The sequence below is a fragment of the Culex pipiens genome, chromosome 2, assembly GCF_016801865.2.
Source record: "Culex pipiens pallens isolate TS chromosome 2, TS_CPP_V2, whole genome shotgun sequence".
NCBI classification, from domain to species: Eukaryota; Metazoa; Arthropoda; class Insecta; order Diptera; family Culicidae; genus Culex; species Culex pipiens.
The window spans coordinates 49,650,984-49,772,648 of NC_068938.1; the positions used below are offsets into that span (position 1 = coordinate 49,650,984).

General features: G+C 36.4%; 9 protein-coding genes, 6 non-coding genes and 1 pseudogene across 19 annotated transcripts; 9 read left to right on the forward strand and 7 right to left on the reverse strand.

Annotated features, from left to right (window-relative positions):
• The first annotated feature begins 6,448 nt into the window (after nt 1-6,448).
• On the forward strand, nt 6,449-36,597 carry LOC120415969 (nuclear hormone receptor HR78). 4 transcript variants are annotated; one of them, XM_039577615.2, is made up of 5 exons: nt 6,449-6,763; nt 28,789-29,162; nt 29,242-30,157; nt 35,397-35,674; nt 35,735-36,597. In XM_039577615.2, exons 2-5 carry the CDS (start codon nt 28,808-28,810, stop codon nt 36,184-36,186), a joined length of 2,001 nt encoding a protein of 666 aa, XP_039433549.1. In that variant the 5' UTR covers nt 6,449-6,763; nt 28,789-28,807; the 3' UTR covers nt 36,187-36,597. The 4 variants fall into 4 exon arrangements, with proteins under 4 accessions (XP_039433549.1, XP_039433548.1, XP_039433552.1 ...); XM_039577614.2 differs by having other exon boundaries at nt 6,451-6,763; nt 28,789-29,168; XM_039577618.2 differs by having other exon boundaries at nt 6,451-6,763; nt 28,835-29,168.
• Nucleotides 20,045-25,471, reverse strand: LOC120415987 (uncharacterized). Its single transcript, XM_039577642.1, has one exon. It carries the CDS (start codon nt 25,469-25,471, stop codon nt 20,045-20,047), a length of 5,427 nt encoding a protein of 1,808 aa, XP_039433576.1.
• Nucleotides 36,598-41,144: 4,547 nt separating the features above from the next.
• Nucleotides 41,145-43,190, reverse strand: LOC120416019 (U4/U6.U5 tri-snRNP-associated protein 2). Its single transcript, XM_039577675.2, has 3 exons — nt 43,047-43,190; nt 41,726-42,980; nt 41,145-41,668 (listed from the first exon to the last, which is right to left on the reverse strand). The coding sequence occupies exons 1-3, from the start codon at nt 43,078-43,080 to the stop codon at nt 41,356-41,358; spliced, it is 1,602 nt and encodes a 533-aa protein (XP_039433609.1). The 5' UTR covers nt 43,081-43,190; the 3' UTR covers nt 41,145-41,355.
• Nucleotides 43,191-46,548: 3,358 nt separating this feature from the next.
• On the forward strand, nt 46,549-48,580 carry LOC120415995 (mitochondrial-processing peptidase subunit alpha). The gene is made up of 3 exons (XM_039577648.2): nt 46,549-46,746; nt 46,815-48,214; nt 48,276-48,580. The coding sequence occupies exons 1-3, from the start codon at nt 46,685-46,687 to the stop codon at nt 48,449-48,451; spliced, it is 1,638 nt and encodes a 545-aa protein (XP_039433582.1). The 5' UTR covers nt 46,549-46,684; the 3' UTR covers nt 48,452-48,580.
• Nucleotides 48,581-48,642: 62 nt separating this feature from the next.
• Trnap-cgg (transfer RNA proline (anticodon CGG)) lies at nt 48,643-48,714 on the reverse strand. Its single transcript has one exon. It is a non-coding gene; the product is annotated as a tRNA-Pro (tRNA).
• A 160-nt stretch (nt 48,715-48,874) lies between these two features.
• On the reverse strand, nt 48,875-48,946 carry Trnae-uuc (transfer RNA glutamic acid (anticodon UUC)). The gene has a single exon. It is a non-coding gene; the product is annotated as a tRNA-Glu (tRNA).
• Nucleotides 48,947-53,795: 4,849 nt separating this feature from the next.
• Nucleotides 53,796-67,278, forward strand: LOC120415977 (zinc finger FYVE domain-containing protein 26 homolog). 2 transcript variants are annotated; one of them, XM_039577628.2, is made up of 4 exons: nt 53,796-54,142; nt 55,187-60,976; nt 61,088-61,209; nt 66,768-67,278. In XM_039577628.2, the coding sequence occupies exons 1-4, from the start codon at nt 54,083-54,085 to the stop codon at nt 67,255-67,257; spliced, it is 6,462 nt and encodes a 2,153-aa protein (XP_039433562.1). In that variant the 5' UTR covers nt 53,796-54,082; the 3' UTR covers nt 67,258-67,278. The 2 variants fall into 2 exon arrangements, with proteins under 2 accessions (XP_039433562.1, XP_039433561.1); XM_039577627.2 differs by having other exon boundaries at nt 55,187-61,209; nt 66,768-67,277.
• On the forward strand, nt 54,380-54,451 carry Trnam-cau (transfer RNA methionine (anticodon CAU)). Its single transcript has one exon. It is a non-coding gene; the product is annotated as a tRNA-Met (tRNA).
• Nucleotides 54,698-54,771, forward strand: Trnan-guu (transfer RNA asparagine (anticodon GUU)). Its single transcript has one exon. It is a non-coding gene; the product is annotated as a tRNA-Asn (tRNA).
• Trnak-cuu (transfer RNA lysine (anticodon CUU)) lies at nt 54,926-54,998 on the forward strand. The gene has a single exon. It is a non-coding gene; the product is annotated as a tRNA-Lys (tRNA).
• On the forward strand, nt 55,071-55,143 carry Trnaa-agc (transfer RNA alanine (anticodon AGC)). Its single transcript has one exon. It is a non-coding gene; the product is annotated as a tRNA-Ala (tRNA).
• Nucleotides 67,279-69,440: 2,162 nt separating the features above from the next.
• Nucleotides 69,441-70,521, reverse strand: LOC120415978 (TBP-related factor). The gene is made up of 3 exons (XM_039577631.2): nt 70,329-70,521; nt 70,182-70,261; nt 69,441-70,122 (listed from the first exon to the last, which is right to left on the reverse strand). The coding sequence occupies exons 1-3, from the start codon at nt 70,437-70,439 to the stop codon at nt 69,603-69,605; spliced, it is 711 nt and encodes a 236-aa protein (XP_039433565.1). The 5' UTR covers nt 70,440-70,521; the 3' UTR covers nt 69,441-69,602.
• A 238-nt stretch (nt 70,522-70,759) lies between these two features.
• LOC120415986 (uncharacterized) lies at nt 70,760-73,314 on the reverse strand (annotated as a pseudogene).
• A 5,327-nt stretch (nt 73,315-78,641) lies between these two features.
• On the reverse strand, nt 78,642-79,879 carry LOC120415998 (B9 domain-containing protein 2-like). Its single transcript, XM_039577653.2, has one exon. The coding sequence runs from the start codon at nt 79,341-79,343 to the stop codon at nt 78,906-78,908; it is 438 nt and encodes a 145-aa protein (XP_039433587.1). The 5' UTR covers nt 79,344-79,879; the 3' UTR covers nt 78,642-78,905.
• A 6,836-nt stretch (nt 79,880-86,715) lies between these two features.
• Nucleotides 86,716-87,944, forward strand: LOC120415971 (B9 domain-containing protein 2-like). The gene has a single exon (XM_039577620.2). It carries the CDS (start codon nt 87,251-87,253, stop codon nt 87,686-87,688), a length of 438 nt encoding a protein of 145 aa, XP_039433554.1. The 5' UTR covers nt 86,716-87,250; the 3' UTR covers nt 87,689-87,944.
• Nucleotides 87,945-88,036: 92 nt separating this feature from the next.
• LOC120415970 (endoplasmic reticulum transmembrane helix translocase) lies at nt 88,037-106,472 on the forward strand. Its single transcript, XM_039577619.2, has 5 exons — nt 88,037-88,603; nt 95,273-97,820; nt 97,887-98,226; nt 98,289-98,565; nt 105,842-106,472. Exons 1-5 carry the CDS (start codon nt 88,334-88,336, stop codon nt 105,962-105,964), a joined length of 3,558 nt encoding a protein of 1,185 aa, XP_039433553.1. The 5' UTR covers nt 88,037-88,333; the 3' UTR covers nt 105,965-106,472.
• Nucleotides 106,473-121,665: the final 15,193 nt, after the last annotated feature.

Sequence of the window (121,665 nt, forward strand, 5' to 3'; positions counted from 1 at the left end):
TAGAAAGTAAGAGAGAGAGAAAGTGGGAGTGAGAGGGGCAAAGATGAAGAAAGAGAGAGATAAGAGATATAGTTGGAGAGAGAGTAGGAGATGGAGAGATAGTAGGAGAGGGAGAGATAGTAGGAGAGGGAGAGAGAGTAGGAGAGGTAGAGAGAAAGTGGGAAAGAGAGAGGTGAGAAAATATGGGAGAGAAAGAAAGGGAGAGAGGGTAGGAGAGAAAGAGAAAAAGTTGAATTGAGAGGAAGGGAAGAGAGAGATAGCAGGGAACAGGAAGAGCGAGAAAATAGAAAGAGAGGGGAGAGAGAGAAAATTTTAAAAATCTCTAATTCCAAACATTATAAAACTCCAAAAAATCTTATATTCTACAATTCCAAATATTTAAAGATTAAAATGTTGAAGTTGTAAAAATATTAAAATATTAAAATAATAAAAGATATTTAAAATAAATAAATATTGAAATATTAAAGAACTAACATATTATATAATATTATACAAAATTAGAATGTTAAAATATTCAAATCATTAAATATTTATTTTAGGTAAGTACATTTATGCAAAAGTTGTGTTTTATGTAAATAAAAATATTAATATCATTTAAAATTTTGTTTTTCTTCTGCCTGCATAGCTCTTGGAAAATACCTAATTTAAAAATTAAAATATTGAAATATCAAAATATTAAAATATTAAAATATTAAAATATTAAAATATTAAAATATTAAAATATTAAAATATTTAAATATTAGAATATAGAAATATTAAAATATTAAAATATTGAAATTTTAAAACATTAAAATATTCAAATATCAAAATATTAAAATATTAAAATATTCAAATGTTCAAATATTGAAATATTAAAATATTAAAATATTAAAATATTAAAACATTAAAATATTAAAATATTAAAATATTAAAATATTAAAATATTAAAATATTAAAATATTAAAATATTAAAATATTAAAATATTAAAATATTAAAATATTAAAATATGAAAATATTAAAATATTAAAATATTAAAATATTAAAATATTAAAATATTAAAATATTAAAATATTAAAATATTAAAATATTAAAATATTAAAATATTAAAATATTAAAATATTAAAATATTAAAATATTAAAATATTAAAATATTAAAATATTAAAATATTAAAATATTAAAATATTAAAATATTAAAATATTAAAATATTAAAATATTAAAATATTAAAATATTAAAATATTAAAATATTAAAATATTAAAATATTAAAATATTAAAATATTAAAATATTAAAATATTAAAATATTAAAATATTAAAATATTAAAATATTAAAATATTAAAATATTAAAATATTAAAATATTAAAATATTAAAATATTAAAATATTAAAATATTAAAATATTAAAATATTAAAATATTAAAATATTAAAATATTAAAATATTAAAATATAAAAATATTAAAATATAAAAATATTAAAACATTCAAATATTAAAATATTAAAATATTAAAATATTAAAATATTAAAATATTAAAATATTAAAATATTAAAATATTAAAATATTAAAATATTAAAATATTAAAATATTAAAATATTAAAATATTAAAATATTAAAATATTAAAATATTAAAATATTAAAATATAGAAATATTAAAATATTAAAATATTAAAATATTAAAATATTAAAATATTAAAATATTGAAATTTTAAAATATTAAAATATTCAAATATCAAAATATTTAAATATTCAAATATTCAAATATTCAAATATTCAAATATTCAAATATTCAAATATTCAAATATTCAAATATTCAAATATTCAAATATTCAAATATTCAAATATTCAAATATTCAAATATTCAAATATTCAAATACTCAAATATTCAAATAAAATATTAAAATATTAAAATATTAAAATATTAAAATACTAAAATATTAAAATATTAAAATATTTAAATATAAAAAATATTAAAATATTAAAATATTAAAATATTAAAATATTAAAATATTAAAATATTAAAATATTAAAATATAGAAATATTAAAATATTAAAATATTAAAATATTAAAATATTAAAATATTAAAATATTGAAATTTTAAAATATTAAAATATTCAAATATCAAAATATTTAAATATTCAAATATTCAAATATTCAAATATTCAAATATTCAAATATTCAAATATTCAAATATTCAAATATTCAAATATTCAAATATTCAAATATTCAAATATTCAAATATTCAAATATTCAAATATTCAAATATTCAAATACTCAAATATTCAAATAAAATATTAAAATATTAAAATATTAAAATATTAAAATACTAAAATATTAAAATATTAAAATATTTAAATATAAAAAATATTAAAATATTAAAATATTCAAATATTAAAATATTAAAATATTTAAATATTTAAATATTTAAATATTAAAATATAGAAATATTAAAATATTAAAATATTAAAATATTGAAATTTTAAAATATTAAAATATTCAAATATCAAAATATTTAAATATTCAAATATTCAAATATTCAAATATTGAAATATTAAAATATTCAAATATTCAAATATTCAAATATTGAAATATTCAAATATTGAAATATTGAAATATTAAAATATTGAAATATTAAAATATTAAAATATTAAAATATTAAAATATTAAAATATTAAAATATTAAAATATTAAAACATTAAAATATTCAAATATTCAAATATTCAAATATTTAACTATTAAAAAATTAAAACATAAAAAAACCAAAATACATATAAAAAAGATGAATTTAATATTAAAAATATAGATACAATGAAAAAATAAAATATAATTTAAATTTTAATATTTATTTTTAGGTGAGAACATTTATGAAATAGTTGTGTTTGATATAAATAAAAATATTAATATCATATAAACCATTGTTTTCTTCTGCCTGCATATCTCTTGGATAATACCTAATTTGATCTTTGATTATTCTTAAGTATAAGTAATTTTCGATCCCTCACTTTTCTAGAAAATACCTCAAATTTAGGTATTTATACCTAGAAATAAGGAATAATCATGGTCCGCCATCTTGGATTATACCTAAATATCAGTAATTTTGGATCCCTCACTTTTCCAGAAAATACCTCAAATTTAGGTATATATACCTAGAAATAAGGAATAATCATGGTCCGCCATCTTGGATTATACCTGAATGTCAGTAATTTTGGATCCCTCACTTTTCCAGAAAATACCTCAAATTTAGGTATATATACCTAGAAATAAGGAATAATCATGGTCCGCCATCTTGGATTATACCTGAATATCAGTAATTTTGGATCCCTCACTTTTCCAGAAAATACCTCAAATTTAGGTATTTATACCTAGAAATAAGGAATAATCATGGTCCACCATCTTGGATTATACCTGAATATCAGTAATTTTGGATCCCTCACTTTTCCAGAAAATACCTCAAATTTAGGTATTTATACCTAGAAATAAGGAATAATCATGGTCCACCATCTTGGATTATACCTGAATATCAGTAATTTTGGATCCCTCACTTTTCCAGAAAATACCTCAAATTTAGGTATTTATACCTAGAAATAAGGAATAATCATGGTCCGCCATCTTGGATTATACCTGAATGTCAGTAATTTTGGATCCCTCAGTTTTCCAGAAAATACCTCAAATTTAGGTATATATACCTAGAAATAAGGAATAATCATGGTCCGCCATCTTGGATTATACCTAAATATTAGTAATTTTGGTTCCCTCACTTTTCCAGAAAATACCTAAAATTAAGGTATTTTGGTTCTACAATTATACCTAAAATATAGGAATTCTCGTACTAAAACGCTATTAGTAATTTTATTACTAATAGCCGATTAGTAATAAAATACCTTATTGCAGTCAGGTTCGATTATACCTAAAAATTAGGAATTTATACCTAATGTCCGTTTTGCGTGTAAAACAGGCTAAAGAGGGAAAGAGAGTGCAAGAAATCATCGTTAAATTTACTAAACATAATCTAAAGGCAGGGTGACCACTCAAATCCCATTTTCAAATTCCCGACTTTTTCCAGACTTTTCCATAAACTCAAAAAATAAGCATTTCTTATTTAAATAATGATTTCAAACAAAAAACTCTTTATAAAAAAAAGTTAAGACCAACCATCGAAAAAAAATCTAAACAAATTAAAAAAAACAAACTCCTTAAAAAATACTTTTAAAATTGGAGCACTAATTATTTTGCTCCAGAGTAGAAAAATGAACAAATAATAGTCTTTGAAAAATAACCGAAAGCTTAAAAATACTTAAAATCCCAATGAGAATTTTTATAACTGGCAAACGTATAGTTTTTGATACTTCATTTCAACTGGAAATGGCAAAAAGTTAAAGATAACTGAATATAACATTTTATTCTTAATTTTATTTTAATTAAAATCAAAGAATGCTTAAACATGATTAAATGATTTCAAAGGGTTTAGAAAAATACCTGGGAATTATTTAAATTTTTTTTTAGGTTCCCTTCTGAATTTTGTAAACGTTGATATTGATTTTTTCAACCAATGCTGATTTATCCAGTTCAATGAAAAATTCAGTTTGATAAGATTCCAACTTACTTTTTGCGAAGATCTTTGATTTACTTTTTAGATTTTCCAATATGTTGTCATGTTTACATGTGAATGTTTAAATTTTTTTATTTTTTTCAATAAAAACGAACATCGATTGGATTTTATTCGATATTTAAGTTTTCCGAAAACTGATAATCAAGCTTAAACTATAGTAATTTACTCATACTCATAGAAAAAGTTCAAGATAAACCGCTAGTTGAATCTTTTTTCAAATATTCAATCAATATTAAAACAAAATCGTAACTTTTAGCTGGCCATAATCGTTAAATTGAAGTTCTATTTTTCTATTAGTTTTTCATTAACTTTGTTGTTGTTTTAAGTTAAATGTGTTGGAAAGATAGATCTTGTTTGATTTACAAAAATAAGTAAAAATGTATTGATTAATACAAAAAAAATCTGAAAATCTGTGTCAAATGCATTCAATATTTATTAGTATTTTTAATGTCTTAAATGGCCTTTTCATTCTGAAATAGATTGAAATAGTGAAAAGAATCTTATATTTAGAATATGTTACTGTGGAAAAATTAAGTGAATTTAATTTGAAAATTGTAAAAAATATGACAAAATCAATCAAGACTTAGAAAATAATTTTCAAACAAAAACAAAAAAAAACAAAAAATCAAAAATATAAACAATTTTTAAATATTATTCCCCAAGTCGTGCAAAGTATGATAACATCCCAATTATCATCTGCAAAAAACTGTTTAAATCCTTCTTGCCGAAACGAAAAGTTATTATCATAATCAATGGAAGTCAGATTTACAATTTTGCCTTTCACGAAAAAAAATTATACCTCAGAAATAATAATATTTGATATAATTGAATTTCGATATTATGATTTTATCTATAATGAATTCAAGTCACAGCTGAAACTTTGAAAAAGTTCCGTTTATAGAATACTTTTGACATCAAAAATTGTTTGATTTTTATTTCTAAATTCATGTCACGCTATCAATTTCGATTTCCTGCAAATTCAACATTTCATAGAAAAACTAAGGTTTTAATATCGGGAAAATTCAAAATCAAGGCAATGTCACACGTTTTAATTTAATTAAAGATTTGGCAAATATCACGCTTCATTATACGAACAGCTTCAGTAAAAAAATCATATATGATTTACAAATTATATTCAAAAATATAATTTTTGCCATTTTTGTTTTTGTTTTTATCCTAAAATTTTGACGACACTCTAGAAATGGTTTGTATTTTGGACAGAGGCACAACATATTTTGTAAATTAAAAATAAAGCAGCATGTAAAAAAACAGTCAATTTCATAATAAACTCAAAATTATTCGAAGATAATAATGTATGATAGCCTGACAAAAAAATTTCTCGAGTGCCGGCCCTAACGATATCTGAGTATATCATGAAATAAATCAGCCTCACATTTCAAGTGGTTTCAAGATTACATCTGGAAAATTCCACGATGAGATTTTATCTTGAAACTTTGCGTAAGATGGATTATATAAATCTGTAACACTGGCTTCAAACATGTTGATTATAAACAGTAGAAATGCTAGGAAAAAATGTCCAAAAAACTTATATTAATCAACTATCAGTTTTAACTGTCAATTTAAAATCAAACAACAATTCAATTCCACCCAGCTTAAACACCCAGCATAAACCCCCCGTCGCTTTATGCTACCATTCAAGTTTCCTACCCCTATCACACGCAAACCACCACACCGAGCAGACACACTCACAATTTTCTCACACATTCACACTCCATTCATACTTCAAATCCCATTCTGACAGACCGACCGATCGACGAACCTGTTCCATTGAACTATACAACTACCACCACCACGTTGGAATTCCCTTCCCGTGTCGTCGTGGTGCTATTCCACACCAGCTCAGCTCAGAGTCAGTCAATCAGCAAAAGGTCTTCTAAATGCCAGGTGATTCAGGTAGCTTCGGGCGGCGGATGTTTTGAGTGTGAAACGTGTGCTGAAGAACTTGATTTAGTGTGGATTTCATCTTGGAGCTTAGAAGTGTCTCTTGAGGAGTTTTCTTAAGTATTTCGGTTCAAATCTGTGCAATTTGGTGTGCCAAAGTTTCAACCTAAGTGAACAGTTCATCGACTTGGGGCTCTAAGAAGAGAAAAAAAACTACCATGAAAGTGGATTACGCGAAATAGCGGATTTTTGTTCGAAAACCTTTCCTGCCAAGTGGTACGTACACATTCTACTTCCTCACCATACCCGCCCACCCCTGAAACCACCCACCCTGAGGGGGAGAAACGAAACGAAGCCTCTCACTTGCTCCAACCAAAGACCGTCATAAAGCCCAGCAGTCAACCATCACCGATCTTGTTCGTTACGGTGTTCCGGCGAATGCATTTTCTGCTTTTTTTTTCCTTGCTTCTACGGTCGCGGTCGGGGTTTTTCCTCGGAGTTTTCCTCGAAGTTGAAAGCGGGGTGGAAAGTGTGTGGAGGTTCCACACATTTTACAGAGGAGACAGGAGATGTGGGGATTGGAAAAGAGAGCATTCGGAAGAAAAGTGCAGCAGCAGCCGCACACTACTAAAAAAAGCAGTGATGATGTTTAGTTTGAACTAAATCAGGCAACAAATACTACATCGGCTGAGTTGGAGAGAGGGCAGGGTTGCCTGAGTTGTCTCATTATTTAATTAGATTTGCTTACTTTTTTTCAAATTTCGTTTTGGAACAAAACTCACGTCAGCCGGTATTTATGAGATCACATTTTTAAATACTTGTTGATCTCTGAAAAAAAAAAAAAATTTATTTCATCTTGAATAGTGCGTCCATCCCGGGAATTCCCGGGACAAAAATCCCGGGATTTTTCCAAAACCGGGAATTCCCGAATCCCGGGATTTTCTATAATTTGTCCCGGGAATTCCCGAAATTGAAAAAAAAACATGTTTTGGTCTTGAAATTCAGATTTGGTTGTGAAAATAGTAGATCAGTGGAATACTAAGTAATCGATAAGATGCATTAAAATAGATGAACAGTTGAATACTTAGTAATCAATAAAAGAATTAAAAAGTGTATTAGGCAAATATCAGCATTAATTTGGCTTTTTGGGAAAAAATATTATAGTATGAAATAACAGGTCCGCAAAATGCCTAGCGCTTTAAATTTTTTCTCTTTTATTTTTTTTGAAAGACTGGATATATTTACGTATATTTTTTAATTTGAAAAACCAATCTCATATTAAATTATTTTTAAATCAAACACCGGCAGCTGGGGCAAATGTAACGAATAAAGACAGCTATTTAAGTAAAAAATAATTGCATAATGAATTGGATGACTTCGGTTAAAACAGAAACAGAACAAAATAATCAACAAACACCGACTTCCAAATGTATTGCTCTAAAATCTCCTGTACCTATTCAGACTGTAGTCCTGATTTTCCCTCGGTTGGCGGTAGTAACTTGAAAATAATTTGTAAAATATGTTTTATATAAAACAATGATTTAAAAACTTATTAAAATTTTATATTGACTGGCATCATTTTATTTGCTGTCGTTTTTTTGTTTTTTAGATATATAAAAGATTTTTTTAAAGTTGTTTTAGTCATGTCATATAAAAATATATGTAAAAGAAAAAAATATAAAAGACTTATGTAATTTGATAAGCAAATCAAAAAAATTGAATCACATTGGACTTAAAAATTGTACTTGATTTATAATCCAAATCACCACAAAGAACAAAAAAATACAATTAATAATATCTTTTTTAGGCTATTTAAAAACTGTCATCCTTGTTTAGATTGAAGTGCAGATTAAATATTATAAAGCTAATTCTATGATTTTGAGCTTGAAAACATAACAAATATAATGAAATCATAGATTTTATTACTGATGAAAAAATTTCCCGGGATCCCGGGAATTCCCGGGATTCCAAAAATATTTTTCCCGTTTCCCGGGAAATTCAAAACCCGGGAAAATTGGACGCCCTAATCTTGAACATAGCTTATTTAAAAAAAATCATAATTTTTAATTGATGCATTCCCCTTGACCATAAATTTATTTAAAAAAAAATAAATGCTATGTAGCTGTTTTGTTATTGCTTCATTCAAAACAATATTCAAAGTTATGTTTTGAAAATAAATAGGTTTTACAAAAAAAAATCATTTGTAATCAGCTATAAAAAAATAAATCATTACAACAAAGCTGAATTTTTATTTATTGCAAATTTTCAATAGTAGTTCTGTTTACATTTTCAAGCAATAAAACATTTACCAGGTTTATTTAGGCCATTGCAAATTAATTCAAGTTAAATAAATTTAATAAAATAATTAAATGAAATTTGTACCAGTTCAGCGATGCCCTGTTTTATTCCAGTTCTCTACGCATCTGTGAAAACAAAAAAGTATAAATTTGAAATTTACTTTCTCATATTAATCTCAAATTCCCTCTTTTTGATTTTTTTTAATTTTATTTTTTTTTTCAAAAATGTCAATTTTTAAACTGCTTTGGAATTTTGAGAACTAAATTTGATAGAAGAACACAAAATCGATCGGTGTAGAAGTGGACTACTATATACACAATAGAGTGTAACAAAAATGACTTTTTGGCGGACATTCAAGGGTTTGTTCCGATGGGCATACTAAGCCCAAATCAAAATATGATCTTGATTGGACGGAACAGGAGCTGACGCTTTGCATTTGAATTTTAAATGGGATTTAACCCGTAAAAAAGGATATTTTTTTTCAAAAATGTCACTTTTTGAGGGATTATGGCCAGTTTGGCATTTTTTCGAAAAATTGACCCCAGCAAAATCAAATGGCGTCTAGAGCGTCACGAGTTTTCGAAAAAAAAATGCCAAACTGTGAAGGTCTTTACCGAGCTCCAGGGTGCTCCAAATCTGGCCTACACGCCAATGATTTTGAAAAAAACCGCTTCAGTGGCCAAAATGCCTCAAAAAGTAACATTTTTGAAAAAAAATCGTTTTTTACGGGTTAAATCCCATTTAAAATTCAAATGCAAAGCGTTACTTCTGTTACTTCCAATCAAGCTCATATTTTGGATTTGGGCTCAATACGCCCACCGGAACAAACCCTTGAATGCCCGCCAAAAAGTCATTTTTGTTACATCCTAATAAACAAGTCGTTCAAAAATAAAAATCATTGTTCTTTTTGATAGCTCCCTACAAAGTTAGTAAAGAAACCATGTTTGGTTGAATTTGAACACCCGTTGGCTAAAACAAATCAAATTATTTATTACAAAATGATCATTTTTGACTTGCTTATATCTTCAAAAATTCTCATAACTTTACAACATTTAATCGAATCATCAAAGTTTTGGCCAGTTTTGATAATAATTTATCAAATTCTTTTATTTTGAAATAAAGAAATGATTTTCAACCCGATACAATCACTTTTAAATGCTCCAGGTCTCGATAAAATTTAACTTATTATAGTCAAATCGAAAAAAAAACTGCTTTAAATGATTTAGAATTTTTAAATCCACGATGACGCCCATGAAATATAAAAAAATGCGTTTAATAATTTTTAAGGCAGTCAACCATTCAAATTTGACTAAAAAAGGGTTGCATAATTCAAATTTGGTGTTAAAAGCAAGAAAATAAAAAAACGTCGGATAATCGAAACTTCGTGTAATTGAGTCTGGACTGTACTTATTTCATAAGGCCTTGTTTTAAGAAATAACCATAAAGGTGATGTTAACCGTGTAGTTAATCGCTTGATAGTTAATAAATAACTTGAAATTTGATATACCTTTAATCTTTGCTAGTGTCCTTTAACATCCTTATTACAGGATCGAAAACATAAAAATTGCTAAAATATTTAAAGAATACAATTTTAAATTATTTCTCAGAAAATCCTATTTTCTATAAATATTATGCCTAAATCTGTAAAAAAAAATCAAGTTAAGGAAGCAATAGATATATGAAGAAGGTTTTTAGGGTTCTACTCGACGTTAAGAGCACATTGAAAACTAAACAAAAATGTTGATTAAAAAAATCATAAAACCGGTTTGCTAAATTTTTCAAGCTGGACAACTTTTTTTGCATCAGTCTACAAAAGTTTGTATGTTCAAACACAGATGCTTTAAGAACAATGATTATTCGATTTGTTGAAAAAAATCGACAATAGCCTTGTTTTGTAAATTTTAAATCTGTGTCTAAATGCCAACTATTTTAATTCGTTTTTTCGGTCGAATTTAGAACTTCATTCTTATGAGGCAAGCATTACATTGTACAAACGTATCAGATAAATACTTTTTAATCTGTAAACATATTGTTTTGGAAGGTTGCAGCAAATGGGAATCGAACCTAGAATCATCCGTTTACAAAGCGGACAGCGTAATCATTCGGCCACGCACTGCCACCAACTATGGTCTTCATTTAAAAAAAAAACGTGATATTTACTTTTTGAACTCATGAATTGCTCTTAAAATTGAAACTAAAACAAGCATTTAGATTACATAATAAATCATTCAAAAAAATACCTAATTTATTTTAGGAATCATTAAATGATTACAAAATGCGACATTAGGTCAATGTAAACTTTATTTAATGTTTTTGTCTCCCCTTCTTCAAAATTGTAATACAAATATTTATGCTATAAAAAAATGTACTCCGTGCCGAAAAATCTTCTCTTAGCAACTTGTTGCATAAACTATTATTTCATTTAAAAATGAGTTCAATCGATTGCGAGCAATATTTTTTTTAAATTACAGATTTAAATTTGGTTTGTTCAAGATTAAATTAGTTGTGCTTTAATATAATATTTGTTACATATCTAAACATTCAGCCTTTTTTGGAATATTTTATATTATTTCTAGGTATGGAGCTGAAACATTTTAGCGTGAAAATGAGTTCAAAAATCATTCATTAGATTGTCTAGGTTGAGAATTCTCGCATTTTCAAGTAACGTGAAATTTCCGTGAAATTGTGTGTTTTCGGTTTATTCAGCTTAATAATCACTAAATCTAACAATGAGTCAGAGTTCCAATCAGTTCCGCAACAAACGATAACAGAAATTGGAAGAATGCTAAATAAAAAATACATGGTAAAATCTCTTACGAGTATTTGAGTGCAAATGATTTATAACTTTTAGAAGAGTAAATTTTTTTTGTTCCAATAACAAAAAAAACATACAGATCCGTTCCACACCAAAACTATCCATACTGCCAACACTGCAAATCCTCCCGATCCCAATACACACGTCGTCGTCGACTACGACGACGACGTTCCTTCTACCTTCCGCTCACCACGGTGGCACTTTCAACAAGATTTTGATCTTATTTTATATATCAACCAACACATCATTATTCTGCGCCACCACCACCTTTCCCATCCTGACCCGGACTTCTGGAGGTAGCCAGCCAGCCAGAGAGTTACTTGCTCCTGACTGATGACGATCAGCAGTTGATGATGCACCTCCCTCCCTTCCTCCCACCAACGACGACGGGATCTTCATCGTTTCATTACTACAGAGTAGTAGCGGCGCGGAAGAGACCTTTACCGTTTCGACGACGACATGGCCTGCCGCTAGGGTGGTCCTCCTCCCTTTCCCTTCGACCATTTCTTGAGCGTCTCTGTGAATGGTCTTCAAGGGGGTGTTTCATCGTAGGTTTGAAGTACCCAACGGGTGGCGTTATATTTATACGGAACGTAAATCTAGCCAGAGAGAGATATCGAGCTAATAGTAGAGTACGTTGCCCATTAGTTCCAGCAGCGTGATCCAGATATACCACACTAATCTCGTGTAGAGTCTCTCGCGGTTTCTTCAACGGAATAACTTGACCTTTCGGAAGAATCGGCATCCAGATTGCCGCGGACGACGACATTCACGCGGTTCTCTTTGACTGTATCTGTGAGTCGCGACAATCGATGACGACGACCAACTCGAAGAGCTCGACAAGTTAATGTCAGCCCGACTGGTTCTTCTTGCCGTCGGGGGTTCTCTCCCTCCGTTCCGTTCAACACCTTTCCGACCTCTTCTTCCCGCGGCTTCTCCCCGTCAGCAGCAGCAGTTCTGTTGATGTAGATGGATTGAGTGCGACGATGCTTGACGCGGTTGGTTGTTTTAGTGATCGGGATCGATGGATGAACTAGATCAACCAAGCAGCGGACTAAGCGAACGAACGAAAAAAAAGTGACTTCGTAAGCAGTTTCGTCAGTTCTCCTGTATAGGTGTGAGGTACCTGTCCACTTTTGGAGCTGGACTTCCTCAAGATCGTGGCTACCGTTCTCCCTTCGCGTGCGTTATGCTGTGTAAAGTTCATTGAAATACGCGGTCAGGGCGTTGAAGAGCAAGCGCCAGAGTGAGTGACTTTTGAAGTGACGATCTGGTGACGACGACGACACTTAGCATTTTAGATCGTTCATGTGTGATGTGTGTGCTGTGCTGTGATATTTGTATTTTTACGGTTGTGAGCCACTAGCATACGAATGGGGGGCTAATTTGCTGTCGTCCGCCCCAAGGTGTTCAACCATCAACCAACATCATCATCAGATAAATGTCAGCCAGCAGGTTTAAAGTGCAAATTGGATCGCGAGGCGCCACCACTGCTGTGATGTGGTTGAGTTGTGAGGGTTGCTGCTGTGGAATGGGTTAAGGTATTTGTTTGATTGGCGTGATTTCCTGCTCGGTAGAGGTTGTTCCGTTACAATGGGACATTTATGCGTTGGGATTAAGAAATTTGTTCTAAAACATTTAATTTCCAACTTTTTATGTTGGTCTTATATTACGACAACATATTCTTGAAGAATCTAAAATAAAATGAATAGAAATAAAATTAATAACAGTATTTTCCAATGCATTTGCTGTTTAACCAAATCTATTCAAATTTATATAAAAGTGTCCCGTTTCTTCCTAACCTTATTTTATATAAAAAACCGAAAAGATGATTTGACAAAAAAACTTAAATACAAATATTTTTAGTTTAAAAGATCACAAAATAACATTCTTGAACACTGAAAATCAGGGATGTGATACGAATGATCGAAAGAACGAAAGTTCGAAGGACATTAGGTCGAAAGTGGACAAAAGGTTGAATGGAAAAAAAGGTCAAATGGACAAAAGGTCAAAGGAACTTAAGGTCAAATGTGAGAAAATTGTTTAAACTTTTAATTCAAATTTATTTAAAAATTATGTATTTGTTTATTCTTAACCCCATTCGTGAGTTTAAAAAATTATTAAGCTTTTTAAAATATCTGAGCTAAAAATCTAGAAACATATTTTCAAAAAATTATTCTTTTATATGCCCATTTTTTCTCCATTCTTTCAAAAGTGAACAATTGTAATTAATTCATTTAAATCATACTTTTGTGAACTTATCAATTTTTTAAAACATGAGAAAGTTCTTCAAATAGTTACTTTATTTGAGTTTTTCCACTATTTCAAGTACGCACAGTTTTTTTATAAGTTTTTAATGATACAAATCTGATTTTGAAACAGATTTCAAAGAATTTTCTGTTATATTTCTGTTAGTTTATATATTCTTTCGAAAACATTTATTCTTGTTTCAGTAAAATATTTATGAGCTATTCCTTTCTTTCAAACATGCGCAAGATCCTTAATGAATTTTATGAGAAAAAGAATACAAACATATTTTAAATAATTAAATATTTTTCAAACATATTTTATTCTATTCTATATGTTGTGTGTTTTCCATCCTTTCAAATCATAACTGTTTAGAAAAAATGTTTTATATACAAAACGTATTTTTAAAAACTTTCAAAGTCATATGTTTTAATTTCTTTAATATTTTCCATTTTCAATCTTTAGAAATTATTTATTCTTGTTTCGGAAATATATTTGTGAGTTGTTTAGACAGATTATCAATCAGATCAAAAGTGTTTAATTTCGTGATTGAACTCCATGAAAACATTAAGATAATTGAAACTTTGTATTGTCGAGGCTTCAGATAATCGAGTATGGACTGTTTGTATTCCCAAAAGTATTTTTTTTCCATAATTTTTGGAAACAATAATTAATTTTGCTTGCAGAAATTCTGAATTTATTTGAAAAATAAAATATTATTTGGTGCATTAATATAAAAAACCCCTGATAAAAAAAATAATTGAAAATGCCATTGCAGTTTGTTTTTTAATAACCCTTGTTGGGTGAGTCCAGGGTGACCACTCAAATCCCAATTTCAAATTCCCAACTTTTTCAGAAAGCTCAAATAATAGGCATTTCTTATCTAAAGAATGATTTCAAACATAAAACTCTCTATACGAAAAGTAAATATCAACCACCGAAAAAAAATCTAAATAAATTTAAAAAAATCCAACTATTGGTAATTTTTGTAAATACAGAAACTGAACAACAAATAAAAAAAATACTTTAAAAATGGAAATTCATTATTATGATTCAGAGTAGAAACATAAACAATTAGTCCTTGAAAAAACTCGAAATTTACATCAATACTTATAACTTTCACGTTTTTTTTTTAAATTGGCAAACGTATAATTTTTGATACTTCGTTTCAACTGGAAATGGCAAAATGTTAAAGATTTCAAATTTCATTCCTATTTTTTAAACTTCATCATCATTTTAAATCAAAGAACGATTAAAACATAATTGCTGTTATTATTCATTCAAAGGATTTAGAAAAATATTAAGGAATTTTTAAAAAAAAATTGTGCCGTGTCCCCTTTTTAATGTTGTAATTTTTTTATATTAAATTTTGTAATAAGTATTTTACTTTTTTAATGAAAATTCAGTTTGATATGATTTTATTATTCCCCAATTATTTTAAGCAAGATGTTTAAAGATACAATTTTTTCCAAATAATTTTGCAATAACTCTAAACTTCTTCGATTATTTTTTTTGCAATTTCAATATTTTCTCCATGTTTTCAAAACGTAACAAAGTTTTTCAATTTTGGATTTTATTCGATACAAGCTATTTCCGGCAAACTTCGTCCTGCCCTTTTTTGGTTTCCTGACGTTTCTTGCTTGTTTACTTGTTCAGCCTCCTGTGATCAAAATTTGATTTTACGCAGCTTTTCCCATACAATCTGCAGATTTTCTGGAATCGGTTCCAGAGTGGCCAAAGTTGTAACTTTTTGGCGTAAGAACCTTCCTTGGACTTATACGAACCCAACGCAACAAAAAGCACCTCGATCCGACGCTCCGTATTGAACTGATTCGCGTTCGAACAAAACCGTCGAAATTTTTTATATATATAGATTAAAGTTTTCCGAAAGCTGAAAATCAAGCTTTATCTATAGAAGGTAGTTTACCCATACTCATAGAAAATGTTCAAGGGCAACATTTGGAAAAATATATATTTGAAATTACTTAATGAATTTAGTTAAACAATTAAAAATATTTACACAACAAAACCATTGCCAAACTCAAGTTGGAATTTGTTTTCAAATATTCAATCTATGTGACAAAATTAAATGGAATCATAACTCTAATGGGCATTAGGCTCTATTTTTATATTAGTTTTCCATTAACTTTACCTCTTGTTTGATAAACAAAAATAAATAGAGATCATTTGATTCATAAAAAAATATTATGAAAATCTGTGTCAAATGCATCCAATATTTATTAAGATTTTAAATGTCTTTAAAAGCTTTTCCATACTCAAATATATTGAAATAGTGAAAAGATCCTTAAAACTTTTTAATAATTGTTGAGCAAAGTTTCAGTTAACATTCGACTATTTCAGAAAATTCATCTTAAAAAAAACGAAAAAAAAAATTCATCTACTTTTGGGAATAAGGGATAAATGAGACGAATCCGAAGGCCGCAGAATTTTTTTTCGGATAATCCAATCACGATTTTTTTTTTCTTTGTCGTATTTTTGATTGTCAAGCTTTAGTATGACCCCTAAACTATTCTAAAGTGATTGAGAATTTACAAATTCAAAATGGCGGCCAAAATGGCGGTTACAAAATACTGAAAAATTGCATTTCGTCATTTTTATGGCAATCAACCATTCAAATTTGAGTAAAATGGGGTCGCAGAACTCAAATTTGATGTTAAAAGTGAGAAAATGAAAAAATACGAAAAAATATTTTTTTTTGTTCGTGATTCGATTATCAGAAGTTTCCAGGGGGTAACGAAGAAGCCGCCATCTTGGAAGTTCAGATAACAAACACTCAGAATCAGTATTATTCATATTACTATGGTAACACGAAGTGTGTTATCCTGGTTAAACTCAAAAGTTCCATGCAAATGTGTAAAACCAAACTGAAAAATGTGTAATGCCGATTCACAGTGTACGGGCGCACTGTTTGATCGACCATAAGAAAAAAAGCAAAAAAAGGTAAACAGAAAAATCACTTTTTTCAATATGAATTTTCAGCCAATATTGGGATGGAATCTCCAAGGATATGATAGAATTTGCCATCAGCAACACAATTCACGTGTTTTTTCAGATATTTATCGTTTGAATTGCGTGAAATTTGAAAATCAAAAACCCAAACAATGATTTGTTATGGGCTACCATTTGACAGCTAGTGCTTTTGTTGTGGGCTCTCATTTGACAACCGTGCTAATGTCGACTGTTGTCAGTTTGCTTTGGTCGGAATAGGGTTGCCATCCCCCCGGAAGTTTCATACAAACCTTCGGATAATCGAAACTTCGGATAATCGAGGCTTCGGATAATCGAGTCTAGACTGTATTTAGCACTGTTTTGTTGGGAGAGCACCAGCACTGCAAAATGAGCTCGAATCTCTCGTCCAAAATGTCTGCCATTTATCTTTTTAATTACTGATTTAAAAGCAATCTAAAACTTCACAGAATAATGAATAATTTAAAAAAAAAACCTTGATTTTTAGCTTGAAAAAGTCATGTTGCCAAAAAAACGGATGGCACTGTATTAAAAATTTGTAAAAAGCTTCAAAAGATCTTTTTTGTCTATAAATGCAAGGATAAATGTTCTACAATGTGATCTGAATAGTTTACAATGGTACAACTATTTTCAATGAAATTATATTTTTTGGAGGAAATTTTTAAAAAGGGAGACAATAAAGTTAAAAAAAATGAATTACACCAAATGAGTATCGGACTACAGTAATTCTGAATAAAATTTTAAAAAAATATGATGCAGGTACTTTTTAACATACCATAAACAGTGGTGACTAGGAGTGGGGGGTCAGATTGGGCCAACAAATTTACACAATTTATATTGCACAATGTCACCCCTGCTTACAATAAATAAAAAAAATATTGTAAGATATTTTATGATTTGCAATATGATTTGAATATGATTTAAATTTATCTACAATTTTAAATTTCCTGAAAAAAATGAAAATTTATTTTGGCAAGGTTAAAATAGACTTTGACCTGGTACATGCATTCCTAAGAAATTTCACTGATCTAATATAAGATAGATCTGGTTCCGTTCCAATTTAGAGAAACCCAATCTGTTAAAGGAATTTACTCCCCAAAAAAACTACCGTTTGATCTTCCACTTTGGTTCGCCCTCGTGACACCTCACTTTGTCATGTAAATGCGAACCGAAAAATCCCCAAATTCGTTCCATTTCATTCCAAAACGAGATCATTTCCTCATATTTTCCTCCCCTTCCGTCTATTTCCTTAAGGTAAAACACCGCGCGCAACAGGTTGACAATACCACCCCAATAATCATAAAACCCCTCTCCGGCCCCAAAGTCTCGGACTCAAAGTCGAAAGTACCTCTCGCGCCGATCTGCTCGCGATTCACGTGTTATTGAATCGATCCCGTTTTTTTTCGTCTCTGATTTTTTTTTTTTTTTTGCTTTCTTGCGTTACTCGACCGATGATGGTCGATAAACTTGAACCTCCTCTCCGTGCCGTGCCCATCTGGCTGATGACCGCTCACTTGGGGCTCCTCATAAGAAAATCAACAGGGAAATTCTCTTTGATTTCGGAATTTTTCTGGTTTTTTTTATAATGCCCTGTCTAAGTTCTTTTAAAAAAAAATGAGATTTTTTTAAAGATAGTTAAAAATCAAAGTTAAACTTTAAGTCCCAAATTTTTCGAAAAAAGAATCTAACATTTACTTCTAAAAAAAACTATTCAAACCCCGTTTCCAGAGAATTGCTCAACAAGTATGCGCCCATCACCATCATCAACAGCAGCAGCAGCAGCCTCAACAAGCATTGGGAGCATGTTTTGTGCGCTGGTATGGAAGGTATGCCCGGTCGGACTCTCGTCTCTCGTAGCGGAACCAAAAGCATTCACCTTCCCTCTTCCTTTCACGTGCTGGCTGCTGCTGCTGCTGCTGTCTGTCGGTTGCTGGTGTGGTGTTGGTCGAAAGTCGATGGTGGTGGTGACGCTGGACGCATACAACCTTTGGAAGAAGGGCAGAGGTTCTTGACCGGTGTAGATTTATCTTGTAACTCAGAACTGTAACTGAAGTTCATATTGTTAGATCATGACAAAATTACAATTTTTTCGATTTATGATTTCAAACATTCTACATTCTAATCAAATTTGATTCATTTAAAAAACACAAAATGCTAAGGCTAGGTAAATATATGAAAAATATTTGCAACGGCCTAAATGCATGATGAAAGTAGTGTCGAAAGATTTGAACTTATATAAAAAAAATTGATTGTTATACAAAACTAGGGGAACAGCATCTAATTCCAGCGTGCCTCTAATGTTGGCAGGTCAGAACTTTGACATTCTATTAAAGCTAATTAAAAGCGTTTTCAACTGAAATCGAGTGATAAATAGCTCAATAAGAAGTGAGCAAGCAAGTTTGTATCAAAAGTTTTGCAAAATTAGTTGTTTAAGTAGTGAAAATCAGCAAATTGGATGGAGTTAGGAGCGAGTGCTTAACCTGCCAAACATACGAGAATTTCCCCTTTAATAATCATTATGCAAGTTTCTATAACACCGAACAACTAAAATTATGCGCAGTATAAATTCGAGGGGATCTTTGGGGTCCTGAAAAAATGCATTTTGAACTAGTTCAACAAACTATTAACAACTGTTGTTTTGCAATCATTATTAGTCAAAAAATTTATTATTGCCAAAATATTTTTTCTAATCTAATCTAATCTAACACAAACGCAGCCAGTCCGATGAAAGCATGCTGGAAAGTCTTGTGATTAGATTACGCCCCAACCACTTTTCTTGTCATTATAAATTATTGTAGTACATCCGAGAAAACCCGAAAATGTATTGCAAAAATTAAAGCGGCCAGCCCTACTGCGTTGTGTTTACCGCAATGGATTCTGAGAACGGATCATATTTCACAGAATCTGCAGGGGAGGAAGGATGCGTGGACATACCGTACCAAATGCTCCAGTTTACAGTTTCGTATGTGTTTTGTATGATGTATGTTCTCCAAAAACTTCGCGAATTTCAAGCGGACTGTATTTTTCAATTCAAATTTTCAGCAGAGAGAAAAAACGCGCGTGCTTTCTGTGCGAGCGACAAGTAAAAACTTAAGGTAGGTTTATTTCCAAGATAGTTAAAGGTGGGAACAAAAATATAAAAGTTGTGCACGCTAAACTGAAAACCCTTATTTTACGACTAACATCCTCCCCCATTGAAATGGTGCATTTCAATCCTCCTCCGTCATCTCCTGGTCCAGCGGAAGCAGGCATATCTCTGACACGCCACGCTTGCACTCGCCCTTCGCCGTCCGTAGTGTCACCACCCTGGTGACGTCGTCCTTGCCGGGATGCAGTGCGATAATCCGACCAAGTTGCCACTGCATCGGCGGAGCGTTCGGGTCGCTGATCAGCACCAAAGCGCCCGGTTGAATCTTGATGGTTTTGAACCACTTCTGGCGGTTCTGCAGCTCCGGCAAATACTCCGCAATCCACCTCTTCCAGAACTGCTGCTGCATGGCCTGCACGTGTTGCCAGCGGGACAACGTCGACTGCTTGAGCTGGAGATACGACGGCTCTGGAACCGCTTGCATTTCTCGTCCGATGAGAAAGTGGGCTGGGGTCACGGCGGTCAAATCGTTCGGGTCGTTGGAGCACGGCGTCAACGGCCGCGAATTCAGCACGGCTTCTATCTGCACCAGCACGGTGGTCAGTTCTTCGAAGGTGAGTTTCTGATTGCCGACTACTCGCTTCAGGTGATGCTTGACCGATTTTACCCCAGCTTCCCAGATCCCACCGAAATGCGGACTGCGCGGCGGGATGAAACTCCAGGTGATTCCGCGACTGCTGCAAAATTCCTCCACCTGCTCGATGTGCTGCTCCTCGGCAAACAGCTTGGCCAGCCGCTCGAGTTCTGTCTCCGATCCAGCGAAATTGGTCGCGTTGTCCGAGTACATCTTGTTCACCAGGCCCCGCCGTCCAGTGAAACGCCGCAAGGCAGCGAGAAACCCCTCCGTCGTCAGACTCGAGACCAGCTCCAGGTGTATGGCTCGTGTGCTCATACACACGAAGAGGGACACGTACCCCTTCGTCATCATCGGCCTTCGTGCTGCGGTCAGCGACTTGATCAGGAACGGCCCAGCGAAATCAACTCCAGTGTTGAAGAACGCCGGCGCGGGTTGTACGCGGTACGACGGGAGATCTCCCATCAGCTGAACCGTCTTCGTTGGATCGACTCGAAAGCACGTCACGCATCCCCGAATCACCTTCCGGATAGTCGTCTTGACGTTCATCGGCCAAAAGCGTTGGCGTATCAGCGCAAGCAGGCCCTTCTGGCCCACGTGGAGGTTCTTTACGTGCTCGTAGCGGATGAAGGATTCCGTGACAGGGTGTTTGGCAGGCATCAGGATCTGGTGTCGGCTGTCGTACGGCACGAAAGCTTGTTTGATCCGACCGCCAACTCTCAGAAGGCCGTCGTCAGGATCGATGAACGGGTTCAGTCCTCGCAGACGGTGCGAGTGGTTCTCCTTCAACGCCAACAGCTCGGTCTGGAACGTCTCTCGTTGCACCAAGCGCAGGATTAGCTTCAGCGCCGCCGCGCGCTCCTCGCTCGTCGGCAAGCCCTTCACCACCACCTTCCTTCTTGAGATGATGTAGTTCGCAAACCGCACCACCAGGCTCATGCTGCGAAGCAGTCGGCGGAAATCTCCGAGCTTGTCGAAGATCCGCAATCGCTGAATCGGCGCCGCCAGCGCCAGACACTTCGAGGATCGCAATCCCGGGAGGTCCGCGCCGTCGAGAAGAGGGGGTTGCACAACCTCGATTGTGCGATTGTTCATCGACACCGGCCCGTCTTTCCAAATGACCCGCTGGATCAAGTTCTGGGGCATCACCCCTCTCGAAATCAGGTCGGCAGGATTGTCATCCGTCGGGATGTATCCCCATCGGTACTTACTGGTCAGCTGCTGGATTTTCCTCACCCTGTTGGCCATAAAAAGTTCCAGGTCATCGGGCTTCTTCGCGATCCAGCTCAGCACCACTTGCGAGTCGCACCACAAGTTTACCGAATCGAAGCAAACATCGACAACGTTTACCAACTTGTCAACCAGTTCAGCGAGAAGCAGCGCACCCTCAAGTTCGCCTTTTGGAGTGCTGAGTTCTTTCGGGACGTTCTTGACCTTCTTCGGGAGGAGCTTGGACTTGCTGCAAATCAACCGCATCGTGATCTCGCCGTCCGGGTAGATGTTGCGTGCGTACACGCTGGCGCCATACGCATCGTCCGACGCGTCGGAATAACCGTGGAGTTCCACGCGTTCTGCCCCTTCATCGTAGACGCACCGGGAAACCCGAAAATCGTTCAGTGCAGGCAGCTGCTTCCGGAATCGACGCCACTCGTTGGCCACACTCTCCGGGACCGGGTCCAGCCAGCCGATGTTCTTCAACGTGCCGACCTTCCGCAAGATCAGCTTCGCAGTTGTCACCACCGGACCAGCCAGGCCAAGTGGATCAAAGAATTTGGCAATTTCGCTGAGTACTTTCTGCCGCGTCAGCGGCTTAGTTTCCTCCTCAGGTGGCAACACGGTGAAGGTGAACCAGTCCTGCGACGCGTTCCACGCCACACCCAGCGTCTTCACGACCGACTTGGCAGCCGCGTCCTTCAGGTCGAACGTTGTTCCCCAGAGGCCTTCCGGAACTTCTTCGAGAATCGCTGGATCGTTCGCGCACCATTTGTGCGCGTCAAGGCCGCCGGTGTTCAGCAGCTTGCGCAAGTCTCGACTCAGCAGTCGGGCTTCTTCTACACTCTGCGCTCCGCAAAGTCCATCGTCCACGTAGAACGATTTCTTCAGTGCCGCCGAGGCCAACGGGAACTCCTTCTCGCCATCCTCCGCAATCTGGTTCAACGCCATCGTCGCGTGGAACGGAGATGACGCCAGGCCGTAAGTCACCGTCTTGAGCTCGAACACCTTCAACAGCTGCGATCGGTCGTCACGCCAAAGTATGCGCTGGTACGGCGTGTCTTCGGGGTGCAGCTCAATCTGGCGGAACATCTTCGGGATGTCCGTAGTGAAGACGTACCGGTAGCAGCGGAAGTTCAGCAGGATCGACAGCAGATCGTTTTGTACCGTGGGCCCAACCTTCAGTGCGTCGTTTATGGACACTCCAGTCGACGTTCTCGCCGAGCCGTCAAACACGACTCTCAACTTCGTTGTTGTACTGCTGGGCCGCAAGACGCAGTGATGCGGCAGGTAGTACGCGGATCCAGGTGGTTCGGACGGTCCGACATCGACTTCCTTCATGTGTCCAAGCTGCTCGTACTCGTGGATAAACTTGGCGTACTCTCGTTTCAGGTCGGGTTGCTGATCCAGCCGCCGCTCAAGGTTCAGGAACCGACGGATCGCCATGTCTCGTGACGCACCCAGGTCACTCTTGCGCTCGTTGAACGGAAGACGAACAACAATCCTCCCGTCTGGCTTCCGACTGTACGTGCTCCGGAAGTGCTCGAGACTCTCTTCAGCCGTCGACGTCACCGGTCGCCGCAGATCTTCGACTCCTTCGATCTCCCAAAACCGGTTCAGCAGCTTGTTCAGCTCTTCGTCCTCGTTCACGGTGCAGAACGTACGTGCGATCACTGGTGTACATTCTGACATCACGCCACCGACCACCCAGCCCAGTTCCGTGTCTCTGAGCGATGGGAGGTTCGCCGCCAGCGTGATTCTCTTCGCCTTCATGAGATCCCAGAATATGCCCGCTCCGAGCAGCATGTCGACTCGGCCTCGCTGGTTGAAGTTGGGATCCGCAAGTTCAACGTCTGGTGGCAAGTTCCACCCAGCGATGTCGATCGTCTTCACCGGCACGTCGCCAGTGATCTTCGGGGCCACCAGAAGCTCGAGGTCGGCAGCAAAGTTGCCAACGCGGGACTTGACCTTCGCGCGCACCAGGTGACTGATTCTGGTCGTTCCCCCGTTCAATCCGCTGACCTGGTAATCAGCCCGTTCCTTTTTGCTCGCCAACAGGTTAGCGAAGCGCTCGGTCACGAAATGGTTCTGTGAACACGAGTCAATCAGCGCCCTACACAGGTAGGGTACGCTGCCGGCGCCGTAAACCAGCACTACAGCCGTCGAGAGTAGAGTTTGCTTCCTTGGGGCCTCGGATGTGGTGCAGAGTGTCAGACCTTCGCCAGACTGGGACGATCCCCCCGTGGCCGGTGGAACGGATTGAGTGCGGCCTTCTGCGCTGGGATTCTGGGCAACTGTTGACGCCGTGTTGGCAGCCGGTTCCTGCTTCTTTGGCCCGTCGGTGTGAAGCAGGGTATGGTGCCGCTTGCTGCACTTCTGGCACGAGTTCGTCGACGTGCACCCATCGGTGCGGTGCCCCTTCCTCAGACAATTAAAGCACAGGCCATGCTTCCGCAAGTGGCTGTACCTCTCGTTCACACTTTTCAGCTTGAACTGCTCACACTTAATCACTTCGTGATCCTGGTTACACACTGAACACTTTGCTTCGCTGGCCACCACCAGCGTCTTCGTTTTCGTTACCGAACGTTGCGGTTTCACTTTATCACTTTCACTGTTCTGCTCCAGCTTATCCGCGATTCTGCGCTTCTCCTTCAGGAACGTGATCGTGGCCTCGTACGTCGGCAACACACCCGCCTTCTGGGTTGCTTCCCATGCTCTGCGCGTGTCCTTGTCCATTCTGGAGGCCAGCAGGTTCACGACCATCTGCTCCCCCAGTCCGTCGACCGGGAGGTTCAGTTTCTTCAGGGCTTCGGTGTTCTTCACGCAGATGTCAATGACCTTCCGGAGCTCTGCGGCGTTGTCGCGGGTGATCTTCGGCAGCGCGAAGATGTTGTCAATGTGCCGATCGATGATCGCACGTTTGTCCTCGTACAGCTCCTCCAAGACAGCCCACGCCGCGTCATAATCATTATTGTTGATCATTTCCTGATCGATGACGCCGGCTGCCTTGCCGATCAGCGCGTCCCGGAGATGGTACAGCTTGATCGCCGGTGCCTCGTTGGTGTACCGCGCCATGATGTTTTGAAACATGGACTTGAACGAGTACCACGTCTCATAGGTACCGTCAAACTTCGGGAGTGGCACACTCAACGGCGGGAGGTAGTTCTGCAAAGCGGCGTTCGCGGCAGCAACCGGAACCAGGGCAGCATTCGCTACGGGTTTGGACACTTCGTCCAACAAATCGTTGAGCTCGACGACCAACATATTGTGCAGCATCTCGAACTCCTCGTACTGGCTCTCGTGAATCTTTCTCTGATCTTCCGAGAGGCCCAGCGCGTAGATCTCGTTCTGGAATCCGTTGTATTCGGAGTAGCAGGCCTTGACGGTTTCCAGGTGCATCTTGAGGAAGTTCACTTTACGCAAGTTCGGGTTTATCGTCCCGGCACGTTGCGTAAGAGCGGTCTTCAGGCGCGTGAGCTTCCCTTTCACTGCCCCTCTCTGCTGAACGAGCCCCTTCAGCTTTTCCTCCATTTCTCGGATTTTCTGTTTCCGACGCTGCTCTTCCAGTTGCTTCTTCACCGGGGTCACTTCTTTTTTCGTGTCGTCACCGCTTTCGTGTTCTTCCTCTTGCACTTCCCGATTCTTCTTGGGCGTGTTCTTCTTCTTCTTTTTCACGCTTTTAGGAGTACGCGGCAGAGTCATGCTTTTCCATGCTCTTTTTTTCACAAGAAGGGTGCTACGCCCCAAGCCGGAAGACTCTTTCTCGCCTCGTGGCTACTACGCCCCACGAACCACTCCGAGTCTTTTTCGCACTTTTTCACACGCGGACCCCACGGGTCGGTTTTCGCACTTTATTTCTTCCGGAACCGTCTCTTTTCGGACTGCTCTACAGCCGCCCGTCCACTGACTTCCGGAATAAAGCACTTTTTCGCGCGTGGGTGCTACGCCCCGCGCCCCACGCCTTCACTCGCAAACACTTCGCTCGCGAAAGTTCGATTCGGATTTCCCCACCGGTTAATCCGTCACTTTTCACTCCCGGACACTACTTCAGCTATCCGGCCATGAAGGACCAAAATGTTCTCCAAAAACTTCGCGAATTTCAAGCGGACTGTATTTTTCAATTCAAATTTTCAGCAGAGAGAAAAAACGCGCGTGCTTTCTGTGCGAGCGACAAGTAAAAACTTAAGGTAGGTTTATTTCCAAGATAGTTAAAGGTGGGAACAAAAATATAAAAGTTGTGCACGCTAAACTGAAAACCCTTATTTTACGACTAACAATGTATTTAGTGTAAACTAAAGTGTTGTTATATTATCAATTAAATATAATCATGCAATATAATGATCATTTTATAAAATCCCTTAACTTATTTATAATAACCACTCACCCAAGCAAATAAACAGCGACTCAAAAAAAATGAAAATTAGCATGCAAAAACTAGATTGCGCGTCCCAGTGGTCAGCGCACTAATCTAATTGCCAAAAAAATTAGCGAAAAACAAATTCAAAATATTTTTGAAAAAGCCCAGACATGCTGATGATTACAGTGCATTTAAAATTGATTTGAGCTGAGTACACTAAAATTTCCGTTTTATTTTGAAGATTCTTGAAAAAAATATTATTTCGAGAGAAACATTAAAAAATATTTGCAACAGCCTTACTTCAAAACATTTAAAGAAAAAAGAAACTTATAGATGAAAAAACAAATTTAAACTTTCGTTTGTTAGTTAATTTATTTGATTCATACAGTTTACTTAATTTTTCATTGTTTGTTTAGGCTGGTACAAATAATTTTAAAGTTTTTTCCCTCAGCTCTGACTGGGGTCGAGGGAGAGCAAAAAAAAATGTATAAAAATTTAAATATTTAACAAGTTGTTTTGCAATCATTAGTTTTCAAAAAATGTAAGATTTGACGAAAACAAAATTACAAAAAACATCGAAAATTTTCACTTGATTTAAGCTGATTGCACTTCAACTTCCAATGAAATTTTTTAGTTTTTTTTTTTAAATATGTATTTGCCTTTTGATTTTTCCACCTAATTTTGAAGGAGGGATGTTTTACAAAGATAAATACAATAAACTTGTATATTTAACGAAATAAAAGTTTATTTTCTGTTTTTTTTAATTCATAGATACATGTTTTATATTCAATAAACAATTAAATAGAAAATATGTATTAACAATTTAGTTTAAAATCACTTTAAAATTATAAAGGTGCATATAAAACTAATCTTATTTAATGAGCAATTCTCATCGAAAACCTTAAAAATTCAATATATTTGTATCATCTTATTTATTTGTAAATCTGAATCTTGGGAAGGAATTTCTGATCGTTTTGGTGTCTTTGGTGGTTAGGACTTTTCAGAAAAATATGGTTATTTAAAAAAAAATAAAAATATTAATTTTATAAATTAACTTTTTAATATTTGATTAACTCAACACTAAAATGTTTGTTTCAAAATTCCGTTTTTTTAGTATTGTGAAGAGATAACGATTCTTTAAAAACAATCGAATTTAAAGACAACAAATTTGCTTATTTTTTTTTTAATGACTGCATACATGTTTTGATTAAAAATGTCATACTGTACAAGTCATACAATCGTAATATCCTAAAAAATTAAGAATTTCGTTTTCCAATGCATGGAAATCAAAAATAGATAAAAAAATATATTTTTGGAGAACTTTTGTTAAAAGCTCGTTTTTAGGCGAAGGTTGATTCGTAGGGGATTAAAACGTTGCATACGAAAATGTTAGCAAACGATTGTTAATTGTAGATAGTTTTTACAGTTTGCATTTTTAAATAAACTGGAATATTTCCTGCATTCTTCAAAAAAACATGATTTCTTATATTATACTATCTGTAGTCAATAGTTTATCTTCGGTAAAATAATAAAAAATAATAAGTTCCTCTATTTTGGAAATTAAAATTGAAATATTTTTTTCTCGGATATTTATTAACTATTTTTTTAACAATGTTTAAAATTGATATATAATCCAGACTAGATTATTCCAAGTCCGAGGTTCGATTAAAAGATCTTTGGGCAATCGAACCACAAAAAAAACTTTTTCTCTTTTTTCATGAAATTTTCATTCAATTTAAAAGTTAAACGCGAGTTCAGCGATCCCAAAATAGTCAAATTTGAGTGGTTGATTGTCTGTACCAGAACCAAATGAAAACTCTCAATATTCAGCGATTAATCAGCCTGACACCCTCCATTTTAGGTTACATAATCTCAGAATATTTTAGACTCATTTTTGGGGTAATATTTTGAATAGCTTGACGACCCTCAATAAGACAACGATTTTTTTGTGATTCGAGCATCCGATTTTTTTTGTGTGGATTTTGGATAATTTTGTCTGGACTATATTTCAGAAGTTTACCACCTATTAAACTCATAAATATATTTTTCTAATTTGTCCTGCAAAATATTTTTTGTTATTTCAACGCAATTGTAGAACAATTATCAGCAAAACATAATTCAAAACATACCTCACCAACAACCCCACAGCATAAAAAGTGTAAGCACCCCTGCCTTCGCTCCCCTTCAACGAGGGCATACCTTTCCCCGCTCGCTCGTCGCTCGCCAAAGAACGAATAACCGTATCATGTCGATTAAATACACAGAGCAGCACACAACACCACACTGAGTCGGCTGGTCGGTCGTCGTCAGCAGTGTGTAGTTCAGCCGCTCAACTCAACTCATTCAGACCTAGACCATCCCATCATCAACAGCAGTGAGAGAACGACCGCGCAAAGTAATGTTAGATGCGGGAAGAACCTGCCGCCGCGAGAGAGCTTTGACCTCTATCCAAAGTGTGTGTGTAGAAATTGGTGACGTAACTCTTGGTTGAGTCAAGTGTAACGCGACAAGTGCGGTGTGAAAGTCCTTTTCGGTTTTGAGGAGACAGGACTGTTGGGGAAGTGACTGGTTTTGGTGGGGGGAGAGCGCGCACAAGTGAGAGGCCTTAGGTAACTGCACTTTTTGACCTTTCTCCGATATTTGTCGTTGTTCTGGTGTGTAGACGGACTTTTATAGTTCTAATGGAGCCCCATAATTTCGATATCAAGCCCAGCCTGCAACAGATGAAACTGGAACCGGGGACCGGAGTCCCGTTTGGCGGCAACCTGGATGACAAGGCATCAACGGCTGGCCTGCAGCACCTGTCGTCGCTGAACAGCATGAGCATCGAGTTGTGTCTGGTGTGCGGCGATCGTGCCTCCGGCCGGCACTATGGCGCCATCAGCTGCGAGGGCTGCAAGGGCTTCTTCAAGCGGTCGATCCGCAAACAGTTGGGCTACCAGTGCCGCGGGTCGATGAACTGCGAGGTGACCAAGCATCACCGGAACCGGTGCCAGTACTGCCGACTACAGAAGTGCCTCGCCTGCGGAATGCGAAGTGATTGTAAACCTCAACCGCCGCGGTAGCATCGGATGAGCCACAACGACTAATGATCTTCCTACCCTCTATCTTTCAGCCGTCCAGCATGAGCGCAAGCCCATCATCGACAAAAAGGACGGTTCGGCTGGTCCGAACCCCAACAGCAAGTACAACCCGCACCGGAACAAGGAGTACCACAACGAACAGAAGAGCAACGCTGCCGCAGCCGCGGCCGCCAACGCCGCCTCATACCTCAACATCTTCCCCGGTTTCAACCTGGCCGAGTTCACGGCCAACCTCAGCAAACGGGTCCCCAGCAAGTCCCCACCAATCGCCTCCTCAATGTCCACCTCCATCACCTCCTCGTCCAACCCGTTCACCGGTCTTGCTTCGCTCAAATCCCAAGACCACCACCACCAAGATCGCGCACCCCCCACCCCAGCCGACTCGATCGCCGCCCTCATCGGCCTCAACACCACGGCCATTGCAATGTCCGGCCTCGGACCACCCCCATCATCCCAGCAACCCCAACCCCAACTCGACCCCCCAGAATCCCACCCCAAACCGTCCCCCATGGACACCAGCGACAACAGTCCCACCTCCAACCCCAACCCAACCTCTGCCACCAACACCTCCCTCGAGAAGAACCTCATCTGCAACTCGCTCGAGTTCATCCAGAACCTCGAGCACGAACTCAACAACAACAACAACAACAGCTCCTCGACAACCCTGCCCCACAACCACCCCACAATCAAGTCGGAACACCCGCTGCTTCTCCTCAACAACGGGGAAGATTCTAACGGTGCGGGTGGTGGAGGCGGCGCCGATGACTGTCTCAACTTTGACTACGGAAGCTGTTTGGAGCTGAGTGAGACATGCGTGAGCTTCGACATTCAGGTGCCGAACGTGTTGCCCAACTACCTGAGTGCGCACTACGTGTGCGAGACGGGATCGCGGCTGCTGTTTGCCACGGTGCACTGGATGAAGAAAAACCAGCTGTTTTCGATGTTGAGGTGAGTTGACAGACGTTTTTTGAAATTTTGAAAAAGTACAAATTGAGCAAGACATGAACAAAACTCAAGGGATCATAATTTTCTATATTGATAGTCAGGACCCGGTGCCTGCGATTCCCGTTACAGTTTGTATGGAATTCCGATAAGAATGTAACAGAAAAATCAGGCTCCGGGTCCAGACTGTTAATCCACTTTGTTAGTTTTGTCCTTTTCTCATGATTTTGCACTTAGGCCGTTGCAAATATTTGTCGAAGTAGGGTATTTGTCATTATTTTGGGCCTAGTACCTATATTGAGCCTACCAAACTTAATTTGACGAAATTGTGCATTCCACCGTCAATTTACAGTAAACTGCCACTTGGGAATGATACTTCCTGTCATTAGCTTCAGTTTGGTGAGCAAAAATAATTCACTATTTCCTTTTAAATAGGAAAAAACGGAATAAACATATCACTCGTCAAATTTTTCGTGGAAAATTACTAGTTGCCCATTAGGTCCAAAATTTTCACCACTTTTGATTACCGCTTGTTGACACTCAGCGTCACGGTTTTCATCACTCGGCACACGAATGAGAGCCTTCTCCTAAATCTCAAACCACTAGCAAGGCGTCATCCATAAAGTACGTCACGCTCTAGGGGGGGAGGGGGGGTTGTCGCAAGTGTGACAAAGTATGACAAGGGGGAGAGGGGGGGTACGTGAGACTGTGACGTCACGCTAGACTATTTATCTAATATTGAACTTTTTTTTTAAATATAGCTTTAAAAATTTAATGTTTGATAACTTTTACTCATAAATCAAACACGATTCAAGGCTTTATGAAACAGAGTTTTTGATGATAGATTTAATATGCTTCAAAAACTGTGATGGTGATTTTTATCACTACAACATTGAACAAAATTTAAAAAATCCAAACGCAACCTGTAAAAATTAAAAACATTCTCGAATGAATTCCGAATTTCAAAATCATCCTTTTTATAAATCATGCCACACAGTAAAAAAATGTGTAAATTTCGAAGCTGTGATTTCTGAAGGTTGAATTTTACAGATTTATTGATGTAAATTTACCTCAATTTAGACTCAAAAAGTGTCATTACACCAGAAAAGTGGTAAAATTACTCATTTTCAGAGGTAAAATTACACATTTTTTCTGACATAAAAGATGTACCATGTAATTACCATGATTTTTTTACTGTGTAAAATTGTACAAAAAACAAGATAGTGCGGAGGGGGAGGGGGGTCCGACAAAACGTGACGTACTTTATGAGAGGGGGTCAGAGCCAGCGTGACAAAGTGTGACAAAGGGGGGAGGGGGGGTTAATTTTGGCCGATTTTAGCGTGACATACTTTATGGATGACGCCCAATAGGTTTTTATTGGCGGTTAGCATTATCCCGTCTCAAAAAAACAATCACTCAACTGACACCAATCAATTATATTCTTAATCAAAGTTACTCTCTTAATTCCGTAGACGATGGCTGTATTTACAGTCCATTTGACACTTCTACAAACATGACAGGTTAATTAATTGGCTGCGCAACAAATATTAAATGATCTTTAAAGCTCTTAAATTAATGTAATCAATTATGCTCATGCGATTTATGCACGTAATTTTACTGATACTGGTTAAATCAATCATTCTAATGTTGATTTGTGGCTTGTAACAGCACAACGATTTAGCCTGTTTGGTGACCGTACCTTTTTGGAGCTGAACTGTACGAGCTGGGGCTGAACCGTAAGTCAAAAAAAATTGCCACGTGCTTCGGAATTTGAACCAATCAGAACGTGGGTCGAAAATAGGTACATTGAAGGTCGGATGCTAGGAGCAATATCCCCAAAATAGGGGCAAAAAGTGTTTTAGTTTTTTGCGCTTTTACAACGATATAAGGTATTTTTATCAAAATGTTTATAATGTACGAGTTCGAGCATTAAAAAACCAACTTATTCGTGTATAACAAACTAAGCTGCCTACCGAGAAATTAAAAGTGAGAGTGTGTGCGTGCAACATGGAGTTAAACTTTTCAAAGTGCCATGGTAATCTTCACAGCAACTTCATAGAAAGTTTAACTCCATGTTGCCCACACTCTCACTTTTAATTTTTCGATAGCATCCTTTGAGAAAACATCAAATTAAAAGTGCAATCTGCTTAATAGGCCCAAAATAGGGTCAAATACCTTATATGTCGCCAATTAGACGCTACCAAAAAAATATACATTTCGATGCTTTTGTACTTAGTACAATAGAGCACACATTATTATTTATGTTCAACCAATGAAGGGATAATTTGCTATGAGAACAATTAAATTTATTGAGATTCGCCTTTTTCTGATATCTTCGAACCTCAAAATATTTTCTGATATCTTCAAATCTCAAAATATTCAAATATTCAAAGAAATATTTTAATTTTTAAATATTTCAAAAAGGGTGAATGTCATTTTCTTCAGTAAAATTGTCCGAAATCGATCCCACATCAACTCTAAAACATTTAATGTTATGCAAAAAAAAATGTTTTTATTTTATAAAAAAATATATGCATAGAGAAATTCTTCACGAAATACGCCAATTTCATGACATTTTAATTTTTGTTTTTTTATTTGGCCAACACTTTTTGGAGGCTTTTCAAAATCCATAATTCTGGAACAAATGGTCCTATTTTGAATGTCGAAAATTAATCGTTCGTCAACTTTTCCGATCTCCTTTTTTATTTTAAACTCAAGACTATTTTTTCAAAAGATAGTAATATTGCTTTTTACCCTTTTGATTTGTTAGCATTTTTACATTTTTTTAGAAGCTATAAAAAATACGCAAATAGCTTTTTTTTACGAAAGTTACTTTAGGTGAATTGATCTCGAAGGCGGTGAACTTTATGAAATTATAAAGTAGTTTTCAAAATTCATGTAAAAAAATGCAATAACTGCTAAATAATTGTTGCCCTTGCAGAGTCATAGCTATGAAGTGGTATGTTTTTGATCCTTTGAAATATACAAAAAATCTCAAAATTAGTTTATTGTGCAAATTCATTCTATTATGTAATCGATTGTAAAAAAGTAAATCCGTTTTCATATTCAAAGTCCTCGGAAAGGCTTCACTTCGGATAATCGAATCACGAAAAATACGTTGTCTTGTCCAAGGGTCCTGATTTTCGGTTCAAAGATCAGAAATCACTCACTCATCGCCGAACGAATCTTTGCCGACTGGAGCGCGAGTGAACACGACCCGCTAGCTGCATACGCCTTGGACAATTGCTTCACACAGCGATACAAATACTTCATGATTTTCTTTGCCTACTCCGTCCGTCGACCCGAGTCACAAACGAATACGCTCAGAGAGGAGAGAATCTAACAAAATACCAGCTCTGCACTCTTTTGGCCTGCGCTACCACAGTTTGCCGTAAATTTGTATTTTGCAAGGAGGAAATTGCTTTCACGTGTCTTTGATGCAATCGAAAAGTACTTTTCAATAAATAATGTAGCTTTGGGACCATCCATAAACCACGTGGACACTTTAGGGGGGGGGGGGGGTATGGCGATTGTCCACGATCCATACAAAAAAGATTTTTTTTGTATGGACAATTGTCCACGAAGGGGGGGGGGGGGGTAAAAGATTCCCAAAAAAGTGTCCACGTGGTTTATGGATGGTCCCTTTATGTGAATCTTGAATTGATCTTTTCAATAAAAACATTACAAAAGTTTTATAATTTTGTCTAAAATGTGAAATAAGGTAAATTATCTTTTTTTAGAACTTTTCAAAAATTACTCACGATTTTATAATTTTTGAGTTATTTTTATGCCGCTGCAAATATTTTTCAAATTTTATGTTGCCCCCTCAATATTTTTTTCAAAAACATGAAAATTTCAATTGAAATAGAAGTTTAATCAACTGAAAACAATCTAAACTGACCTATTCTGCATTGGATATCATATTTAGCATGGTTGGGCTCGTTTAAAAATATGTTGAACTTATATGGAATTCCAATGTACATGTGTGTGTGTGTGTGTGTGTGTAGTCCAATCCAATACCCGCTAACCGGTAGCGAAATTATGGGAAAGTATAATTTGTATCAGACTTTGTATATGCCGAATGCTGATACAGCTTATCTCAGTCCCGGGTATTAGGTGGTGACAGCCCTCGCGCTGCTTCCAACGACCCATTTCAGAATGACAGAGCTCCTTGCGGTCCAATTCCGAGGTCGCTGGGCATTGTTCGGCCCCGCCTAAACATAGAAGCAAGCATCTGAAGGAAACTCGATCTATATTTAGACTTCCAATCCCTTCAGGCAAATCAGGGATCAGCGTGTATTTAATATGAGAAAATAACATGTTTCAAAACTACGGATCAATTCACTGCAAGAGTGAAAACCTTCTGATGGCCGACTACTTAGCGTCCCAGACCACTAATCCAAAGGTGAGAGGTTCGAATCCCACCTGATTCATTTTAGTTTTTATTCATATTCAAATTCCTGATTCCAAATTTCAAAGGTACCAACCGAGATTTGATCCCTGAACCTTCTGCTTGGGAGACAGAAGCCGTAACCATTAAGCCACGGAGCCGGTTGAATGGAATGGTTCTCTGTATGGCTTTTTGCGAGATGGGAGCAGAGGACAACAATCATCTAAACGTTTCCACTTTACCCGGGCTAACGACCGGCAGTTCCAGTTCACGATGATTTCCCTTCATATGTTAAAAACCACTTATGATTTTGGCACATATTCCGTTTGTCAGCGTTTCCTGTCATAACTGGCGGGGAAAATCTACGTGGAATCAGCTGTGCAGACCTCATGTGTGACAGGAATGCAGGTTGAGCGACTCCCACGTGCTTATATGGAATTCCAATGTACATCACCGCAAAAACTTTTTTTTCTCGCAAAAATATTTTTTTTTTGTCGGTACTTAGAAATTTATAAAACTTAGGATTGTAATGATGCGTAATGCATTTTAAACACTTATTTCATTCAAATGTTTAAACCGTGGCCTGTAATTTCATTTTTTTTTTAACATTTTTATTTTTTTTTTGCAAAAGTTTCAATATTGATTGATTTATTGAAAATCAGACCAATTATAGGCTAATTAGGTGATTTTTCAAACCGATATAAACTTTGAAAAATATTCGCAACGGCCTAAATACTTTATTTTTATTTTTTTTTGCTGTCAAAATTTTTGATGTTATCGATTAAAATAAAAATTCATTCATCAAGTTTTAGAAAAAAAACCATATTTAAAAAAAAATCCCTCTCCCTTCCACAGCGACTCCTTCCAGTCGGAGCTGCTGCGCCAAACGTGGCCCGAACTTTTCATGATCGGCCTCGCCCAAGCCAGCGGCCAGCTCTCGTTCAACACCATCATGCTGGCGCTGATCCAGTACATGAAGACGCTGATCCTGAACAAAAAGTACGGCAGCGACATCATCAACTATCTCACCAAGTACGTGCTGCTCATCCAGGAGCTGGTCGGAGAGCTGCAAAAGCTGAACCTTACCGACCAGGAGTTTGCCTATCTGCGGTTGCTGTGCGTGTTTAACCCAGGTGAGTTTTGGGGAGGGGTGTTTGTTTGGAGGTTTGGTCTTATTTCTTTTCTTGTTCTAGACAACATTCTGCAGGACAACGTCAAGAATCAGCATCTGGCGAAGATCCAGGACATGGTACTTACCAGCTTCCGCGAGTATTACCGCGCCAAGCACAGCCGGCTGATGGCCGCCGGGAGTGAGGAGAACATCCGCGAGGACGACGAAGAGGACGAGGACAGCTATTACGAGACGTCGAGCCGGCACCAGCAGAAGCGACGCCAGCGGCAAAACTCCGAGCAGCGGCTCGTCACGATCCTGATGAAGTTGCCCACGCTGAGGGCGCTCAACTCGAAGCGCGACCTCGAGGATCTGTTCTTCAGCAACCTGATCGGGCAGGTGCAGATCGAGAGCGTGCTGACGTACATTCTGCAGACGAACGACGGGGCGGCCACGTTCGCCGGACTGGTGCGGAACTATGCGCCGGCGGCGGTGGCCGTGAGTGCCGGAGGCGGCATGGACAGTGACGATTGATTTCAACCCCCTCATCTTTTGATATAGTATTGTTGATGACTGATGACCACCGAGAGGGCCTAGAACGAGAGAGAGAGATGGATCTTATTATTAAAAACAATTTGACTGATTGACTGTTGAAAAGATGCAAGAAAAGCAAACAATTTAATGAAAACAGCAAAGCTAGAAAAAAAACGTCTCTTCCAAAGTCTGCAAACTGAAGGTTTTTACATATACTTACGTAGGGTTGTTAAAACGAAGAAAACAAAAAGAAAGAGCAAATTGCATTAACGATTTTTGTAATAAGCAAACTTAAAAGTTAAGCTAAAACTAGCAACTAGAGCAAGTACCCAAGTATTATTGTTAGAAAAACTTACAGACTTTCCCACAAAAAAAAAAACTCACAAAACCCACACACACACAGACTACAAATTAGAAAGTAAGTCGTCAGCTCATATCAGACAAAGCAAACACAAGTTAAAAGCAGTTTTCTACTTAAACAAAAGGCATAATCGCGTAGAATAGAAAATAATAAAAAACGGAAAGTGCAGTACCTGCGGAGGCAGCAGAAAAGAAATAAAGTTAGGTTTCCCCTCGTTGAAGGCGCGCATGTTGAAATGAAGAAAAGTTTATTCGAAAATGGAATGGCGAATAATTCTCCCTTCAAGACTGTTGTTTTTCAAGTGAGTGTGCTAAAGAAGACTCACGCGCGTAGTTAAAGTGCGCAGATTGAATATAAAACGATAGGTTTTTTTCATTTATTCATTCAATGAATATACAATTAATAATGTGTTAACGCGTTAAGAAAATAAATTTAGTTATATATTTATATCAAACAGCGTCGTTATTTATTTGTCCAAAATTATTCCCTTTAAATTCTTTAGGACGTCTCCACGGCCGGGGTGCAAATCAAATTTGATCCAGTCCTATAAATACCGTAATCAAATTTGTTATCTTAAAAAAAACTCCGTTTTTTCAACAATAGATTGCAGAGTTTTGGCACCGTGGGGGGGCGATTCATGCCTAGAATTCTAAACGTTTGGGGCAAAAAAAATAAGATTTTTATTTTTATTTTACTTCTTTTTTGTTGATTTTTTTTAGTTTTTTTATTATTTTTTTAATATCTGAATTTTTATTTTTTTTTAAATTTAATATCAATCTTTCGATTTTTTATTATTTTGAAATTTTTTAATTTTTTTTTCTGCATTTTTTTATATTTTTTTTTCTTACTAAAGAAATGTATAGAATTTGTTTTTGGATTTGGCTTTAGATAGGGGAAATTCTCGTATGTTTGGCAGGTTAAGCTCTCGCTCTTAACTCCATCCAATTTGCTGATTTTCACTATTTAAACAGCTAATTTTGTAAAACTTTTGATAGAAACTTGCTTGCTCACTTCTTATTGAGCTATTTATCACTCGATTTCAGTTGAAAACGCTTTTAATTAGCTTTAATTGAATGTCAAAGTTCTGACCTGCCAACATTAGAGGCACGCTTTAATTAGATGCTGTTCCCCTAACTGTCGTAATCCGAATATTTAATCGAGGAAAATTAATCGGAAGAATCGCCGCAAAATTATGATTGTTTTTTTTAATGTTTTGATTTCTAGCTAAACATTTTATTATGGCATAAAACCTAAAACCGCAATTTGAAAAAATCGCCGTTTTTTAGTTCTTTTTTTAATCTTATCTTTTATTTTTATGCTTTGTTCTTTAAATTTTTGTAATTTTTTTGTTGAATTTTTCGGTTTTTTGTAGATTTTTTATCTGATTTTTTTAATTTTATGATTTTTTTTTATTTTTGATTTTTTATTTGGTTGTGATTTTTATATACATAATTAATAATGTTTTTATCTTTTTGATTTTTTTTAGGGTTCTTTTAATTTTTTTATTATTTTTTGGATTTTTAATTTTTTGATAAATTTTAATATTGTTTTCAATCCGTTTAATTTGTTGTTAAAATTAATAGTTTCTTACATATTTTTTAATATCTCTTTTTTTTTGTTTATTTTGATTTTGTTGACTTTTAATCATGCTGATTTTTTTTATTTTTTTTATTTCTTTAATATTTTAAATTTTTATAGTTATTTTTTTTTATTTTTTAAGTTTTCTGATTTTTATTTTTTTAGTTTTGATTTTGTGCCAAACTTTTGATCAGGGCCCAAATCCGCGATTGAGATATCGCTATTTTTGTTTGAATTTTTTAAACTTTTTGAATTTTAGATTTGTTATGGTTTAATTTTTAATGTTTATTTTTAATTTCTGTTATTTTTAAACTATTTGAATCTGATTTTTTTTTAACTTTATGAATTTCAGATTTTGATGATTGTTTTAATCACTAAGATTTTTTAATGAATAATGTTTTTATTTATTTATTAATGTTTTGATTTCATACCAAACATTTCATTAAGACACAAAACCACAGACTGCGATTCGAGAAAATTGCACATTTTTCATTTTTTTTTTTTTTGTTGTTAATCTTTATTTGTTTCAGGATTTTTGGAAACTTTGTTTTTTTTAGATTTATAATTTTGATTTTTCATTTTTAGATGTTTTTTTTATTGTTTTTAATTCATTTGATTTGTTGCATAAATTTGCAGTTTTTCTGTAAATATTTGATATGAATATCAGATTTTTTATTGAATTTCATGATTTTTTTTTTGTTTTTTAAACCACTCCGTTTTTTTAATTACATTTTTTTTTAATTTTAGATTTTTAACATTTTGTAGTTTTTTGATTTTTAATTCTTTTTTTTTGTTTTGATTTCGTGCCAAACATTTCATCAGGGCACAACATCAATAACCACGATTCGAGAATATTACTATTTTTCTTTTAATTTTTTAAACCCTATTTTTTTAATTTATTGGATTTGAATATTTGTTTTTAATTTCTGATATTTTTAATTGCTTTTGATTTTTATTTTATGTTGTTCAAGTTTGCAGTTTTTTGTAGATTTTTTTATCTTATATATTTTTTCAATTTTATGAATTTTCAGATTGTAAAGATTGTTTCAATCATTTGGTTTTTTTTTAATTTAAGTTTTTATCTTTTTGATTTTTTTATTCTTGATTTTTTTTTTACTTTTTTTAATGTTTTAATTTAGTGCTAAATATTTCATAAGGGCACAAAACTGAAAACCACGACTCGAGAAAATTGCACTTCTTTCAATTATTCTTTTTGAAATTTTTCGGATTTTTTATTTTTTTTATTAGTTTTTTATAGAATTTATAGTGTTAGTTTTAAATTTATTGATTTGATAATTTTTCAATTGTTTTTAATTCGTTAAATTTGTTGTTAATTTTTTTATTCCTTATTTTTTGTTTATTTTCAATGTATGATTTTAAGGATTTTGTTGACTTTTTAATCATTAATTTTTTTTAATTTCATTTTATTAATTTTTAGATATTTTCTTTTTTTTGTAATTTTTCTGATTTTTTTTTTAGTTTTGATTTTGTGCTTAACATTTTACCAGGGCGCAAACCCAAAAACCGCTATTTTTTTTCTTTTAATTTTTGAAACTTTTTAAATAACAATTTTTTTTAACTCAATTTTTAAATTTTTGGATATTTAATGTTTCTGTTTCTGATATTTTTTAATTATTTTTAATTCTTTTAATTATTATTATTTTTGAGCAGATTTTTTATCCGATTTTTTTATATAAGAATTTTAGATATTGATGATTTTTTGAATGTATAATGTTTTTATCTTTTTGTTTTTTTTTTTAGTTTTTTTTATGTTTTAATAAAGTGCCAAATATATCATTACGGCACAAAACCAAAAACCGCGATTCGATCTTTTTCAATTTTTTTTATGTTTTATTTTATTTTTGAATTTTGGTTTTTTTTATTGTTTTTTATTTGTTAAAATATTTTGTAAAAAAATAGTTTTTTGTATTTTTTTTTATATATGATTTTTATTTTCAATTTATAAATTTTAAGATTTCTTTGACTTTTTTATTATTTAAATTCTTATGTTTTCTTATGTTGTTGTCTTCTTATTCCAAAATTGTCAAACTTACGGACCCAATCCTGCAACTACGGGATTGTAAAATTAGTGAAACTTTGTTGTAAATTACTTTGTGGACAGTATTTTAGGGGAAGAATTAAAAAATATTTCGATAGTACCCGTAGTTTTAAAGATACTAAAAAGTCTGCAACAAAAATCGGGGTGCAAAAGTTCTGGTTGCTGTGCACCGTTAAAAGGATTTTTTATCTTTGTATTTTTTGTGTTTTTTTTTTATTTTTTTTTTGTTTTGTTACAACCACAAAAAAGCGATTCGAGGAAATCGCTGGCGAAAACTAGACCATTTTTTTATTTCCTATTTGAAAAAGAAGCTTGACTGATGGTATTTTTTAATCTACAAAAAAAAATCAGCAAAAATTATAAAAATTAAAAGAATTTAACATAGTTTAAAAAATACCAGAAATTAAAAACCAACATAAATCCAAAAAAAAAGTAATAAAAAAATCTACAAATCCAAAAGTTTAAAATTTTATAATAAAAATAGCGATATTCTCAATCGCGATTTTTGAAATGTTTGGCCCTGATGAAATGTTTGGCACGAAATCAAAACTATAAAAAATAATAAAATCAAAAAATACAAAAAGATATTAAAACATTAACAATCATCAAAATCTAACAATCTAGAAAATTAAAAAAAAAACTAATTTTATTTAAAATTGTTGTCACTCAGAAAAACCCAGATTTTTTTCATAAGAGCTTAAATTTTAAATGGAAATTTAAGTGCAATCAACTGAAATCAATTTAAAATTTCTTCTATTTTCGTCAAATCTTACATTTTTGAAAACTTATGACTGCATAATACTGAACTGTACGGTTGATAATGCATACTCCATTGTTTTTTTTTTTTTTTTTTTGTTTAAATGTTGCAATTCTGGCTTGTAAACAGTTCAACAAGCTCAATGGGTTTTCTCAAATTTCCTTATTTCAATAATGTACCACTTTTTGTCGCATAGGTTAACTATCTAATTGAGTACCCGACGCGATTGGTAGTGAACAATGTATTCCTTTGGAGCGAACAGTCAAACTACCACTCGAATCGGGTACTCCATTAAAGTGAACAATTTATTGAACCTTATTTTTAGAACCAACACAATCGGCACTGCAAGAAAACTGCCGAACAACAAGTGAAATGAAAACTAAGAAAAAATAGGGAAATTACCTAAAAAACCTCCTACTGCTGCTTGCCATCCGCGGCCGCCATCGGCACATCCTGAATTTCTTCCCCTTCACCCTCATCCTCCTCCTCCTGCTGCTCGTAGATCTGAATGTACGCCTCCGTCAGCGTAATCATCTGCGGCAGGATGCTCGTCACGTGCAGGTCCTGCATCTCGTACCACTGGTTGGTGCTCTTCTGCAGCACGTGGCACCGGTACGTGCCGGACTTGGGCTCGCCGTCGTGCACGATGTTCGCCACCAGGTTGTACTTGGTGAAGCGGTGGGCGCGCTTATTCTCCTCCGTCAGGATGTCGCCAAAGTCGATGTTTCTGGAAATGGATTAAAATAAGTTTGATGTTTGGGCGATTCAATTGCGAGCTACTCACTTGACCGGGAAGTTGACGATCGTCGGGTTCTTCTCCAGGAAGAACGTGTTCTTGGTGAACCGCTTGATGTATAAAATGACAAATTTGGGCAGGCGCGTGATCTCGAAGCGCTTCAGGAAGTTCTCCTTGTACGTTTTGTACTCCTTCTCGGAGACGGCGTTGAATTTGGCCAGCAGCTGGTACAGGTTGACCTGCGGGATGATGTTCTCCCTGAACTCGTCGATGAAGAGGGGCGTCGCGGGCAGATCGCACGTCAGATAGAGAAAGGTCGAAGTTTCGGATTTTTCCTGGTACTCGTCGGTCGCGAGCAGCAGCTGCTTCTGGACGTCGTCCAGCTCGGTTGGGGGCAGCTTCCGGGTGTAGATCTTCATCTCGCCGAGGAAGGTTCGGTTGACGACCGAAGAGTTGGGCTGTTTGTTGCCGCGGAGTTGTTTGTGCAGGCTGTGCAGGAACCAGGAGAGGAATTCGATCGGGTCGCCTTGTTCGGTGATCTGGAACTTCTTGCTGGACCACAGCACCACGGCCTGGAGCATTTCGTGGGGCGAAACGTGGGCTTTGAAGTTGCGTGGATTCCACAACTTCCTCAGCAACTCCCCAAACCGTTGAACCAGCGTGAAAGCCGTGTCTCCCGGCGGTCTCTTGGTGTTGGCGTAATTCTTCTCAATCAGGAAAAAGTCCCGAATCGGCTTCACGTGCGACAGCGACTGCAGAATCACGTTACAGTAATCGTTCGCCTTAATGTTGTTCATGCCCACGATTCCCGGCGCATAAATCGTCCCGTCCACCGTCCGCGACATCTTCTGGTCCTCCTTGTCCAAATTCCGTATATCCCGTTGACTGAACACCGGATTCAGCACGTACTTGATATCGTCCAGCGAAGAATCGATAATCTCGTAATTGTCCGGCAAACAGTAAAACTTCAACGTTTGCAAATTCAAAAACACATGATGAGCCTCCGCCACCGAGTGCGTGTAAGCGTGGGTGTTGGTCCCCCTCCCCTGAAAGTACTTGCCGCACACCAGGCACGCGTACACGTTGATCCGGGTCAACGACACCGAGCACAGCTTCTCAAAGTCAAAGTCCAGCAGATGCCGATTGATCGTGTCCAGATACGGGCACTGCTTGGACCGGTTCGCCGCCTGCGCCGGATCGACCTTCACCTTCGGCTTCTGCTCGTCCTCGTCGTCATCCTCCGGCCCGATGTCCTCCAGCCGGGGACGCTTCACCGGAGAGCCCCGAACCGGTCCCGAAACATCTACAAAATTTGGAGGTTAGTTTCACTCAAACTCTTCAAAACACAAGAAATAATCAACAAACTCACCGGATTCCTTTTTACGCTTGTGAGCGTCGGCCATGGCTAGTCAGAATGCACAAAATTAAACACTTTTGAACGGAAAATCTGGCCAAATTTGTAAAATAACCGGTCTCGAAACTCGAAACCGTCCGTAAACGTACAAAACAAGCCGAAAAGTTTGTTGTTTACAAAACCGCATCAGTGACGAAGAGTGACAGCTCGGGAAAATGAACGCTCTGTCGGATGAACTCGAACCGTGGTGCCAGATTAAAAAGTCAAAATAGTTAGGTCGCCAGCAAAACCAGAATGACGTAGGACTACGTCCAGAGTTTTTTTTTTTGTGAAAAGGACTTATCGACGGTAACATTTCAAAATGCACCATGTACACTTTGACACTTTCTGGGTTATTGCATATTCTGAAAGTACTCCTAATAAGCTACCTCTCCACCAAAAATGATCAAAAGTTACTTCAGTAAAGTCTGTTTAATCATGATTTTAAATAAAGTAACACAAACAAAATTTCTGCCATCAGCAGTTCCTGTTTATATAGCCCTGTCAACCTGTCAAATAAAAGACTACATGAACCTCGTGACGAAAAAAAAGCAACATGAAAAAAGCGCCATGTACATTCGGCGAAGAAAAACGAATCATAACAAAGCGCCCCCCTCAATGACAGCAGGGTGATATAGACGTTGGTGATTTCAAAAGGAGTTATGTTTGTTTTTTCTCAAATGAAATTACGGAAATAATGTTTTATTGAATTTGGATGAGCAGGTATCAATGAAAGCAACATTTTTCATCGTTTGTTATCATTAGAACATATTATTTTGCTTTTATATTAAAATGGGAATTGAAAATGGATGCTCAACATTTAAATGCGTTTTTCTCAAAAAGGATGGTGTGTACATGATGCTTTTTGAAATGTTGGCATCGTTATAAGCTGTTGTCTTTCATATGTTTAAGGACCTATTCAAAAAAAAACTCTTGACGTGAAGTTTGAATATGGGAATGGGACCTGGAATTTCTATCTTAGCTTTGAGGATTAAGCTAGATTTGCGGAATAAGTTCATAGACGGGTGATGAAATTAAGTACGTTATTTCGAAGCGATTACCTTTGCAACTTTACCGTCTTCGATAGTAGAAAAATTATTATAGAATAACTCTTAAGTGAAAAAAATTATGGCCCTAAAAATTATCGATTTATGTTGGATGATGGCGTTCGTCGCAGGTCTCATTCTTGGCATCAGGCTGCAACCGAAAGGTGTTTCGTCCAGCGATGAATGATGTGCCACGATGGATGCTGCGCATGCGGTTATTTTGGGCAGTTCCACACCATCCTGCGCGACTACCACACGGTTCGAAACTTTTACTCCTACTGCCGCTGCTTCTCTGGAGTTCTGGCCGGTCCGACGTCTGAGACGTGAATGATGCACCTGCATACATTGATTTTTCGTTCCGGCCCACAACTTCCCCTCTTTTTCGTGACCTACACTGGTACTTGACATTGCCATCCGTGTTTGGGAAGCGCTCAAAAGATTTAAAAAATAATACAATGCAAAATCCAACAAATTTGCCGCTAAATGTGGGCATGGCAGGGGAAAAATTTGTATTTTTTTTTATTTTGGCCATTGTTATTTTTCCAAAATGTCGAAAGTTCAACAATTTGCTACCCGATTTGATTCCCACCGAGTTTGCCCTCGAGTTCATGTTCAAGTCAAATGGACAGCAGCAGCAGCGAAAGTAAGCCAGATAAGGTAAAGAAAAGCTCCAAGAAATCGTTCCCTCTCCTTTGTTCTGCTGTTCGTAAAGCCATAGCTTGACCCATTTTCTTGGGAGGTGCGTATTGGCCCGTAGAAGAAAAAATCTGTCGACACCAGTCGGGAGCTAAGTTTTGAATGCGTATTTCTTAGATCTTTGGATGTCTGCTCATGTTGGTGAGTGCAAACATTACCAAAAATTCCAAGATTAACAAATAAAAAATAAAAACAAAAACTTAAAACTGATTTTTTTTTAAATGACAGATGTTTATCTCCAATTTATCTCTCTTAATTTGTTGAAGATTTAGGTAATTCTAAATTATATGGAACTTTTTAATTACCTTAGATTTTTTTAATTTCAGATTTTTTTGGAATTTAATGGTTATCGATTTTTTTGTTTTCGGATTATTTTGAAATTTTGAAAGTTGTATTTCCGTTTATTTTTCTATTTCAGTATTTTAGTATTTTAGTATTTTAGTATTTTAGTATTTTAGTATTTTAGTATTTTAGTATTTTAGTATTTTAGTATTTTAGTATTTTAGTATTTTAGTATTTTAGTATTTTAGTATTTTAGTATTTTAGTATTTTAGTATTTTAGTATTTTAGTATTTTAGTATTTTAGTATTTTAGTATTTTAGTATTTTAGTATTTTAGTATTTTAGTATTTTAGTATTTTAGTATTTTAGTATTTTAGTACTTTAGTTTTTTAGTATTTTAGTATTTTAGTTCTTTAGTATTTTAGTATTTTAGTATTTTAGTATTTTAGTATTTTAGTATTTTAGTATTTTAGTATTTTAGTATTTTAGTATTTTAGTATTTTAGTATTTTAGTATTTTAGTATTTTAGTATTTTAGTATTTTAGTATTTTAGTATTTTAGTATTTTAGTATTTTAGTATTTTAGTATTTTAGTATTTTAGTATTTTAGTATTTTAGTATTTTAGTATTTTAGTATTTTAGTATTTTAGTATTTTAGTATTTTAGTATTTTAGTATTTTAGTATTTTAGTATTTTAGTATTTTTGTATTTTTGTATTTTAGTATTTTTTTTTAAACTTCTGTAAATTTGATTTTTTCTAATTTTTTGATTTTTGAAGTTGTATTTCCGTTTATTTTTGTATTTTTCTATTTTAGTATTTTAGTATTTTGGTATTTTAGTATTTAAGTATTTTAGTATTTTAGTATTTTGGTATTTTGGTATTTTAGTATTTAAGTTTTTTAGTATTTTAGTATTTTAGTATTTTAGTATTTTAGTATTTTAGTATTTTAGTATTTTAGTATTTTAGTATTTTAGTATTTTAGTATTTTAGTATTTTAGTATTTTAGTATTTTAGTATTTTAGTATTTTAGTATTTTAGTATTTTAGTATTTCAGTATTTTAGTATTTTAGTATTTCAGTATTTTAGTATTTTAGTATTTTAGTATTTTAGTATTTTAGTATTTTAGTATTTTAGTATTTTAGTATTTTAGTATTTTAGTATTTTAGTATTTTAGTATTTTAGTATTTTAGTATTTTAGTATTTTAGTATTTTAGTATTTTAGTATTTTAGTATTTTAGTATTTTGTATTTTAGTATTTTAGTATTTTTGAATTTTTGTATTATATTTTTTTTAGTATTTTTGTATTTTTGTATTTTTGTATTTTTATATTTTTGCATTTTTGTATTTATTTTTGTTATTGTTAGTCCATTTTCAAACGTTTCACTAGAAATGAACTCTGCAACTCCGTTTGGCGACACTGCCAAGTTCATTTCGTCCACCGCGAGATTCACCATCACCCATCTGTCAAACTCGATCTGCGACTTCCAAATCCTGCGGCCGTAGTTGATTTTCAGAACATCAAATTTCGTCATAAAATCGCACAAAATCCGGCTAAAAAGTCTTCAAATCTTGCTCCCGCCAGCACCGCAACATGCTCTCGTTGCCCCTCGGTACCGCGCAGGCCTTCGCCCGGCGGATATTCCTGAACAAATGGTAAGAAGATCCGAGAAGCTGTAACCTCGAAAATGTGTCTCTAATCTTTTCTTGTTGTTGTTCCGCAGTTACACCAGCGTTCGGCCTTACGTCAGCGGTCCGGTCGAGGGTGGCCGGGCCAGCGTTCCGGATGGGCCTACGGTGAACGTTCCGTCGAAGGAGGTGGTGACGGCGTTGCCGCCGCTGTCGCAGCCGGTTCCGGACTTGGGACCGGTGCAGTATGCGAGGCCCGGGGACCAGAGCAACGTGACGCAGGTTACGCGCCTTTCGAACGGGTTGCGGGTGGCGTCGGAGAACCGGTTTGGGCAGTTTTGTACGGTTGGGGTGGTGATTGATTCGGGGCCGCGGTACGAGTTGGCTTATCCGAGCGGGATTTCGCACTTTTTGGAGAAGTTGGCGTTTCAGTCGACGGCCAGCTTCGGGGAGAAGGACGTGATCTTTAAGGAGTTGGAGAAGCATGGGGGGATTTGCGATTGTCAGAGCTCGCGGGACACGTTTGTGTATGCGGCGAGTGCGGACAGTCGCGGAGTTGAGGCCGTTACGAGGATATTGGCGGATGTGGTGCTGCGGCCGCGGTTGGCCAATGAAGAGGTGGAGTTTGCCCGGCAGACGGTCAAGTTTGAGCTCGAGACGCTGGGGATGAGGCCCGAGCAGGAGCCGATTCTGATGGACATGATCCACGCGGCCGGGTTCCGGGACAACACGCTGGGATTGCCGAAACTGTGTCCGTTGAAGACGGCGGATCAAATCGACCGGAACATGCTGTTGACTTACCTGCGCCATCATCACACACCGGATCGGATGGTTTTGGCTGGGGTTGGCGTTCCTCACGATGAGCTGGTCCGTTTGGCGGAGCGTTTCTTCGTCGAGGGATCGGCCACTTGGGAGTCGGAGAAGGTTCACGCTAAAAATCCGACCGGAGTGGACACTTCGATCGCGCAGTACACCGGAGGATCCAAACTGGAGGAATGTGCCATCCCGGTGTACGCCGCTGTCGGTCTTCCCGAGCTGGCCCACGTCGTGATCGGTCTCAAAGGTTGCTCCCACCAGGACAAAGACTTCATCGCGGCCTGCGTGCTGAACATCATGATGGGCGGTGGCGGTTCCTTCTCCGCCGGAGGCCCGGGCAAGGGCATGTACACTCGGCTCTACACGAACGTCCTCAACCGGTACCACTGGATGTACAGCGCCACGGCGTACAACCACGCGTACGGCGATTCCGGTCTGTTTTGCATCCACGCCACGGCACCGCCCACCCACGTCAAGAGTCTCGTCGAGGTCATCACGCGGGAACTGTACGCGATGCAGGGCCGACCCGGCGACCAGGAACTTCGCCGCGCCAAAACCCAGCTCCAGTCCATGCTGCTGATGAACCTGGAAGCGCGCCCCGTCGTCTTCGAGGACATTGGACGCCAAGTGTTGGCCACCGGCGAGCGGAGACGGCCCGAGCATTTCATCCAGGAGATCGGTAAGAACAAAACTCTCAAAACAACCCCACTTTTTCACCACCCCAAACTTGAATTTTGCAGAGAAAATCACCGCCGAGGACATCCAGAACGTGGCCAAGCGATTCCTGGCGTCGCCGCCGGCACTGGCCGCACGCGGAGAAATCAAGGGCATTCCCGACGTCAAGGACATCCAGACGGCGCTGGCCGGCGGCGAGGGGCGACTGCCCGGCAACCGGCGGCTCTCGCTGTTCCGATGAGCAGCAGCGCAGTCAGACTGCGTAAAATTTATCAACCTGTGAGTAAGCGTTAGATTTTAATGTCGTCGAGAAAATTTGTTAGCTATTAAAGAAGAGAGATAAATAAATTGGAACTATTGGAACGAAGAAGCGTGTTATGCGGTCATGAGCAAAAAAGAACTTTCCCACTCCGTGTGAATGAGGAGAGTCGCGGGCTCGTCCGGGATTTGAACCCGGGACCTCTCGCACCCGAAGCGAGAATCATACCCCTAGACCAACGAGCCAGTTATTGACGAATGAGCTTCGACGAAATCATATTATTTTGCAGAGGTCGCCTAAAGAAATTATTTTTTGAGAAACAATTTTACAAAAAGCGAATGATTTATTTAAATCAAAATTTTATCAAAATTCCTTGATTCGAGTTTAAGTACTGCTGTAAAATATTTCCCATACCGGGAATCGAACCCGGGCCTTCTGGGTGAAAGCCAGATATCCTAGCCACTAGACCATATGGGATATAAAATGAGATTAATATATTCTGTAGTGTCCGGGGTGGACACGTAATGAAAGACCAGTTACAAAAAGAAACTAACGTTTATTGCGTCTGGTTTGCTCGGTTGCTAACAACGGAATGACAATCTGAAGAGCGAGGCCTGACCGGCCTACTTGGATGTAACATCTCCCCCCTTAAGCCATCCTGTACGGAGTGGATTGAAGCGAAAGAGTCGCTGGAGATATCCGGTCGCCGACTGCGATGGAACAACTTCTTCAGCTTCGTCGCTTGAGTGATCGGCAGATTTGGTCATCTCGTCTTCCAGATTGGGTGTGGTAGCGGTAGGTACTGTACGAGCAGACAGTCCGAAATCCTCCAACAAGATGGTAAGAGGAGGCAGCTGGGCTGGCGGAAAGATCTTCGGGCTTTGAGTCTTCAACTTCGCAACGGAACGCCGGACCACGCGACGGCAGTCCTCGAGAAAAACGTTGTAAGTTTCGTCTCCGACTCGTTCGACGACCTTTGCTGACCTCCACCGCCGGGAGTTTCCTCGATGAACCCGAGTGAAGACAATGTCCCCGGGCTTGAGACTCTGCTTGGCCGTGGACGGAGATGGTTCGTGATTAAGCTGGAGCTCTTGATGTTGCATTGAACTTGGTCTGGAAGCGATGTGGTTCACCACGAAGACACCTCTGGAGTTGACCTTGGGCTGCTTCTTGGGCGCTTTCTTCAACTTGACTGGATGCTCGTCCTGCTCGGACGAGGAGCTGCTGGTGGATGTGGACGCGCTCGAAGATCCGGACACACACCTGCAATACCCCTCTTTGTGGCCAACGCGATTGCAGGTATGGCACACGTGTTCCGAAAAAGGGCAGTTGCGGACGAAGTGCATCTGACCGCATTTCCAGCAGGGATAGGGAGGCGTTTTGGAGTCCTTTCTTGATGAGCGCTGAGCACGATGGTCTGCTTTTGGGCCCTCCTGGACCGCGTGAACCGCTTGTGCTGAACTTGATGGTCGTCCAATCAGCGTGGTGTCCGCCTTGAGGTTGGCGTAGCGTTGAAATTCGTCGATGAGTGTCTGGAGGCTTACCGGGTTGCCCGCGGTTTCGGCTTCGATGCGTGAGAGAAGTCTGGCACGAATGTCTGCATAGTGCGGAGCTTGAAGTCCGCAGACAAAAATCAAACACTTGAACTGCTCAATTTTCAGCTTTTTGAAGTCGAAGTCCTCACACGCACGGTTGACCTTCCCTCCGTAAGCGATGATGTCGTCGGCATCGGATTTGGTCAATTGTAGACATCGGTAGCGCTTGTTGAAAGTTGAAGTTTGGGCACCGAAAATTTTCTTCAGCGTTGCTATGGTATCAGCAAACGACACATCCCTCGGCAGCGTTGGAAGGATGTAGTTTACGTAACGACTGTGAGACGGCGTGTCCAGCTTCCTCAGCAGGAGTCGCACCTTGGCAGCATCGTCCAGCTTACCCGCATCCTCCTCGAAAAGGCTCTCGTAGCGCTGGAACCAGCTTCCGAAGGTCACGTCGTTGTCAGGATCGAAAGAAAACTCTGCGATGTTTGCTGACAGGTTTTCCAGGATTTGCTCCGTGTTGACTGGTGCCGGTGCTGCGGAAGTGAGCTTTTGCAGGATCTGAGTGATCTGCAGAATCGCTTGCTGCACATCCGCCATGCTTCCGGGTCCGGCTTGGAATCCTCGTCGCCAATGTAGTGTCCGGGGTGGACACGTAATGAAAGACCAGTTACAAAAAGAAACTAACGTTTATTGCGTCTGGTTTGCTCGGTTGCTAACAACGGAATGACAATCTGAAGAGCGAGGCCTGACCGGCCTACTTGGATGTAACATATTCATATTTAATTGATAAATTTGGAGCAAAATAGTATAAATTGTGAGAAAAAAGTACATATTTGAAAATGTTTCTGCGACCCCATTTCAGTCAAATTTGAATGGTTGATTGTCTGCAAAATTAAAAAAATGTATTTTTTCAATATTTCAGCATAGCCATTTTGGCCGCCATCTTGGATTTAAAAGTTCTAAATAGCTTTAGAGTAGTTGAAGGATCATACTAAAACTCAACAATTAAAAATAAGACAATGAAAAAAAAATATTTCGTGATTCGACTATCCGAAGTGAAATTTTGCCAAGGCCTTCGGATAATCGAGTGTGGACTGTATCCTTAAAAACCTATTACCCAATTACGATTTTTATTACATGGTTTTAAGTTGAAAATTCTTTTTACAGTGTATACTCGATCATCTATAGCCAGCGTTTTTTGGGAAACTATCGTATCTAAATATATTTTATTACGAATTAGCTTCCTCACAAGGCCGACCAAGTCTAATAGATTAAAAATTTACGATAGTGCGTGTACTTGTGATTCGCGGGTAATTTTTTTTAAAAAAAATCAAAGTTAATTTAAATTTAAAAATTACTAAAACTCTTAAAATTATAAAATTTGGAAATCTGTAATAATAATCTACAGCAACAGATTAGAAAACTTAAAACTAAAGATCAAAATATTCTAAATTATTTAAATATTATCAAAAAAACAAGAATTCAAAAATAAATAAAAAATGATTTTAAAATTCTAAAATGAAAGAAAAATCTAAAATCTTAAATTTAAAGATTTAAAGATGTTAAAACTTCTATATAAAATTATTATTTCATTTTTAAATGACTTTTTTCTTTAAAACAAAATTGATGAAATTAAAATTTTACAATTTTTGATTTTTTGTAATCATTATTTTATAATTTTTAAATCTTAAAATTTTAGAATCTTCGAAATTTGAAAATATTTTATTTTGGAGTTTTGGAGTTTTTAATCTTTTTATTTTTGAGTTCTAGAACAGAAACTCTAAAATCTTGGAATTTTAGAAGTTTTGTATCATAAATTTTATGAATTATCGAATTGATTTGAAGGCTTAAATTCAATAATATTCGGCCTATAGAGGCGGCGCTGGATTTTCAATATTACCAATACAACGTTATTTAATCGTTTTAATCGTTTACATGTACCGCGCCAAAAAATAAAAGCAAGGATTAATTTTTTTTTTTAAATAATTTTAAGATTAAAAAATAAAAGAAAAATCTTAAATTTAAAAATTTAGGATGTGAAAAATTCTATATAAAATAATTATTAATTTTTTTAATGTTTTTTTTCTTTAAATTTTTTTTAATGAAATTAAAATTTTACAATTTCGATTTTTTGTAGTCATTATTTTATAATTTTTGAATCTTCAAATTTCAGATTGTTGTAATTTTAGAACAGAATCTAAAATCTCGGAATTTTAGAAGGTTTGTATCATAGATTTTATGAATTATCCAATTGATTTGAAGGATGAAATTCAAAATTCTGCTTTTTTGATATTTGGCCTTTAGAGGCGGCGCTGGATTTTCAATATTATTATAACCAATACAACATTAATTAAACGTTTGTAAAATAAGAAAATACATATTATTTGCTCTATTAAATAAAAATACAAACATGCAACGCGCCAAGCAACGTTTCTGCTCTTTTTGAGCTGCGCACTGACAAAAAAAACTCATAAATTCCAAAAAAATAAATTTAAAAATTCAAAATGTCAAATTACAGTAATACGAAAAATTATAAATTTTTATATTTAAGAACAAACAAATTCAGATAATTTAAATACATATTTGAAATTCATGAATTTAAAAATTAAAAAGATCTTAAAAAATTAAAAACTCAAAACAATTTTTTTTTTATATAAGGATTTAAAAAAATAAATACAGTCAGTACCATGTTCCGTACTCGATTTTTCGAGTTCATCGCCGAAATTTCAGATAATCGAATCAGAAATTTGTATTGTAGTTAAATTGTGGGTCTCTGACCTAAATGACTCCAAAAATACTCCAACAGAAGGCTTGAAATGAAAATTTCAATGGCCTGAGGCTTCCTAACACTTAAGGTGGAGTGGAGTTATGTTTTCCACACAGTTTAGCTTTTGTACATGATTCAATTAAATAAATCACACAGTTTAATTTCCAAAATTTTAGCCTGCAGACTAAATGTAATGACATTAAGTCAACAAAAGATTGAAAATAAAGTAATAGTTTTTTTTAGAAGTGACAGCTGCATGTTTTTTTTTTGTTTTTGGTAATTGGGTACTAAAGCCCTATGTCAATTTTTATGTACACCGGTAAAAAACACGATTAAAAACCATTTCTGAACACTTTTTTTCATTTTAATGCAAAAAAAATATTGACGAGAAAACATTTCTTCAATGGATCAACTATGGTCCCCTTGCAACGAGCTGTCAAATAGGAACTTTTCTGTCAAGAAGGACCGCGAGGTTAATTTTTCCAAATTGATTTAAATATCTATTTTATTTGTGGTCGTACAAAGGGCCACTGTACTCAGAAAAATAAGCTTTATCGCTGTAAACAATAATATCAGCAATCTAAGCTTCATTTTAGGACCATTTTAGGTTTCAAAATTTTAAATCATGTTTTTTTTTTCAATTCCAGATTGTTTGAACAAAATGCCATTTTTCTGAATAAAATATCCAAAGTTTTTTTTAAAAGGTCCTATAAGCGATTGTGTTTTATATGTTTATAGGTCATATTAAAAAAAACTCCAGATTTAATAATATTTTGATCCCCTTAAAAAAAATCTATCCATGGTTTACTTAAAAAAGTTTACCCAAAATTTACCCACATTCCACGAGCGTGTACCTACCGAAATGAACTTTTTCTACCCCGGTTGTTCATTGCATTGCATTCATCCGTCATCACGCACACACAAACAAGCAGTGAACTCATTTCTCCCAGCTGACCTGACAGGCGCCACCCGACCAAAAACAACAACTTTCACTCCCCTCACATCAAAAAGGTAAACAAACCCAACTAGAACAGACAGCAGACATAAGAGTCTCCTCCGCCCCGTCGCAATCAGAACGTAAAACAAAAGAAGCTCGCGCGTTATCATTGTTCTTATCAGTACTCTAGTGTGCGTGTGTGTTCCTGTTCTTGTCGTTCTCCGTCGGATGAGTCAGTTTCATCTCGTCGGTTCACCGCTGTGAACGTAAAATTTGCCTGATTTTTGTTTTTTCCTCGAGAAAAACTTGTTGATCCGTGGCCGAACGAATCGGTGTCGAATTTCCCGTCTAGAGGTTCGGATTTTCGCGCGATGGACCGTTTCAACGAGTACTGGGAGCAGCTGTCCAATAAGAGTGACCCCATTGGAAAGGTAAGTTTGATTTCTTATAGTAAGTGGAAATTTTGTAGATTTATTTTTAGAAATTTGATAACAGAACAACAAATTTCAATAAAACAAACAAATTTAAAACTGTCTAAAAATGTACTTCAAAAAGTTGAAGCTATATTTTTTTTTTAAAGTGAGTTTAAAATTATTGATTGGATATTCCTTCCTAAATTCCTATTATCACAGCATTGCTGATAGCTGCTTCTAAATAGTAGTTTTGTAAGCAGAGTGGCGCAGTGGAAGCGTGCTGGGCCCATAACCCAGAGGTCCGTAGATCGAAACTACGCTCTGCTAACAACAAATGTTTTTTTTTATGAATCACTTTTAAGTTACAATTCAGTGCTGGTTAGTGCCTCAAAATTGCCAAATGTAATTAGTAACTGAGTAGTTAGCTTGGTAATTAGTCTTTTCTTTCTTTTGTTTTGTTTAGAATAAAATACAGTTAATTTTTTTCCCATTTTCCACAGTTATTTTTTTTTTCTATAATTTAATAATTCAGAAATCGTTTAATAACGTTTTTAGATTCTAATTGCATCATACGCCTTCGTGGCGCAATCGGTTAGCGCGTTCGGCTGTTAACCGAAAGGTTGGTGGTTCGAGTCCACCCGGGGGCGGTAATTTTTTGCCGTGTTTGATGGGAAAAGAGGTTGATGCATTAATTTTTTTACCAAATTTACTTTGAAAATTACAATCAATTAGTAAAAAATAAAGATAATTGTCATAAGTACCTATCAGCTTAATTGAAAGATGCAATTTGTATTTCAACAAGCCCGGCTAGCTCAGTCGGTAGAGCATGAGACTCTTAATCTCAGGGTCGTGGGTTCGAGCCCCACGTTGGGCGTGATAATTTTTGCCTACCTTACCGATCCGCAATCTACGATGGCTTTTGTTATGATCTTCTCTTTAAACGTATGGGGATGTAGCTCAGATGGTAGAGCGCTCGCTTAGCATGTGAGAGGTACGGGGATCGATGCCCCGCATCTCCAATGTTTTTTTAAGTTTATTGTCTAAAATCCATTTTTATTTCAGGAACTCATCAGCTACTACAAAACCCTGCACGAGACGGAGGATGGCTCGCACCTGTCCGAGCACGTGTGCAACTTCCTGCTGCAGAATCTGCTCCGCAATCCGTACCCCACGTGCCAGCTGTTGCGCCTGCTGGCCACGTCCCGCATTCCGAGCAAAAACAGCGCCATCCGGGAGGTGTGCGACGCCGGAATGGTGGACTTTCTGGAAAGCTTTAGCGCCGAGAAGGGGGACAAGTTTTACAACCTGATTGCGAACAACCTGCTGTCGAGTGGGGCGATCGACCAGGTCGTTCCGGCGGTGCTGGAGATGCTAGGGGAGGGCAAGGTTGATCGGGAGCGGTTGCTGTTGGCGCTAGTGGCGCGGCGGTCGCAGAAGCTGCTGAAGCAGTTCTTGAGGGAGATGGACGTGCCGCGGGAGGTGCAGTTTCTGATGGAGGTTATTGACGGGAAGCGGCATTTTGTGGAGAGGATTTTGACTGAGGGAGAGCAGATTCCGTTTCGGGATGAGTTTGTACGGGATTATATCCGGTTGTTTCAAGTGATTGCTGAAGTCAATGCTGGGAAAGCGGTGGAGGATGTTCCAACGGAGTTGGATCTTCCCGAAGGGAGTGCTCTCAAGATGTACCACATGGAGTTGAAGCGAACTCAGTTACTTCAGAAGTTGTTCAGTGGAAGCCTAGAAGACACTTTGCGGATGCAGGACTACGCAAAGGAATCATCCGTTTTGGCATTATACTTGAAGCAAAGGAAGTTGATTGAACCTGGCAGCTACGAGCAACTGCTGGAAGTGATCGCAGAAAATGATCGGCTCAATCGGGAAATCCTGGCGGGAGTTGAAGTCGATCAACCGGAGGACTACAAACTGCTGCAGATGTTAATTCTTTGGAAGCACGCAATGGAGATGATTCAGCTTCCACCGCAGCTGCACACCTTTGAGGCCATTCTGGAGATCAAGACGAACGCCATCCGAAACACGCTGAAATCCGTTGACGATGTTCAAATCTTCGTTGAACTGCTGGAGAGTCTCCTGACGTTGCTGTTTGTCCGTTACGACCATTTATCACAGAAATCAACCACAACCGGCGGGTTCATGTGCTCCCCAGCGGTTCTGGAAGCGATCCTCAACTGTCTAGAGATCGTTGTGACCCAGCGGAAGCACGCTACCAACTACGTCGACGCGAGCGATCATCTAAAGCAACGCCTGGCCGACTCTCTAGCCATTATCAACGACTCCCTCTGGAGACTGTCCCTGTTCAAGGAAATGTCCTCCACAAAAGACTCCCAACTGCAGCTAACCGATGCCGAGTCGGCCAACATCATCCTCAAGCTGCCCGATCTCGTCCAGGACGATGAAGATCGCGTGTTTCAAAGCGTCGATCTTGACGCCCCAAAGCGTAGACACTCCAAGCGCCATCAACGGCATTCCCAACCCTCATCCAGCGGTTCCACCAGCCACAAACTCCTAACCACGCAGCACTCGCTTCCACTCCCAAACAAACTGCCCGCCGCAACATCCTCGTGTAGTTCACTGTCCGTCTCCAAACCCAAAGCGCTCTTCTCCAAAATCCTCGGAAGTCCCGAACGACTCGCCACCCTCTGTCTCGTAAATAAGAACCTCGAAGCGGCCCGCGCGATCGTCAAAACGCGCAACCTCACCGACACCGCGATCGGCCAAGACCTTACCTTCCTGGACAGCTTTGCCCAAGTCCAGGACAAACTAACCACGCTGATCGCCAACTACGATCGCATGCGGGCAGAAACAACCTCACGAGACGACCCGCTGCAGGAAATCCGCTCCCGAACAGCGATCGGCTTCGAGGCGTCCAAGATCGTCAGCACGGTGGAGAACTTTGCCCTCGGCCAGCGCATCGAGCAAAGCGACGACGATCGCCAACTCCTAGAAAAGCACACCGGGCAATACCCGTTTCTCCGGCTGTTTCAATCCGATTCACTGAAGAATATCCACGCGGTCGACCTGCTGCTCGGCCTTCCGATGAGCTACGACCTCAACTTGGCGCTGTACAACCTGGTGGAGAAGAGTGTCGGCGGCTCCGACTCCGGGTACGCCGGCTTCCTGAAGCGCTTGATCGACAACATGCACCAGTACAAGCTGTCCAGTGATGGTCGCCGCGAAGTCACCTTCCACGAACTGTTGAGCCGGGAAGTGTGCCCGCTCGATCCAGCCAAACTGGGCGCGGTGCTGGAGTCGCGAACGCAGGTTGGTGCGTTGCGATCGCTTGAGGATGTTCCGCCCGGGGGGCGTTGGGTCGTGTTCCGCAAGGTTCAACGGTTCGTGGAGCAGGTCGAGAAACTGCTGAAGCTGCACGGCGAGTGGGACGAGTCGTTCAAGTCGGGCGACGCGATACGGCAGGATTTGGAGGCGATCGTGAGCCGGTTGGTATTTGCGAAGGGCGTAGCATTTAGTCAGCTGGAGCCGATGGTCGCGGGGACGAGCTCAAATTTGGCGCACATCATCGCGCGGAACTACGTTTGGGGGGTGGGGAAATCGCCGCGGTTTGACCTCGGCGCTCATGCGGAGGTGTTGGAGTACGTCAACGGGAAGAACGACCTGCTGGGAGCGCTGCTGAAGCAGATCGTTAATGGAAGTGGCGATCACGCGCTGTTGAACAACCTGAACGAGTTGCCTGCTGTGATCGCGTGCAGAGATCTGTACGGTAATGTGACTGCGGCTGGTTTGGACTATGACCGGTTCGGGTTGGAGTTGCTGGATGCGATCGAGGACGATCTGGAACGGTTGAATTACCTTGAACTGATCGCGGAACGTTTGGGTCATCGTGATGGTGATCGTATTCGAGAATTAAGACATGAGATCGTAAGCAGACTGATCGAGTTAGATCGGGTGGACGTTCCGCTGGAGCAGATCATCATGCGTACGAAGGACGTTCGTCAACAGGCGGAGTATTTGCTACGGGTCATCAATCGCTTCCCTCATGCTCAAACGATCATCCAACTGATCGAGACAGTTCAGCTGTCGAAAGAGGTCTCCGAGCTTCCTCCACAAACCCAGCAATCGCTAGCAGAGTGGCTCAGCAAACTCCAAGTCTACATCGAGGTCGGCCAAGTCCTGGAAAACGACGACTGGCGTTCGGTGCAGAGTCTCTCGGAGAGCAACATAGAACTAGTTCTGTACCAGCTGGTTCAGCAAAACCTATATGATCTCTGCTCACGCTGGATTCGCATCCACCCACTGCAGTTCAACGAAGAAGACAGTCGGCTGCTGGACGTTTTTACCCTAGCGCTAACGAAGGCCTCCCGCGAAAGCAACGATTGCTCGGCACTGCTGGAGATCATTGAAGGACTTCCGACGGAACGGGTCGTGCGTTTCTACGAAACGATCCTGCTGGGGGTGAGAAGCGAGGCGATCATCCGGCACGCGATCGAATATCTGGAACGGAACGGTGACAACCGGAAGATCTACCAAAAGTATCGTATTTCTTTGGAGATATTCGCCCATTTGCCGGTCGGAAGTTCCGAGCGCCTTTGGCACCTGATCAGTCGGCCTCTGCTGATCGTTGAGCAGTTTCTGATGAACTCCAAGCTGGAACTGCTGACTGCGGTGATGGGTTCGGTGCGACCGCTGCTGGTGGCCGGCACCGTTTGTCAGATTTGCTTCGAGCAGCGTGAGTACATCCGGGACTTGCGTCGTCGTATCAGCGGTTCCATCAACCTGGACTCGAGTCACGACGATCAGTTCATCACGAACGAGTGCGTTGACAGTCTGCTGCGGATCTACGCCGGCAAGGCGTTGGACTATCGCGTTTCGAACGATTCGGCGACCTCGGGGGAGTCCATGCACGACCAGAGTACGGATCTGTCCTCGTTGGATTCGCTCTGCGGGGCGTTTGTGATGCCGAAGGAAGCTCCGACGAAGGATGGGTGGGTTCGGGACGAGGACGCCTCGCACTGTATGTGCTGCCGGAGGAGTGTCTTCTCGATGCTGAATCGACGCCATCACTGTCGGCGGTGTGGCCGGGTCGTGTGTCACGGTTGCTCCAAGAAGAAGCTGGTCATTCCGGAACTGTACGAGGAGGTTCCCGTGCGGGCTTGCGACGACTGTGTCAAGCAAAGTCAGCAGGCGAAACTTCAGGTTCCGGCGCAGAACGCGGGGAAGGTAGCGACGGGTGGCGGGTTGAACGAATCTACGGATGAGTGGCAGCTGACGGGTAATGTCCGGAACGATAATATTCTGAGAGAGGAGTACAGCTACGAGTACGCGCCGTCTACGAGCCAGTGTCTGGCGATCTGTAACTTGCACAGCCAGAACGATGAGATCTCTTCGTTCCTGCTTTATCACTGCGTCAACCTGGAGACTCTGCTGCGACCAATACATCCGGGCTATCCAAATCCTGAAATCGACTACGCGCTTGTTGCAAGGATGTTGCTCAACCTCACCTTGGCGGCCAAAGTCCGTGGTCTTGACTTTGCGGAAGCGGACAAGATCAAGGAGCACGCCGAGATCATCCTTTCGATGGTGAAGAACGACTGCGAAGCCCTACTCCTGCAAGAATCCATGAGCAGTGCCAACCTGCGCAAGCTTCGTGACGCCCTCGTCCGCTCGGAAAAGTGGTCCCTCGCGCTGGAACTCTCCACAAAGTGCGGCTTCGCCACCAGCGGAGTGATGGCCGCCTGGGGAAACACTTGCCTCCGAGCGGGATGCTACGAAACGGCACGGGAAAAGTTCTCCCACTGCCTGCAGCGGATGTCAACCGACTCCGACAACAGCACAATCCTGAACTGCATCGAATCTCCGGAAACCAAACTGGCCAGCTACAGGACAGCGATCCCGCTCAAACGACCTCCGCGAAGTCCTCCTCTTCTGCTGGAGATCATCAGCATCCTCGAGTCGACGGCCCAGGCGCAACCTCCGGAGGTGATCGCGCGAGCCAGCAAGATCAAAAGCTCCAACACTTCGCTCGCGAGCAGCGGACGCATCAAGAACAATGCCCCACTCCACGAACCGGCACTGAACGTGCTGAACACGCTGGCGAATCTCAAGCACATAGCCAAAGGGAACTTCACCGACTTTCTTCCGGAGCGGCGTGCGCTTAGAACTCGCGATCTTAAGCAGCCACTCCCGGCCAACTCGACGGATTACCTCCACGGCCTAGATTGCATCATGAGCACGTGGTTCTTCGAAGAGTCCATGTTCTACCTGCTCAGCTACGGCGCCCACCAAGACATCGTCGCCTTCCTGGTCAAACATCGCCAGCTGCTCCCAGCGATGAAGTACGTCCTCATGCAGCACGTTGACCCCGAAGTCTTCCTCCAAACCATCCTCCTCCCCTACATCCGTCGCGGCAAACTCGAAACCATCATCGAAGTGATGAGCAGCATGGACGAAACCCTGCTCATCTGGAAGAACTACATCATCCACACCTGTCGCTACCTCGAGGCGAACCGCATGCTCAACTGCCTCTACAACCTGCAACTCCTGCTCGGTGACCCGATCCGCGCCAGCATGACCTGCGTCCGCTTCTACTCCATGGACGCCAAAACCTTTACCGACCTCGAGGCCAACACGTTCCACCTCAAGAACAGCGCCTCCCACCTGGAAGCCGAACTCGAGCTGTGCCACTGGGAGGAGGTCACCAGCAACGAAACCCCGCCACAGCACAGTCGCAGCGAAACGCACAAGAGTCTGCTGATGAAGATGGACCCGAAGGAGCTCAACAGTCACATCAACACGATCCTGCGGCAGCTCGAGGTGGCCAAGTATCTGGCCAACTGCGAGGCCAAAGGGCGCGACGTGATTGGGCTGCTGCTCCCGAAGGTAGACGATCTCATCTATGACCGTAGCGGTGGTGGTGGTGGTGGGGAAGGACCGGGTTCCGTCGTCGGAGGTGGGGGAAGTAAACTCTCCAGCGTTTGCTCACTTTTGCAGCTCTTCATCGAGACGGCCCGCATTCCGACGCTGTTTGGGAACGGGCACGAGCGGCTGCAGCTGGCGGTGCTGGTGCTGATCTGCGGCAAGAACGTCGACGAGGGATTCGGGCTGTCGTACAGGTGGGTAACGCGTTGGTAGCAACCTAAATAGAGTTATCTACGTGCGCATGTATTGCGTGTACGTACACGAAAAATATTGAGGTTAAATTTTGTTCCCTCCAGCAAAACAAATGGCGTGCTAGTGTGCGTGAGATACGTACACGCAATGCATGCGCACGTAGATAACTCTATTCAGCATGCAGGGTTGTTATGGGAAAGTCGAAAAAAAATCCGCGCCGACCGAAACCTCAATCCGCGCGAAATCCGCGCCATATAAAAAAATCGCGACCAACATTCAAGTTATTTCTAAAGAAAAAAACTAATTCAGAAAGTATTTGATAAAAAAATGAAACTCGTTTTATGTTCGAAGGAATGAAAGCAAAAAATCCATTTTTGCAATCCCGTCGTGAAACTACCTACTTACTTTTCCTGTCATTCTTGAACGACGAAATAGCCTACTTTTCTGTACCAAAAATAACAGAATCGAATAGCAACACTTTTCAAAATAAATGCTGAAAAGTTCTACTTTTCAGCACTCAAATGGGTGCTGAAAAGTTGAACTTTTCAGCGGAAAACGGAATCGACGTAACACCTTATAATGTGGCCCTCTTAAACCTTGCGGTTTCGTCAACGGATCCACAGGTGTGTATCGTTCTTTTTGCGACAAGACTCCGCCTCCCGGGTCTCCTAAGTGTGAAGGTATGGCACGGGGAGAGGGCACCGAATACCTATATTTTACACTTAGAATTTTTGCGTCCGCCTCGGGATTCGAACCAGCGACCTCTGGATTGTGAGTCCAGTGCGCGGTCCGATTGATCCACACAGGCTGACAACTTTTCAGCACTTGTTTTGAAAAGTAACACTTTTCAACATTTTTTTGATTTAAACGATTTATTGACAAAATACATGCAAATTTGACATAAAATTTCACTCAGTGTTTGTTTTTTGGAATTGTAAAAAATGTTGTATTGAACTCGTTGCAAAACTTGATTTTTTCAGCACTCTCTCACTCGGTGAACCTCGTTGGATAAATGTACGACTCGTGCTGAAAAAATCCTCTTTTTGCAACTTGTTGCATAAACTACTATTAAAAATACATCAAAAGACGTCAAGAAAAGTGTCACCAAAAAAATTCTTTTTGCAAATCAGAGGGACACTACAATAACTTTGACCAATATAAACAAAATAGAAAATTATAAACCAATATAACAAAAAATTAAAAATCTAATAAATGAAATTTACCTTCAAAAATATATTAGCTCAATGAAGCTCAATGAATTTTAATACGGATTGTATTCCAAATTCATCACTAAAATTTCATTCCGAAACAAATTGCATTTCCAATATTTGAAATACTTTCTTCTAAAAAACAAAGAATTTAAGAATTTAAGGATTTAAGGATTTAAGAATTAAATAATTAAAGAATTGAAGAATTAAAAAATTAAAGAATTAAAGAATTAAAGAATTAAAAAATTAAAAAATTAAAGAATTAAAGAATTAAAGAAAAGAATTAAAGAATTAAAGAATTAAAGAATTAAAGAATTAAAGAATTAAAGAATTAAAGAATTAAAGAATTAAAGAATTGAAGAATTAAAGAATTAAAGAATTAAAGAATTAAAGAATTAAAGAATTAAAGAATTGAAGAATTAAAGAATTAAAGAATTAAAGAATTAAAGAATTAAAGAATTAAAGAATTAAAGAATTAAAGAATTAAAGAATTAAAGAATTAAAGAATTAAAGAATTGAAGAATTAAAGAATTAAAGAATTAAAGAATTAAAGAATTAAAGAATTAAAGAATTAAAGAATTAAAGAATTAAAGAATTAAAGAATTAAAGAATTAAAGAATTAAAGAATTAAAGAATTAAAGAATTAAAGAATTAAAGAATTAAAGAATTAAAAAAATAAATAATTAAAGAATTAAAGAATTAAAGAATTAAAGAATCAAAGAATTAAAGAATTAAATAATTGAAGAATTAAAGAATTAAAGAATTAAAGAATTAAGGAATTAAAGAATTAAAGAATTAAAGAATTAAAGAATTAAAGAATTAAAGAATTAAAGAATTAAAGAATTAAAGAATTAAAGAATTAAAAAATTAAAGAATTAAAGAATTAAAGAATTAAAGAATTAAAGAATTAAATAATTCTAGATAAAATTTTCAAAAGGTCCTATTTGCATAGGAAACCCATGACGGATAGGTTGTTTTGAAAATTTAATCTAGAATTGAAGAATTAAAGAATTAAATATTTAAAGAATTAAAGAATTAAAAAATTAAAGAATTAAAGAATTAAAGAATTAAAGAATTAAAAATTAAAGAATTAAAGAATTAAAGAATTAAAGAATTAAAAAATTAAAGAATTAAAGAATTAAAGAATTAAAGAATTAAAAAATTAAAGAATTAAAGAATTAAAGAATTAAAGAATTAAAGAATTAAAGAATTAAAGAATTAAAGAATTAAAGAATTAAAGAATTAAAGAATTAAAGAATTAAAGAATTAAAGAATTAAAGAATTAAAGAATTAAATAATTAAAGAATTAAAGAATTAAAGAATTAAAGAATTAAAGAATTAAAGAATTAAAGAATTAAAGAATTAAAGAATTAAAGAATTAAAGAATTAAGGAATTAAAGAATTAAAGAATTAAAGAATTAAAGAATTAAAGAATTAAAGAATTAAAGAATTAAAGAATTAAAGAATTAAAGAATTAAAGAATTAAAGAACTAAAGAATTAAAGAATTAAAGAATTAAATAATTCTAGATAAAATTTTCAAAAGGTCCTATTTGCATAGGAAACCCATGACGGATAGGTTGTTTTGAAAATTTAATCTAGAATTGAAGAATTAAAGAATTAAATATTTAAAGAATTAAAGAATTAAAAAATTAAAGAATTAAAGAATTAAAGAATTAAAGAATTAAAAATTAAAGAATTAAAGAATTAAAGAATTAAAGAATTAAAAAATTAAAGAATTAAAGAATTAAAGAATTAAAAAATTAAAGAATTAAAGAATTAAAGAATTAAAGAATTAAAGAATTAAAGAATTAAAGAATTAAAGAATTAAAGAATTAAAGAATTAAAGAATTAAAGAATTAAAGAATTAAAGAAGTAAAGAATTAAAGAATTAAAGAATTAAAGAATTAAAGAATTAAAGAATTAAAGAATTAAAGAATTAAAGAATTAAAGAATTAAAGAATTAAAGAATTAAAGAATTAAAGAATTAAAGAATTAAAGAATTAAAGAATTAAAGAATTAAAGAATTAAAGAATTAAAGAATTAAAGAATTAAAGAATTAAAGAATTAAAGAATTAAAGAATTAAAGAATTAAAGAATTAAAGAATTAAAGAATTAAAGAATTAAAGAATTAAAGAATTAAAGAATTAAAGAATTAAAGAATTAAAGAATTAAAGAATTAAAGAATTAAAGAATTAAAGAATTAAAGAATTAAAGAATTAAAGAATTAAAGAATTAAAGAATTAAAGAATTAAAGAATTAAAGAATTAAAGAACTAAAGAATTAAAGAATTAAAGAATTAAAGAATTAAAGAATTAAAGAATTAAAGAATTAAAGAATTAAAGAATTAAAGAATTAAAGAATTAAAGAATTAAAGAATTAAAGAATTAAAGAATTAAAGAATTAAAGAATTAAAGAATTAAAGAATTAAAGAATTAAAGAATTATAGAATTATAGAATTAAGGAATTAAAGAATTGAAGAATTGAAGAATAGAAGAATTTAAGAGTTTAAGAATTTTAGAATTTTAGAATTTTAGAATTTTAGAATTTTAGAATTTTAGAATTTTAGAATTTTAGAATTTTAGAATTTTAGAATTTTAGAATTTTAGAATTTTAGAATTTTAGAATTTTAGAATTTTAGAATTTTAGAATTTTAGAATTTTAGAATTTTAGAATTTTAGAATTTTAGAATTTTAGAATTTTAGAATTTTAGAATTTTAGATTTTAACAATTTAAGAATTTCAGAACTTCAGAATTTCAGAACTTCAGAATTTCAGAACTTCAGAATTTAAGAATCTAAGAATTTAAGAATCAAAGAATTTAAATTTTATTCGAGATTATCTAGATTTCCATTTTTTGTAGTTTTCAAAATTGTTTTAAATTTAATTTTGATTTTTTTATTTTGATATTTTTAATTTTGATTTTTTTAAATTTCGATTAGTTTTAATTTAGATTTTTTCTTTAAATTTTGAATTTTTGATTTTTGTAGTTTTTTGGAGTTTTGAATTTCAGATTTTTAGAAATTTCGTTTTTTTAATTACAATTTTAGAAATTCGAAATTTTTTTTGTCTGAATTTGAAAAAAAAAATGATTAAAAAAACTATTAGAATATAAAAAAAGTTTCGACTTTTTGAAATTTGAATTTTGAATGATGGAGCATAATTTTTTGAATGTTCAGATCTTTTTATTTTTCGCCAAGAATGTTTAAATTTAGAAAAATATTTCTACGGGTAAATCCCATCTAAAATTCAAATGCAAATTGAATATATCAACTATAAAATTAAAAATAAAAAATATTAAAAAAAAACATTACTCAAAACTTAAAAGAAATTACATATTCAGAGCCGGATATATTAAGAAATGAGTTAAGTGTAGTAATAATTTTATTTAAGAAATTCTCAACCATACATTTAAAAAATAATCTCTACATAATCTTTATCTTAATTTTTCGACGGTTCGTATTAAGAAAATACAAACAAACATTTTCAGAAAAAAATCTATTAGTAAGAAATTGCACTTAACGAAAAAAAAACAAATTCTCGTTATTCTTCATATTATTTTTCTTAATAACTTAAAAGTAATTCTATCTATTTATCTATTTATTTATCAAAATTGCCATCCGCACGAAATCCGCGCCTCAGCAAAATTAGTCAGCAAATCCGCGCTATCTGCGCGATCCGCGCAGTCCGTAACAACCCTGGCATTGGTAGCAAATTGTCTGGATTACATGAAACAGGATTGGTAACTGTAAAACAACATACATAGAGCAATCTACGTGCACATGTACTGCGTATACGTACACGAAAAGAAATTGAGGTTAAATTTTGTCCGGCCAGCAAAATCAAATGGTGCGCTAGTGTGCGTACGCGAAACGTCATATAGCTCTATTGAGTGTTGGTAGCAAGCTGAAATGAACACAGAAATCTATGAAAATTGGTAGCCCTCAACTGAAGATTTGGTTATGGTAGATAACAATTTTCGTAGCAATACTTCAAGTTTCTTTTTTAGGTTATTTGAAAGTTGGTAGCAAACCAAGTAGGATGCTGAAACGATTTTAAGCTTTAAAATTGGTAGCGAGAGTTTTGTGTTTAGCCTTGCGTTGGTAGCAAATTAACAAGACTGAAAGAAACATTTAGTGATGATAGAAAACTGAATCTACCACATAAAAGTTACAGTATTGGTAACATGCGGAAATGACCGCAAGAAATTGGTAGCGTTGGTAGCATCAATTCTAGAGTGCAGGCTACTTTTAGTAATTTGTTGCAAGTTGCTACTGAACAAGTTACCAAGACTGAAAGAATCTTTGACCATTGGTAGCCAGCTATCACAACCCCTCTCCCAATCTTCTCACCAGGATCATCCAGGACTTCAACCTGAGCAGCCTGCGCGTCTACACGCTGACGGCCAAGTTCTTCATCAACGAGTCCCGCATCGACGAGGTGGAGAAGCTGCTGCAGGCGATCGCCGGCAACGGCGGCGGCGGCCTGAGCGGTGATGCGTCGGACACGGCCGGCTTTTGCGACGAGCTGATCCGGAACTGCGTCGAGATGGCCATCGGGGCGCACGGCAGCAGTTCGCACATCAAGTCCGCGCTGGAGGCGCTCATCAAGCGGGTGGCGGACGTCGGCACGAAGATTCACTGCTACTGCGTGACGGGCCAGCTCAAGTCGGCTTATCTGCTGGCGAATCGGACGGGGCGGTTGAGCGACGTGCGGAAGATTTTGCGCCAGGCGGAGGTGCTGAACCAGGGCCACGTGAAGCGACTCTGCCAGGCGAAGTTGGCCGGGGAGGGAGGGAGCGGGGGAAGCGGGTCGGCGGCGATGGGCCGGAAGTCGACGGGGTGATTTTTATGAGTTTTTTTGGGAAGTTTATATTTTATTCTATCTACAAATTAACAACGCTTGGTAAATTTAATTATTTTTACTTTTTATTTTATGAAGCTTTGAAGTCATTTCAATTCGATAAAGTCTGATTTTGTCAAAATTTATATTTTAATTTAGTATTAAAACTTTTTATGAACAACATTATTGATCACAGAAATGAATAAAATTTAGGTTTTTTTTTTTCAATAAAATAATCAATGTTCAATGTCTACAGCTTTGAAAAAAAAGTAGTAAAGTGTTAGAACATAAAAATAACTTTTGAGTTAAGGTTTTGTTTATTTAAAAAATATAGTCTAGGAATTGCTAAAATGTTGTGTTGTATATTTTTATTAAATGAGGCTTATTAATTACAGGGTTGTTACGGAAAAGTCGAAAAAAAATCCGCGCCAGATCCGCGCCGACCCCAAAACCCAATCCTCGCGAAATCCGCGCCATATAAAAAAATCGCGACAAACATAGAAGAGAGTAACATAATGAATGAAATTTTTAACGAAAAAAGTATAATACAGAAAGCATTTGGATAAGTACCGTTCATCAGTTGTGGATTCATATCCCTTTAAATAGAGTTGCTTTCAAAACAAATTCAGGAAAAAAATTAAATTCACAAATTTAAACCCATAAAATAAATAACCAAATTATAAAATCTAGGGATTTTGTACTTGATAATTCTCGCCAAAATTTTACTCTGGAAAATCGAAACACGAAATTTCTATTATTTTCTGCTCTTAATTTCTCTAAACTAAAATATGTCTCCGAAAATGATCCGAACTAAGAAAAATTTAATAATTTAATAATTTAATAATTGAATAATTGAATAATTGAATAATTTAATAATTTAATAATTTAATAATTTAATAATTTAATAATTTAATAATTTAATAATTTTATAATTTTATAATTTAATAATTTAATAATTTAATAATTTAATAATTTAATAATTTAATAATTTTATAATTTTATAATTTTATAATTTTATAATTTTATAATTTCATAATTTTATAATTTTACAATTTAATAATTTAATAATATAATAATTTAATAATTTAGTAATTTTATAATTTTATAATTTAATTATTTAATAATCTAAAAGTTTTATTATTTAATAATTTAATGATTTAAGTATTTAATAATTTAATAATTTGATGACTTAAGAACTTTCTTAAAAAATTAAAAACTAAAAAAACAATTCTATAAGATTATTATTTTGTTATTTTTTAATTTAATAATTCGTACTTTTTTACGTTTTTTGAGTCTGTAAGTATCGGCAATTTCAAATGATGAATTCTATTTTTTTTTTCATTAATTTGTGAGATTTCAAATTGTTGAATTCCAGATTTCTTATTATATTAAGTTTTAACATTACATTTCGCTTTAAGACGGAGATTTTAGCAGATTGATAAAAGGATTTCGTCATGTTGTGATAATTGGGAGTAGAATCAACTCTACCTGAATCAGAGTAGCAACAGATTTTTTTTTTCAATAAACCAAAAATATAAAAATTTCAATTTTTATATTGAAAAAACCTTAGAAAATCTAAATAGTTTCAATTTTTGAAATTCTGTAATTTTTCGATTTTTGTTATTTTGATTTTAATAAAATTGTTATTAATATTAATTGTTAAACTGCTGTTTTAAAAATAATTAGTTGTAATGTTATGTTAAATTTATATAACAAATCTCTAAACATTAAAAAAAATCGCTCCTTGAAGATTGTTTCGAAGTTTCGTATTAAGAAAAAAACAATTAATAATTGTTAGAAGAAAACTTTCTTCATTAACAACTTCTTAGAAATCGATGTTTTTGTACTCAATGAAAAAGATTGAATTTTTTCAATTTCGAATAATATTTTCCTTTGTAATTTGAAAGAAATTCTATCGTTCTCAATTATTTGTTTATCAAAATTGCTATCCGCGCGAAATCCGCGCCTTACCAAAATTAGCCAGTAAATCCGCGCCAAATCCGCGCGATTCGCGCCATCCGCGCCATCCGCGCGATCCGCGCCGTCCGTAACAACCCTGATTATATGTTAAACACATTAAATTAGTAAAATATGTATCAAAAGAACCAAAAAACTATAATGGATAAAATTGTATAAACCTGTGATTTCAGAAAAATAATAAGATTTCAAATAAAATGTGGGACAATATGATATTTCAGAAGCATTCAAAAACCTTTTTGTTTAAGTTGAGAAATTTTTATACAAAATGTAAATTCTTTGTACAGCTTAATAAAAAATGCTTGTTATTGTAAACGATAGTTAAGTTAAGTAACTAAAATCTAATCAATTTCACAGAAATCCCAAACTCTCTAATTTTTCCGGAAGCTTTGCAGAATTGGATAGATATTCTCCAAGCTCTCCCTAATTTCCCACTCCGATTTGGCGCCGGTAAAGACGATCTTCCCGTTGACGAAGATCAGCAGCACGACCCGTGGCTTCACCATCCGGTAAATCAGCCCCGGAAACAGTTCCGGCTCGTACGAGCTAAACTGGCCGTGCACCTGGTTCAAATTTTCCAACCGGATCGGAAACCGCAGATCCACCGTCGCCACCAGGTTCTGCACCTTAAACTCCAGGAACTTTACGTTATAGCCCACCTTCTGGATGATCCGGGCAAATTTCCGCGCGGCCAAATTCGCGTCGTGCTCGTTCTTGGCCCCAGTGCAGACGATCTTCCCCGAGCGGAACACGAGCGCCGTACAGCGCGGATCCCGGATGCGCATCACCACACCATGGAACCTGCTCGGGTTGTACTCGGAGTTGCGCGTCCGAAAGTTGATCGACTGTAGGTTCAACTCGCAACCCAGGCTTACGGTGGCCACACAATTTCTGAAACAAATTTAAAATGTTAACAAATCATACACAACTCGACCAGCAAATTCTCTTACCTAACGAGAACGGAGTTGATGGCTTCCTGCGGCCCGGTCGGCATCGGTGCCTGCATGACCATGCTGGACTGTGGTGGAACCTGATGGAACAAACAACCCAAATTAAACATTTAAAAAACCAAAACAAATCTCTTTAAAAAAACTCACATTTTGCATTTTATTCAGCGGAACGGATCCACTGCCCGATGAGGTCTGACGTTGGAGCGGGCTGGCCAGCAGGCTCTTTAGCGGAGAATCGGGTGCTGGCGGTTTGTCCATGGTGCTGGGCTTCCAGGGCGATTTAAAATTAAAATCTCTAATGCATCGCAGACCGCAGGTGCAGAACGACAACAAACACGAGAATGTTTTCGGGAAAAGAACGAACGAGCGGAGGTAGAGAGAACTGTCAAAGCCGGTTGAAGTATGTGTGTGTGCGTGAGTTCATCGGGCGCGGTTCATTTGAGGATAAATTTTTAGTACTTTTTAATTTGAGGGTGCTGTGTTCTAAATTAGGGATGTTAAAAATTTATGATACCGCTTCTCTATTTATTTATTTCAAGCAAAACATTGTAAAAGGTTCAAAGTCCATTTTCAAAACATTGAGAAAAATCAAAATGAAGTTTGGAAAAAGTTTTTCAAATCCTAATTCAAGCTAATGAAGATTATCTAAGAGATTATTCACTTAAATTATGAAAAACTATTACGGCTACGTTGTGCTGTACTTAGAATTACCAAAAAATATATTTTATTCGAGAAAATTGATGAAAAAGCAACAAAGGCCCTGATAAAAATATTTTGCGCCATGTGGGGAGAGTTGGCCCTTTTCATTTTAGATCCTTTGAAAACAGTGAAAGTTTCACTTTCCGTTTTGGCCCTTGGCCTAACACGAAGCCCGATTGTTTATGTTTACTTTTTTTTGGTCGGCCCGTGGCCAAAATAAATCTAACCAAAACAAATCTTAGTCTCTTGTTTGGCCTTTTGCATCCAATCTAATTTTTCAGCATTTTATAATTTTTGAAGTCTTTTGATTGATTTTAGTGTTCAATATTTTCTGATGTGAGGTGATGGGTGCAATATTCATAGATACCGTCAGAACAACCGCAGGTAAGCCTAGTTTTAAAGAAATCTTTTGCTCTTTTATGTTAGCTGAAAAATCACGTTACAGTAACGGCCCAGGTGGCTCAGGCTGGCTAAGTCTCCCGAAAAAAAGTCGGAGAAAACGTTCCAGGCGTATTCAGAAGAGGAAATTGAAACTTTGGAAGCAACTCCGAACAATCAGCCGACGGATGGTGGTGCTACAGTTCCAAAAACGGTCAATTTTTTATACGAGCCCACCAAAGAGGGTTATAGAAACGCACGGGTTGACCACTTTCCCGGCTGCAGTTGAATCTGTCCGAGTAGGCCTTGCGGTAAACGGTTTACAGACACGAGCAACATATGGACCTGGTAGTGGTTGGTTGCAGGAACCTGACCCGGCCAAACTAGTGCAGCAGGTCGAACGCGTGATCTATATCGACCCGGGGGAGAAGCAGCTCAAGGCAGTGAAGAGAGAGTAATGTCGTCAGAGTGATGCTGGTTGAGATTGACCTGTAGGTGGTCAGCTAGTTTCGAGTGTTTAAAATGAAATAAATTGTGATCTTTTGACTTTATTCTACATTACTTTAGTTTATTCGCCGTGTCCGATTTTAGCTGTTTCAGAAATCTATAAATGTGGTTGCGAATTATACACCTTGATCTCATGCTCATCACACATCACGAATTACAGTCAACCGACGTCGTTTTTATGACGACCAGCACGCTCGAATTTCAGTTATCGATTCCGGAACAGCCCTGACTTGTACCGGCCGCCGCTGCTTCCGGTAGCAGATTCTTCTCGGACCCATTTCCGCAGTCGCAATGTTCTCCTTCCGGTCCGCCGCTTTGTGCTGCTTTTTGGTTGTCTTCTTCGAGTGCGACTTGAGTTGGTTGAAAACCTTATTCGACAACTTCATATCGAATTCTGCCCCGTCCCCGGTCGAAAACTCCGGCGGAAATTACATAACCTTGCACGCGTTCTTCCGCCCGGAAATGTCCTGGTTATGCTTCGTGACCAATTTTCCGTCCTCGTTCACCTTGTATCCGACCCTCGGAATCGTTTTCTCCTCCTTCTCGTTCGTCTCAAACCGATCCCAGTCCGCTTTCGGATCAACCGGAACCTCCACCTGGTCCTCCTCGTCGTACAGCAGCTCTTCCGGAACCATCCGATAGTTTTTCAACGAAATCTTCACGCACGAGTTCTTGTTCCGGTGGTTCTCTTCCCGCTTCAACTGCTCGTCGTACTCGGAGTCAAACTGTGCCTGCAACAGCTTCGCAATGGCCACATCCAATTCCAGCTGCTTTTGATCGGCTTCCTCAATCGCCCTCAACACATCTTCCGGAATCACGTCCTCCACGCGGCGACTGGACGGTCCTGGCCTGCAAGAGAAAAAAAACATCTCAACTCAAATAGACCAAAATTTAATAAGAGACGAACCCTCAACAATTCTCACCCCTCTTTGAACGGATCCAGCAGCAGTCCCGAATCAATCGCCCGCGAGCTTCCGGCAACGGGTTCCGGTGGCGGAGGTGCAGTCACCTAGTTTGATGGTCGTGTCCAGGGTCAGCATGTTCTTGTTTCGAACACTAAATCATCCACCGCTCCGGCCACGGGGACGAAGTGTTGGCGCTTATGTCGTCGACCTTGCTTGTGTGGCCACTCCCGCAATCGTCAGCACTTGACACCATTACCGGGTTGTTCAGTACGTCGTCAGTTGGGTTGATTCCCGACGTAGTCGTTTGCGGGGGTAGGACCACCTGGTACACGTCGTTGCTGCCGAAGCCGGGCTGGTGGTAGACGCCCGTAGGCGACATGCGACCTGAGTGCGGCCGCAGGTTTTCCTTCATGAATGAGTTGAAGAAGCGGAGACAGCAAGGTTTTTGGTTCTTTGGGGTTTTGGGATCTAACAGAGGGATTCAAAAACAAATATTAATTGATTCTAGCTTCTTCGAAATGGACAAAACAGATTTTGGCAAGTGAGTAGAACTGCCCGTACCGAGACGAAAAGTTCGAATTGCTACTGCGACCACTATCCGAACCTCCGTCGGTGAATGAAGACGAGTTGAAATGGAACGTCATTCGCACCAGTGCTGCCTGGACTTCTAAGCTAGCTGCGCGAACTATTCGGCGTTCCGGTAATCCAGCACTGACGTCAGTGGTTCCAGGTTGATGAGACCGTCTTTATCGACGCAGCCGGAAGCAGTAATGTGTTCCGTGGCCTCGCCGCTCCGTTCCGTCGCGGTCGCTGGTTGTTTTTATAATATTTGAAACAAAGGGCCATACTTCGTTCTGGTCTTTGTTTTGAAACACATTGTTTTCGTCCCTGAGCTAATACCTTTACAAAAACAAAACAACCCACTTTCCATATTGGACCTCGGGAGCAAAGGGTCTATGAGAAATCTTCAAAACAAACAAAAAGTCATGGGTTTGGGCATTTGTAAAATTCTATTTTTTCGCTCAAAAGTGATATTTTTTATACTTGTTTCAATATGTAGCGTTAGTTAAAGGTACTTAGCATCGTTTGCAACAAAAAAGCTGTTTGTTTACTTTTTTGACTTGGGTCCTTTTACAATATTTTGCTTGATTTGTCAAGAGAAAAAATCTGGAGTTTTTTTTGCAAAGTTAAAACAAACAAATCCCTTTAAAATAAACAATTCCAGAGTTTTTGCCTTCCTCACCTTACTGAGGAAAGGCTAACTTTTTAATTAGACCTACCGTCATTTATACATTTATACATATCAACGCAGAATCACCAGCTGAGCAAATGTCTGTGTGTTTGGCTGTGTGTAGACATGTGTTCCGAATCAATGTCACTGAAATATCTCGTCACTGACTGAGCCGATTTTGACCGTATTGGCCTCATTCGATTCGTCTTGGTGTTCCATAAGTCCCAATAGGGGGATGGCGTCGCTATTTTTAGACCACGTTTTCCACTTTTTCTCATCGAAACCGACTACTTTATCGACTTCATTTTGCTGGGCGAGATAGGACGCCGTCTATTTTTAGACAATGACTCAGCACTTTTCCACTCTTGCGCTTAAAAAAACCAGGTGGCAGCACGATGTAACGCCACGTCCCTATTGAAATTCATAAGATTTCGTGAAGCACATCAAAAGCTGGGTGATGAATAGAGAGAATGCGTAACGTGATTTTCGAATGATCCCACTTTGTTTACATCTACAAAGTAGCAGGCTGTTCAAGCACAAGCATGACTTTTTTCTCATTGGTAAATGAGCTGTTTTATAATAAGTAGTATGTGTTTTTTGTCTAGTTTTTGACATTTTTTAGTGGAAAATTGTGTGTATTTGTAAGTTTCGATTGGTTAGAAGAGGTTTTTCTTTTTTACGAATGACGAAGAACAGCGGCGAGCGACCACGTTCCGATTGTTGATGGCGTCATTTTCTATAAATCTTCTATAAATCAAATTGCCTTCCGGGGGTAGTTTAAGCGGCCTGTGGGTTTTGTCCAGGTTGACGTCCTGTCGCTGGAACCTGAAAATAGTTAGATTTGTTTTTGTGCCAACTTGGACACTAAAATTCCTTTCCTCCACGGACACGGAATCAAAAAAAAGTACAAGGAACTGCCTGAATTATTCTACCATTCTACTGGCCGTCGCCCAAAACTGTTCAGGATTGCTTCCGGAACCATCCTTCCCAATGAATGGGCCTTTGCATCCGCCGAATCTAACCTATCTTTCTGTTTCGTTTGGTTTTTTCAGCTTCAAGTTGATTTTGTTTTGCATTATTTATCAACGTCAGTTGTCTCGCTTTCAAATGTCAGTGTCAAAATTTGTTACGTCGGTTGTGAACTCACATTAAGATTGAGAAATTCTGAGTGGCTCAATGTTACTCAATTCTATTCAAGATTTCTCAAAATGACTCACTGTCCTACCCCTTGGCGGCGAGAGTGTTATTCTGCGATGTCGCAAATAAATTCGCTGGCTGGTTTTGGAATCCTGCCGCTCTTCCTGGTCCAGCGAAAAAACATCGCTAATTCTAGCGAAGCTGATCCAACAAACAGAAAACATTTTAGTGAGTAGGTTTTCAATAGAATGAAACAATAAAGACAGCTTCTGGATGAATACAACCACATCGACTCCACAAACAACTTCCATTCATAATTATAAAAAAATACGATCTCGCCTTCAACTTTCTTAAGATTTCTTGACAACTCCAGGTTCCAAAAGCCTCATATTTTTTACTCTTGCAAACAAAAAAACAATGTTTAATGATCGATAACAATACTCTCTACTTTTGGCGAACAGTAAATTGGTTCCACTTTGACAGTTCAAAATTGAGGCCGTTTTGCGAACCACAATTGGGTACTAAAGTCCTATGTCAATTTTTATGTACAACGGTAAAAAACATGATTAAAAACCATTTCTGATCACTTTTTTTCATTTTAATGCAAAATTTTTTTTTGACAAGACAACATTTTTTCGATGGATCAACTATGGTCCCCTTGGAACGAGCTGTCAAGTAGGAGCTTTTCTGTCAAGAAGGACCGCGAGGTTAATTTTTCAAAATTGATTTAAAAATCCATTTTAAACTATTTGTGCTCATACAAAGGGTCATTGTACTCAGAAAAATAAGCTTTATCGCTGTAAACAATAATATCAGCAATCTAAGCTTCATTTTAGGACCCAATTTGGGTACTAAAGCCCTATGTAATTTTTTATGTACAACGGTAAAAAACACGATTAAAAACCATTTCTGATCACTTTTTTTCATTTTAACGCAAAATTTTTTTTTGTCAAGACAACATTTTTTCGATGGATCAACTATGGTCCCCTTGGAAAGAGCTGTCAAGTAGGAGCTTTTCTGTCAAGAAGGACCGCGGGGTTAATTTTTCAAAATTGATTCAAAAATCCATTTTTAACTCTTTGTGGTCTTGCAATGGGTCATTGTACTCAGAAAAATAAGCTTTATCGCTGTAAACAATAATATCAGCAATCTAAGCTTCATTTTAGGACCCAATTCAGCACCCAGATCAAAAGTTATGCTTAAAAAACTGCTTCATATAAATTTCACAATTTGCAAAAAAGGGTGGTTTTTGCATGAAAACCTGTCATATTATATATTTTAGTAAGGTTCTGGAATGACCAGCCTTGTGGATTAAGAATTTTCAAGATCAGACTTACCTAAATTACAAGCAGTTAAAAAATGGAATTTATATAACCTCAAATCACAGACAAACAGACGGGACACTCGAGTTCGGAACCATCGTCCTTCAATAACCGAGCCATAACGGTTATTTCAAATGCAATTTAGCTTCGGCATCCACTCACCCGGCGCTGATGGCGCTGCTGTCGTGACAGCTCGCCCGTCTTTCCTCAGTGTGTGTAATGCGAGGTGTAATGTGTTTTTGTTGTTGTAAAGTTGAGCGTGAGCACGTGGCAGCAAATGAAAACAAAAAAAAAATATGATAGAATTCAGGAATTCTAACGGTGATCCACAATCCAGGCTTTGCGGGACAAGATTGGGACAGTTTCGACCAGGGTCAGATGAGCGGCTGACTAGCGAAGACATACCCTTTGCCCCACTATTAACCCGATAGGCCTGCCGCTGCCGAGGCTGCTGATGAGGCGTCCGCTACTACGGAGGAAGCCAGATTGTGTGGTGAAGTCATCTCCTTCGAAGCAACCTTGGAGCAATTGCTGCTTAGATTGCTGCTGCTGGTCGTCATTTTGGCGATGTTGCGTAGATCGTGAGCGCCACTCAATCTTCATCCACAGTTGTTCTGTTTCAACTTAACTACTCCGTGGACACGTTTCCCGCGGATGTTTCGAAACGCCCATCGTTGGGATAAATTCCGGTAGATTTGAATTGATTTTTTTTTCTATTTCGGCGGCCACTACTGGTGTTTTCGTGACTTGTATCTTGTTGATCAGGTGTAATGGTTCGAGGTTTCGGGAGAGAAGTAATGTTGGACAGTTTTTGGGAGCAACGGGGAGGACCAGTGGTTTGGTCTCTGTCGTTGCGGTTGTGATGCGTCGTTGCTGATGCTGCCGCATGGTTTGGCCGTCATCTTCGGCCGTCGGTGTTAATGTTTATTTTTATTTCATCGAGTACTGACGATAAGCAACAACAACATTATTTAAATCAGCTGTTGATGTTTACAATCGTTAAGGCTTGATTGTCTCACGCATACACTGACATGACACATGACATTAATGGGTTTGTATTGGTATGTTTGGGCTGCGCTTCGGCATAAGCTCACCAGGCAGCGCTGGCGTCGTCGTGATTTGGTGGTTTGATGAAGGACGATGATTTTCAAAAATTATTTGTATGCAGAGTCACGTCTGTTTGTCTGTGCTCAAATGGTCTGGGGTGATCGCCTTGAAAATAGTCGTGAAGAGGGATGCCATTTTCTTCAAAGGTGGTGCCTGTATAATCTTGACAAAAAGTCTGTAGGTAGTCTGTTTTTTTTTACTCATCACTTATTTTTGTTAGGACCTCTTAGGTGCTGCGATTACGTTGGGGTGTTAGGGTAGATCCATAAACCATGTGGTGCACACACTGTGACGAGGAGTTCCTTTTCGAGTTGAATTATATATTTTTCCACTGCAGGGCCCCATGGGCCTAGAAAACCTTATTCAAAACACCCAAACAGCAAAAAAAAAAATTTTCTTTATTGGACATTTTGAAAACAAACTCTAGAATCTTATCACTTTTTGTGTATTTGTAAATATCCTTTACTTAACATTCCAACGCCCAAGGCTCCAAAAAAGTTGGAACGGTAACTTCAACTCAATGGTTCTCGGGCATAACTCAACCAATCAAGATGATTCTTCTTTCCAGTGATTTGTAAGGATGTCTAGATAATTCTAGAACTTTGCAGAACTTAATTTGATCAAATCTGTAATTTTTGCGATCAAAAACATCGCTCCAACTTTTTTTTTCGCGTGGAAAAAAAAATCGCCAAAAATTCCGCGGAGGCAGTTGTTTTAAAAAAGGTGGAAAGATGTTTTCGGTCGCAGAAATTACAGATTTGTTCAAATCAAGTTCTGCAAAATTTTAGGATCATCTAGAAATTCTTACAAATCACTGGAAACAAGAATCGTCGCGATTGGTTGAGTTGAAAATTTGGTTTATTGGGCCTTTAAAAAAAAAACTCCAGGACTTCAAGCAAAATAAATGAATATTTCAAGGTAATTTGATTTATTGAACTATTAAGCTCAATGCAAAGTTCTGTAAGAACATGCAGGATCAAAACAAGTTGCGCACTTTTTTCGTGGAACTTCCCTAAAAGTTTGAAAACTCAAATCCAGAAACTCGAACTTTAATTTTAAAATCTTAAATTCTTAAAAAATCTTAAATTCTTAAATTATTATTTTTTTTCCGTGCACTTTTTTAGTACAAAACAGTCCCCAAAAACTCACACGTCAACGCTTGCTTCTTCTTCTTTTTTCTCTTTCACGCAAAACGGACATTAGGTATAAATTCCTAATTTTTAGTATTTTTTGAACTTATGTTCTAGCTTGTCAAATTATACCTAAAAATTAGTAATTTTTTCTTCCTAAAATTTAGGATTTTTTTAGAACATTGAAGTACTTCTTAAAAATTCCTAAATTTTAGTATTTTTTTAGTTCAAGAATTGTGATTCACGTTTTGACATGTCAATGTCAAAATAATTTCGCGGCTGTGAGTTTGTGTTCCGTGGTGCTGCTGTTAATTTTTAAATTGTGGGAAGTGGCAAGGTAAGTTTTGTGCCGGGAACCGATCGGAAATTGATTTCGAGTTGGCCGACGAAACTTTCCACGTAGCCATCCGGATCCAGTGCAGCCCCGGTTGGGTCGGCAGAAACGCAAAGCCGTACCCGACTGGCCAAAAGTTGTCGAACGAGTTCAGCGCAATCAGTTCCACGTGCAGCTTTGGCCAAACCTGGATTCCGCGGCAGGCCAGGTGCAAATCGAGCGGAGTTCCAAAGTTGGACCGCCGAGGATCGACGCGGGCCGTGTTGGCGACACTCTGTCCCTCGCAGTGACCCTCAATCACTTTCCAACTGGACCCGAACTGGACGCTCCATTTGCAGAACAGGTTCGGCTCTTCAAAATCCGACGCGTGGCACAGTTCTCCCAGGATGGGACAGAGGTTCCGCCGGGGCATCGCTGGATTTAGTTACGTAGCTTTATTTTTTTTAAGGGAACCGCTTTTTGAGTGCCAAGGAGGAGGACGGAACCTTCAACTCCCGGCGGGATTAAAAAAGCCGCGTCTTCCCTCTCGTGCCCTTGAGGACGGATGTTTGCGGAAGAGCTGGAAAGGGGGAGTATAAAGGAACCCCAACCGGGGGGATTGTGCGATCCACTGAGAAAGGTGCTGGAGGCGAATGAAAGGTTTGAGGTTGGTGAACCAAAGTTTATCTTGTTGTGATTTGGTTGGGAGTTGCGGGTGTGTGTATGTGTGTGTGTATGTATGCGTGTGTGAAAGTGCGTTTGTGCTCGTGTGTGTATGAGAGACTGAGAGTGAGAGGGCGAGGGTAGAGGAAGAGAAAGTGGGAGAGAGAAGAGGAGAGGGAGAGAAAAAGGAGGTAAAGAGAGAGAAAGTGGGAAAGGGAGAGAGGGAGAGAGAAAGTGGGAGGGAAGAGGGACAGAAAATGTGGGAGAGAGAGAGAGCGCTAGGGTGAGGGTAGATGAAAGAGAGAAACTAAGAGAGAAGGAGAGAGAGAAAGAGAGAGAGAAAGATAGAGAGAAAGAGAGAGAGAAAGAGAGAGAGAAAGAGAGAGAGAGAGAGAGAGAGAGAGTGAGAGAGAGAGAATGAAGGGGGGGGGGGTAAAATGTGTGTATAAGAGAGAAAGATAAAAATAGTGCTAGAGAGAGTAAGAGAAAGAGAGGACAGAGAAAGAGTGAGAAGGAGAGACAAGAGAGGGGGAGAAATAGAGAAATAGTGATAGATAGAGTAACAGGTAGGAGAGAGCAAGTGGGAGTAAAGGGGCAAAGTGGGAGGAAGAAAGAGAGAGATGAGAGAGAAAGTGGGAGAGAAAGTAGGAGAGGGAGAGAAAGTGTGAAAGAGAGAAGGGGAGAAAATGTGGTAGAGGGGGAGAGGAAGAGAGAAGGTGGGAAAAATAGAGCGGATGGGAGAGCGAGAAAAAGAAGGATAGAGAAGAGAAGAGAAAGCAAGCTCGAAATAGAGAGAAAGAGGAAGAGAGAGAGAGAGAAAAATTTAAAAACCCTAAATTTCAAACATCCTCAAACTCCAAAAAATCAAATATTCTAAAATTCAAAATATTAAAAGATTTTTATATTGAAGTTGTAAAAATATTCAAATATTACAATAATAAAATATCACAAATAAATAATTATTAAAATATTAAAAAACTAAAGCAGTAAATTATTCCAACAATAAAATATTAAAATATTGAAATACTTAAATTTAAAATAACAAAATATTAAAATAATAAAAAATTTAAAATATTAAAAAATTTAAAATATTAAAATATTAAAAAATATTAAAATATTAAAAAAATTACAATATTAAAATATTAAAATATTAAAATATTAAAAAATAAAAATATAAAAATATTAAAATATTAAAATATTGAAATATTAAAATATTAAAATATTGAAATATTAAAATATTAAAATATTAAAATATAAAAGTATTAAAATATTAAAAATTTAAAATATTAAAATATCAAAACATCAAAATATTAAAATAATAAAACATCAAAATATTAAAATATTTAAATATTTAACTATTAAAATATTCAAATCATCATAAATGTATTTTAAAATATTAAAATATTAAAATATTACAATATTAAAATATTAAACTATTAAAATATGAAATATCAAAATATTAAAACATTAAAATATAAAAATATAAAAATATTAAAATATTAAAGTATTAAAATATTAAAATATTAAAAATTTAAAATATTTAAACATCAAAATATTAAAATAATAAAATATCAAAATATTAAAATATTAAAATATTAAAATATTAAAATATTAAAATATTAAAATATTAAAATATTAAAATATTAAAATATTAAAATATTAAAATATTAAAATATTAAAATATTAAAATATTAAAATATTAAAATATTAAAATATTAAAATATTAAAATATTAAAATATTAAAATATTAAAATATTAAAATATTAAAATATTAAAATATTAAAATATTAAAATATTAAAATATTAAAGTATTAAAATATTAAAAATTTAAAATATTCAAATATTAAAACATCAAAATATTAAAATAATAAAATATCAAAATATTAAAATATTTAAATATTTAACTATTAAAATATTCAAATCATCATAAATGTATTTTAAAATATTAAAATATTAAAATATTAAAATATTAAAATATTAAAATATTTAAATATTTAAATATTTAAATATTAAAATATTAAAATATTAAAATATTAAAATATTAAAATATTAAAATATTAAAATATTAAAATATTACAATATTACAATATTAAAATATTAAAATATTAAAATATTAAAATATGAAATATTAAAATATTAAAATATTAAAATATTAAAATATTAAAATATTAAAATATTATAATATTATAATATTATAATATTAAAATATTAATATATTAATATATTAAAATTTTAAAATATTAAAATATTAAAATAATAAAATATTAAAGTATTAAAATATTAAAAATTTAAAATATTAAAATATAAAAATATTAAAACATCAAAATATTAAAATAATAAAATATTCAAATCATCATAAATGTATTTTTAGGTAAGAACATTTATAAAAAAGTTGTTTTTTATGTAAATAAAAATATAAATATCATTAAGACCATTGTTTTCATCTGCCTGCATATCTCTTGGATAATACCTAATTTTATCTTTGATTATTCCTAAATATAAGTTATTTTGGTTACCTTACTTTTCTAGAAAATACCCAAAATTTAGATATTTATGCCTAGAAATTAGAAATAATCGTGGTCCGACATCTTGAATTATACCTTGAGCGCTTACTTTTCCAGAAAATATCTCAAATTCAGGCATTTATGCCTAGAATTTAGTAATAATCATGGTCCGCCATCTTGAATTATACCTGAATATCAGTTATTTTGGATCCCTTACTTTTCCAGAAAATATCTCAAATTTAGGTTTTTACACTTAAAATAAAGAATAATCGTGGTCCGCCATCATGGATTATACCTAAATAAAAGTTATTTTGGATCCCTGACTCTTCCAGAAAATACCAAAATTTTAGGTTTTTATGCCTAGAATTTAGTAATAATCATGGTCCGCCATCTTAGATTATACCTAAATATTATTAATTTTGGTTCTCTCACATTTCCAGAAAATACCTAAATTTTAGGTCTTTATGCCTAGAATTCAGTCATAATCATGGTCCGCCATCTTGGATTATTCCTAAATATAAGTTATTTTGGATCCCTGACTTTTCAAGAAAATTCCAAAATTTTAGGTTTTTATGCCTAGAATTTAGTAATAATCATGGTCCGCCATCTTGGATTATACCTAAATATTAGTAATTTTGGTTCCCTCACTTTTCCAGAAAATACCTCAAATTTAGGTATTTATTCCTAAAAATTAGGAATAATAATGGTCCGCCATCTTGGATTATACCTGAATATCAGTAATTTTGGATCCCTCACTTTTCCAGAAAATACCTCAAATTTAGGTATTTATACCTAAAAATAAGGAATAATCATGGCCCGCCATCTTGGATTATACCTAAATATTAGTAATTTTGGATCCCTCACTTTTTCTGAAAATACCTCAAATTTAGGTATTTATACCTAAAAATTAGGAATAATAATGGTCCGCCATCTTGGATTATACCTGAATATCAGTAATTTTGGATTCCACACTTTTCCAGAAAATACCTAAATTTTAGGTATTTATACCTAAAAATAAGGAATAATCATGGTCCGCCATCTTGGATTATACCTAAATATTAGTAATTTTGGTTCCCTCACTTTTCCAGAAAATACCTAAAATTTAGGTATATTGGTTCTTCAATTATACCTAAAATTTAGGAATTCTCGTACTAAAACGCGACTAGTAATTTTATTACTAATAGCCGATTAGTAATAAAATACCTTATTGCAGTCAGGTTCGATTATACCTAAAAATTAGGAATTTATACCTAATGTCCGTTTTGCGTGTATTACTAATCGGCTATTAGTAATAAAATTACTAGTCGCGTTTTAGTACGAGAATTCCTAAATTTTAGGTATAATTGAAGAACCAATATACCTAAATTTTAGGTATTTTCTGGAAAAGTGAGGGAACCAAAATTACTAATATTTAGGTATAATCCAAGATGGCGGACCATGATTATTCCTTATTTTTAGGTATAAATACCTAAAATTTAGGTATTTTCTGGAAAAGTGTGGAATCCAAAATTACTGATATTCAGGTATAATCCAAGATGGCGGACCATTATTATTCCTAATTTTTAGGTATAAATACCTAAATTTGAGGTATTTTCAGAAAAAGTGAGGGATCCAAAATTACTAATATTTAGGTATAATCCAAGATGGCGGGCCATGATTATTCCTTATTTTTAGGTATAAATACCTAAATTTGAGGTATTTTCTGGAAAAGTGAGGGATCCAAAATTACTGATATTCAGGTATAATCCAAGATGGCGGACCATTATTATTCCTAATTTTTAGGAATAAATACCTAAATTTGAGGTATTTTCTGGAAAAGTGAGGGAACCAAAATTACTAATATTTAGGTATAATCCAAGATGGCGGACCATGATTATTACTAAATTCTAGGCATAAAAACCTAAAATTTTGGAATTTTCTTGAAAAGTCAGGGATCCAAAATAACTTATATTTAGGAATAATCCAAGATGGCGGACCATGATTATGACTGAATTCTAGGCATAAAGACCTAAAATTTAGGTATTTTCTGGAAATGTGAGAGAACCAAAATTAATAATATTTAGGTATAATCTAAGATGGCGGACCATGATTATTACTAAATTCTAGGCATAAAAACCTAAAATTTTGGTATTTTCTGGAAGAGTCAGGGATCCAAAATAACTTTTATTTAGGTATAATCCATGATGGCGGACCACGATTATTCTTTATTTTAAGTGTAAAAACCTAAATTTGAGATATTTTCTGGAAAAGTAAGGGATCCAAAATAACTGATATTCAGGTATAATTCAAGATGGCGGACCATGATTATTACTAAATTCTAGGCATAAATGCCTGAATTTGAGATATTTTCTGGAAAAGTAAGCGCTCAAGGTATAATTCAAGATGTCGGACCACGATTATTTCTAATTTCTAGGCATAAATATCTAAATTTTGGGTATTTTCTAGAAAAGTAAGGTAACCAAAATAACTTATATTTAGGAATAATCAAAGATAAAATTAGGTATTATCCAAGAGATATGCAGGCAGATGAAAACAATGGTCTTAATGATATTTATATTTTTATTTACATAAAAAACAACTTTTTTATAAATGTTCTTACCTAAAAATACATTTATGATGATTTGAATATTTTATTATTTTAATATTTTGATGTTTTAATATTTTTATATTTTAATATTTTAAATTTTTAATATTTTAATACTTTAATATTTTATTATTTTAATATTTTAATATTTTAAAATTTTAATATATTAATATATTAATATTTTAATATTATAATATTATAATATTATAATATTTTAATATTTTAATATTTTAATATTTTAATATTTTAATATTTTAATATTTCATATTTTAATATTTTAATATTTTAATATTTTAATATTGTAATATTGTAATATTTTAATATTTTAATATTTTAATATTTTTATATTTTATTATTTTAATATTTTAATATTTTAATATTTAAATATTTAAATATTTAAATATTTTAATATTTTAATATTTTAATATTTTAATATTTTAAAATACATTTATGATGATTTGAATATTTTAATAGTTAAATATTTAAATATTTTAATATTTTGATATTTTATTATTTTAATATTTTGATGTTTTAATATTTGAATATTTTAAATTTTTAATATTTTAATACTTTAATATTTTAATATTTTAATATTTTAATATTTTAATATTTTAATATTTTAATATTTTAATATTTTAATATTTTAATATTTTAATATTTTAATATTTTAATATTTTAATATTTTAATATTTTAATATTTTAATATTTTAATATTTTAATATTTTAATATTTTAATATTTTAATATTTTAATATTTTAATATTTTAATATTTTAATATTTTAATATTTTGATATTTTATTATTTTAATATTTTGATGTTTAAATATTTTAAATTTTTAATATTTTAATATTTTAATACTTTAATATTTTAATATTTTTATATTTTTATATTTTAATGTTTTAATATTTTGATATTTCATATTTTAATAGTTTAATATTTTAATATTGTAATATTTTAATATTTTAATATTTTAAAATACATTTATGATGATTTGAATATTTTAATAGTTAAATATTTAAATATTTTAATATTTTGATGTTTTATTATTTTAATATTTTGATGTTTTGATATTTTAATATTTTAAATTTTTAATATTTTAATACTTTTATATTTTAATATTTTAATATTTTAATATTTCAATATTTTAATATTTTAATATTTCAATATTTTAATATTTTAATATTTTTATATTTTTATTTTTTAATATTTTAATATTTTAATATTTTAATATTGTAATTTTTTTAATATTTTAATATTTTTTAATATTTTAATATTTTAAATTTTTTAATATTTTAAATTTTTTATTATTTTAATATTTTGTTATTTTAAATTTAAGTATTTCAATATTTTAATATTTTATTGTTGGAATAATTTACTGCTTTAGTTTTTTAATATTTTAATAATTATTTATTTGTGATATTTTATTATTGTAATATTTGAATATTTTTACAACTTCAATATAAAAATCTTTTAATATTTTGAATTTTAGAATATTTGATTTTTTGGAGTTTGAGGATGTTTGAAATTTAGGGTTTTTAAATTTTTCTCTCTCTCTCTCTTCCTCTTTCTCTCTATTTCGAGCTTGCTTTCTCTTCTCTTCTCTATCCTTCTTTTTCTCGCTCTCCCATCCGCTCTATTTTTCCCACCTTCTCTCTTCCTCTCCCCCTCTACCACATTTTCTCCCCTTCTCTCTTTCACACTTTCTCTCCCTCTCCTACTTTCTCTCCCACTTTCTCTCTCATCTCTCTCTTTCTTCCTCCCACTTTGCCCCTTTACTCCCACTTGCTCTCTCCTACCTGTTACTCTATCTATCACTATTTCTCTATTTCTCCCCCTCTCTTGTCTCTCCTTCTCACTCTTTCTCTGTCCTCTCTTTCTCTTACTCTCTCTAGCACTATTTTTATCTTTCTCTCTTATACACACATTTTACCCCCCCCCCTTCATTCTCTCTCTCACTCTCTCTCTCTCTCTCTCTCTCTCTTTCTCTCTCTCTTTCTCTCTCTCTTTCTCTCTCTCTTTCTCTCTCTCTTTCTCTCTCTCCTTCTCTCTTAGTTTCTCTCTTTCATCTACCCTCACCCTAGCGCTCTCTCTCTCTCCCACATTTTCTGTCCCTCTTCCCTCCCACTTTCTCTCTCCCTCTCTCCCTTTCCCACTTTCTCTCTCTTTACCTCCTTTTTCTCTCCCTCTCCTCTTCTCTCTCCCACTTTCTCTTCCTCTACCCTCGCCCTCTCACTCTCAGTCTCTCATACACACACGAGCACAAACGCACTTTCACACACGCATACATACACACACACATACACACACCCGCAACTCCCAACCAAATCACAACAAGATAAACTTTGGTTCACCAACCTCAAACCTTTCATTCGCCTCCAGCACCTTTCTCAGTGGATCGCACAATCCCCCCGGTTGGGGTTCCTTTATACTCCCCCTTTCCAGCTCTTCCGCAAACATCCGTCCTCAAGGGCACGAGAGGGAAGACGCGGCTTTTTTAATCCCGCCGGGAGTTGAAGGTTCCGTCCTCCTCCTTGGCACTCAAAAAGCGGTTCCCTTAAAAAAAATAAAGCTACGTAACTAAATCCAGCGATGCCCCGGCGGAACCTCTGTCCCATCCTGGGAGAACTGTGCCACGCGTCGGATTTTGAAGAGCCGAACCTGTTCTGCAAATGGAGCGTCCAGTTCGGGTCCAGTTGGAAAGTGATTGAGGGTCACTGCGAGGGACAGAGTGTCGCCAACACGGCCCGCGTCGATCCTCGGCGGTCCAACTTTGGAACTCCGCTCGATTTGCACCTGGCCTGCCGCGGAATCCAGGTTTGGCCAAAGCTGCACGTGGAACTGATTGCGCTGAACTCGTTCGACAACTTTTGGCCAGTCGGGTACGGCTTTGCGTTTCTGCCGACCCAACCGGGGCTGCACTGGATCCGGATGGCTACGTGGAAAGTTTCGTCGGCCAACTCGAAATCAATTTCCGATCGGTTCCCGGCACAAAACTTACCTTGCCACTTCCCACAATTTAAAAATTAACAGCAGCACCACGGAACACAAACTCACAGCCGCGAAATTATTTTGACATTGACATGTCAAAACGTGAATCACAATTCTTGAACTAAAAAAATACTAAAATTTAGGAATTTTTAAGAAGTACTTCAATGTTCTAAAAAAATCCTAAATTTTAGGAAGAAAAAATTACTAATTTTTAGGTATAATTTGACAAGCTAGAACATAAGTTCAAAAAATACTAAAAATTAGGAATTTATACCTAATGTCCGTTTTGCGTGTAAAATACCTTATTGCAGTCAGGTTCGATTATACCTAAAAATTAGGAATTTATACCTAATGTCCGTTTTGCGTGTTGGAAAAACGAAAACTGTCAAGTGAAGTGGTGAAGACTTTTCACTGCACGGGTTTCGCCTGCTGGCTGGAAAAATTTTCACAACCCCCCTTTCTCCGAGTTCGCGGAAAATTCGTCCCGGAAAGTCTGCGGCCAAAATGTGCCAGCTGTAGGTATCACGGGTTCGGTGCCAGACCGTCGTCGGGGTTCAGGTGTGGAAAGATTCCTCCCGTGGAGGAGCAGGAGTGAAAGTAGTAAAAGAATAAAGCAAGCAATCCGGAATCGTTCCGGCTGGTCTGGGTGTGAGAGAGAGAGCAGGTGAAAGGTGCCGCGGAAAAATGGCCGTTGGCCGAACTGGGGACCGAGTGGACGATCTCGTTCAGTACGTGACGTTGCACACGCCGAGCCATGTCCTGCTGTCCGGGAGCGTCTTGCCCTTCATGGGACTGTACGCCGTGTGGGCTTACCTGTGGGTGGCCGTGTACGGCATCGAGGAGTACTGGGAGGCGGGCCTGCTGACGTTGGCCGGAATCGGCTTCGTGCAGGTCTTCGTCTGTTTGTGCTGCTTCTGGAGTGTGCACGTGCAGACGTTCCTGAACTGCCGGAAGGTGAGTGCGGGGGTGGTGGGAGAGGATGGGTTTCTTGCACCCTCATTTTCTACACGGGGTTTTGTTTGTTTTTCGTCAGCAAGTTTGCCAGATTTAATGGTGAGATAATGTTTTATTGGCAATTATTATTATTATAATATAAACAAAATTTTAACGATTCAGAAGATTGAGTGTTGCAGGCCAAGTGCGAATGATGCTGATGATACCTCTTCAGTTGACGCTCAGGCGAGGAACATCCTGGAAGGAGCGTCACTGACTACGTCCGTAGTCCTGTTAGATCATACTTGATCAAGACAGTATAGCTCTGGTTCCTTGCAAGTGTCCTATTTTCTTACCTCCACGTTGGCTTGGTTTTCATGATGACCTAGCTGGTGGCCTGTGGAAACGGATCGTAAACCTTTGACCAAAGTCAAAGTCGAGACGGCTAAAAGAAAGGGGCGCGACAATGTGGGAAAGGGAAGTAATTTGTGATTGTAGACGGTATTGTTTTGATTCGCAGTATGTTGAGTCAACTGCTGTGGATGTACCTGAAACATCGCACAACGGGGTTTCTCTTCTCTGCATTCTCAGCTACCACCTATCTTCTGTTTATTTTGTTTCACTGATTTTCTAACGCGGCTTCTGTTTACTATCCTCCATTTGATTTCGATTTTACTCATTTGATTCTCTTATTTCTCAACGCTTTTTCACTCTATTTTACCAATTGATGCTGCTGTAACATACTTTCTGCTTTCCCTTAATTTGGCAGCGATGTCAATTTTGTTATCATCTGCCTTTTCTTTATTTATCTATTTGAATAATTTTTCATTTGCCCTATAAATTGCCCTCAATACAATCTAAGCTTGTTTGTTATCTCTATTTATTAATTATTGTTAATTTCTTTATCTACTTCATAAATTACTATCTTTCTTTTACTATTGATTCTTCAAATAGTATATTTCTTTCACTGTCCATTGTTTTCAATCTTCACCCTTTTCTTCAAACAAGTGAGGTTCGAGCCCTTACTCAATTTTTGGAGTGATCAAAGAATTAACACAAATATTACTATTGTACTTTTGAAAAACTTTTATAAAATGCTTAGGACCAAAAGTTGTAACAAAACACCGCGACAAAAGAAATAGCAACATAAAAACACGACTCAACACTAGGAAAGATTTCAGGAGAAAACAAAACACAGTAAAATAACAACTAGTTTTTGAATTCAAACTAAAAATAAAACAGTTTTTGCTTTAATGAAAGTTGATAGGCACACTATAAATGGTTAGGCGCTTATACTTACATCAAACCCTACGTAATGTACCACCCCCGGCCGAGTTAAAATGCGTAACCGGAAAAGAAGGTGTGCATGCCTGGCACGAACACTCAAAGCGTGTTCTAGCGTGCTGCTCGTACTGACTCAGAGCAAGGGTGAGATGTAGGTGTAAGGGCAGTGCGTGTTCGTCGGGAACCTGGTGCATAAGATCGGTCAAGGCCCGTTCTTACACTGAAAATTGCGAATTGCGAATTGCGATTCAGAAGATTGAGTGTTGTCCCGGGATTTTTCCAAGACAAAGATTTTTTTTTCAAAGAATTTCAAAATTTGTATTGAAATTTAAGTACAATCAGCTGAAATCAATTTGAAATGCGTTTCCCTGCGTTTAGAATCACTTTTAGCATGTTTGAGTTAATTTTAAAATCTTTTGAATTTTTGAAAATTTTCGATGTTTAAGTTTTTTTATGTTTTCGTCAAATCTTTCATTTTTCGAAAATTACTGATTGCAGAACAACTGAACTAGTCTAAAATGCATTTTAAAACACTATTTCAATGAAAATGCTGTAATGAAAAAAAAAAAAAAATGAAAAAATGAAATGCTATTACAATATTTATATTATAGTACATATCGTATAGAAATCCAGTCCTGATTTGATTATCTGGAGCCTCGATAATGGGCCATTCATAAACCAAGTAGACACTGGACCAAAGATTCAAAAAATAAGAAAATTACAAAATTACAAAAATTACAAAAAATACAAAAATTACAAAAATTACAAAAATTACAAAAATTACAAAAATTACAAAAATTACAAAAATTACAAAAATTACAAAAATTACAAAAATTACAAAAATTACAAAAATTACAAAAATTACAAAAATTACAAAAATTACAAAAATTACAAAAATTACAAAAATTACAAAAATTACAAAAATTACAAAAATTACAAAAATTACAAAAATTACAAAAATTACAAAAATTACAAAAATTACAAAAATTACAAAAATTACAAAAATTACAAAAATTACAAAAATTACAAAAATTACAAAAATTACAAAAATAACAAAAATTACAAAAATTACAAAAATTACAAAAATTACAAAAATTACAAAAATTACAAAAATTACAAAAATTACAAAAATTACAAAAATTACAAAAATTACAAAAATTACAAAAATTACAAAAATTACAAAAATTAAAAAATTACAAAAATTACAAACATTACAAAAATTACAAAAAATACAAAAATACAGAAATTACAAAAATTACAAAAATTACAAAAATAACAAAAACTACAAAAATCACAAAAATCACAAAAATAACAAAAATCACAAAAATAACAAAAATTAAAAAATTACAAAAATTACAAAAATTACAAAAATTACTAAAATTACAAAAATTACAAAAATTACAAAAATTACAAAAATTACAAAAATTACAAAAATTACAAAAATTACAAAAATTACAAAAATTACAAAAATTACAAAAATTACAAAAATTACAAAAATTACAAAAATTACAAAAATTACAAAAATTACAAAAATTACAAAAATTACAAAAATTACAAAAATTACAAAAATTACAAAAATTACAAAAATTACAAAAATTACAAAAATTACAAAAATTACAAAAATTACAAAAATTACAAAAATTACAAAAATTACAAAAATTACAAAAATTACAAAAATACAAAAATTACAAAAATTACAAAAATTACAAAAATTACAAAAATACAAAAATTACAAAAATTACAAAAATTACAAAAATTACAAAAATTACAAAAATTACAAAAATACAAAAATTACAAAAATTACAAAAATTACAAAAATTACAAAAATTACAAAAATTACAAAAATTACAAAAATTACAAAAATTACAAAAATTACAAAAATTACAAAAAATACAAAAATACAGAAATTACAAAAATTACAAAAATTACAAAAATAACAAAAACTACAAAAATCACAAAAATCACAAAAATAACAAAAATCACAAAAATAACAAAAATTAAAAAATTACAAAAATTACAAAAATTACTAAAATTACAAAAATTACAAAAATTACAAAAATTACAAAAATTACAAAAATTACAAAAATTACAAAAATTACAAAAATTACAAAAATTACAAAAATTACAAAAATTACAAAAATTACAAAAATTACAAAAATTACAAAAATTACAAAAATTACAAAAATACAAAAATTACAAAAATTACAAAAATTACAAAAATTACAAAAATTACAAAAATTACAAAAATTACAAAAATTACAAAAATTACAAAAATTACAAAAATTACAAAAATTACAAAAATTACAAAAATTACAAAAATTACAAAAATTACAAAAATTACAAAAATTACAAAAATTACAAAAAATACAAAAATTACAAAAATTACAAAAATTACAAAAATTACAAAAATTACAAAAATTACAAAAATTACAAAAATTACAAAAATTACAAAAATTACAAAAATTACAAAAATTACAAAAATTACAAAAATTACAAAAATTACAAAAATTACAAAAATTACAAAAATTACAAAAATTACAAAAATTACAAAAATTACAAAAATTACAAAAATTACAAAAATTACAAAAATTACAAAAAATACAAAAAATACAAAAATACAAAAATACAAAAATACAAAAATTACAAAAATTACAAAAATTACAAAAATTACAAAAAATACAAAAATTACAAAAATTACAAAAATTACAAAAATTACAAAAATTACAAAAATTACAAAAATTACAAAAATTACAAAAATTACAAAAATTACAAAAATTACAAAAATTACAAAAATTACAAAAATACAAAAATTACAAAAATTACAAAAATTACAAAAATTACAAAAATTACAAAAATTACAAAAATTACAAAAATTACAAAAATTACAAAAATTACAAAAATTACAAAAATTACAAAAATTACAAAAACTAAAAAAATTACAAAAATTACAAAAATTACAAAAATTACAAAAATTACAAAAAATACAAAAAATACAAAAATACAAAAATACAAAAATACAAAAATTACAAAAATTACAAAAATTACAAAAATTACAAAAAATACAAAAAATACAAAAATTACAAAAATTACAAAAATTACAAAAATTACAAAAATTACAAAAATTACAAAAATTACAAAAATTACAAAAATTACAAAAATTACAAAAATTACAAAAATTACAAAAATTACAAAAATTACAAAAATTACAAAAATTACAAAAATTACAAAAATTACAAAAATTACAAAAATTACAAAAATTACAAAAATTACAAAAATTACAAAAATTACAAAAAATACAAAAAATACAAAAATACAAAAATACAAAAATACAAAAATTACAAAAATTACAAAAATTACAAAAATTACAAAAAATACAAAAATTACAAAAATTACAAAAATTACAAAAATTACAAAAATTACAAAAATTACAAAAATTACAAAAATTACAAAAATTACAAAATTTACAAAAATTACAAAAATTACAAAAATTACAAAAATTACAAAAATTACAAAAATTACAAAAATTACAAAAATTACAAAAATTACAAAAAATACAAAAAATACAAAAATACAAAAATACAAAAATTACAAAAATTACAAAAATTACAAAAATTACAAAAAATACAAAAATTACAAAAATTACAAAAATTACAAAAATTACAAAAATTACAAAAATTACAAAAATTACAAAAATTACAAAAATTACAAAAATTACAAAAATTACAAAAATTACAAAAATTACAAAAATTACAAAAATTACAAAAATTACAAAAATTACAAAAATTACAAAAATTACAAAAATTACAAAAATTACAAAAATTACAAAAATTACAAAAATTACAAAAATTACAAAAATTACAAAAATTACAAAAATTACAAAAATTACAAAAATTACAAAAATTACAAAAATTACAAAAATTACAAAAATTACAAAAATTACAAAAATTACAAAAATTACAAAAATTACAAAAATTACAAAAATTACAAAAATTACAAAAACTAAAAAAATTACAAAAATTACAAAAATTACAAAAATTAAAAAATTACAAAAAAAATACAAAAAAATACAAAAATTACAAAAATTACAAAAATTACAAAAATTACAAAAATTACAAAAATTACAAAAATTTAAAAAATTACATAAATTACAAAAATTACAAAAATTACAAAAATTACAAAAATTACAAAAATTACAAAAATTACAAAAATTACAAAAATTACAAAAATTACAAAAATTACAAAAATTACAAAAATTACAAAAAAAATACAAAAAAATACAAAAATTACAAAAATTACAAAAATTACAAAAATTACAAAAATTACAAAAATTTAAAAAATTACATAAATTACAAAAATTACAAAAATTACAAAAATTACAAAAATTACAAAAATTACAAAAATTACAAAAATTACAAAAATTACAAAAATTACAAAAATTACAAAAAATACAAAAATTACAAAAATTACAAAAATTACAAAAATTACAAAAATTACAAAAAACTACAAAAAATTACAAACATTACAAAAATTATAAAAATTATGAAAGTTACATAAAATACATAAAATACATAAAATACATAAAATACATAAAATACATAAAATACATAAAATACATAAAATACATAAAATACATAAAATACATAAAATACATAAAATACATAAAATACATAAAATACATAAAATACATAAAATACATAAAATACATAAAATACATAAAATACATAAAATACATAAAATACATAAAATACATAAAATACATAAAATACATAAAATACATAAAATACAAAAAATTACTAAAATTACAAAAGTTATAATTCTTAACTTTTTAAGAATTTGGAAAAAATTAGTTTTTTTGTTGAAATTTTTGATTTTTTTTTTTAATTTTTGAAGTTTTTTTTCAAACGCATATTGAGATTTTCTCGATAGTCTGTCGTAATTTGTCGACTACGATCGAATGATCTCAATCTACCTATCACAAAATTACGACTTACCATTGACAAACTACGATCGAGTGCAAAAAGTCACCAAGCAAAACATGAAAAAACTGAAGTACGAAAAAAAATTATAAAATATTGAAAAAGATTTAAAAAATAATAATTTTATGTATTAAAAAAATTGCAAGGCATAAAAATATATATATTATTTTTTGAAATTCGGAACATCAAACAATTTAATAATGCTGCTTTTAAAAAATATAAATCTACAATTTCAAAAAAAATATTGTCCAAAGTCCTCGTTAAAATGCACTTCAGATAAAAAAAAACTCAGTAGGATTTAAGAAACTTTGTATTTTTTTTTAAAGGTTTCTAAACTAATAATGACTCTAAAAATGTCTGATTTTCTGTAATTGGAGACAAAAAAAAAAATAGTATTATTGTTGACCTCAATTTCCCTCTCCCCTTCCAGGCCAAATCCCCCGAGAAGGCGCGCCTCGCCAAGGTCGTCCCCACCGAGAACAACGGCTCGTCGGAGCTGGTCAAGCTGCAGCGGACCGTCGTGGACGATGGCGCATCGCCGCCGGAACCGATCGTTTGGTTCCTGTTCCAGAAGACCAAGTACGTGTGGGACGCCGACAAGAAGCAGTTCCGCGGCGTCGAGTTCCCCATCCACCGGACGTACGAGGAGTACTTTGAGTCGAAGGGCCACCAGGAGGACACGGACGTGCAGCTGGCGGAGCGGACCTATGGGAATAATAATATGGAGATGGTGGTGCCGGAGTTTATGGAGCTGTTTGTGGAGCGGGCGACGGCGCCGTTTTTCGTGTTCCAGATCTTTTCGGTGCTGCTGTGGTGTCTGGACGAGTACATGTACTATTCGCTGTTTACGCTGGGGATGTTGATTTCGTTTGAGTGCATTTTGGTGCAGCAGCAGCTGCGGAACATGTCGGAGATTCGGAAGATGGGAAATCGGCCGTACATGATTAATGTGTTTCGGAACCGTAAGTGGCGCCCGATGAAGTCGAACTTGTTGGTGCCGGGGGATTTGGTGTCGATAACGCGGTCGCAGGACGAGAATCTGGTGCCGTGCGATTTGCTGTTGATTCGGGGGACGTGCATCGTGGACGAGAGCATGCTGACGGGTGAGTCGGTGCCGCAGATGAAGGAATCGCTGGAGAATACGGATGAGCATGGGAAGGAGTTGGATGTTGAGGCTGATGGGAAGTTGTACGTGCTGTTTGGCGGGACGAAGGTGGTTCAGCACTCTTCGCCGAGCAAGGGAGCGATGCGGGCGCCGGACAGTGGCTGCATCGGGTATGTGCTGAGGACCGGGTTCAACACGTCGCAGGGCAAGTTGCTGCGGACGATTTTGTTCGGGGTGAAGCGCGTCACCGAGAACAATCTGGAGACGTTTGCGTTTATTCTGTTTTTGATGGTGTTTGCGGTGGCCGCGGCTGTTTACGTGTGGGTCAAGGGTTCGGAAGATCCGGAGCGGAACCGGTACAAGCTGTTTTTGGAGTGCACGTTGATTTTGACGTCGATCATTCCACCGGATCTACCGATTGAGCTGTCGTTGGCGGTAAACACTTCGCTGCTGCAGCTTTCGAAGCTGTACGTGTTTTGTACGGAACCGTTCCGGATACCGTTTGCCGGGAAGGTGCAAATTTGCTGTTTTGACAAGACGGGCACGCTCACGAGTGACAATTTGGTGGTGGAGGGAGTTGCTGGGTTGAAGAAGGACACTACGATAACGGCGATTGCGGACATTCCGGAGGCGACGGCGCACGTGCTGGGTTCGTGCCACTCGTTGGTTCAGCTGGAAGATGGACTTGTTGGTGATCCGCTGGAGAAGGCCACGTTGACATCGATCGATTGGAGTTTGACGAAAGGGGATTCGGTTGTGCCGAAGCGGGGCAAGTTCAAGCCGCTGCGGATCTATCAGCGGTTCCACTTTTCCTCTTCGCTGAAGCGAATGTCCGTGCTTGCGGGTTACCTGGTTCCGTACAGCAACGACACCTGCTACATCGGAACGGTGAAGGGCGCGCCGGAAGTGATTATGAAGATGCTGAAAACCGTGCCGGAGAACTATCAGGAAACGTACCTGGAGTATTCTCGCCGAGGAGCTCGCGTCCTCGCGTTGGGCTACAAATCGTTCGGAACGCTGGACAACGCGACCGTCCGCGAGCTGAAGCGTGCCGATGTCGAAAAGGATCTGGAATTTGCCGGTTTTATCATAATCTCCTGTCCGCTGAAGCCCGACTCGAAGTACGCCATCAAGGAGATTCTGCAGGCCTCGCACAAGGTGATGATGATTACCGGGGACAATCCGCTGACGGCGTGCCACGTGGCCAAGGAACTTCGTTTCACGAAACGCACCATCGTCGTGTTGACTCGCGCCGATGACCGTGACGAAGCCGAATGGCACTGGGAATCGATCAACGGCGAAACGCGACTACCTCTCGGCAAGGACGACAAACGCTCCGTACGGGAGCTGTACAAAGAGCACGACTTTTGCATCACCGGCGAGGGACTCGCGTATCTGAACGCCGAGCGGCATCGATACCTGCAGGAGTTGGTTCCGTACGTGACGGTGTTTGCACGGTTCGCCCCCAAGCAGAAAGAGTTTGTGATCACCACGCTGAAGCAGCTCGGATTCTACACGCTGATGTGCGGCGACGGAACGAACGACGTCGGTGCGCTGAAGCACGCCAACGTGGGCGTTTCGCTGCTGAGTCATCCGCCGAGCAAGGCCGAGAAGCGGTCGATGAGGGCGGCCGTGATTGCGGCGGCACCGGAAGGGGAAAGCCCCGCGGACAAGAAGAAGAAGGAGGAGGAGCGGAAGGCGATGACGCCGCGGGAGCGCGCTATTCAGAAGCATCGCGAGAATCTGAACTCGACCCAGGAACGGCTGCAGAAGGTGCTGAAGGACATTGACGACGAGCAGGTGCAGATTGTCAAGTTGGGCGATGCCAGTATTGCGGCGCCGTTCACCAGCCGGTCGTCGTCGATCAACTGTGGTATGAACACTACGAATATTTATTCACCTTAATCCTATTCATACAATTTCAATCTCTCTCTTCCAGTTTGCCACATCATCAAGCAGGGCCGCTGCACGCTCGTGACCACGCTGCAGATGTTCAAGATTCTCGCGCTGAACGCGCTCATCTCGGCGTACTGCCAGTCGGTGCTGTACATCGACGGCGTCAAGAACAGCGACACCCAGCTGACGCTGCACGGACTCCTGACGGCGGCCTGCTTCCTCTTCATCACGCGCTCGAAACCGCTCAAGGTGCTCTCGAAGCAAGCGCCGCTCCCAAACATCTTCAACCTGTACTCGGTGACGACCATCCTGGCCCAGTTTGCGGTGCACTTTACCGCGCTCATCTACCTCGTGCACGAGGCCGAACTGCGGTCACCGCCAAAGTATGTACCCAACCCCTCATCAACGTTACCCCTTAAAAAACAATTCTTGTGTCAAATTTCAGAGAGGGCAAGGTGAAGCTCAACCTGGACCTGGGTCCGGACGAGAAGGAGGAGTTTGTGCCGAACATTGTCAACAGTACGGTGTACATCATCAGTGTGGCGATGCAGATCGCGACGGTGGCGGTCAACTACAAGGGGCACCCCTTTATGGAGAGTATGCGCGAGAACCGGTTGCTGTCGTACGCGATCTTTACGTCCAGTACGATCGTGCTGTGTCTGGCGCTCGGCATCGTGCCGGACCTGCTGGCCACGTTCGAGGTGATAGACTTCGAGCCGGATGTGAGTATTGATGGTGGGGGTTGAAGAAGTTTGATGGTCTTTACTATTGCTGGATGATTATACTGAACAAACTGAACTTCGGGGTGTTGAAGGAGTTGAAGTTGCGAAACATCATTTTTTTTTCAAAATTGACTTTGCAGAAAAAGTCTCAGTAAAGATCGTCCTTCAGGGATTCAAAAACAGCATGTTCTTCGATCTGGAGAAATAAGTTGCATACTTTAACGCTAAGTCTCGAAATCAACAACGATGACCGGTTCATACACCTTGTACTTCGATCATGGGTCTGTCAAAATCTTGAAACTATGAAGGATAAAATCACGGGATCAATTATTGTTGACTAGGCGAATCCGACCGACAAAGCCCAATTCCATCAATGTCAAAAATTCGGTCGAGGCAGTCTTCCGAATCGGTAAACCATCTGTCACAGTGAACAACATTCTACCGAATTTTGGCTGGACGATGAACAGTAATGAACTTTATTACCGAATTTCCGTAAGTTTTTACCGAATTCGGTACTTTTCAGTTTACCAAAATGTTAAGCCGTTGAAAATTCGGTAAACAAAAATCTAAGCGAAAAACGCACAAAGCGCGCGCCAGGTGTGCAAACTGTGGTGCAAGCCAAACGGTGAATTTTCGTGGTTGCGAAACGCGAAAAAAGTACGGCATACCGGGACAAGCTGACGTCACCTGTGTGATGTTCTTGCTGAGTTTTTCGCCCTTGCTAGGGAGATACTAACCCTGGCTCTCAGTGAGCTTATGATAAAGTACCGTCACCAGGGGTGGCATTGAGAAATACAAATTTAAATAAAACAATTTGTGTGTGTGTGTGTGCAACCAACCAAACGGGACCACGCGGCCGCTTCTTACAAATTGAGTTGTTTCCATGTATTTTTAGATCTACATTATATACATGCAAATAACTCGCATAGGCATTTGGAAGGTGTTAGCTCTGCCGAGCTTCGGTGACCCATTTCTACGCTTGCTAGCCGAGCGCGAGGTACTTCAAGCTTTATCGACAAGCCCCGCTCTGAAGAACGTTTGCACCAATCGGGTTCAAACGTTATTCAGAACTTCCGAACCCTTGTCAAATGGACAAGGACCCAGCGCGTATATAGTTGGTAGTAACAGTATTCCTAATTCCAGTTATAGCTCACCAAGTCGCAATGGCCTAGTGGTTAGCATTTTTTTTTGCTTACCAATCCAAAGTACGGGGGATCGAACCCCGACTCGAGCGACTTTGATTTTTCGTTCATGTTCAGAGTTTCAAGATTTATATTTCCTATACTTTCTCGTTGGGAGCAGATGGGAATCGAACCCAGGTCCATTCGCTTAGAAAGCGAACGCCGTAACCAGTCAGCCACGGCCGCTCCCTTACAAATTTAAATAAAACAATTTTCCTCAAAAATATTTTTTTTTGTTTTCAAAAAACTTTTTTTTATTTTCAAAAATTTATTTTTTTTATTTTCAAAATTATTTTTTTTAAATACAACGGAAAAGCACACTTTAAATTTTTTTATTGAAAAAGGTAAAGAAATTCATTCTTTTTTCTGAATTTTTATTTTTCAAAAAATCATTACATTTTCTTAAATTTAAAACTTTTTAATCAGATCAAGAATTTAGAAGCACTCTGGCGAAATTAAAAGACGTACGTTTTTATAAGAATTTACAGGGTGGCCACACGAGAAATCAAAAAAGTCGGGAATCAGCCAAAATTTGCAAAAAAAAACAACCCTCACGAAAACAGCATGATTCGAAAAAAAGTTCTCCGATCGGGCTCACAATTTTTGCCGGGGGTTCCTTGGCCGAAATAATCAGACCCATGTTTTTTTTTGTTTTGCCATTAGGGTGACCCACGCCGTGTTAGAGTGATCTAAATTTTCGTAAATTTTCGCAAAAACCATTTTTTTTTTCAACAATCGTAACTCCGCGTATGAAAACATAAAATGCTGATTTGAAGGTCTCGGAACCAAAGAGCCCGAAAATATTTTTATCTGATTCCTCGAAAAAAATTAGCTAAGATATCAAAAAATGGTAAAGTTTTGTGTTCAGGATTTTGAGATACGATTTTTTTAAAACAAAAACTGGGAAAAATCAACTTTTTATACTAAAAATACGGTGGTACGAATAATGAGAGCAATTCTCTCAGATTTCGGTCATTCGTTTTTTTTTTGTATTTTTCAATCAGGCTGAAACTTTTATGGTGCTTTCAGTATGCCCAAAGAAGCCATTTTGCATCATTAGTTTGTCCATATAATTTTCCATACAAATTTGGTTTTTGTATATGATGCATAAAAATTCAAAAATCTGCATCTTTTGAAGAAATTTTTTGATCGATTTGGTGTCTTCGGTAAAGTTGTCGGTATGGATATAGACTACACTGAAAAAAATGATACACGGTAATTTTTTTTTTGATTTTTTATTTAACTTTTTGTCACTTAAACTTGATTTGCAAAAAATCATTATTTTAATTTTTTTTCATATGTTTTAGGGGACATACAATGCCAACTTTTCAAAAATTTCCAGGTTGTGCAAAAAATCTTTGACCGAGTTATGAATTTTTTAATCAATACTGTTTTAAAAAAAAAAAATCGAAATATTGCTCACAAAAATTTTTCAACTTTATTTTTCGATGCAAAATCAAGTTTGCAATCAAAAAGCACTTTAGATCGATTCTTCGGCTCCTTTTCAAAAAATTCCCAAGTTTTTTTCAGCGTTTTGGCTGTAGTGGCACAATAAAAGAAGAAACCCCCCAATGTTATTACATATTTTAAAAGATAATTGATTTTCCAACATAGAAATGACATGCATAATGAACAATATTATACCTGTGCTTCTCCTGAAATGAAAATGTAGCGTGACGGGACAACATCGTAAAACTGGAATTTTAAAAGGCACACCAAAAAAAGGTGCAGGTGGTTATGTTACACATGACCAGTATGACAAAGAACTTTGCAAGATGATTGTTGAAATTTTCGATAAGAATGTCCGGTCCAAATTTCCCCATGATTCCCTTATAATTACATAAGACAACTCTTTTGTGAATAGTTTTAAGACATAATATCAACGTCCTATCGAACTAAGGGGACGGAAATTGCAAATGGAGCTGCAATAGAAATCAAGGTGAAATCAATCGACTTTCCCTCACCTCTCGAAAGTTATCAAGATGCGGAAATGTGTTTGCAAGGCTGTTGCAAGCAATTGGCGGCAGCAAAGTAAATTTCAACAGCAAACATTAAAACTGCCCTTTCAAGGGCTCTAATTGAATTCGAAATAGTTATTCTATATTTCCAGAAACAGAATTTCGCCGCGGCACAATAAAAAGGCAATCGCAGTAATCGATTTATTACTTCCTGCGTAAAATAAGCGATTTATTTTAACTGCGTAACTTCAGATAATGGTCAGATGCATGTGCAGTATCAAAAACCATAAAGTTTGATACCCATATTGCCCTAACTCTTATGGTTCGGCAAATGTCCCCTCATCGGAACATCCGCGGGGCCTCCGGCCACTCCGGATTGTAGCCAATACTTCCGAAATTTCAAATTTCATGTCCAGTATCAAAAACCATAAAGTTTGATACCCATATTGCCCCAACTCTTATGGTTCGGGAAATGTCCCCCCACCGGAACATCCCCGGGGCCTCCGGATTGTGGTCACTACTGCTGAAATGTCAAATTTTATGTCCAGTATCAAAAACCATAAAGTTTGATACCCATATTGCCCTAACTCTTATGGTTCGGCAAATGTCCCCTCATCGGAACATCCGCGGGGCCTCCGGCCACTCCGGATTGTGGCCAATACTTCCGAAATTTCAAATTTCATGTCCAGTATCAAAAACCATAAAGTTTGATACCCATATTGCCCCAACTCTTTTGGTTCGGCAAATGTCCCCCTTCGGAACATCCGCGGGGCCTCCGGCCACTCCGGATTGCGGTCACGACTGCCGAAATGTTAAATTTCATGTCCAGTATCAAAAACCATAAACTTTATCGCAACCACAACCAACTTGACCCAAAGGGAACTGGTTCTCGATCAACACGGAGACCCCTTCTTGATGCCGTTAACCGGAGCCTTCCGGGATCAGCAGCTTGACCACATCGGTCCCTAACGTTCTTCCTTGATGGCCTGCAGCGACAATCCGTCCCGTTCCTGCGACGGCCCGAGCCATTTCGGCGACCTCTCCACGTCGTTGACCGGGGGAAATTTCTGCTGTCCCTTCTGATTCTGCAACTGCCACTCGATGTTGACTCCTCGGCTGTCAGAAAATTATGAGCTTGAGTGGAGATGATTTTAGATACATCAATCTCACGTCTCTCGGAGAGGATGATCGGGAAAGGTTTGTTCAACCAATCAGCGTGAAGGAAAAGGAGGGGAAGTCTGCGAAGAGGGGAAATCGCCACGTAACGATTTCGCTTCGCAAAAAATTGGGTTCCGATCTTTTTATTCATTCTCTTTACACATACTACACACCACCTAGAGCACCAAACAGTGCGTTGCAAGTGTATTTGTAGCAAGAAAGCGCCATCGACTGTGGATTTGCTCGTGTGTGTGTGTGTGTGTGTGTGTGTGTGTAGTAAACCACACTAAAATTGTGTTCGCGGAACCACACTAATATCGAAAATCGATTTTCCCCAAGATCGATCGGATGAGCAAACTCGTGAAGGGTAGTTGCACGGCAGAAACCAGGCGCACACAAATGAAGCTCCCCAGCCCGCGTTTGTGTGTATGCGTTGATAATTTGGTGCTCTTTCAAGCCCCAAACACTCGATTTCCCTTCCGCACACACAAACACTCACTACCGTACCCAACCAGATTTTTAAAGAATACTCTTTCGTGTGAATTGGCCCTGAAAAGGGCCATTTTAACGTCCTATGACGATGATAAAACCATGCGATGATGACACTCCAAGTTGCCGGCAATTTTCCCTCCCGCGCCTGCTCTGCCTCTCTTTCCAATTTTTCAATTCTCTGCTTCCTCTCGGCGGCTCTGCTGTGCTGCTGCTGCTTCTCGATCCTCCTCGTGCAAAGCTTCGGACTCGTTTGAGCTTCAACCGGCGGCACGGCGCTCTTTTATAACCTCGCTTGGCTGTGACGGCTCGACGCTTTCAAAGCAGTGGCAGAGAGCAAAATTTGCTAAGTGCTAGATACTTGAATCTGATTAATGTGTTCGGGAAAGGTTGCGCTCAACCAATCAGCGACCGGGATTTTCCCGGTCTGAATTTTTATTTTTCATCTTAACTTTTGAGTACTTTAACAAAGTTTTATCAACTTTGTGAGGTAGTCTACTTGCAATTTAAGACTTCCCCTTTCGTTTGGTGGATAAAGCATGCAGATTGCTTGAATTGGGTGGAAGATATAAGCGTTTAAACGATTACACAAATCGTTACACTTTCGCTTCGCGAAATTTTGGATTGACACCCGTAGACAGTGCCCTTAGGACAAAGTTCTTTGTCAAAATCGACACAGTTTTGCCAGATTGATTTTTAAAAACTTTTGCTCTTCTACACATTATCACAAATTGAAAAACGAATCTTTTGCTCCTTGAACTGAAAGATTTGGTTGAGATTTGAGTTTTTGCCAGCCATTTCTTTTCGTGACGGGACAACGAAAGGAGCAGATTTATGAAAAAAACTCCTCTTCCATTCAATGACTTGCAGACCTTATTTGGTCAATATTGTTGGCATTTCAGATAAGAAAACGCATTAAAAGCACATTGCAATTATTAGATCATAATTAAAATGATTTTTTTCATATAAAAATCACATTGAAAATTGAAAAAAGTGACATTTTGGTGTAGCTTTGCTAAGAATCGGTCTTTAGTGTAATTTTGATAAACTGCACCGTTTTCAAGTTAAGGCCATTTTTAGGTAGCTTTTTTTTAAATCGTTGCAGTTTTTCATTTTTTTTAATTAGTGCACATGTTTGACCATTTTTGAAAAAATATTTTTGAAGAGCTGAGAAAATTCTTTATATTTTGGTTTTTTGAATTTTGTTGAAAAGACCCTTAGTTGCTGAGATATTGCCATGCAAATGTTTAAAAACATGAAAATTGATGTTTTCCAAGTCTCACCCAAACAACCCACCATTTTATAACGTCGATATCTCAGCAACTGATGGTCCGATTTACAATGTTAAAACATGAAACATTCGTGAAATTTTCCGATCTTTTCGAAAAATTTTTTTGAATCAAGACTAACATTTCAAGAGGGCCAAATATTCAATATTACGCCCTTTTAAAATGTTAGTCCTGGTTAAAAAAATGAAAATATTTTTTTTGGAAAGATCGGAAAATTTCACGAATGTTTCATGTTTAAACATTGTAAATCGGACCATCAGTTGCTGAGATATCGACGTTAGAAAATTGTTTGGGTTGTTTGTAAAACATAAATATTTATGTTTTTAAACATTTGCATGGCAATAGCTCTGCAACTAAGGGTCGTATCAACAAAATTCAAAAAAGCAAAATATAGAGAATTTTCTCAACTTTTCAAAAAAATTTTTTTTTTAAAAGTGGGCAAACATGTGCACTAATTAAAAAAAATGAAAAACTGCGACTTTTTTTTCAAAAATGTCTACTAAAAATGGATTTGACTTGAAAACGATGCACTTTATCAAAATTTCACTTAAGTACTTTTTGATTGAAAATTTGATTTTACATCGAAAAATGAAGTTGAAATTTTTTTGCGACCAACCATTCGATGTTTTGAAAAAGTCAATATTTATTAAAAAATTCATAATTCGGTCAAAGATTTTTTGCACAACCTGGAAATTTCTGAAAAGTTGGCATTTGATATCCTCTAAAACATAAAAGAAAATAAAAATATTGTTTTTTTTTGCAAATCAAGTTTAAGTGACAAAAAGTTAAATGAAAAATAAAAAAAATACCGTGTATCATTTTTTTTCAGTGTGGTCCATATACATACCTAGACACCAAATCGATCAAAAAATCCTTCAAAAAATACAGATTTTTGAATTTTCACACATCATTTTTGTATGGCCAGCTGTCAAATTTGTATGGAAAATTATATTCAGTCGGACTAAAAAAAAAAAAAGTCGAATGACAGTAGGCGTTTTCTTCGTTCAAGATTGACAGAAATAATAAGAAGAAGCTTTCATAGTATTTTTGTATGGAAGTTAAAAAAAGATTGTTCTGGACGATTTAATAACACAAAGCTTCAGACAATTTTAGAATGAGAATAATTTCCCATTCTTGGGAGAATTTCTCACCTGGAAAAAAAACATCATAATTAAAAATCTTTCTCTCCCTTATCTTCCAGTTCCGCAAAATCCTGGTCGGCGTGCTGGTGGCCGACATGCTGCTCGCGTACCTCGTCGACCGCGTCTGCTCGTTCCTGTTTGGCGAGATGCGCAAACGGACCGACATTATCGCTGCCTCCTAAAGAAGCGTTGTTCTTTTTCGTTTTATTTCTATTCCACGCGCATTACTTAGAGCGGAGAGTTTTTCGTTTTTGTACGAAAAGAACTGCACACACACACACACAACTACAAAGCACTAGGAACTGAGAGCAGCTCGGAGAAGAAGCAGAAGGTGGTCGGAATTGAGCTTGCAAACTTACCGAACTCTAAGTACTAAGTTAGTTAGTAAAGCAAAAACGAAGCAATGCGCACAGATAAAAGCAAGAAAAAATAAAGAAGGCAAGACGAGCCTGTTGTGTGCGTAAAACGTTGATACATTGTATGTGTGAATGATTTTAAAGAGATAGTGATGTTGAAAAGACAAGCATAAGGAGCAAGGCTTATGAAAACCGTGGAGCGAGGTTAGTAAATTGAATTTGTGTCTAGAGTAAAAGAGAGTAAAAGAGAACTAACTAAAAAAAAAGGTAATAATTCAATAATGTAATGAATAAGCAGGGAACGAACTGAAAAGCAAGTATGTTCATAAACAAACAAAAAAAAATCGTTTACTTGACTTATACACTTTATATGACTGTCTTACGAGTTTTTTAGTTGAAGTAACGTTGTATGGCTCGTCGTATCGAAGGAAAATCTTTGAAATATAAAATAATATATTTGAAAAAAAAAGCAATCTTGCCCTCACAAAATATCACACACACAGCCCTTTACAACTGTTGCACTCGCCCACTAATAACCTTCAAATTGGATTAAAATCCTGTCAGTTGATGTCGCGCTAAAATAACATTGCGTTTCCACAAAAGCTTTCAACAAACTCTGCGCCGTAATTCGTTTACCATCGCCAAGAGAGTGGAGCTTTTTTTTCTCACTTGCCTCAAAATTGGGTCGCATCACAAAACACTAATGGAGCGGGAAAAGGTCATCCGGTTACGAGCGGATAATAATTTGAAAAATAAATTGATTAAGTGGCCACGGTCGAAAACAGATCAGCGCGTGAAAGCGTTATTATTGTTTCGTCAAATTTGATTACATTTTACGGTGGCCAGGTGGGCCATCGTGTCAAGCAGTGCGTTCACAAGTGGATTTTCCCATGCTTGGACGTGGCGTGTCGTTGGGGGGTTTTCCGCCCATTAGTCGGTGGTTGGTGATTTTTTCTTCGGGTGATTTTGACTGGTGATTCTTTTAGATCAATTGGGGTAAGCAAACTGAGGTGAGGAATTTCAGTATGATTGGTGAATGGCAAAAAAGGTGGTAAGTTTATTGTTTTGGAGCTTTTTCTTGAGTCATTTTGAGTAATTTCCTGCTGTTTTCGTTTTCCTTTTGATGAAACATTTGATGAAACTCACAGTACAAGAGTTTTGCCTTCCTCACCTTACTGAGGAAAGGCTATAAAATCACTCGGAAAATGAACTTTTTAATTAGACCTCCTAGACTTACCGTCATTTATACATATCGAATCAGAATCACCAGCTGAGCAAATGTCTGTGTGTTTGGCTGTATGCAGACATGTGTACCAAATCAATGTCACTGGAATATCTCGTCACAGGCTCAACCGATTTTTGCCGGAATGGATTTAATCGATCCGTCTTAACGTCCCCTAAGTGTCTACTTAAATTCATGCAGTTTTATCATGTATTTAAAAAGTTATGTTAAAAAAGGTGCAGGTGGTTATGTTACACATGACCAGTATGACAAAGAACTTTGCAAGATGGTTGTTGAAATTTTCGATTACATTGTCTGGTCCAAATTTCCCAAGATTCACTAGATTCATAATTACCATAAAGTTTGATACCCATATTGCCCCTACTCTTATGGTTCGGCAAATGTCCCCCCATCGGAACATCCGCGGGGCCTCCGGCCACTCCGGATTGTGGCCACTACTGCCGAAATGTCAAATTTCATATCCAGTATCAAAAACCATAAAGTTTGATACCCATATTGCCCCAACTCTTACGGTCCAGCAAATGTCCCCCCATCGGAACATCCGCGGGGCCTCCGGCCACTCCGGATTGTGGCCACTACTGCAGAAATGTTAAATTTCATGTCCAGTATCAAAAACCATAAAGTTTGATACCCATATTGCCCCAACTCTTACGGTCCGGCAAATGTCCCCCCATCGGAACATCCGCGGGGCCTCCGGCCACTCCGGATTGTGGCCACTACTGCCGAAATGTAAAATTTCATATCCAGTATCAAAAACCATAAAGTTTGATACCCATATTGCCCCAACTCTTACGGTCCAGCAAATGTCCCCCCATCGGAACATCCGCGGGGCCTCCGGCCACTCCGGATTGTGGCCACTACTGCAGAAATGTTAAATTTCATGTCCAGTATCAAAAACCATAAAGTTTGATACCCATATTGCCCCTACTCTTACGGTCCGGCAAATGTCCCCCCATCGGAACATCCGCGGGGCCTCCGGCCACTCCGGATTGTGGCCACTACTGCCGAAATGTCAAATTTCATATCCAGTATCAAAAACCATAAAGTTTGATACCCATATTGCCCCAACTCTTACGGTTCGGCAAATGTCCCCCCATCGGAACATCCGCGGGGCCTCCGGCCACTCCGAATTGTGGCCACTACTGCCGAAATGTCAAATTTCATGTCCGGTATCAAAAACCATAAAGTTTGATACCCATATTGCCCCAACTCTTACGGTCCAGCAAATGTCCCCCCATCGGAACATCCGCGGGGCCTCCGGCCACTCCGGATTGTGGCCACTACTGCCGAAATGTCAAATTTCATATCCAGTATCAAAAACCATAAAGTTTGATACCCATATTGCCCCTACTCTTATGGTTCGGCAAATGTCCCCCCATCGGAACATCCGCGGGGCCTCCGGCCACTCCGGATTGTGGCCACTACTGCCGAAATGTCAAATTTCATATCCAGTATCAAAAACCCTAAAGTTTGATACCCATATTGCCCCTACTCTTATGGTTCGGCAAATGTCCCCCCATCGGAACATCCGCGGGGCCTCCGGCCACTCCGGATTGTGGCCACTACTGCAGAAATGTTAAATTTCATGTCCAGTATCAAAAACCATAAAGTTTGATACCCATATTGCCCCAACTCTTACGGTCCGGCAAATGTCCCCCCATCGGAACATCCGCGGGGCCTCCGGCCACTCCGGATTGTGGCCACTACTGCCGAAATGTCAAATTTCATATCCAGTATCAAAAACCATAAAGTTTGATACCCATATTGCCCCTACTCTTATGGTTCGGCAAATGTCCCCCCATCGGAACATCCCCGGGGCCTCCGGCCACTCCGGATTGTGGCCACTACTGCCGAAATGTCAAATTTCATGTCCGGTATCAAAAACCATAAAGTTTGATACCCATATTGCCCCAACTCTTACGGTCCAGCAAATGTCCCCCCATCGGAACATCCGCGGGGCCTCCGGCCACTCCGGATTGTGGCCACTATTGCCAAAATGTTAAATTTCATGTCCGGTATCAAAAACCATAAAGTTTGATACCCATATTGCCCCAACTCTTACGGTCCGGAAAATGTCCCCCCATCGGAACATCCCTGGGGCCTCCGGCCACTCCAGTCCAGGTGGTGGCCAGTTCCAATGATCGACTCCCGCGACTGCCATGTCTTAGCTGGTCCTTGCCTCCAAGCCATCTGCTCCCAGACCTCCAGGCCGTCTGCTACTGGGCCACCAGGCCATCTGCTTCTGATGTGTTCTCGTCGACGTCCAGCAATAGAATGAATTTTCGGGACCGACCGAGCCGAGTTTTGTTGGCTCGTCGACGATCCGAAAATTATGAGGTGGAGTGGGGGAGATTTTAGATACATCAATCTCACGTCTCTCGATCGACTGATTGGGAAACGTTCGTTCATCCAACCAGCGTGCACCAAAAAGAGGGGAAATTTGCCGAGAGGGGAATTCGTCACGTAACGTTTTCGCTTCGCGAAAATTTTGGATTGACACCACGTATAGAAACCTTAGGACAAAGTTCTTTGTCAAAAACTGTTTCATATTAAACTAAAACTATGGTAAAAACTAACTTAATCCACCTATGTGGTTGGTGCCTTCCTCACTCTTTTCCAACAATGGGTGATATGTGATATGATGGGTTTGGACACAAATTTCGTCTGATTTCGTTAAGTTCCGGAATACAAAAAACACACATATCACTCAAGGGCTCAACGATGGGTCGGATGATGGATCCGGACATTGTTTACATACATTTAAGTGAGATCCGGCTACAAAAAAAGTACATAAATATCACTTAAGTGATCAGAACTCGAGACAGGGTTGCCAGATCTTCAATGTTTTAGACTCGTTGGAAAGGTCTTTCGATTACCTTACCAACGATGGGTCGGATGATGGATCCGGACATTGTTTACATAGGGTAGGGTAGTCATCAATGAGACACTTTTGGTTTTCAACTTTCAACGATTTTTCTTATTTTTTCATTAGCATGTTTTAATGAGCTTTTAGTTGCATTATCTTTCTTTTAATGTGTTCTAACATGGACCAAAATATGAGATCGATCCGACATCTACAGCCAGAGTTATTCAACTGTCTCATTGTAGACGCACTTGGCAGGAACAAAAAGATAGCTGGGGAACAATGAGACACTTTACGAAAATCAACATTTTTCTAGCAAAACATCATGTTTTTGTATTGTTCCACTGCAGGTGACTTGCTTTGAACATTTTAGAGCAATTTTGCCAACATGAAACTTTTAATAACAAAAGTTACACTAAAAAGTATTGAAATTTTGTATAATCCATATATTAATACCAAATAACTTTGTATTTTTGTTTAAATGAAGTTTAAACTCTATAAATATGCCAAAAATCTCTTTTAATTCATGTTTTGAAAGATTTCCATCGATTTTGAAAAGTTTATTGAAGAAAAATCAAAGTGTCTCATTGTTCCCCATGGGCTGAAATGAGTGGGGAACAATGAGACAGCCCTGGATTCTGGGTATATTCTAAATTTTGGCCAAATCTAATGAAAGGACATTGTAGCCCAACTTAATCCCTATGGAACGTCGAAAGAAATTTGAAGAAATATAAGTTTTGGTGTAAATGGCAGTCTACGAGCGAAAAAGTATTTTTTGTCCATAATTTACTTTTACACCCCATAATCAAACATTTATGAATTACTTTTCAAGGGAGCGTCCATAACCAAAGCCTCTAATATGGCAGACGTGTATCCAGTAGACACACCTTTCCCCCAAATATGAGCCTGATTGGTTGAAACTACGAGTTGTGAGAGCCATTTTATCATTGCTCCCCGTGTCTCATTGATGACTACTCTACCCTACATTTAAGTGAGATCCGGCTACAAAAAAGTACAAATGAATCACTTAAGTGACTCGAGACAGGGTTGCCAGATTATCAATGTTTTGGACTCGTTTAAAAGGTCTTTCAATGACCTAATTAACGATGTGAGCAACTCTCTACGAAATCGGCCGATTTCGACCATTTTTATTTTTTTGTATTTGACACATTCCGCCGTGACGTTGCAACGCTTTGACTTTTCTTTTTTTAGTATTTCGGCTGTAACTCAAAAAATACATAAAAAAGGTATATATGTTATTACAGATTCGGAAAGGGCATTAAATTTCCTATAAGAAGCAGTGTTGAAACATTATTTTAGGTAAATATTCTATTTTTGAGAGGGGAATATGTAATATGTAGCGTGACGTTGCAACGCGTGACTTTTTCTCAATCCTGACCCAATTTATGTTTTGCCATTAACTCTGCTCTGTTAAACGGCAAATTTTGAGTTCTCCTTCCATTTTTAATGTAAAATTGACCAACAAATCGAATGCAATCATTAGTTTTACGAAAAAATCAAACCTCGATTTTTAAAGACCACTTTCATTTCGTGACGTTGCAACGCTTTGTTTTTGAAAACAGGGGTTTTCGTTGCGTTGCAACGTCACGAAATTTTAGTTTCAAAATAAATCATAGTTTTTGTTAGTCTGAACAACTTTAGGTTAAGATTTTATTTAAAGACATTAAAACACAGTACAAGGACATGTAAATTGACTGGCCCGCCCATGTAAGACCCCCTCCCCCCCCTCCCCCTATATCGCTTTCACAGTAGCAGTACGATTTACACAGTTTTACAATGCGTTTCAAAGTAAAAATAAATATTTGTATTATTCCATTATCACGAAGGACCCCCCCCCCTCTCCTCTCCTCTATCCATGTAATGGGACGTCCATGCATTACGTAACGGGGTAATATCAAGGGGGGGGTCCAAGATTTATACAAAAAAATGTATCGGAAATGTATTCCCAGGGGGTGGAGGGGGTCTAAAAATATCAATGTTTTGTTACGTAATGCAAGAATGCTCGCTTAATATTTTAATGGTTTTGAGCAATTTACAAAACACGTGGAAGTTTTAGAATGGAAGGGGGAGCTTCAAGTTTTCAGGAGGGCTGAAATTTATGAATAAAGTGCCCATATCGTGTGTTGATGGCCCCTAAGGGGTGATCTGCAAACAACGTAACTTATTTTGTTGACTTTTGTGCTTTTTAAATAAAATTTGAGGAAATAATAAAACTGTTTGCCTGCGCAACATAACATATTTAATTGCGAACAACTAAACGATGCATACAACTTATTTAGGTAAGGGTTCGTCCAACAATAAAGTGACAAAAGTTTGTAAAAAAAACAATCGAATCACGTGATTTTTATTGTTTAGTGAATTTTAATGTAATTTGGCCTACGTAAGGGTGTGGGATAAAAAAATCGTTGCGTTGTATTAGAATGAACCCTCACGTAAATCAGTTTATCATAAAGGGGCCATTCAGTTACCACGTGATTACTTTTAAGAAAGTTTTAGAATTTTTACCCCTGGTCTATCGGTCTATTTTGATTTGTTCAACAAGTTTCATAAAATACCTACTTTTATTCGAGTTGCATACAAACTTAAGTAACGGAATTTGTGAATGACCCATGTACAATTCTTCTGTAAATATGCTCGGAAACATTATATAAAAAATATATAATATTTAGTATCCTTTTATTTTCAAAAACCAACTACGCATACACCTTTTTTGCCATGTGACTAATATGATTTCGTGACGTTGCAACGCAAACTTAAACCTGTTGTAACTTTGGATCAAGACAACCAATTTAGTCGCTCTAGGTTGCATTTGAAAGCTCTTTCCAAGTACAAAGAGCATCCAAAATATCAAAATGATTGAATGTTTAGTTTTCTATTGGCATAAACAACTGTCCCTTTTTCGTGACGTTGCAACGCAATAAAATGGTAAACTTACACTAGTTCGAAAAAATACTTAACTTAAGATAAACTGCAAATCCATGACATTTCCGTTAAGTACATCTAAAAACCTACAAAATGCAATCAAAAGAATAATTTTTGGATTTTATTTCGCGGAAAACCAGGAGTTTTTAGAAAAATGTTTTAAATCGATGATTTTATCACGAATTGATGCAAAACTTAACCAACTTGTACAAAATGATATTCAAATGATCAATTAATGAAAACCATGATTTTTGAAGCTTCAAGTAGTCTAGAATCGAGGAAAAATATCCAAATAGCTCATACACGCTTTTCAAAAATTCATCCCAAGGTGTACATTGCCGGAGAATGTGTCATTTTTTTATTTGACTCAAACTTTGTGGGGGCCTTCCCTATGAACCTATGAAATAAGCTATTCTGCGTCATTGGTTCACCCATACAAGTCTCCATACAATTTTGGCTGCTATCCATACAAAAATGGTATGTAAATATTCAAACAGCTGTAACTTTTGAGTGAATTTTCTGATCAATTTGGTATCTTCGGCAAAGTTGTAGGTATTGTTAAGGACTTTTGAGAAAAAATAGGTACACGGAAAAAGAAATTGCAGATTTTTTTATCAACAGTTTTTTTACTAAAACTAAATTTCCCAAAATACGTATTTTTTGATTTTCGAGATTTTTTGATATGTTTTAGGGGACAAAAATCCGCAACTTTTGAGCCATAGAGAAACATGGTCAAAAAATCTGCCGCCAAGTTATGAATTTTTGAAAAAATAGTGATTTTTGGAAAAAATCGAAGTTTCATGCAAAAACAAGTTTGACATTATTTTTTAATGCAAAATTGAATTTGCAATCGAAAAGTACTCTACAGATTTTTTGATAAAGGGCTCCGTTTTCAAGATATAGCCACCGAAAGTTTGATTTTAGCGAAATATTTGCAGTTTTTCAATTTTTAAAAATAGTGACCATAAGTGACCATTTCTAAATTTTTTTTTTTGAAAAGTTCAGAAAATTTGCTATAAAATTGTCTAAGAGACATTGAAGATTGGACCTCGGGTTGCTGAGATAGAGCCGCTTTAAGAAAAAGAAACACGAAAATTGAAGTTTTCTAAATCTCACCAAAACAACCCACCTTTTTCTAATGACGATATCTCAGCAATTAATGGTCCGATTTTCAATGTTAATATATGAAACATTCGTGAAATTTTCCGATCTTTTCGAAAAAAATATTTTGAAAATTTTTAAATCAAGACTAGCATTTTAAATGGGCGTAATATTCAATATTTGGCCCTTTTAAAATGTTAGTCTTGATTTAAAAATTTTCAAAATATTTTTTTCGAAAAGATCGGAAAATTTCACGAATGTTTCATGTATTAACATTGAAAATCGGACCATTAATTGCTGAGATATCGTCATTAGAAAATTGTGTGTTTTTGGTGATATTAAGAAAACTTCAATTTACGTGTTTCTTTTTCTTTAAGCCGCTGTATCTCAGCAACCAGAGGTCCAATCTGCAATGTCTCTTAGACAATTTTATAGCAAATTTTCTGAACTTTTAAAAAAAAATATTTTTAGAAATGGTCACTCATGGTCACTATTTTTAAAAATTGAAAAACTGCAAATATTTCGCTAAAATCAAACTTTCGGTGGCTATATCTTGAAAACGGAGCCCTTTATCAAAAAATCTGTGTTCCAGGACCAAGTTGCCTGCGGGTATGGGGATCATACATACATACATACATACATACATTTAAAATGCTAGTCTTGATTTAATTTTTTTCAAAATATTTTTATCGAAAAGATCGGAAAATTTCACGAATGTTTCATGAAAATCGGACCATTAGTTGCTGAGATATCGTCATTAGAAAATGGTGGGCTGATTGGGTGAAGACACCAAATTGATCAGAAAATTCACTCAAAAGTTACAGCAGTTTGAATATTTACATACCATTTTTGTATGGACAGCAGCCAAAATTGTATCAAGACTTGTATGGGTGAACCAATGACGCAGAATAGCTTATTTCATAGGTTCATAGGGAAGGCCCCCACAAAGTTTGAGTCAAATAAAAAAATGGATTTAAAAAATACGTATGCTAGGAATTCAATTTAGTGATAAAAAGTCAATATAAAATATTGTTTTTTTCGTGTATCTCTTTTGTTCTGAGAAGTTCTAATTAAAATTATAACCTACAACCTTTCCGAAGCACAAAATCGATATGAAAATCCCTCCACCAGCTCACAAGATTGTATGGAAAGTTCATGATGCAAAAAGAAGCCAATTTCTTTTGAATTATGTAAGTGCAAGGAGAAAATTCCATTCAAATAATGAAAAACAAAGAAACGTCTATTAGCGAAAATTTTAACTTCTTCCCAACAATTGGTCGATAACTTGACCGTCTTTATTATATCAAAACCCGTAATATCAGCTGAATAAAGCAGTTTCCGTTTTCGGATCGATATTAAGTTCGCGCGCGGGCAATTTTCTTCGACTTTTAAGTTTCGTGCGACCTGTTGGTTCCTGCGCCACACTCCATGTGGGTGGGTGGGTTGATGGGTGAGGTTGGTATGTGTTGTTGTGCTAAATAAACCTATCGGGTTTAGTGGCTTTTCCGTTATTTTTCCCATCTTTCTCTCTCCATCCGTCCAAACAACCGCAATCAAAAGTCTAAGAATAGTCGGGCAAGGCTAGCGTGCAAATGAAAATAAAACTGATATTTTATTTATAATACTTGGTGGTGGTGGTGGTGGTCGGGGCGAATCCTGACTGACTGCGGAAAACGGCTTCTGTTTGCCCGGCTGATGGCTCCAAGACCGGAGCAAAGCGGATATCTGGTGCAAGCGGTTAAACGTTAACGGTAGAGGGTTGAATTTCTGGAAATTGAAATTTCTAATCTTTTCGAAAATCTGTTAAAAATTTATATTCACAGATTTCTATCATTTTTTAATAAAAAGAACAAATTTAAATCAAATGACTCTTGTTCTATTCGGGGAAGTCCTTCGCACTGTAAAGAGTGCAATAGCCTACCCCACTAAGCTGAAAGGAGGAAAACTCAGCTTAGTAATGATTGCCTGTCATAAAGTTTACTCATGGCTCATGGAGTCGTGGGAGCAAAGGGAAATATGAGGAAACTTGGCACAGGTAAATATATCGATAATGAACTTTTCTTCAGAGCTTTGGAAACTAAGGAGTTTTAAAATCAAACAGAAGACTTTTTTAAATGTATGAAAAATTTATCCCAACCATACACATAAAAAATGAAAGCTTGATTCGATGAATCGACCTTTACAGCTTGTGTCACTGAAAGACTAATTTGACACGGGAAATTCTTTTTAAATGCCAACTGTTACATCCTCCATAATTGATCACCGGCACCGCGTCGGTTGTTCAACGAGTTGCCACTTACGCTTGTCAGCTGGAGAATATTTTAATCCGAAATATGAGGAATGTTAAAAATAGAATCGATTGCCTATAGTCTATACGACAACCGGCTCTGGATTATGCTTCCTTTCTCCGGGAAAAGCATACGCACATAAAATCGGAACCGACAGCTGCCAGCTGTAGAGCAGTTAATTAAAATAAAAAAAAAACGAAACTATTGGCACTACGCCCCCGGGGGCATGGCCTTCCTCTAACGTGGGATTTCTGCTCCAGCGCCTCTGACGAGACAGGAGAAACCGGGACCGACGTTTTACTTCACCATCCGATAGAAGCTCAGTGGATAAGGCGGGAATCGAACCCGCGTCTCATAGCATCATTGGGATCGGCAGCCGAAGCCGCTACCCCTGCGCCACGAGACCCAATATTAATTAAAATAATATGACCTGATCATCATAGTCGGAATGTGTAATAAGGCAAAATAAAATAAAAAAAAAAACTTTGGTTTCAGGGTCTGGTCACAACTCTTCCGATGGTGGTAATGGTGACAACGATAAAACAACCTAGAGATGGAGAAAGAACCACCGTTTTATCGGTTATTTTTAGCTGTGCGTCAAAATAGTACGTAACGCAGGATAAAAATGGAAGAAATGTAATTAAGATTCATAAATCATGCGGTATCGTGAGTATTCTTGCCACCTGGCCATCGGAGCAGCTAACAAGGTCAGATTTGCTTGTGTTTTTAGGATCATATACTGCCGTTCTACGCATAATTGTCCCATGTCAGTTTTGGACGATTTTGACTTCATTACATTTTTAAGTTTAGTATGATGTGTACTTTAAGAAAAACACATAAAATCTGGTACTTCGTTCGGGAAATCATTAAAAACAACACCAAGTCTGTTTGTCCCATCGTTAAACTTCTACGCATAAATGTCCCACCAAGTATTTTCTTACACGGAAACATTAGTTTTACTAAGCATAATGTCTTGTTTACCTGGTGTATAGCAAGAGAATCACAAATAAAGGTGATAAACTGCTAACTGGGGTGATTAGGGACACATATCGCGAATAGGAACCCACGGGACAATTATGCGTAGAAACACAGAAATCGGTCGAAAAATTTCAATCACGTTTTTCTCAGTTGCACTTTTTTGAAAAAGGGACAATTATGCGTAGAACGGTAGTATAGAAATGGAAAATTTTGTCATTAAAAAACTAAAAAAAATTATAATAAAAATCATATAATCAAAAACTTATGAAAACCATACATTTGAAACATTAATTTTAGAATTCAAATATTTAGAAATTCAACAATTGAATAAATTAAATTCAACCTAAAAGCAAATATTCATAAATTTAAAAAAGTTAGAAATAAAAAAAAACTTTATTTCAAGATCCTAAAATTATAAAATTAAGAAATTTAAATTCAATTCTATTAAGCATGTCTGGGAAACTTTTTGCGGTATTGTGTATAGGAATTTCCTTTAGAAAATATATTTCGGCAAGCCCCATTTTAAATGGGGGACAAAAATAAAAAAAATCGATGAACCACATTTCTAATATAATAATTAAAGCATTCTTAAATTCACGAACTCAAAAATACAAACACCGTCATCTGGGGTAAAACAGGACACATGGGGCGAATTGGGACAGCTGTTTTAGCCTTGTTACTGCACAATATTTTGATAATAATGCATCGTCTTCCACATTTCCAGCTTTTAGGTGCTCTAAAATTAACTGACCCTATTCAGACTGTAGTCCCAATTCGCCCCAGTTGAATTCATTTATGGGTAATTCTCCGCCAACTCACACGAAATCGGGAAAAGTTGCCCGACCCCTCTTCGATTTGCGTGAAACTTTGTCCTAAGGGGTAACTTTTGTCCCTGATCACGAATCCGAGGTCCGTTTTTTGATATCTCGTGACGGAGGGGCGGTACGACCCCTTCCATTTTTGAACATGCGAAAAAAAAGATGTTTTTCAATCATTTGCAGCCTGAAACGGTGATGAGATAGAAATTTTGTGTCAAAGGGACCTTTTTGTAAAATTAGACGCCCGATTTGATGGCGTACTCAGAATTCCAAAAAAACGTATTTTTCATCGAAAAAACACTAAAAATGTTTTAAAAATTTTCCCATTTTCCGTTACTTGACTGTAAAATTTTTTGGAACATGTCATTTTATGGGAAATTTAATGTACTTTTCGAATCTACATTGTCCCAGAAGGGTCATTTTTTCATTTAGAACAACATTTTTCATTTTAAAATTTCATATTTTTTCTAACTTTGCAGGGTTATTTTTGAGAGTGTAATAATGTTCTACAAAGTTGTAGAGCAGACAATTACAAAAATTTTGATATATAGACATAAGGGGTTTGCTTATAAACATCACGAGTTATCGCGATTTTACGAAAAAAAGTTTTGAAAAAGTTACTTTTTGTGTTAATCTTTGTTTCGTCGTCCGTGTCTGTCGCCGGTGACCAGGAACGGCCATGATCGATGACGACCAACTTTTTCAAAACTTTTTTTCGTTAAACCGCGATAACTCGTGATGTTTATATGCAAACCCCTTATGTCTATATATCAAAATTTTTGTAATTGTCTGCTCTACAACTTTGATGACGACCAACTTTTTCAAAACTTTTTTTCGTTAAACCGCGATAACTCGTGATGTTTATATGCAAACCCCTTATGTCTATATATCAAAATTTTTGTAATTGTCTGCTCTACAACTTTGTAGAACATTGTTACACTCTAAAAAATAACCCTGCAAAGTTAGAAAAAACACGAAATTTTGAAATGAAAAATTTTGTTCTAAATGAAAAAATGACCCTTCTGGGTCAATGTAGATTCGAAAAGTACATTAAATTTCCCATAAAAGGACATGTTCCAAAATTTTTTACAGTCGAGTAACGGAAAATGGGAGAATTTTTAAAACTTTTTTAGTGTTTTTTTCGATGAAAAATACGTTTTTTCGGAATTCTGAGTACGCCATCAAATTGGGCGTCTAATTTTACATAAAAGTCCCTTTGACATCAAATTTCTATCTCATTACCGTTTCAGGCTGCAAATGATTGAAAAACACCTATTTTTTCGCATGTTCAAAAATGGAAGGGGTCGTACCGGATTCGTGATCAGGGACAAAAGTTACCCCTTAGGACAAAGTTTCACGCAAATCGAAAAGGGGTCGGGGCAACTTTTCCCGATTTCGTGTGAGTTGGTAGAGAATTACCCTTATTAAAAAATAAAATAATAGAATTCTAGAAAATAATTGAATAATTCTGGAGTTTTTTTAAAAGGACCAATAAACCAAATTTTCAGTTTTTGCTTTTTGGGTGTTTTTCAATACCCCTGATTCAAGGCGGTTCTAAAAACACCCAAAAAGCAAAAACTGGAAATTTGGTTTATTGGACCTTTTCAAAAAAAACTCCAGAATTTTATAAATTATAAAATCTGAAAAACATGATTACAAAAATCTTCATTTAATTTTTCAAAAGTAAACAAATAATGTTTGAATCTTTGAAATCAAAAATGTCTGCAACTCCACAATTAAAAAAAAAATCTAAAAAATTAAAATTTAATAATCTATGCAGTCCTAGCCAAAATTTAAGCCCGGACGAATATTTATTTTTTTTTTCCAAATTTGAGACTCCAACCTAAACTATTACTCCAAAAATTCTCAAAAGTTACCTGATTTTCTGTAGTTGAGGCAATTAAGAATTTAAGTATCCTTATTTTTTTAAGGTTCTTGAATATTTTTTTCGGTTTTTATATTCTTCAATTTTAGATTTTGTGAATCTGAGAATTGATAAATTTTAGAATTAAATTATGTAAGAGTTCAAGAATTTAAGATTTTTTTCCTTACCGACTATACAATCAGTTGAGCCTGCGCAGTCATTTTGATAGTATTTGGCTAATACTACCACCTCCTATCATTACCTTTTGTCTATTTAGTTGACCGCAAAGTTGACCCCAGAAATTTTTTATTTTTTTAAACATTCGCAAAGTCACATAAAAAAAGTCACACTTCCTCAACATTTTCTTCAATTTTAAGAGTTCTTATTTCCAATGCTTTTAAAGATCGGAAATTAGTTAAAACATTGATTTTTGGCGAAATTTTAGATCGAAGCCCGCCTAGAGGCGGGGTTGAGCTGTAGAGGATTAATTAAAATAACCCCCTTTTCAGAAATCTTCGGACTTTTGCTATAATAATTGTTTTAATTTTCAATAGTGATTTATGGAACCCCAACACGGATCGAATGACACAAATACGGCCAAAATCGGTTTTGCTAGTCCCGAAATATTCGAAAGCAAATATGTTGAACAGACTCTCAGTCTATATGTATACTAGCCCGACTCAAAACAAATTAAGAATACTCAAATAAAAAATTATGAGATTGCCCGAAAGAGTACTCAAAATGGGGCCTCCAGCCCAAATTTCAGCCCACTTGGTTGAGACTGGCTAGCCTTGAGCAGGAACAAGTTTAAATAGGAATTAACCCGTAAAACTTGAGCATTTAGGTAAATATCTCTGTACAAGTCAGCCGTTAATAAATGAAATTTTTTGCATAACATGGGTGGTGGTAATTAGTTTATTTCCGGCAGCTTTAACCTTTCGGTCATTCGCTGCCCAACCCTCCTCCAAAGGGGTGGTCTGGGAAAGAATTCCTCTGAAGGGTGCAAGATGATACGAGGCCTCTGGTCTTGCCTAGAAGCTGATTCATTCGCGTCGCAGAAATTCTCATGGTCCCAGCAAAATGTTTAGGGAACAATCAAAGCACGCTAAGAAGGCCGCCTTGATTAGAGGACGTTACATGGTAGGAGGGTTTCTCCAATTTTGGCTTTAAATGTGGTTTTGTCAATGTTATAACAATTTATTTAGTCAAATATTTGTGAAAAACACATTATAAACGTCAAATATCACGTTGAACCCCAATTTTTAAATACCCTCCTGCCACGTGTTGGCTGATTGACACGTGGCGTCCTCTAATCGAGGCAGCCTTCTTAGCGTGCTTTGATTTTTCCCTAAACATTTTGCTGGGACCATGAGAATTTCTACGACGCCGGAATGAATCTGCTTCTAGGCAAGACCAGAGGCCTCAAATA

Bases quoted from the DNA above. Each gene is read 5' to 3' on its own strand.
- LOC120415987 (XM_039577642.1), bottom strand. From the start codon at position 25,471: ATGACTCTGCCGCGTACTCCTAAAAGCGTGAAAAAGAAGAAGAAGAAC.
- LOC120415969 (XM_039577614.2), top strand. From the start codon at position 28,808: ATGGAGCCCCATAATTTCGATATCAAGCCCAGCCTGCAACAGATGAAA. The intron at 29,169-29,241 runs GTAAACCTCAAC...TCTATCTTTCAG, and splicing joins CTGCGGAATGCGAAGTGATT to CCGTCCAGCATGAGCGCAAG. The intron at 35,675-35,734 runs GTGAGTTTTGGG...TTCTTGTTCTAG, and splicing joins GCTGTGCGTGTTTAACCCAG to ACAACATTCTGCAGGACAAC.
- LOC120416019 (XM_039577675.2), bottom strand. From the start codon at position 43,080: ATGGCCGACGCTCACAAGCGTAAAAAGGAATCCG. The intron at 42,981-43,046 runs GTGAGTTTGTTG...CAAATTTTGTAG, and splicing joins CAAGCGTAAAAAGGAATCCG to ATGTTTCGGGACCGGTTCGG. The intron at 41,669-41,725 runs GTGAGTAGCTCG...ATCCATTTCCAG, and splicing joins ATCGTCAACTTCCCGGTCAA to AAACATCGACTTTGGCGACA.
- LOC120415995 (XM_039577648.2), top strand. From the start codon at position 46,685: ATGCTCTCGTTGCCCCTCGGTACCGCGCAGGCCTTCGCCCGGCGGATA. The intron at 46,747-46,814 runs GTAAGAAGATCC...GTTGTTCCGCAG, and splicing joins CGGATATTCCTGAACAAATG to TTACACCAGCGTTCGGCCTT. The intron at 48,215-48,275 runs GTAAGAACAAAA...TGAATTTTGCAG, and splicing joins GCATTTCATCCAGGAGATCG to AGAAAATCACCGCCGAGGAC.
- LOC120415977 (XM_039577627.2), top strand. From the start codon at position 54,083: ATGGACCGTTTCAACGAGTACTGGGAGCAGCTGTCCAATAAGAGTGAC. The intron at 54,143-55,186 runs GTAAGTTTGATT...TTTTTATTTCAG, and splicing joins AGAGTGACCCCATTGGAAAG to GAACTCATCAGCTACTACAA. The intron at 61,210-66,767 runs GTGGGTAACGCG...TCTTCTCACCAG, and splicing joins GGATTCGGGCTGTCGTACAG to GATCATCCAGGACTTCAACC.
- LOC120415978 (XM_039577631.2), bottom strand. From the start codon at position 70,439: ATGGACAAACCGCCAGCACCCGATTCTCCGCTAAAGAGCCTGCTGGCC. The intron at 70,262-70,328 runs GTGAGTTTTTTT...TTGTTCCATCAG, and splicing joins CGCTGAATAAAATGCAAAAT to GTTCCACCACAGTCCAGCAT. The intron at 70,123-70,181 runs GTAAGAGAATTT...AATTTGTTTCAG, and splicing joins ATCAACTCCGTTCTCGTTAG to AAATTGTGTGGCCACCGTAA.
- LOC120415998 (XM_039577653.2), bottom strand. From the start codon at position 79,343: ATGCCCCGGCGGAACCTCTGTCCCATCCTGGGAGAACTGTGCCACGCG.
- LOC120415971 (XM_039577620.2), top strand. From the start codon at position 87,251: ATGCCCCGGCGGAACCTCTGTCCCATCCTGGGAGAACTGTGCCACGCG.
- LOC120415970 (XM_039577619.2), top strand. From the start codon at position 88,334: ATGGCCGTTGGCCGAACTGGGGACCGAGTGGACGATCTCGTTCAGTAC. The intron at 98,227-98,288 runs GTATGTACCCAA...GTCAAATTTCAG, and splicing joins GAACTGCGGTCACCGCCAAA to AGAGGGCAAGGTGAAGCTCA. The intron at 98,566-105,841 runs GTGAGTATTGAT...CTTATCTTCCAG, and splicing joins TGATAGACTTCGAGCCGGAT to TTCCGCAAAATCCTGGTCGG.